The sequence below is a fragment of the Salmo salar genome, chromosome 19 (assembly GCF_965601325.2).
Source record: "Salmo salar chromosome 19, fSalSal1, whole genome shotgun sequence".
In the NCBI taxonomy this organism is placed as follows: Eukaryota; Metazoa; Chordata; class Actinopteri; order Salmoniformes; family Salmonidae; genus Salmo; species Salmo salar.
In genome coordinates this window covers 3,062,814-3,206,992 of record NC_138309.1, presented here as the reverse complement: position 1 = coordinate 3,206,992, position 144,179 = coordinate 3,062,814, and the positions used below count along the sequence as shown (strand labels likewise).

At 43.4% G+C, this 144,179-nt stretch overlaps 1 protein-coding gene across 1 annotated transcript; it reads right to left on the bottom strand.

Moving 5' to 3' along the window:
* Nucleotides 1-25,046: 25,046 nt before the first annotated feature.
* LOC106578315 (MAGUK p55 subfamily member 2-like) lies at nucleotides 25,047-135,329 on the bottom strand. The gene is made up of 12 exons (XM_082965564.1): nucleotides 135,101-135,329; nucleotides 80,438-80,538; nucleotides 76,271-76,447; nucleotides 75,761-75,916; nucleotides 75,305-75,532; nucleotides 45,582-45,713; nucleotides 45,359-45,451; nucleotides 40,394-40,490; nucleotides 40,012-40,173; nucleotides 38,117-38,319; nucleotides 37,573-37,701; nucleotides 25,047-33,345 (listed from the first exon to the last, which is right to left on the bottom strand). Exons 1-12 carry the CDS (start codon nucleotides 135,129-135,131, stop codon nucleotides 33,169-33,171), a joined length of 1,686 nt encoding a protein of 561 aa, XP_082821690.1. The 5' UTR covers nucleotides 135,132-135,329; the 3' UTR covers nucleotides 25,047-33,168.
* Between the last annotated feature and the right edge of the window lie 8,850 nt (nucleotides 135,330-144,179).

Here is a 144,179-nt window from a genome sequence, read left to right as displayed (position 1 = left end):
CACCATTGAGTGAATCCTTACCACCGCTACACCTGGCTATCAACAGAGCCTTGTCTGGCAGCTAAATAGTTCATTCAGCCTCATTTACTGCCTTTAAAAAAAACATAGATGATATGGCTGACTGGCTTAAAACCTCTTGCATCTAGACGTTCCGCTAGCGGAACGCCTCGCCAAATATCCAATGGAAGAACATGGTGCGAAATACAAATACCTCAAAAATGCAATAATTTCAATTTTTCAAACATACGACTATTTTACACCATTTTAAAGACAAGATTCGTTAATCTAACCACATTGTCCGATTTCAAAAAGGCTTTACAGCGAAAGCAAAACATTAGATTATGTTAGGAGAGTACATAGCAAAAACAATCACACAGCCATTTTCCAAGCAAGCATATATGTCACATAAACCCAAAACACAGCTAAAAGAAGCACTAACCTTTGATGATCTTCATCAGATGACACTATGTTATACAATACATGCATGTTTTGTTCAATCAAGTTCATATTTATATCCAAAAACAGCTTTTTACATTGGCATGTCATGTTCAGAACATGCATTCCCACCCAAAACCTCCGGTGAATTTACTAAATTACTCATCATAAACGTTGACAAAATACATAACAATTATTTTAAGAAATATAGATACAGAACTCCTTTATGCAATCGCTATGTCAGATTTTAAAATAGCTTTTCGGCAAAAGCACATTTTGCAATATTCTGAGTACATAGCTTAGCCATCACGGCTAGCTATTCACACACCCGCCAACTTCGGGGCTCACTAAACTCAGAATTACTATTAGAAAAATGGTATTACCTTTGCTGATCTTCGTCAGAATGCACTCCCAGGACTGCTACTTCCACAAGAAATGTAGTTTTTGTTCCAAATAATCCATATTTATGTCCAAATACCTCTGTTTTGTTCGTGCGTTCAGGTCACTATCCAAAGGGTAACGCGCGAGCGCATATCGAGACAAAAAAAATCAAAATGTTCCTTTACCGTACTTAGAAGCATGTCAAACGCTGTTTAAAATACATTTTTGTGGTATTTTTCTCGTAAAATAGCGATAATATTCCAACCGGACAATAGTGTATTCATTCAAAGACGAAAAGAAAAAACAGCATGGTCGCGGGACCGCGCATCTCCAATCTCTGGATTGATGGTACTTTCAACTGGGAACTCCCCCCTCCCGCCCAAAAACAAAACATGGTCGAATCATGATGTCAGGGATCTTCAGGTCAGAGCTCCAGAAAGAGGCCAGAGTTCGACTTGGAATTCCGAGTTGGATGACCGTACAAAACGTATTTTCCCAGTCGGAGCTCATTTTTGCGAATGCCAAGCACGTGTAAAGCTGTCAAGGCAAAGGGTGGCTACTTTGAAGAAACTAAAATATATTTTGATTTGTTTAACACTTTTTTGGTTACTAAATTATTCCATATGAGTTATTTCATAGTTGTGTCTTCACTATTATTCTACAATGTAGAAAATAGTAAAAATAAAGAACCCTTGAATGAGTAGGTGTCTAAACATTTGACTGGTACTGGGGCCTCATACAAATGTCCTTGTTTTTGAAAGACAAGCAAACTTTTTGTCCATTTAAAATAACATAAAATTGATCAGAAAAACAGTGTAGACATTGTTAATGTTGTAAATGACTATTGTAGCTGGAGATGGCTGATTTAAAAAAAATGTTTAATGGAATATCTACACAGGCATACAGAGGACCATTATCAGCAACCATCACTCCTGTATTCCAATGGCACGTTGTGTTAGCTAATCCAAGTTTATAATTTTATAAGGCTAATTGGTCATTAGAAACCCCTTTTGAAATGATGTTAGCACAGCTGAAAACTGTTGTTCTGATTAAACAAGCAATAAAACTGGCCTTCTTTAGACTTGCTGAGTATCTGGAGCATCAGCATTTGTGGGTTCGATTATAGACTTAAAATGGCCAGAAACAAAGAATTTCTTCTGAAACTCGTCAGTCTATTCTTGTTCTGAGAAATGAAGGCTATTCCATGCGAGAATTTGTGTACTACTCCCTACATTTCTAAGTGACCCCAAACTTTTGAATGGTAGTGTGTTGATATATTTTTTGATACTGTAGCTACCCCTATACAATATCTGACAGCGAAAGTACTCTGTAGATAGCCTGACTGAAGCAACTCACAGCGAGGGAGAGCTGTGACACACTGGTCTGGACTGGAGGCCATTGCAAATGCAGTATTCGCACAGAAATGTGCTCCTGAATGTGCTGAGCTTTGATTGGTTCTCTCAAAAGTTTTGTTTTTCTGGAGGCTTGAGACCTAACCTTGTTTCGATTTGAAAATCCAACAGTTGGGGGCTGTGTGTGGTGGTCCATGTGGGTGTTTGAGTGAGAAAGACCCAGAGGAGAACCAATCAGTAAAAAAGCACATTCCCTTCATTATCGATGCATTGTGCTGACAACATCTAAATAGCCTTTCCAGACTCTGAAGTCAGGAGGACTTTGAGTTAGGTGTTAAAGGCAGTCCACTCTATAGAGATAATAGGGCTGCTTTTACACAGGCAGCCTAATTCTGATTGCAGCCAAAGGATCGGATAGAGAAATAAATAAATATTGTGGCGATTGAGATATTGACAATTTTCTATTTTACAATCAGTCTATCAATTTCAAGGTAATTCAAGTTGAAGCATTTTGCCCAACAAAAGCTTTGTTCCAATCTCATGTATGCATCGCCATATGTCAGAGGAAACAGCTATGACGTTACATTTTTGAAAGGGACAAGACACCTTATTGCACGATTATCCATAATCGTTCAAAATGGCTTTCAGTTCATTATCAGATATTCTTTATTGGCTTATTGATAAGTAATCATAGCAGTGTCAGAACATTATCATGGGCATTGATACCCAGCAGCACTTATTGACTGACCTCACTTAATGTGGCTCAAAGGCCGTATAGTCTTTACAATCTCCGCTGCTGGCTTGTTTGTTACACAGGAAATAATGGAGAGTCATTACAGCAGAGTTAATATTATTTTACTCTAAAATAGTTAAATTAACTCTGCAGAGTGAACTTAAACTTGGTTGTTTAAAAGAACCCCAGTGTTGTTGTTAATTACCAGAGTTGAGCATGATTCTGCCATTTTTCACTCTGTGTAGAGTAAAACACTCAAAACCACGCCATTCATTATCATATTCTCCAGCATGCTCTATTGCAGTTAGATTTTTTTGAATTGTTTGTTTCAATATTTGTGTTCTTGCATGTACATTGATTGATACATTAATCGTATGCAACACAAAGATAAATAACATACATTTTTCTAAACTAATCCAATCTGTTAGTTGGACTTATTGCACCCGTTACTGAAATGGTTGTTCCAGTTTAGATGATTTAGGTAGTCTCATTTCTTTATCTTTCTAACCCTGGCAGTCATTCTGAATGCAGGTTGTGGGTGAAAAGATATTCCAATTGTTGGATATCCCCACTCTGGCTGGATTCCAATAGGAATTAAACATCACTTTGCAAGCCAGAATAATGTGACTTGCAGGCCTAATGTGGCCTGCGAACCAGGACTTTCAGGTCACTGTATTACAATAGTATTTTTCTGTGTTTACCCTGATCAGAGTCAATTTAACCCTGATCAGAGTCAATTTATTTAGTGTTATGAGTCTGAGTAAATATCTAATGACACTGGTAGAACTAAAAATTACTCTAAACAATGAACTCTAGAATAGTGGGACAACACCGCAGAGAGTTAATAAAAGTAATGTTAATCAGGGTGAAACACAAAGACGCAGAGTTAAATATCAACACTAAATTGAGCAAACACAAACTCTGAAAAATAACTCTGTTGCCAGAATACATTTAGCCCTGTTTTAGACAGAGTAATGTTATCTGCACAGTCATTGTACTGTGTGAGAGCCTATCTATGGATCATGGCAAGGAAGGTACAATGCAGCAAATAGACAGGAGGAAGCACACTTTATGGATGCACAAGTTTTTTAAATGTAAAAACATAAATTTGACATCATCATTTCATGCTATTGTGGAGATAGGGTATGGATTTAGATACAGTATACACTCTTCAGTTGTCCCCATAGGAGAAACCTTTTGGGTTCCAGGTCGAACCCTTTTGGATTCCAGATCGAACCGTCTTCAAAGGGTTATCATATGGGGACAACCGAATAACCCTTTAAGCTTCTAGATAGCACCTATTTTTCTAAGAGTGTAGAGCGCGTTATCCATATAGCACAGACAGGCAGGCAGGCAGGCAGGCAGGCAGACAGACAGACAGACAGACAGACAGACAGACAGACAGACAGACAGACAGACAGACAGACAGACAGACAGACAGACAGACAGACAGACAGACAGACAGACAGACAGACAGACAGACAGACAGACAGACAGACAGACAGACAGACAGACAGACAGACAGACAGACAGACAGACACATGCACAAGCCCATGAGAATGGACCTATATGAACTGTTGATGCCTTTAGAAAATGCATTATATAAGGCTGACCTCTAGTGGAGGTTCAGTAGAGTATCGCTTTATTCATGTATTTACAGTGAGCTTCAAAAGTATTGGCACAGTGACACATTTTTTGTTGTTTTGGCTCTGTACTCCAGAACTTTGGATTTGAAATTATACAATGACTATGACGTTAAAGTGCAGACTGTCAGCACAATACCCATACCCCCCCAAAATGCTAACCTACCCTATTACTGTAATGGTGAGAGGTTAGCATGGTTTGGGGGTATGATACAGTATATGTGCGTCTAACTTTCTCAGTCATTATTCACGATTCATTCAGGACTATCCGTAATTATGGTAGCATCCCCATTAATATAGAATTGTTAATAAAAATGACTCCAAAATGACATTTACAATTCATTTCTATTGGGCACAGAATAGAGCAAATGCATCCAACAAGTTTGTAGAGTCACAAGCATTGCATGCTAGGAATGTTGGACCAAATACTAAACTTTTAACTACTTTAATAAACATACAGTGGCAAGAAAAAGTACGTGAACGCGTTGGAATTACTCGGATTTCTGCATAAATTGGTCATCAAATTTGATCTGATCTTCATCTAAGTCGCAACAACAGACAAACATAATAATAAAATAATAAAACACAAATTATTGTATTTTTCTTGCCCTGATTGAATACATAATTTAAATATTCACAGTGTAGGTTGGAAAAAGTATGTGAACCCCTAGGCTAACGACTTCTCCAAAAGCTAATTGGAGTCAGGAGTCAGCTAACCTGGAGTGCAATCAATGAGACGAGATTGGAGATGTTGGTTAGAGCTGCCTTGTCCTATAAAAAACACTCAAAAAAATCTGAGTTTGCTATTCACAAGAAGCTTTGCCTCATGTGAACCATGCCTCGAACAAAATAGATCGCAAAAGACCTAAGATAAAGTGTTGACTTGCATAAAGCTGGAAAGGGTTACAAAAGTATCTCTAAAAGCCTTGATGTTCATCAGTCCACGGTAAGACAAATTGTCTGTAAATGGATAAAGTTCAGCACTGTTGCTACTCTCCCTAGGAGTGGCCGTCCTGCAAAGATGACAGCAAGAGCACAGCGCAGAATGCTCAATGAGGTTAAGAAGAATACTGGAGTGTCAGCAAAAGACTTACAGAAATCTCTGGAACATGCTAAGATTTCCCTTCACTGGAACCAAGGGACCAAGCCTGAACCAAGAAAAACACCCCAAGACCATTATTCCTCCTCTTCCAAACTTTACAGTTGGCACTATGCATTGGGGCAGGTAGGGTTCTCCTGGCATCCGCCAAACCCAGATTTGCCCGTCAGACTGCCAGATGGTTAAGCATGATTCATCACTCCAGAGAATGTGTTTATACTGCTCCAGAGTCCAATGGCAGCGAGATTTATACCACTTTTCACCACCATTGTGCATGGTGATCTTAGGTTTGTGTGCGGCTGCTCGGTCATGGAAACCCATTTCATGAAGCTCCCGACGAGCAGTTCTTCTGCTGACGTTGCTTCCAAAGGCAGTTTGGAACTCGGTGATGAGTGTTGCAACTGAGGACAGGCAATTTTTCCGCGTTAAGCGCTTCAGCACTTGGCCGTAACACCCAGCAGACAAAGGGCTGTGAGACGGGTTTAATTCTAGATACATGAAAAGTGGGATGTATACAGAGGGTGCGGGACAATCAAAGACAAACAGCAGAGGGGCTAAGGATTTTAGAGATGGGGAAAGGGCCGATGAAACGGGGGGAAAGTTTACGAGAGTCCATCCGGAGGGGCAGGTCCCGAGTGGACAGCCATACCCTCTGCCCGAGAAGATAGCGGGGAGCAGGGATCCGGTGGGCGGTCCGCTTGTCGCAGATTCTTGAAAAGAGCGTCTCTCTTCCGGGTATGGCAACAGCGGCGGATGAACATTTGGGCTAAAGATATGCTGACCTCTTCCTCTTTTTCAGAGAAGAGCGGGGGCTGATATCCCATGGAACACTCGAAAGGCGAGTGACCAGTGGCCGAGCAGGGAATGGTGTTGCAGGCGTACTTCACCTACACAAGTTGCTGGCTCCAAGTGGTAGGCTTGGGAGAAGCCTCGGATCTCTCCACCATTCCCGTGGAGTACCAGGACCTCTGGGAGGTTTTCAACAAGGCCCGCACTACATCTCTCCCTCCGCATCAACCCTACGACTGCGCTATCGACCTTCTCCTGTGTACTACTCTGCCTCGGGGGCGGGTCCAGAGACCAAGACCATGGACAGGTACATTAAGGATTCTCTTGCTGCAGGGAGTATTCGTCCATCTGCCTCCCCCACTGGCTCAGGGTTCCTCTTTGTGGAGAAGAAGGACAAAACCCTGAGCCCCTGAGCCTGTGTATCGACTACCGGGGCCTAAATTACATCACGGTTAAAAACGGTTACCCTCCAACACTCATCTCCTCTGCTTTCGAGCCTCTCCAGGGGGTGATGAATATCTCTAAGTTGGACTTTCGGAACGCTTACCATCTGGTTCGGATATGGGAAGGAGACGAATGGAAGACAGTTTTTAACACGGCTAGCAGGCATTATGAGTACCTAGTTATGCCATTCGGACTGACCAATGCTCCCACAATATTCCAGGCCCTGGTCAACGATGTGATCCGTGATATGTTTGTGTTTGTGACCAGTTTGTGTTTGTCTACCTTGACGACATTCTCGTTTTTCACCCAGTCAGCTCAAGAACACGTCCTCCTTGTCAGACAGGTCCTTCAGCGTCTCCTAGAGAACCAGACTTTTTGTTGTAGATGAATTTAACATTTATTTAACTAGGCAGAAAAATTTAAGCAAAAAAAAATTTGAATTCCATCACTGCACCATCTCCTTCCTAGGGTATGTCATTTCTGCTGGAAATATTCAGTTGGACTCTGACAAGGTGAGAGCGGCGGTGGATTGGCCTCAACCCATATCCAGAGTGCAGCTGCAACTTTTCCTGTGCTTTGCTAATTTCTACTGCCGCTTCATCCAGGTTTACAGCACCGTGGCTTCCCCCCTCTCAGCACTCACCTCTCCCAAGTTTCCGTTCATGTGGTCTCCAGCAGCTGACTGGGCGTTCTCAAACCTCAAGAATCGATTCACCACAGCTCCCATCTTAGTCCATCCGGACCCGTCCCGTCAGTTCGTGGTGGAGGTTGACGCCTCGAACGTTGGATTGGGGGCTGTCCTGTCCCAGCATTCTGCCCAGGACCAAAAGTTGCATCCCTGCGCTTTCCTTTCCCATTGTCTTAACCCCGCTGAGAGGAACTACAACGTGGGAAATCGAAAACTACTCAAGATGACAGTGGAGTGGAGGCACTGGTTAGAGGGGGCTGAACATACATACATTCACCGGGAATATCTCCGCACCGCCAAACGCCTCACACCTTGGGGGTGGGGGGGGTACTCTCACACATTGATCTGTTTCACTTGTCTTGTGCTTGTCTCCACCCCCCACCAGGTGTCTCCCATTTGTCCCCATTATCTCCTCTTGTCCCGTCCTGTGATCCATTTTTTTTATTTGTATTAGTCTTCCCAGTTCTGACCTTTCTGCTTGTCCTGACCGTCAAACTGCCCACCGTCCTGTACCTGCCTGACTCTGATTTGGATTACAACCCTTTTCTTGCCCCAACTACTCTTTTCTCTGCCCTTTGTACTATAATAAACTCTGAGACTCGTACTATCCGCCTCCTGTGTCTGCATCTGGGTCTTAGCCTGAGTCATGATAGTATAAACTGGCAACAGATAAACAGAAAACACAGGTATAAATACACAGGAGATAATGGGGACAAATGGGAGACACCTGGTGGAGGGTGGAGACAAGCACAAGATGGGTGAAACAGATCAGGGTATGACACATATACTATCACTATGAACATACATCATACTACTCTGTACCATTCTAGAAGAGAGCAATTGTCAGACTGGTACAGTATACTGCTCTGTGCTCAGTGTGAACAGTATAACAAGAAGATATATATATATTTTTCATTTCACCTTTATTTAACCAGGTAGGCAAGTTGAGAACAAGTTCTCATTTACAATTGCGACCTTGCCAAGATAAAGCAAAGCAGTTCGACAACATACAACAACACAGAGTTACACATGGAGTAAAACAAATATACAGTCAATAATACAGTAGAAAAATAAGTCTATGTACAATGTGAGCAAATGAGGTGAGATAAGGGAGGTAAAGGCAAAAAAGGCCATGGTGGCAAAGTAAATACAATATAGCAACTAAAACACTGGAATGGTAGATTTGTAGTAGAAGAAAGTGCAAAGTAGAAATAATGGGGTGAAAAGGAGCAAAATAAAATAAATAAAATGATTAGAACAGTAGGGGAAGAGGTAGTTGTTTGGGCTAAATTATATATGGGCTATGTACAGGTGCAGTGATCTGTGAGCTGCTCTGACAGCTGGTGCTTAAAGCTAGTGAGGGAGATAAATGTTTCTAGTTTCAGAGATTTTTGTAGTTCGTTCCAGTCATTGGCAGCAGAGAACTGGAAAGAGAGATGGCCAAAGGAGGAATTGGCTTTGGGGGTGACCAGAGAGATATACCTGCTGGAGCGCGTGCTACAGGTGGGTGCTGCTATGGTGACCAGTGAGTGGAGATAAGGGGGGACTTTACCTAGCAGGGTCTTGTAGATGACCTGGAGCCAGTGGGTTTGGCGATGATTATGAAGCGAAGGCCAGCCAACGAGAGCGTACATGTCGCAGTGGTGGGTAGTATATGGGGCTTTGGTGACAAAACGGATGGCACTGTGATAGGCTGCATCCAGTTTGTTGAGTAGGGTATTGGAGGCTATTTTGTAAATTACATCGCCGAAGTCGAGGATCGGTAGGATGGTCAGTTTTACGAGGGTATGTTTGGCAGCATGAGTGAAGGATGCTTTGTTGCGAAATAGGAAGCCAATTCTTGATTTAACTTTGGATTGGAGATGTTTGATGTGAGTCTGGAAGGAGAGTTTACAGTCTAACCAGACACCTAGGTATTTGTAGTTGTCCACATATTCTAAGTCAGAACCGTCCAGAGTAGTGAGTCGCTCTGGACGTCCAATTTGTAAGTCGCTCTGGATAAGAGCGTCTGCTAAATGACTTAAATGTAAAGAAAAATGTAGTGATGCAGGACAGGCGGGCAGGTGCAGGCAGCGATCGGTTGAAGAGCATGAATTTAGTCGAAAGCTTTCAGTCGAAAGCTTTGGCCAGGTCAATGAATACGGCAGCACAGTATTGTTTCTTATCGATGGCGGTTACGATATCGTTTAGGACCTTGAGCGTGGCTGAGGTGCACCCATGACCAGCTCTGAAACCAGATTGCATAGCGGAGAAGATGCGGTGGGATTCAAAATGGTCGGTAATCTGTTTGTTGACTTGGCTTTCGAAGACCTTAGAAAGGCAGGGTAGGATGGATATAGGTCTATAGCAATTTGGGTCAAGAGTGTCCCGTCCTTTGAAGAGGGGGATGACAGCAGCTGCTTTCCAATCTATGGGAATCTCAGACGACACGAAAGAGAGGTTGAACAGGCTAGTAATAGGGGTTGCAATAATTTCGACAGATCATTTTAGAAAGAAAGGGTCCAGATTGTCTAGCCCGGCTGATTTGTAGGGGTCCAGATTTTGCAGCTCTTTCAGACCATCAGCTGAATGGATTTGGGAGAAGGAGAAATTGGGAAGGCTTGGGCGAGTAGCTGTGGGGGGTGCAGTGCTGTTGACTGCAGTAGGGGTAGCCAGGTGGAAAGCATGGCCAGCCGTAGAAAAATGCTTATTGAAATTCTCAATTATAGTGGGTTTATCGGTGGTGACAGAGTTTCCTATCCTCAGTGCAGTGGGCAGTTGGGAGGATGTGTTCTTATTCTCCATGGACTTTACAATGTCCCAGAACTTTTTAGAGTTTGTGTTGCAGGAAGCAAATTTCTGCTTGAAAAAGCTAGCCTTGGCTTTTCTAACTACCTGTGTATATTGGTTTCTAACTTCCCTGAAAAGCTGCATATCACGGGGGCTGTTCGTTGCTAATGCAGAACGCCATAGGATGTTTTTGTGTTGGTTAAGGGCAGTCAGGTCTGGGGAGAACCAAGGGCTATATCTGTTCCTGGTTCTAAATTTCTTGAATGGGGCATGCTTATTTAAGATGGTGAGGAAGGCATTTAAAAAAAATAACCAGGCATCCTCTACTGACGGGATGAGGTCAATATCCTTCCAGGATACCAGGGCCAGGTCGATTAGAAAGGCTTGCTCGCTGAAATGTTTCAGGGAGCGTTTGACAGTGATGAGTGGAGGTCATTTGACCGCTGACCCATTACGGATGCAGGCAATGAGGCAGTGATCGCTGAGATCTTGGTTGAAAACAGCAGAGGTGTATTTAGAGGGCAAATTGGTTAGGAGGATATCTATGAGGGTGCCAGTGTTTACGGCTTTGGGGTGGTACCTGGTGGGTTCATTAATAATTTGTGTGAGATTGAGGGCGTCAAGCTTGGATTGTAGGATGGCTGTTTTGTCAATTCAAAGACAGGGTCACCAAAACCATAAAACCAGCTAAAATGATGCACTAACCTTTTACAATCTCCATCAGATGACACTCCTATGACATTATGTTAGACAATGCATGCATTTTTAGTTCTATCAAGTTCATATTTATATCCAAAAACAGCGTTTTACTATGGCATTGATGTTGAGGAAATCGTTTCCCTCCAATAACCGGCAGTCAAGTCAGCGTCACAAATTAAATAATTAAAATTAGAAAACATTGGTAAAATATTATATTGTCATTTAAAGAATTATAGATTTACATCTCTTGAACGCAATCAACTTGCCAGATTTAAAAATAACCTTACTGGGAAATCACACTTTGCAATAATCTGAGCACTGCGCCCAGAAAAATACGCGTTGCGATACAGACTAGACGTCATGTTGGGGAGATCTAAAATCGAAAATACTATGTAAATAATCCATTACCTTTGATTCTCTTCATCAGATGTCACTTCCAGGTATCACAGGTCCATAACGAATGTAGTTTTGTTCAAAAAAGCTCATCATTTATGTCCAAAAATCTCCGTCTTGTTAGCACATGATCTAAGCCAGCTGGACTTCTCGTCATGAACGAGGGGAAAAAATATATTTACGTTCGTTCAAACATGTCAAACATTGTATAACATAAATCATTATGGCCTTTTTTAACCAGAACATGAATAATATTCAAGGTGGATGAATGCATACTCTTTTATAACGTATTGGAACGAGGGTACCCAACATCAACTCGCGCGCCAGGTGTCTAATGGGCCATCATCGTTCCATGGCTCTTGTTCGGTCAGATCTCCCTCCAGAAGACTCAAAACACTTTGTAAAGGCTGGTGACATCTAGTGGAAGCAATAGGAAGTGCCAAAATATTCCTCAGCCCCTGTGTTTTTCAATGGGATAGGTTTAAAGGTAATACAACACATCAGGTATCCACTTCCTGTCAGAAAATGTCTCAGGGTTTTGCCTGCCAAATGAGTTCTGTTATACTCACAGACACCATTCAAACAGTTTTAGAAACTTTAGAGTGTTTTCTATCCATATATAATAAGTATATGCATATTCTAGTTACTGGGTAGGATTAGTAACCAGATAAAATCGGGTCCATTTTTTTTATCCAGCCGTGCAAATACTGCCCCCTAGCCCTAACAGGTTAAGCATGTCCCAGTTTAGGTCACCTAGTAGCACGAGCTCTGAAGATAGATGGGGGGCAATCAGTTCACATATGGTGTCCAGAGCACAGCTGGGGGCCGAGGGTGGTCTATAGCAGGCGGCAACGGTGAGAGACTTGTTTTTAGAGAGGTGGATTTTTAAAAGAAGAAGTTCAAATTGTTTGGGTACAGACCTGGATAGTATGACAGAACTCTGCAGGCTATCTCTGCAGTAGATTGCAACACCGCCCCCTTTGGCCGTTCTATCTTGTCTGAAAACGTTGTAGTTAGGGATGAAGATTTCAGAGTTTTTGGTGGACTTCCTAAGCCAGGATTCAGACACGGCTAGGACATCCGGGTTGGCAGAGTGTGCTAAAGCAGTGAATAAAACAAACTTAGGGAGGAGGCTTCTAATGTTAACATGCATGAAACCAAGGCTATTACGGTTACAGAAGTCATCAAAAGAGAGCGCCTGGGGAGTAGGAGTGGAGCTAGGCACTGCAGGGCCTGGATTCACCTCTACATCACCAGAGGAACAGAGAAGGATGAGGGTAAGGGTACGGCTAAAAGCTATAAGAATTGGTCGTCTGTGACGTCCGGAATAGAGAGAAAGAGGAGCAGGTTTCTGGGGGCGATAAAATAGCTTCAAGGTATAATGTACAGACAAAGGTATGGTAGGATGTGAGTACAGTGGAGGTAAACCTAGGCATTTAGTGATGATGAGAGAGATATTGTCTCTAGAAACATCATTGAAACCAGAAGATGTCATAGCATGTGTGGGTGGAGGAACTGAAAGGTTGGATGCGGTATAATGAGCAGGGCTAGAGGCTCTACAGTGAAATAAGCCAATAAACACTAACCAGAACAGCAATGGACAAGGCATATTGACATTAAGGAGAGTCATACTTAGCCGAGTGATCAAAGGGTCCAGTGAGAGTTAGATAGCTAGCCGAGCCATAGGTAGCAAGCTGGTAGAAGATGGAGGAAGGTCTGTTTTTAGCCAATCGTGCGATTCCGAGAAGCCTATAGCATATCACATTTTATGATTTCTCTTAATGTTTAAGCAGGAGGGCATTGTTTGTATGAAAAAACCATACTGTACTGTTTCACAAGTTACTTCATGAGACTACAGTACAGCATGGGACTTTTGTTCAATAGAAGTACAGTACAGTATCTTTGGTTGGGAATATACTATTGTGCGTCCCAAATGGCACCCTAGTCTCACTGTAGGTAATAGGGTGCCATTTGGACCCAAACTAAGTGTTGTAATACCTGTGCTGTTTCCCAGGCTGTAGATTCATCAGGAGAAAGTAGCTCGGAGAAAGATTTCATCACAGTAACAAAGTTGGCTTGCACCATGTTAATGAGCCCTCCCAAAGCTGGCCGGGAGCCCGAGGGCCGCTACACCAGACAATACATTTTCCCTTGTGGAGTAATGTATCCCATTAGACTTAGCATTGAGATTTGTTAAAGTAATATGTTATTGATTTGACAATGCCAGCAGCACATAAACAAGACACTCTCTCTATGAATAATATATAGCAGTCTACAACATTGTTATTACAAGTCTCTGGTATTATTAGCACTAGCGTGTCACGCTTGTCGTCGTAGAGAGAACGGGACCAATGCGCAGCGGGTTTCGTGCTCAACATATTCATTTAATGCGAACACCACGGAAGAAAACAATAAACAAACTAGCGACATGAAACAGTGAAAGCAGGCTCAACAAAAAGCAGTGCTCTCAAACAACTACCCAAGAAAAACAAAGCCAAACACTCCCTACTATATAGGACTCCCAATCAAAGGCAACTCAACACACCTGCCTTCAATTGAGAGTCCAAACCCAATCAACTAGACATAGAAACACAGACATAGACCAGTGACAAACCCCATAATACATACATCAACTACCCTCTGCCACGTCCTGACCAAACTACAATAACCAAATATACTCTCTACTGGTCAGGACGTGACAGTACCCCACCCCAAAGGTGCAGACCCCGGAATGCACCTACACAAAACACAGAAAACCCCCAAAACAACCAGAAAAATCCCCTAAACAAAAAGGGAGGGAAGGGAGGGTGGCTGCCGTCAATGACGGCACAGTGCTACACTGGCGGGCGACCCTTGCCGCGCCCGGCTGGCGGGCAACCCTTGCCGCGCCCGGCTGGCGGGCGACCCTTGCCGCGCCCGTCTGGCGGGTGTCCCTGGCTGTGCCCGGCTGGCCGGCGACCCTTGCCGCGCCCGTCTGGCGGGTGTCCCTGGCTGTGCCCGGCTGGCCGGCGACCCTTGCTGCGCCCGGCTGGCGGGCGACCCTGACTGCGCCCGGCTGGCGGGCGGCGATGGCTGCGCCCGGCTGGCGGGCGACCCTGACTGCGCCCGGCTGGCGGGCGGCGATGGCTGCGCCCGGCTGGCGGGCCACTCTGGCAGATCCGGCACGGCGGGCCGCTCTGGCGGATCCGGAACGGCGGGCCGCTCTGGCGGATCCGGAACGGCGGGCCGCTCTGGCGGATCCGGAACGGCGGGCCGCTCTGGCGGCTCCGGAACGGCGGGCCGCTCTGGCGGCTCCGGAACGGCGGGCCGCTCTGGCGGCTCCGGGCAGACGGGCCGCTCTGGCGGCTCCGGGCAGGCGGGCCGCTCTGGCGGCTCCGGACAGGCGGGCCGCTCTGGCGGCTCCTGACAGGCGGGCGGCTCTGGCGGCTCCTGACTGGCGGGCGGCTCTGGCGGCTCCTGACTGGCGGGCGGCTCTGGCGGCTCCTGACTGGCGGGCGGCTCTGGCGGCTCCTGACTGGCGGGCGGCTCTGGCGGCTCCTGACTGGCGGGCGGCTCTGGCGGCTCCTGACTGGCGGGCGGCTCTGGCGGCTCCAGACTGGCGAGGCTGGGCTGACGCACTAGAAGCCTGATGCGTGGGGCTGGTACAGGATGTGCCAGTCTGGGCACACGCACCTCAGGGCTAGTGCGGGGAGCGGGAACAGGCTGAACAGGACTAGGCTGACTACCGGGAAGCTTGGTCCGGGTTGCTGGTACTGGTCATGCCAGACTGGAGGTACTCACTTCCGGGATAGCACGAGAGGCAGGAACCAGAAAGACTGGGCCATGGAGGCGCGCAGGTGGCCGTGATCGCACCGCCTGCACAACCCGTCCTGGCTGGATGGAACTAGTAGCCCTGCACGAGCGGGGTGCTGGTACAGGGCGGACTGGGCTGTGCGTGTGTATGGGCGAGATAGTGTGCACCTCAGCGAAGCATGGCACCCGCCACTCCCTACGCTCCTCCACATAATCACGGGTAGCTGGCTTATGGCTCTTCATTGGCCTAGCCAAACTACCCGTGTGCCCCCCCCAACATTTTTATTGGGGGTGCCTCTCCGGCTTCCTCGCCAGTCGTGTACCCTGGTAGCGTTCCCGGTCCTCACCAGCCTTCCTCCACGGGCCCTCTCCCGCCAGAATCTGGTCCCAAGTCCATTTCTCACGAGTGTCCCTGTCAAAATCCCTTTTCTCAGCGTAGTCCATATAATTAGTGTTCTGCTCCTTCTTCTGCTGCTTGGTCCTGGTATGGTGGGTAGTTCTGTCACGACTGTCGTGAGAGAGAGTGGACCAAAACGCAGCGGAGTTAGTGTTCATCATATTTAATTATTAAACGGAACACTATACAACTACAAAATAAGAAACTGACAGCCAAACTGTCCTATCAGGTGAAACACAATGACATGAAACAGTGAAAGCAGGCTCAACAAAAAGCAGTGCTCTCAAACAACTACCCACGAAAAACAAAGACAAACACACCCTACTATATAGGACTCCCAATCAAAGGCAACTCAACACACCTGCCTTCAATTGAGAGTCCAACCCCAATCAACTAGACATAGAAACACAGACATAGACCAGTGACAAACCCCATAATACATACATCAACTACCCTCTGCCACGTCCTGACCAAACTACAATAACCAAATATACTCTCTACTGGTCAGGACGTGACAGTACCCCACCCCAAAGGTGCAGACCTCGGAATGCACCTACACAAAACACAGAAAACCCCCAAAACAACCAGAAAAATCCCCTAAACAAAAAGGGAGGGAAGGGAGGGTGGCTGCCGTCAACGACGGCACAGTGCTAACCAAATATACTCTCTACTGGTCAGGACGTGACATAGCGCTTATTAGCACTTACTTACTTTGTCTGTAATTCAATCCCGCAATAGCAATGTTAATCGGCCATCTTCTTGTGTCAGCTATCTATCTAGATGCTGAATATAGAGCAATAATATGGTTGTGATGTTTTCCCAATTTATTGTCTTCCCCAGCTCAAGGAGCTGCAGCCTCGGAAGAGAACAGAGAGCGTGCAGAGTACATGGCGCTGTGGCCCGGTGGAGTGTCTCGTTGCACCTGCTACCCAGCCTGGGGAACCCTCCTCTGCCAGCATCAATAATGGTCTCTACAGGTAAGCACAGCACTAGTTGGAATAGTGATGGGGTATGACCAGTTATTATACTGTAGTTAACCTGTTAGGGCTAGGGGGCAGTATTTGCACGGCTGGATAAAAAAATGTACCCGATTTAATCTGGTTACTAATCCTACCCAGTAACTAGAATATGCATATACTTAATATATATGGATAGAAAACACTCTAAAGTTTCTAAAACTGTTTGAATGGTGTCTGTGAGTATAACAGAACTCATTTGGCAGGCAAAACCCTGAGACATTTTCTGACAGGAAGTGGATACCTGATGTGTTGTATTACCTTTAAACCTATGCCATTGAAAAACACAGGGGCTGAGGAATATTTTGGCACTTCCTATTGCTTCCACTAGATGTCACCAGCCTTTACAAAGTGTTTTGAGTCTTCTGGAGGGAGATCTGACCGAACAAGAGCCATGGAACGATGATGGCCCATTAGACACCTGGCGCGCGAGTTCATGTTGGGTACCCTCGTTCCAATACGTTATAAAAGAGAATGCATTCGTCCACCTTGAATATTATTCATGTTCTGGTTAAAAAAGGCCCTAATGATTTATGCTATACAACGTTTGACATGTTTGAACGAACGTAAATATATTTTTTCCCTCGTTCATGACGAGAAGTCCGGCTGGCTTAGATCATGTGCTAACAAGACGGAGATTTTTGGACATAAATGATGAGCTTTTTTGAACAAAACTACATTCGTTATGGACCTGTGATACCTGGAAGTGACATCTGATGAAGAGAATCAAAGGTAATGGATTATTTACATAGTATTTTTCTGGGCGCAGTGCTCAGATTATTGCAAAGTGTGATTTCCCAGTAAGGTTATTTTTAAATCTGGCAAGTTGATTGCGTTCAAGAGATGTAAATCTATAATTCTTTAAATGACAATATAATATTTTACCAATGTTTTCTAATTTTAATTATTTAATTTGTGGTGCTGACTTGACTGCCGGTTATTGGAGGGAAACGATTTCCTCAGCATCAATGCCATAGTAAAACGCTGTTTTTGGATATAAATATGAACTTGATAGAACTAAAAATGCATGCATTGTCTAACATAATGTCCTAGGAGTGTCATCTGATGGAGATTGTAAAAGGTTAGTGCATCATTTTAGCTGGTTTTATGGTTTTGGTGACCCTGTCTTTGAATTGACAAAACATTACACACAACTCTTGTAAATGTACTGTCCTAACATACTCTAAATTTATGCTTTCGCCGTAAAACCTTTTTTAAATCGTAAAACGTGGTTAGATTAAGGAGATGTTTATCTTTCAAAGGGTGTAAAATAGTTGTATGTTTGAAAAATTTGAATTTTGACATTTATTTGGATTCAAATTTGCCGCTCTTGAAATGCACCTGCTGTTGATGGAGTGCACCACGGGTGGGACGCTTGCGTCCCACCTAGCCCATAGAGGTTAAACCAATGATAATGCCCTTATTACCAGTAACAGATGGACATTAGTCTACATTGTCTTAGAAAACACATTTTATGTCCATTTTTAAAATAACATCAAATTGATCAGAAATGCAGTGTAGACGTTGTTAATGTTGTAAGTGACTATTGTGACTGGAAACGACAGATTTTTTTGGATGGAATATCTACATAGGCATACTGAGGCCCATTATCAGCAACCATCACTCCTGTATTCCAATGGCACGTTGTGTTAGCTAATCCAAGTTTATCATTTTAAAAGGCTAATTGATCATTAGAATACCCTTTTGCAATTATGTTAGCACAGATGAAAACTGTTGATCTGATTAAAGAAGCAATAAAACTGGCCTTCTTTAGACTAGTTGAGTATCTGGAGCATCAGCATTTGTGGGTTCGATTGCAGGCTCAAAATGGCCAGAAACAAAGAACTTTCTTCTGAAACTCGTCAGTCTATTCTTGTTCTGAGAAATGAAGTCTATTCCATGCGAGAAATTGCCAAGAAATTGAAGATCTCGTAAACGATTTGTACTACTCCCTTCACAGAACAGGACAAACTCTAACCAGAATAGAAAGAGGAGTGTGAGGCCCCGGTGCACAACTGAGCAAGAGGACAAGTACATTAATGTCTAGTTTGAGAAACAGACACCTCACAAGTTCACAACTGGCAGCTTCATTAACCTGTTAGGGCTAGGGGGCAGCATTGACACGGCTGGATAAAAAACATACCCGATTTAATCTGGTTACCACTCCTACTCAGTAACTAGAATATGCATATACTTATTACATATGGATAGAAAACACCCTAAATTTTCTAAAACTGTTTGAATGGTGTCTGTGAGTATAACAGAACTCAAATGGCAGGTCAAAACCTGAGAGATTCCTTTACAGGAAGTGGCCTGTCTGACCATTTCTGGAACTTCTTTGCCATCTCTATCATTTACTAAGGATCTCTGCTCTAACGTGACACTTCCCACGTCGTCCATAGGCTCTCAGAGCCCGGGAAAAAAGAGAATGTCGTCATTCCAGCCCCAGGCTGAAACACATTATCGCCTTTCTCAAGTGGCCCATCAAGAGACACTAGCTTATGCGCGTGACCCCGACCGCCCCCGCCTTTGGGATTTTTTCCTCTGTTTGCCGAAAAGGAGATTCCCTGTCGGAATTTTATCGCTTTTCTACGAGAAAAATGACGTAAAAATTGATTTTAAACAGCGGTTGACATGCTTCGACGTACGGCAATGGAATACTTTGAATTTTATTGTCAGGAATTGCGCCAAGCGCGCGACACTTCTTTACTATTTCGGATAGTGTCTGGAACGCACGAACAAAACGCCGCTATTCGGATATAACGATGGATTATTTTGGACCAAACCAACATTTGTTATTGAAGTAGACGTCCTGGGTGTGCATTCTGACGAAGACAACAAAAGGTAATGACATTTTTATAATAGTAAATATGATTATGGTGAGTGCTAAACTTGCCGGGTGTCTAAATAGCGAGCCCGTGATGCCTGGGCTATGTACTTAGAATATTGCAAAATGTGCTTTCACCAAAAAGCTATTTTAAAATCGGACATATCGAGTGCATAGAGGAGGTCTGTATCTATAATTCTTAAAATAATTGTTATGCTTTTTGTGAACGTTTATCGTGAGTAATTTAGTAAAATGTTAGCGAATTCCCCGTAAGTTTGCGGGGGGTATGCTAGTTCTGAACGTCACATGCTAATGTAAAAAGCTGGTTTTTGATATAAATATGAACTTGATTGAACAAAACATGCATGTATTGTATATCATAATGTCCTAGGGTTGTCATCTGATGAAGATCATCAAAGGTGAGTGCTGCATTTAGCTGTCTTCTGGGTTTTGGTGACATTATATGCTGGCTTGAAAAATGGGTGTCTGATTATTTCTGGCTTGGTACTCTGCTGACATAATCTAATGTTTTGCTTTCGTTGTAAAGCCTTTTTGAAATCGGACAGTGTGGTTAGATTAACGAGAGTCTTATCTTTAAATGGCTGTAAAATAGTCATATGTTTGAGAAATTGAAGTAATATGATTTTGAAGATTTTGAAAATCGCGCCACAGGATGGCAGTGGCTGTTACGTAGGTGGGACGAATTCGTCCCGCCGGTCCCATAGAGGTTAAATAGTACCCGCAAAACACCAGTCTCACATCAGGCGTTCTAGGCAGAGATTAGCTAACACAACATGCCATTGGAACACAGGAGTGATGGTTGCTGATAATGGGCCTTTGTATGCCTATGTAGATATTCCATAAAAATCTGCCGTTTCCAGCTACAATAGTCATTTACAACATTAACAATGTCTACACTAAATTTCGGATCAATTTTATGCTATTTTAATGGACAAAAAAAATGCGTTTCTTTCAAAATCAAGGACATTTTGTCACGGCTGTCGAAAGGAGCGGACCAAAGTGCAGCGTGGTTGTAGTTCCACATTTTTTTAAATCCGTGAAACCTTTGCAATACACAAATAACTGAAAATGACAAAACAACAAACCGTGACACAGAGAGAAACAAACACTACTGAAAATATACAACCCTCAAACACAAATGGAAAAACCCCTACATAAATATGATCTCCAATTAGAGACAACGAGAACCGGCTGCCTCTAATTGGAGATCATCCCAACAACCCCAACATAGAAATAGAAACCTAGAAAAACAACATAGAAACAGATAACAAGATAACCACCCAAAAACACCCCCTGTCACGCCCTGACCTACTCTACTATAGAAAATGACATCTTACAAGGGTCAGGACGTGACAGTACCCCCCCCCCCCCAAAGGTGCAGACTCTGAATGCAAACAAAAAAAACAACAAAACAACCACAAAACACAAAGGGAGGGTGGGGAGGGTGACAAATGTCTATGGCGGCTCTAGTGCTAAACACAGAACCTTACTGTCCCTCCGATCCTCCAGCAGCGGAGGTGGCTCCGGTTCAGGGCGTAACCCCCATTCCGCCCGCAGATCCCTCCGCTTCTGTAACACCGGACCATGGATCGTTGTCGGAGGAATCAGACTGTAGATCATTACCGGAAGCTCTGTGCTGCAGACCACCGCTGGAGGTTCTGGGCTACAGGCCGCTGCTGGAGGATCTGGGCTGCAGGCCGCCGCTGAAGGCTCCTGGCTGCGGACCGTCGCTGGAGGCTCCGGACTGTTGGCCGTCTCAGTAGGTTCCGGACTGTAGGCCGTCTCAATAGTTTCCGGACTGTAGGCCGTCTCAGTAGGTTCCGGACTGTAGGCTGTCTCAGTAGGTTCCGGACTGTAGGCCGTCTCAGCAGGTTCCGGACTGTAGGCCGTCTTAGTAGGTTCCAGACTGAAAACCGTCGCCGGAAGCTCTGGACGGGGGACTGTCGCCGGAAGCTCTGGACGGGGAACTGTCGCCGGAAGCTCTGGATGGGAATGTGCACTGGAATCCTGATGCGTGGGACTGGAATGGGTGGCACCAGACTAGTAACACGCACCTCAGGACGAGTGCAGGGAGCAGGAACAGGACACTCCGGACTGGGCATGCGCACTGGAGGTCTGATGCGTGGGACTGGCCTAGGTGGCGCCAGACTGGAAACACGCACCTCAGGACGAGTGCAGGGAGCAGGAACAAGACACTCCGGACTGGGCATGCGCACTGGAGGTCTGATGCGTGGGACTGGCCTAGGTGGCGCCAGACTGGTAACACACACCTCAGGACGAGTGCAGGGAGCAGGAACAGGACACTCCGGACTGGGCATGCGCACTGGAGGTCTGATGCATGGAACTGGCCTTGGTGGCGCCAGACTGGTAACACGCACCTCAGGGCGAGTGCGGGAAGGAGGCACAGGAAGTACTGGGCTATGGAGGCGAACTGGAGACCAGGCATGCTGAGCAGGTCTACTCCTTCCTGGCTGAATGCCCATCTTAGCCCGACACAGGTGAGGAGCTTGCACCGAGCGCACCGGGCTGTGAGTGCGTATGGGCGATATAGTGCGCATCACACCATAACCCAGTGCTCGTCCATCAACTCGCTCCTCAGCACGCCCACTCCGCAGCACTCTTAACCTGTTATGGCTAGGGGGCAGTATTTTCACGGCTGGATAAAAAATGTACCCGATTTAATCTGGTTACCACTCCTACCCAGTAACTAGAATATGCATATACTTATTACATATGGATAGAAAACACCCTAAAGTTTCTAAAACTGTTTGAATGGTGTCTGTGAGTATAACAGAACTCATTTGGCAGGCAAAAACCTGACAAGGTTTCAGGCAGGAAGTGGCCTGTCTGACATGCTTCGAAGTACGGTAATGGAATATTTAGATTTTTTTTGTCACGAATTGCGCCATGCGCACGACCCTGATTTACCATTTCAGATAGTGTCTGGGACGCACGAACAAAACGCCGCTATTCGGATATAACGATGGATTATTTTGGACCAAACCAACATTTGTTATTGAAGTAGCAGTCCTGGGAGTGCATTCTGACGAAGACAACAAAAGGTAATCAAACTTTTATAATAGTAAACCTGATATTGGTGAGTGCTAAACTTGCCGGGTGTCTAAATAGCTAGCCCGTGATGCCTGGGCTATGTACTTAGAATATTGCAAAATGTGCTTTCACCAAAAAGCTATTTTAAAATCGGACATATCGAGTGCATAGAGGAGTTCTGTATCTATAATTCTTAAAATAATTGTTATGCTTTTTGTGAACGTTTATCGTGAGTAATTTAGTAAATTCTTAGTGAATTCGCCGGAAGTTTGCGGGGGGTATGCTAGTTCTGAACGTCACATGCTAATGTAAAAAGCTGTTTTTTGATATAAATATGAACTTGATTGAACAAAACATGCATGTATTGTATAACATAATGTCCTAGGGTTGTCATCTGATGAAGATCATCAAAGGTTAGTGCTGCATTTAGCTGTCTTCTGGGTTTTTGTGACATTATATGCTAGCTTGAAAAATGGGTGTCTGATTATTTCTGGCTTGGTACTCTGCTGACATAATCTAATGTTTTGCTTTCGTTGTAAAGCCTTTTTGAAATCGGACAGTGTGGTTAGATAAAGGAGAGTCTTATCTTTAAAATTCTGTGAAATAGTCATATGTTTGAAAAATTTAAGTTTTTGTATTTTTGAGGAATTTGTAATTCGCGCCACGCCTATCATTGGATATTGGAGCAGGTGTTCCGCTAGCGGAACGTCTAGATGTAAGAGGTTAACGCCAGCACCTCTCTCCGGGAATCTTGCGTCGAACTCCGCACTTGACTCTCTGACTGGCTCCGGTTCACTCCACAGCTCTCCACGGTAAGCACGGGAAGTTGGCTCAGGTCTCCCCTCTGACATTGCCAAAGTTCCCGTATGCCCCCCCCCAAAATGTTTTTTGGGGCTGCCTCTCAACCTTGCCTCTTGGTGGATATAGCGCCTCGTAGTATCGTCGCTCCCTTTTTACTGCTTCAATTTCCTCCCTCGGGCGACGATACTCCCCAACCTGCCTCCAGGGTCCTTTCCCATCCAAAATCTCCTCCCAAGTCCATTCCTCCAGCTGATCCCTACCACGCTGCTTGGTCCTTTTGTGGTGGGTTGTTCTGTCACGGCTATCGAAAGGAGCGGACCAAAGTGCAGCGTGGTTGTAGTTCGACATTTTATTAAATCCGTGAAACCTTTGCAATACACAAATAACTGAAAATGACAAAACAACAAACCGTGACACAGAGAGAAACAAACACTACTCAAAATATACAACCCACAAACACAAATGGAAAAAACCCCTATATAAATATGATCTCTAATTAGAGACAACGAGAACCGGCTGCCTCTAATTGGAGATCATCCCAACAACCCCAACATAGAAATAGAAACATAGAAAAACAACATAGAAACAGATAACAAGAAAACCACCCAAAAACACCCCCTGTCACGCCCTGACCTACTCTACTATAGAAAATGACATCTTACAAGGGTCAGGACGTGATACATTTCTAAGTGACCCCAAACTTTTGAACGGTAGTGTATGTATGTATGTATGTATGTATGTATGTATGTATGTATGTATGTATGTATGTATGGCGCAAATTCACATACAAAGTCAAACGCACACCTTTCTGTCAGTCACTCAGTCAGAACAGAAAAGCAGGAAGGTAGTGCCGAAAAAAATTTGAGACCAAAAAAGCTCTTGAGGCCGACGCTGCTAAATTTGTGAAATTAACCGACTTATTTGCTAATAGTTCTGGTACTGCTTGTCCTAGTGCTGTGTCTGTGTCTGTGAGAGAAAACGGACAAAGACACAGTCACGCACACTGACGCACTGCTGCCAGTTAGGCCTAATATTTTGCCTGTATATTGTATGAAATACATTTCATACCTACTATAGTGGACTCATTAGGGAAGGGAGGATTCGCGGGAACATTTAGACGCTAGGCTACTTACATTATAGCCTAACAAGTCGTTAGATTATAACACATAGGTGTCATGACGTTGCCCTCTCTTTGAGTACAGGGAGCACAGTTGACCCCCTCCCCCTTGCACCATCCCCCTACCTACCTCTCCCTACCCAGGCCCGGTGAAGGCGGTCGTAAATTCCAAAGGAAATGTCCTGCCGCCTGGCCCAGTTGAGACACAGAGGGGTTTCATAGAGAGACCAAGGAAATTCTTCCAACTCACAGAATTGGGGAACCGAACGACATTTATGTTCTGGAGAAGGTATAAAAGATTGGTGAAGAATCCAGCTACGAACTGGTCCGCTTGGTACAATTTTGTGATACTCAAAAGAGACAATATAGCCATATTACCATAATACTGTTTATATAATAGCCTCAGCTATGGGACTTGCATCTAAATGGTTGTATAAAATGTATTAATAAGGATAAAGCTATTTGTAATACGTTGAGATGCTATGTACTGATGTTAATGTGATAGAATGTATTTCTGTTCAAAGCTGTAATGGCTGTCTTCTTCGTCAGACGAAACAGAGAAGTCATTGTCCAAGAAAGTGGACCAATACGCAGTGGAGTTAGTGTTCATCTTTCAATTTAATTACAGCCAGAACACTATTCAAACAACACAAGGAAACCGACAGCCAAACAGTCCTGTCAGGTGCAAAACACTAAACAGAAATAATTACCCACAAAACCCCAACAGAAAAACATGCACTTATGTGTGACTCCCAATCAACAACAACGAACTTCAGCTGTGCCTGATTGGGGGCCACACACGGCCCAAAACAAAGAAATACAAAAACATAGAAAAAGAACATAGAACGCCCACCCAATGTAACACCCTGGCCTAACCAAAATAAAGAACAAAAACCCCTCTCTATGGCCAGGGCGTTACAAAAGCTTAAATCAGTCATCGGCACGCCCCCCAGGGACACAGACAGGACCAGGCGTCATGTGACAAGCCTGTTCTATGTTCACGTATAAAACCCCTACCCTGATTTACTTTCTTGAGACCAGGCCTCCACTCCATGACGAGTTGGCCAATAGGTTTGACCATCCAATTCCTCTACTGAAAGTTAACTTTTAGACTACCGATACCGACAGAATAATAGCAAGTCTTTGATATTAATTAATAGTCTGCAGCTAAGTTAATTATATCATTGAACGCGAAGACCGACGAAACATCCATTCTATAACGACATTAATGAATGTCGCTTTGAAAGATCCATTCTAACCGAGAGAGAGAGAACAGGACAAAAACTCTCCAACAAGGATCCCGACGACACACTGAGCGTAAATATATATTGATTGCAATTGTTCCCGAATGAGTGAGCGTTCCTGTGCAAAGGCTTAGCATATCAATTGTTAATATTTATCAACTCTGTCGTGTCTTCTCAGCTGCCCTTTATGACCCTTTGTTTAACAAGACACCAGCCATGCCTGTTTAGCCCACTAGGGCACATTACTCTACCAACTCTTTGTGACGATAATTACTGTTTGTATGCTTTCTGTGAATTACTTAGTTTAGTAAATAAATGATTTTAAGACAATTGATGTACGGATGACTTTAGTAAAGGCTGGATTCGTGCAGATACAACAATTTACGACGTTTGGAATGAGACTGGACGCGAGGTAAAATACACCATTTAAACCAGAAGATAATCGGCCTATACTATAATATAATATAATATATAATGTTATAATATAGGAAAGTTATATTAGGAAAATTATAACTTTGTAATCTGAATATTTTCCTTGGTGCCCCGATCTCCTAGTTAATTACAATTAAACAATTAATCAGTTTAATCGCGTGATAATAATTACAGGGAGTTATTTGATAAACATGTCTTCAAGTTAATGGTGCCCAAAGACACGACATAGGTAAGGCAATAGCCATCTACTAAACATTTATACAGTGCTTTTTATTAAACACAAGTCATCATGTATTACAATAAAGGTCAATTCGGGGACTGTCTGTGTATTTGAATAGTTTTATCAATGTTTATTCGCTTCTGAATCAGTCTCTTCAGCCCAGCAAGTGGGTTTATGACCTGTAGTAACGAGAAACTCTGGTGTTGGATTACATTACATCGCCACCACCACTGAAGGCTGGAAAGTCCCCCCTATCTCCAGCTTATTTCATTCGCTAAAAGGCCCATCACTTCTAATCAGAAAGATACGCGTACGCGCATGTCACTGTCAAACGAACCACAGCACTAGAAATCTATGCGCATCCACATAAACTAGTCCCTGCATCGTTCTATGACAAACACAGAAGGTTGTATATTGAATTCAATAGGAGAAAACAGAGATGGCAGAGAGAGAGACTGTTCGTTCCTTAATGTAGCCATTGGCTGTATTATATAGCCAAAACATTAAAGAACTGGCAGTTTCTTGCTCTCTTTCTCTCTCTCTCTCTGTTTTCTTCTATATAATTATATGTAGTCTAATATTTAAACACATAGCTACATGGGCAGGGGGGAACACATGACATGCACTTATTTGAATATGTAGTTAAGCTGTTATACGGTATACAGAGGAGAACAAGGAGAATGTGGACTAGTGACTAAAATGGCAAGGCTGAATTTTTGTCCCAGTCCGCCCCTGCCTCAGAATGCTATTTTCTGTATTCTCCACATAGAGAGAGACCTGTCACAACAACAGACTACGATGGACACTGACAGTTGGTTACTTGGTTCAATAAAGTAAGTCTTTATTTTTCTGTTTCATTCTGTTTGTGATCTGCACCACTATCAAAGGGAAAACACTTAAATTAATTAACTTAATACACAGATGTGGATGTACTGGATACTACACATCACATCAGTATGTGAGCAATAACATGAGGTTATACATATTTTAAAGACAATATCCTAATGTAAAAGTATAAAATATGATGAATTTGGTGTACTATTTATAGAGCTAGATTAAAACTATTATTTTTATCTCATGGATGGTCAGTCCTTGCATCCATAGCTATGTCTATGAATTTGAGAGTGGTTACATTTCTTCAGCCCCCTCCTTCAGCTGTTGACCAAAACAGTGCCGGGGTGTTCGCTTTGGTGTTGTTAGATCTGCAAATTCCCCCTTTAAGTTAGTCTGCCCCATTTCTTTTTTTGTTGTTATATCTGCAGAGTTTCTACCAAAGCATTTCAACAGACCTCACACAAGACTAAAATAGTTTCTGTAATTAGAAAAGACTCTCTTTTTTACAAAAAAAAAGAACAAATGTAGCATCACTAAAGCACTGAGTTACACAATCTCATTCAAAAGAGCACATTCACTGTTTTGACCTGCCCAACTTCACCTGGCAACAGAGAGATCTCTTAAAATAATTATAGAATAATAATATAGTAGATCGGCCAACCGGGAAAAAGTGTTTGAAAAAATGTTTCTTGTCAAAAGCCGTCATCTGGGGGCCTCCCGAGTGGCGCAGTGGTCTAACTGCATTGCAGTTCTAGTTGTGCCACTAGAGATTCTGGGTTTGAGCCCAGGCTCTGTCGCAGCCGGCCACAACCGGGAGACCGGGAGACCTATTTCCAACATCTCACACAATAAACCAATTAAAAAAAATACATATTTGTTAAAAACATGGCAACAAAGAACAAAGAAATGGAAGCTGACAGTAAAACATTCCATTCTCGGAGTAAGAAAATAGAGCATGTGCTGCAACAGGGTAAATTCAACAGAAGGATGCATTGTTGATTGCTGTGTTAATGTCTTTGCATGTGTGCCTATGCATTCATGCATGCATTTGTGTATATTTATCTCAGATCATGTATTGCTATGCCATCTTATTTTTTTCAACAAAGAACATTAATAAGAATAAGTACAGTAAGATCAACAGTTGTCAATTATTTACAATTGTATGATCATATGACCAAATATACAGAATTTCATATAAAGAATAGTGACAGTTGGTACCTTTGTGTATTCTTTAAATCTGCCATAAAATGAAACACTGAATGTAAACATTGCAGTACATAGTTTTTGTAAGATTTGGTAAGGCCCCAATTTTCTTTAATAAATAAAACATATTTCGTAAGGATAAAAATGTTCAATGAACTCCTGGTAGTATAACAATGTTCATTATACTCCAAGACCTCCAGCACAGTATTTGCTAAATATATAAGCCTACTTCAACCTATATAATATACTGTCACTCGTATCACTCACACGCTACCCAAAACACCTCTAACGCCTCCACAACAAATACCAATATATATTTTGTTAATATATTTTTTATATTAATTAGGCTACTTCTTTTTACAGAAATTACAGTTCGACATCATGTCTGTGGAGGAACTATAATTTGTGCAACAGTCTACCATGAGGCAAACCCCTTGCACTGGAGCATCTGAATTGGCCCTTTACAACAGGCCTCCAACCAATACCCCATGAAAGTGATGCTTCCTATGTCATACGTCTGTATCCATGTCCCTGGGCCCGGTTTCCCAAAAGCATCTTAAAGGAGAATTTCATTATTTAGGAACCTAATCTGTAAATTTGTGATGTACTGTAAATGGCATGCTATAGAAGGGTCCAGACACTTTTTTTGCATTTTCACTTGGTTTTGAGAAACTTACACTAGCAGCGATTGACTTTCTGAGTTCCAGGACGTCCAAAGAACACAAAAAAAAACACCTAAATACGTATTTTTACAAACGGCAAAGCTCTTAGTATCGTGATGCAGGTCTTTAGCATCTTTACAGATGACATTGCGGATAAAGTTCAGAATGACACAATGTTATAAACCATTTTGTGGTGTGGGGCAATGACCATAGGGGATGTGGGGACCAAGTTAAAGAAAATAAATAAAACAACTTTTATAAATCAATAATATACATATTAACAACTGCAACAGTGATGAATGTGGGGGCAGAGTAAAAGTCAGTTGGGGGTATGGGGGAAAATGTCCATACAGGGAGAAGCATGTAAGGTAAATAACCGTTGAGGGGATGTGGGGAGGAAATGTCCATAGGGGATGTAGCGGGGGGGAAATGTCCATGGGGGAGTGGCAGGGGGAGATGGAAGGCTCATCAGGATGTCCAGGACCCAGTTACATACGGAGGAGTTCAGACCCATGGCCGTGAGCTTTGTAATGAGCTTATAGGGCACTATGGTATTGAACGAGCTGTAGTCGATGAACAGCATCCTCACATGTGCATTGCTTTTGTCAAGGTGGATAAGGGAAGTGTGCAGTACAATGGCGATTGCGTTGTCTGTGAATCTGTCAGGGCGGTAGGCGAACTGGAGAGGGTCGAGTGTGTTGGGGAGGGAGGTGATATGGTCTATGACAAGCCTCTCGAAGCACTTCATGATGACGGAAGTGAGTGCTGGTGGTCGGTAGTCATTCAGTTCAGTTACTTTCCCTTTCTTGGGCACAGGGATGATAGTGGACATCTTGAAGCAGGTTGGTATAGCGGCCCGAGCTAGGGAGAGATTGACAATGTCAGAGAACACAACAGCCAGCTGGTCTGCACATGCTCTGAGGGCTCGGCTAGGGATGCCATCTGCCATACGTCCTCAGTGGAGACTGTGAGTGTGTAGCCCACGTTGTCATCGTGGGCTCTCCTGGGCAGCTCAGGGTCATTGTACTCAAAACGTGAGAAAAAGGTGTTTAGCACCTCCGGTAGGGTGGCATTGATGACCTGCCACACATGCCTTGTGTCTGACCTGCTGAATTGCTCCTCCACTTTGTCCCTATACTTGTGTTTTGCCATCTTGATCGATCTGAGTAGGTCTTATTTGTACTGTTCAACCAAACTATTGTCCCTGGTAACCTTGCCCTGTTTATAAGCAGCATCGCTCTCTTTCAGTTTTCCTACAAGGCTGCTATCAATCCACGGTTTTTGATTCAGGAACGTTTTGAAAGACACTATTGGTATCACGTCATCTATGCATTTTCTTATGAATCCGGTGACTGAGTCAACGTATTCATTGATTTTGAAAACATATTCCAGTCCATGTGATCAAAACAGTCTTGGAGCGTGAATTCTGATTGGTCCAACTCTGCACAGACCTGTCCACCGGAACTTCCTTCTTGAGTTTTTGTTTGTAAGCGGAGAGAAGCAAGATGGAGTCATGGTCGGATTTGCCGAAAGGAGGACGGGAGAGGGCCTTATACCCGTGTCGAAAGGTGTGTAGCAGTGGTCAAGAGTAGAATTTCCACAAAATAGACAGTCGATGTGTTGGTAATAATTTCGGTGCACATCTCTCAAATTACTTTTGTTAAAGTCCACTGCAACAATGAACATTGCCTCCGGGAATGTGCTCTCCAGTTTGTTCAGGGTCCAATGAAGATCTTTGAGATCCTTTTTGGTGTTGGCTTGGGATGGGATGTACACAGACATGGCGATAATCCCTGATAACCCTCTCCGTAGCTAAAAAGTGTGACATTTGATGACCAAGTATTCCAAGTAGGGGGAACAGAAGCTCGCAAGTTCATGTACGTTTCCTCCATCGCACCATGTGTTGTTGGTCATAAAGCAGAGCCCAACACCTTTGATCTTGCCAGAGAGAGCCGTTCGAAATATACTAAAACCCACTGGTTGTATATAATCCGTTTGGATGTTGGAGGAAAGCCAAATCTCAGAAAACCAGAGTATGTTGCAGGATCGGATGTCCCTCTGGAAGGAGATCCTCGCTCTGAGTTCGTCAAGTTTGTTCATTTAATGACTGAACATTGGCGAATAATATGCTCGGAAATGGAGGACGGGACGCACAGCGTCTTAATCTCACTAAGATCCCGCCACGTCTGCCTCTCCATTGGCGTCTTCGCTTCCTACTCTAGGGAGGTCGGGTGGATGGTGAGTACCGAGTGATTCATATTCTAATAGTTCTACCCGGGTGTATGTAGTAATGCATGAAGTAAAATTATTATGAAAATTTGAGAAAAACAGCAGAAAACACCCACAAAAAAAGTAGAAACCTGCAATGTTTTATCAGAGCTCGAGGCGAGGCGCCCTCGGTCGGTGCTATCTTAACCACACACGCATACAGAGATCTCCGCTAAACATAGAATTAAGATGTTTTTCTGTCTCTCTGTGACCACCGATAACTTCAGAACGAAGTTGACTACAAATACAAAGTTGGCAATGTCTTTGCAATTGTTACAAACAAGCAAATGACAAACAATGCTTCAAATGAAAACTAAGATGACTGCATTAAAATATAAATAATATAGGCTACATAGGCCTATATACAGTATTTCAATCATATTGAAATACATTTTATGTTCAATCAGTTATATTTTGCTCATTTTAGGCTAAGCTACTCTTTGTAATTTTGGCCTCACTATTTGTCATTATGTTTAGCAACATGTGCAATGATGTGACACATTTTGTGCATTATTATTGGATAAGCATTTAGAATAAGCAGCCTCAATATTTGTTGCCATATGTGGAAATATCTAAAGCTGATCTGAGAGCAGCACTGCCTGTCTTTCGACCCTATCAGTATCGACACATGCTCCAACGACGCATTTAGCAAACATTCTCTCTGCGTGGTGTTTTGGGAAACGCATGTTACATATTCGGCCGTTGTAGGAATGATAAAAATGTTTAAACACTCGTAAGCCTAAGTTACATCACTATTGGGAAACTGGGCCCAGGTCTTTTGAATGGGAATGAAGACTATATCATTAAATTCAGGAAAACAAGGTCATTTAAGATATATATGATATAACATCATATTCATATTCGTGTTTTAGTCATATCAATGCCTTTTCTAAAAATATTTGACGCTCAAGAAGTAAGACATTGCAGAAAGTTAGAAAAGTCTCATTTGAACTACATCTCCTGCTGCTTTGACAGCATGCCGTAACATGCATGCTCTAGCCGAGAACTTACCAGTTTCGTCCTGCAAATAGGCATTTATATTAAGATTTAAATACAAATAAAAAACTTTACTGTTACTTTACTGTTAATTGATGCCAAGTTGTGGAAAGAACTGTATCCTGGATCCCTTCATCAAACAAACCTAAACTATTTGGTTTCACCAAAAAAAAAACATTTCCCATCAACAAATGCAGATCCATAATGTCGAGGAACAAAACTTATGATATGTTGGGTTGAATGTGTCCCTCGCTATCAAATAAGCGTTTAAAACACATTTCTATCCAGGGTCTTCCATGTTCGTCTGTGGGCTGCCATTGTAGATCACGCAGTAGCTAACTCTCACAATAAGAACCCGTTACTTACAGGCTGATTGATGTGTTGTATATTAAATTACACTGTTTGTTTTTTTATGAACATTGCCAGCCGGTACTTTTTTTAAATGCAAAAAAAAAATTAAATGCAAAAAAAAAAATGTGTAGACCTGGCGAGCTGTCGAAAGATTTGTAGTTCTAATGAAACGGATTTCACTTTTCGGCTTCATGCTTCTTCTTGGCCATCAAATACATTGAAAACCAGCATATGGTAGAGTATACAATTTAATATATATCTTAAATGACCATGTTTTCGTGACTTTGACGATGCAAATTTGAAGCTCATTCTTAGCCTACAAAACAAGGGAAACGGAACTAAAATTGATGTAACTTGCACATCGTATAGCGTCACACGCTGCTGAGGGAAACTCCACTCCTTTACAATTTACTCTCTCCTAATTGGTCCCACTCTACCTGCCAACTCCTCAGACCTTTGACCCCTATCCTGACCTCCTGACATCTAGCTCTGACCTCTGACTGATTGGCCTTTAGAAGACCCAGCTGACAGGAACCCACTGCTGCTCTGAGCTCAGTCTCTCCAGTGCCGTCTTCAGGCCGCAGAAGGCCCCCTCCAGGCTGTCGTTGATGATGTTCAGGTCAAAGTAATGTCCGTAGGCACGCTGGATCTTCCCGCTCTCATCCAATGTCGTCTTCAGCTCAGAGTCCTGCATGAGAGGAACAACATGGTGATGATAGTGGTGATAGACGTCTATGATAGAAGTCTATGCCCAAACAGTTCTAGCTTCTAATTTAAAAAATGAATCTCTCCAGAAATAAGTCTCTTACTGTTTCCGCCTGTTATAGACACCCCTCAGCACCCAGCTGTGCCCTGGACACCATATGTGAATTGATTGCCCCCCATCTATCTTCAGAGTTCGTTCTGTTAGGTGACCTAAACTGGGATATGCTTAACACCCCGGCAGTCCTACAATCTAAGCTAGATGCCCTCAATCTCACACAAATTATCAAGGAACCCACCAGGTACAACCCTAAATCCGTAAACATGGGCACCCTCATAGATATTATCCTGACCAACTTGCCCTCCAAATACACCTCTGCTGTTTTCAATCATAATCTCAGCGATCACTGCCTCATTGCCTGCATCCGCTATGGGTCCGCGGTCAAACGACCACCCCTCATCACTGCCAAACGCTCCCTAAAACACTTCTGCGAGCAGGCCTTTCTAATTGTCCTGGCCCGGGTATCCTGGAAGGATATTGACCTCATCCCGTCAGTAGAGGATTGCTGGTCGTTCTTGAAAAGTAATTTCCTCACCATCTTAAATAAGCATGCGCCTTTCAAAAAATGTAGAACTAAGAAGAGATATAGCCCTTGGTTCATTCCAGACCTGACCGCCCCCGACCAGCACAAAAACATCCTGTGGCGGACTGCACTAGCATCAAATAGTACCCGCGATATGCAACTCTTCAGGGAAGTCAGGAACCAATACACGCAGTCAGTTAGGAAAGCAAAGGCTAGCTTTTTCAAACAGAAATTTGCATCCTGTAGCTCTAACTCCAAAAGGTTTTGGGACACTGTAAAGTCCATGGAGAATAAGAGCACCTCCTCCCAGCTGCCCACTGAACTGAGGCTAGGAAATACTGTCACCACTGATAAATCCACAATAATCGAGAATTTCAATAAGCATTTCTTTACGGCTGGCCATGCTTTCCACCTGGCTACCCCAACCCCGGCCAACAGCGACGCACACCCCGCAGCTACTTTCCCAAGCCTCCCCAGCTTCTCCTTCACCCAAATCCAGATAGCAGATGTTCTGAAAGAGCTGCAAAACCTGGACCCGTACAAATCAGCTGGGCTAGACAACCTGGACCCTCTCATTCTAAAATTACCCGCCGCAATTGTTGCAACACCTATTACCAGTCTGTTCAACCTCTCTTTCGTATCGTCCAAGATCCCTAAAGATTGAAAAGCTGCCGCAGTCATCCCCCTCTTCAAAGGGGGTGACACTCTAGACCCAAACTGTTATAGACCTATATCCATCCTGCCCTGCTTTCTAAAGTCTTTGAAAGCCAAGTTAACAAACAGATCACTGACCATTTCGAATCACACCATACCTTCTCCGCTGTGCAATCCGGTTTCAGAGCTGGTCACGGGTGCACCTCAGCCACGCTCAAGGTACTAAACAATATCATAACCGTCATCGATAAAAGACAGTACTGTGCAGCCATCTTCATCGACCTGGCCAAGGCTTTCGACTCTGTCAATCACCACATTCTTATCGGCAGACTCAACAGCCCGGATTTCTCAAATGACTGCCTCGCCTGGTTCACCAACTATTTCTCAGATAGAGTTCAATGTGTCAAATCGGAGGACCTGTTGTCCGGACCTCTGGCAGTCTCTATGGGGGTACCACAGGGTTCAATTCTCGGGCTGACTCTTTTCTCTGTATATATCAACGATGTCACTCTTGCTGCTGGTGATTCTCTGATCCACCTCTACGCAGATGACACCATTCTGTATACATCTGGCCCTTCTTTGGACACTGTGTTAGCAAACCTCCAAACGAGCTTCAATGCCAAACAACACTCCTTCCGTGGCCTCCAACTGCTCTTAAACACGAATAAAACTAAATGCATGCTTTTCAACTGATCGCTGCCCGCACCCGCCCGACTAGCATCACTACTCTGGACGGTTCTGACTTAGAATATGTGGACAACTACAAATACCTAGGTGTCTGGCTAGACTGTAAACTCTCCTTCCAGAGTCATATTAACCTCACTAGGGCAGGGGGCACTATTTTCACCTCTGGATGAAAAGCGTGCCCAAAGTAAACTGCCTGCTACTCAGGCCCAGAAGCTAGGATATGCATATAGGATAGAAAACACTCTAAAGTTTCCAAAACTGTTAAAATAATGTCTGTGAGTATAACAGAACTGATATGGCAGGCAAAAACCTGAGAAAAATCCATCCAGGAAGTGGGATTTTGTTTTATATTGAATGCCTATACAGTATCCCATGATTTAGGACTCAAAATACACTTTCTATGGCTTCCACTAGATGTCAACAGTCTTTAGAAATTGTTTCAGGCTTGTATTCTGAAAAATGAGGGAGTAAGACCACTTTGAGTGAGTGGACCCTGGGAAGTCGCCAGACCTGTTTCCTGCGCACGACGCTATTGTCCGGTTGAAATATTATCGATTATTTAGGCTAAAAACAACCTGAAGATTGATTATAAACATCGTTTGACATGTTTCTACGAACTTTACGGATACTATTTGGTTTTTTGTCTGCCTGTTGTGATTGCCTTTGAGCCATTGGATTACTGAACAAAACGCGCCAACAAAACTGAGGTTTTTGGATATAAAGAGGGACTTTATCGAACAAAATTAACATTTATTGTGAAACTGGGAGTCTTGTGAGTGCAACCATATGAAGATCATCAAAGGTAAGTGATTCGTTTTATCGCTATTTCTGACTTTTGTAACTACAATACTTGGCTGGTAACTGTTTGTAATGTTTTGTGTGCTGGGCGCTGTCCTCAGATAATCGCATGGTATGCTTTCACCGTAAAGCCTTTTTGAAATCTGACACCGCGGTTGGATTAACAAGAAGTTCATCTTTAAGCCGATGTATAACACTTGTATGTGTTATGACATTTTATTATGAATATTTCTGTTTTTGAATTTGGCGCTCTGCAATTTCACCGGATGTTGGCCAGGTGGGACAGTAGCGTCCCACATACCCATAAGAAGTTAAACATCTCCAATCCAAAATTAAATCTAGAATCGGCTTCCTATTTCGCAACAAAGTCTTCTTCACTCACGCCGCCAAACATACCCTCGTAAAACTGACTGTCCTACCAATCCTCGACTTCGGCGATGTCATTTACAAAATAGCCTCCAACACTCTACTCAGAAAACTGGGTGCAGTCTATCACAGTGCCATCCGTTTTGTCACCAAAGCCCCATATACCACCCACCACTGTGGCCTGTATGCTCTCGTTGGCTGGGTTAGGGTTAGGGTTAGTGGTGGGTCACTATAACAACACCCACCAGTAGCACGCGCTCCAGCAGGTATATCTCACTGGTCAACGCATCCTTTGGCCACCTTTCCTTCCAGTTCTCTTGCTGCCAATTACTGTAACGAATTGCAAAAATCGCTGAAGTTGGAGACTTATATCTCCCTCACTAACTTTAAACATCAGCTATCTGAGCAGCTTGCCGATCGCTGCAGCTGTACACAGCCCATCTGTAAATAGCCCATCCAATCTACCTACCTAATCCCCATATTGTTTTTATTTACTTTTTTGCTCTTTTGTACACCAGTATCATCTGCACATCTATCACTCCTGTGTTCATTTTCTAAATTGTAATTACTTTGCTACTATGGCCTATTTATTGCTTTACCTCCTCACGCCATTTGCACACACTGTATATAGACTTTTTTCTATTGTGTTATTGACTGTACGTTTGTTTATTCCATGTGTAACTTTGTGTTGTTGTTTATGTCGCACTGCTTTGCTTTATCTTGGCCAGGTCGCAGTTGTAAATGAGAACTTGTTCTCAACTGGCCTACCTGGTTAAATAAAGGTGACTTACTATGACTTATTTGCGTACAAATAATTGCGCCCATTCAAAAAGCGTCTCAGGGTAGGAGTGCTGATGTAGAATCTTATTGATTGTGGTCTAAAAGGTCAAACTGATACTATGACATGACCGAGACAGTAACAAGGGGTTATGTAACACTGAGATTAGTGGTACACAGTCAGAAATGAATTGGTGTTAATGGGCTTATTAAATATGATGAATTGCTAGGGTTAATGCATTCTCAACATACCAGTCATACATTTTAACGCGTTTCAAACAACATATTCTGCTAACTGGAACAATGATGTAGCTATGATACAACTGTCCAGTCTGTCTGGGACTCACCGTTAACTGCTTAGTCATCACTCCGGCTTCTTTGGCAGACTTATTCATGGCTTTGAGGACCTCATAATCTGGAGCCTCAATAAACACCACGTAGGGAAGGAACTCTGATGTCCGCAGAACCTTAAGTGCCTGCAGAAATAAATGAAATAGTTGGAAAGCAGTTTTAATAATAGATTATTAATAGATGCTAATGCAGTAACAAGCTAATCAAATTAGCCATGAACCACTTGAGAATATTGAGTCTCATTAAAGTATTCCATTCCTTCCATTTCATCTCCGTAATGCAAACCTTGGCTTTGGTTAAAAAATATAATTCTATAATAATCCTATTACTTCACTGATCTATGTGCCAAAGTTTGGCATAGTAATGTAGCCAACAATCTCAATAAAACAATAAAATACGAAGGGGGGACCGAATTCTGTTGTCCTTTCAAAAAGAAAGAAAAAGGTAAAGATCAACCTCTTCTCTGGACATTGATGCAGAGAAAATGTCTGGAGTATTATACCGATGAACGAATAAAGATGCCCAGATGCTATAGTCTACCTGTGGGTTGACATCCAGGATGCAGATCTTTCCAGCATCCACCACCTCATGGATGGAGTTGATCTTCGTGCCGTAGAGGTTCCCGTCGTACTCGCCGTGCTCCAGGAAGCGTCCGTTCTTAATGTCCATATCCATCTCACTGCGAGTCATGAACGAATACATCTGTCCATCCTTCTCATCCACCTTGGGTTTCCTCGAAGTAACTGGAAACAGGTAATAAAGAGAGATTGATGGTTGTTGTTGGGTTATGTACATGAAGGTATAGCAACTGACAAACACAGTGCTGAGCAACGCACACAGAATAAAATAAAATGTAGTCTTTGTATCTCATACAAATGTGAATACAGTATTTATATTTCTAAATTGTTTGTATGTTTTTTTAAATATTTTTTTAATATGGCATAAATTACAGAATACCAGAGTAAATCAAAGGGTCAATGTCAATGGCTTTGTCAGTGTTAACCTGTTAGGGCTAGGGGGCAGTATTTGCACGGCTGGATAAAAAAATGTACCCGATTTAATCTGGTTACTAATCCTACCCAGTAACTAGAATATGCATATACTTATTATATATGGATAGAAAACACCCTAAAGTTTCTAAAACTGTTTGAATGGTGTCTGTGAGTATAACAGAACTCATTTGGCAGGCAAAACCCTGAGACAGATTCTGACAGGAAGTGGATACCTGATGTGTTGTATTACCTTTAAACCTATGCCATTGAAAAACACAGGGCTGAGGAATATTTTGGCACTTCCTATTGCTTCCACTAGATGTCACCAGCCTTTACAAAGTATTTTGAGTCTTCTGGAGGGAGATCTGACCGAACAAGAGCCATGGAACGATGATGGCCCATTAGACACCTGGCGCGCGAGTTCATGTTGGGTACCCTCGTTCCAATACGTTATAAAAGAGAATGCATTCGTCCACCTTGAATATTATTCATGTTCTGGTTAAAAAAGGCCCTAATGATTTATGCTATACAACGTTTGACATGTTTGAACGAACGTAAATATATTTTTTCCCCTCGTTCATGAAGTGAAGTCCGGCGGGCTTAGATCATGTGCTAACAAGACGGAGATTTTGGACATAAATGATGAGCTTTTTTGAACAAAACTACATTCGTTATGGACCTGTGATACCTGGAAGTGACATCTGATGAAGAGAATCAAAGGTAATGGATTATTTACATAGTATTTTCGACTTTAGATCTCCCCAACATGGCGGCTAGTCTGTATCGCAACGCGTATTTTTCTGGGCGCAGTGCTCAGATTATTGCAAAGTGTGATTTCCCAGTAAGGTTATTTTTAAATCTGGCAAGTTGATTGCGTTCAAGAGATGTAAATCTATAATTCTTTAAATGACAATATAATATTTTACCAATGTTTTCTAATTTTAATTATTTAATTTGTGGTGCTGACTTGAATGCCGGTTATTGGAGGGAAACGATTTCCTGAACATCAACGCCACAGTAAAATGCTGTTTTTGGATATAAATATGAACTTGATAGAACTAAAAATGCATGCATTGTCTAACACAATGTCCTAGGAGTGTCATCTGTTGGAGATTGTAAAAGGTTAGTGCATAATTTTAGCTGATTTTATGGTTTTGGTGACGCCTGTCTTTGAATTGGCACAACATTACACACAACTCTTGTAAATGTACTGTCCTAACATACTCTAAATGTATGCTTTCGCCGTAAAACCTTTTTGAAATCGTAAAACGTGGTTAGATTAAGGAGATGTTTATCTTTCAAAGGGTGTAAAATAGTTGTATGTTTGAAAAATTTGAATTTTGACATTTATTTGGATTCAAATTTGCCGCTCTTGAAATGCACCTGCTGTTGATGGAGTGCACCTAGCCCATAGAGGTTAAATGCTACTGTAGTGCTACTCACAGGGGATGGTGGTCCCGTAGCGCAGGGGGTCAGACACCAACAGTTTGTTTTTTAGACTACGGCGGCCCACTCCCTGTGCTCCAATCAGAACCAATGTCTTCCGGCGAAACGGGGAAACTTTGGCCACCTCCTCGTAGATCCTCAGCTCGTGCCGATCAAACTCTGAACAAGAATATATTCATATCAGATATCCACATAATCAGTATTACTATCAGTATTACTTTACCTAATCTAATTCATGCTGTGCATACACAATATAGCATACCACATTGACAACCGTTTACACTTTTTTCGAATAAAGTTTACAAGTAAAGAATACAATGGCAGCAGTTTCAAACATTGTTACGTTTACAAATTGTCATTTTGGCACAAAAAAACTTACCTGCATTTTTGGTTGTCAGATACATCATCTTTTTTTTCTTCTTCCCACCCATTCCAGAACAAAAAGGACCTGAGAAAGGCAACACACAAAATGTTGTCTTCATTCAGTACTTCTCAACCCACTTAAATTGAGTCTTACAATGTTGCTGTTCTGTATCATAAATCAACTCTGCAATATGTAGCCTGTACCACCAGAGGGGAGTATGCCAATGCATTACAGCAGGGGCCTTCAATCTTACCCAGAAACCCCCTCCCAGGCAAACAGCTACCCAGGGACCCCCTTCATATATTATCAAAAAATATAATTTTTCCCACGTCTTGTCTTATCATTAGGTGACAGATAATGACAAGGAGAACTAATCAACATTTTATAATCAATGGATTTAGTAGATTGTTTTTCATTATTTTGACCTCCCCACATTTGATTTGTTAGAGGAAGTGTAACTCTAACATAGCCTATTAGCTAGAAGGGTAACCCCAAACACATTTTCACTAAGAGCAGCTGTTTAGCTGTATAAACAAAGTTCAGCTATGTGTTGGCAAAAATGTATGTTCAAGTCAAAAAAGCTTGCTAGTAGTTTTATTCTCCTCTTTTCTACTGTAGATAAGTAATTTGAAATGTGTTTATTCTGCTGTTTCTAGCGATATTCATAGAAACGTGAATAAAAAAATAAAACATACATTTTTTGGATATATATCTATAATTTAAAAAAATTCAGAATCCCGGTTGAATACCCCTGCATTACAGAAAGGATGGCCGTTCAATTTGATTACAACAGTACATCTGGGAATCTCTGTCACTGCCCAGTCGTCTCTTCAGTATGGCTGACAGGTGGGCTTTAAGGACATTTGTTTGAAGCAAAGACAACAATGGGCATGACATAACCTTTTGATATGTCTCTTTGTTCATGGATACAATTATGACTGTAATATTGACGCAGTTTATATATTTGTTGATGGAATGCATTAAAGGGCCAGACCTTTGAAAATGGACCACTTCTGCTTTTTAAATATGGCTCGATCACATTATAATCATATACTGAATTCTGGTTCCAACGGCTCATTCGGTAGGACCATGGTGCTTGCAACTCGACAATTGTGTGTTTGAGTCTTACATTGACTTGATACAATCAATACATGTGTTGACTATAAGTAGCTTGAGATAGGCATTTTATATAGTCGTGGCCCAAAAAAATTGCACCCTTGTACTTTTTTCAAGTAACTCACAATTTTCCCTAAAAATAAGTTGAAATTGAACAAAGTATTTCGTCTCCACAATTCTTTATTTCACTGTTAATATTACAGAACCTTTGTTTTTTTATTCAGAACTTAATATACTGCTCAAAAAAATAAAGGGAAAACTTAAACAACACAATGTAACTCCAAGTCAATCACACTTCTGAGAAATCAAACTGTCCACTTAGGAAGCAACACTGATTGACAATACATTTCACATGCTGTTGTGCAAATGGAATAGACAACAGGTGGAAATTATAGGCAATTAGCAAGACACCCCCAATAAAGGAGTGGATCTGCAGGTGGTAACCACAGACCACTTCTCAGTTCCTATGCTTCCTGGCTGATGTTTTGGTCACTTTTGAATGCTGGCGGTGCTTTCACTCTAGTGGTAGCATGAGACGGAGTCTACAACCCACACAAGTGGCTCAGGTAGTGCAGCTCATCCAGGATGGCACATCAATGCGAGCTGTGGCAAGAAGGTTTGCTGTGTCTGTCAGCGTAGTGTCCAGAGCATGGAGGCGCTACCAGGAGACAGGCCAGTACATCAGGAGACGTGGAGGAGGCCGTAGGAGGGCAACAACCAAGCAGCAGGACCACTACCTCTGCCTTTGTGCAAGGAGGAGCAGGAGGAGCACTGCCAGAGCCCTGCAAAATGACCTCCAGCAGGCCACAAATGTGCATGTGTCTGCTCAAACGGTCAGAAATAGACTCCATGAGGGTGGTATGAGGGCCCGACGTCCACAGGTGGGGGTTGTGCTTACAGCCCAACACCGTGCAGGACGTTTGGCATTTGCCAGAGAACACCAAGATTGGCAAATTCGCCACTGGCGCCCTGTGCTCTTCACAGATGAAGCAGGTTCACACTGAGCACATGTGACAGACGTGACAGAGTCTGGAGACGCCGTGGAGAACGTTCTGTTGCCTGCAACATCCTCCAGCATGATGGGTCAGTCATGGTGTGGGGTGGCATTTCTTTGGGGGGCCGCACAGCCCTCAATGTGCTCGCTAGAGGTAGCCTGAATGCCATTAGGTACCGAGATGAGATCCTCATCTTGTGAGACCATATGCTGGTGCGGTTGGCTCTGGGTTCCTCCTAATGCAAGACAATGCTAGACCTCATGTGGCTGGAGTGTGTCAGCAGTTCCTGCAAGAGGAAGGCATTGATGCTATGGACTGGCCCGCCCGTTCCCCAGACCTAAATCCAATTGAGCACATCTGGGACATCATGTCTCGCTCCATCCACCAACGCCACGTTGCACCACAGACTGTCCAGGAGTTGGCGGATGCTTTAGTCCAGGTCTGGGAGGAGATCCCTCGGGAGACCATCTGCCACCTCATCAGGAGCATGCCCAGGCGTTGTAGGGAGGTCATACAGGCATGTGGAGGCCACACACACTACTGAGCCTCATTTTGACTTGTTTTAAGGACATTACATCAAAGTTGGATCAGCCTGTAGTGTGGTTTTCCACTTTAATTTTGAGTGTGACTCCAAATCCAGACCTCCATGGGTTGATAAATTGGATTTCCATTGATTATTTTTGTGTGATTTTGTTGTCAGCACATTCAACTATGTAAAGAAAAAAGTATTTAATAAGATTATTTCATTCATTCAGATCTAGGATGTGTTATTTTAGTGTTCCCTTTATTTTTTTGAGCAGTGTATATCAATTTAATCAGAAAATAAACATAAATTACATTGACAAAATGATTGATACCCTACCCTGGTCAAAATAACTGCAATCAAGCGCTTCCTGTAGCCAACGATGAGCTTCCTGCACCACTGTACTGGCTGTTTGGCCCACTCCTCTTGTGCAAACTGCTCCAGTTCTCCCAGATTTTAAGGGTGCCTTCTCCCAACTGCTGTTTTCAGATCTCTCAACAGGTTTTCAATGGGATTTAGATCTGGACTCATTGCTGGCCACTGCAGAACAGGCCAGTGTTTTGTCTGGAACCATTCCAAGGGGCTTTATGAAGTGTGTTTGGGGTCATTGTCCTGCTGGAAGACCCATGACCTTCGACGGAGACCCAGCTTTCTGACACTGGGTTGTCAGAAAGGCATGCTCAAGTGTGTGTTGGCAAATTGCAGTCAGGCTTTCTTATGTCTCTCTCAGCAGTGGGGTCCTCCTGGGGCTCCTACTGTACCATATAACCCCCTTTCATTGAGTTGGCGACGGATGGTGCGACAGGAAACTGTCGTACCTTGTGTCTGAAGGTCAGCTTGAATATGTGTAGCAGTTGGCCGAGGTGTTATCCACCATTCTAACAATTCTTCGCTGCAATCTTCCATCAAGTTTTCTCTTGCTGCCACATCCAGGGAGGTTGGCTACAGTGGCATAGGCCTTAAACATCTCGATAACATTACATACGGTGGAAACAGGAACATCAAGGTCTCTGGAGATGGACTTGTAGCATTGAGATTGTCCATGCTTGACTACAATCTTGTCTGACCTCAGATAATTCTCTGTTTTTCTTTATTTTCTCCAAACTCATTGTCATACACACAGTGACACAAAACAGGAGAATTAATCCTTTTCTCTATTCAAACTGGTTGAATTTATGATTTTTATATTACATGCACCTGCAACTCACCACTGGTGAGTACAATTCCAAAGTAAAGGAGAATCACCTGCTTGAAATCTAATTATTTCGAACTACTTCTGGAAGGTGCCAATAATATTGTCCGGGCCATTTTAGGATTTCTTTGGGGAATAAGCTACGATATAAATTAATTATTCAGAATTAATTTTATTTAAAAATAAATTGCACACCGAAGACCAAAATGTTTTATTTTTTAAACAGTTTTCTGGAAGAAATTGTGCATATTTGAAAAAGTGCAAAGGTGCCAATAGTTTTGGCCACGACTGTATGACCATATCATATACTGCGTGAATAGCCCCCACAAGTGTCCCATATTTGTCTCCTACAGGTCCAAGGGCAGTCTTAGTGCCTTAGTGGTCTGCCTGACTGCCACTTCCCTCTACTGAAGTGAAGAGCATGTGGCTGCAGGCGGAGTGGGGGACTCACCACATACCACCTGTGCTAGTGTGCTACAGACAGAAAGAGAACACTACAGTATGAATGTGACCTGGCACCTCCTGTCTAGATTGAGCTTAATGAGGAACAACCTGCCTTTCTGAGTTATGTCTTTCTAAGTCTGCTGCATTTTGCTAGTCCCTCTTCACTGATTAAACAACCATCTTAAAGGGTGACAAGGGGACAAGCAGGCAGTTAAAGCGTATACATGCACACAAAACACCCAGAACAACAAATGTCTTTATTTTGTCACAATTTATTCTACTCATTTTTGGTGGACCATTTGCGCATTCAGACAATAAAAAAGTATAATCTTATCCCATTTTATTTTTTCTTGTTTTATCTCCCTGACAAATGTGGGCTCCTGAGTGGAGCAGCGGTCTAAGGCACTGCATCTCAGTGCTAGAGGCATCACTACAGACCCTGGTTTGATTCCAGATTGTATCACAACTGGCTGTGATTGGGAGTCCCATAGGGCGGCGCACAATTGGCCCAGCGTCATCCAGGTTAGGGGTTGGCTGGGGTAGGCCGTCATTGTAAATAATTTGTTCTTAACTGACTTGCCTAGTAAATGTGTTCAACTTGAGTAAATTGAGTGCTGTCTTTAGTTTGTAGAAGATGCCAAGCTCCTTTGTGTCCTCCAGTACTTCTGTGGGTTATAATGCAATATATAATATACAGTACCTGCAGTAACCAGCTCCAGATCTCTCTTGACAAAAGCCTTCCTCTTCTCTTCCAGTAGCTGGCTAGGAATGAGGCCTGCACTGCCCCCCACTAGGTGACATGCCTGTGATGGAAAGAAATTCATAAATTGGTTCTATCACTGCATTGCAACAACAACATTTTTTAAAAACTATTTAGGATAAACATGATAAAGTGAAAGACTAAATAGTGGTTGTCCATTAGAAGGGACTGACCTGCCACCAGTTGAGGTCCTCCTGGTTGAAGAGCTGCAGGATGTCTCCACTGCTGAAGCCCAGGCCTGCCTCCTTACAGGGGATTAAGTTGTCATGGGACGGGTCATAGTCAAAGTGACACTTCACATACGCCTGAGGGAGATGGAGAGGGAGTTTGGTGAACAGGTCAGAGCTTGAGTAGAGGTAAACACCATCTAAACATAATACATAATATCTAGTGCTCAATACACTGCCTACTTAAAAATGCTATGTTAAACACTTTATTACAGTATTGTTTACATGCCATACTACTATTAACACAATACCGGCAACCAGTGTGTGGTCTCAATGGTTCCTGGTGAATAGCTACAGTATCTGGTCAAGACCATCTCAATCAGACAGCCTTGCTCACTTGAAACTCATTAATCTGCCTCTTACTTTCCCAGACAATACAAAGCTAGAGCACCACCCTTCGAGCCCAACCCCTGTATCCCATCTCCTAAAAATGGAAGAGTCGAAAGGAGTTAGAGCCAAAACAGGTAGCCATGGCAACCATTCCCTATGCTCAACGGCGATTACTCATGGCAGCAAGTTGAAGTGTGAATGAAATGTTCCCCTCAGCCCCTGAGCTACTCTAGACCTCCCATCACCCCTTCTACCCCCCAGTGACTTTAGCAATGTGGAGGGAAATGTTGTCACTTGGAGTCACAGACAGGACACTGGGTAAAATAAGTTTTCTACTTAGCTCGGTCACCTCAGCATACACCAGCACAGTACAGAGAGATGGTAGTTAATGTTGATACTTTGTAATATACCGGGCTGAACATCTCTTTAATGGACTGGATTAATTGGGCACTTAAGAGGAATGTATCATCCACTATCAATGTACTGTAGCACCCACCTGCACAAAGCTCCTTATATGTAATGTAATGTTACAGTGTTTTGACAAACTGTTTATCTCATTGTTGAAAATGTGTTGTGATGGTGGAGCAGTTTTGAGATGCAAGGGAAATGTCTGCACAAACAGACAATAGCATCTTATCTGTCATCTCTCTCCCTTTCAGAGAAACCATTTTGCAGCAACTCTTGGTTTGGATAGCTTGAAGTCACCTCCGGAGATCAAAATACTTCAAAATGGACCCTCGCCGGTCGCAAGGAAGCATTTCAATGCTGTAACCTCTAAATCTTTTGTCCGAACCTTTTGAAATGCGCCAAATATAATTTCAAAAAGAATAGCCCAGGGACTGATTCAAAGGCACTCTTTCAAAATGTCAGTGGAATGGATGGACAGTACAGAGCTGTGGGCTATTAGCATGCCATGAATTACTGCTATTTGAGAGAGGTGTCCAGTCCTGTGATCTTTTCCTTGATCTCTGGGCCAGTTACCGAAGGGTCGCTGGTTCAAATACTCGAGCCGACAAGGTGAAAAATCTGTCTGTGCCCTTGAGCAAGGTACTTAACCCTAATTTGCACCAGGGGTACTGTATTACTATGGCTGACCCTGGAAAAGAAAACCTTTCACTATACCTATCCGGTGTATGTGACAAAACATTTTATTGTTATTTATTTCATTTGGGTCATGATGTCGCTGAGTACAATCAATCTCGCACACTCTTTCCCACTGGGCACACACTGGTTGAAACAACCGTGTTTCAACATCATTTCATGAAATGACATTGAACCAACGTGGAATAGACATTGAATTGACATCTGTGCCCAGTGGGTTGACTCCTCAGAGACTCTGTGTCCATTAGCTAGACTCCAGGGGCAAATACTCACAGAGCTAAGGACACTATACTAACAAGGAATTCAAAGGCTGGGCGGAAGAAGTTCAGGGGGACTAATAGTAACCAGTAATGTGTTTTAGGTGTATTCATTTAGGGTGCATACACTATTTTAAATAACTATTTTTGTCAACTGAATGCTGAGTCTGTGGGTTGAAATGACAGATTGAAAAATGTTCTTTCTAGTTGGAACAGATGTACTGTACAGATCTTTTTCTGTGTTTTTCTGGTCCTTTTTGCTCTCTCATCCTCACAGTGACTCCAGTAGCTAATTCATTATCCATGAGAGAAAAGCCATTAGTAGGATTACACTTTCCCCCCCAAAATTCTCACAAAACTGTAAAAGTAAAATTGCAGGTGCAATTGGCAGGTTGACGTTTATTGGCCTGTAGGGAGAACTGAGTGATTTCCACTAGATGGGCCAGCTACAAACTCAAAATTGGATATATCATGCAAATTCAGGAAAATGTAAATGTGCTTTTTGGTCTTAATCTAAGGTTAGGGTTTGACATTAGCATTAGAGGTGTGGTTAAGGTTAGGGTTAAGGTTAGATTTTAAATCTGATTTTATGACTTTGAGGCTAGTGACCACTCTTGCCTCCAAGGCAAGATTCATGACAATAAATGCCACCATAGCACTCACTTGAGGAGGTTGCATTGGATGCGTATTCTTGGCAGGAGACACAAGGTTAAAGACTGCAGGAGGGAGACATTGCCTCTACAGTATTTTCTGAAAAACCAAATAGAATTTCATGTAAATTTGAAAAGATTTGCTAGGCTAAGTGGACTTTTTTGGCATATTGGATACACATATAAAATGCTTTCAGATATACAGAAGTCCCAAAACAGATATGGGCTAGGGTTACATTTATACTGAACCAAAAAATAAACGCAACATGTAAAGTGTTGGTCACATGTTCCATGAGCTGAAAAAAAAGATCCCAGAAATTTTCCAAAAGCATAAAAAGCTTCCTTCTTGCAAATTTTGTGCACAAATTTGTTTACATCCCTGTTAGTGAGCTTTTCTCCTTTGCCAAGATAATCCATCCACCTGTCTGGGGTGGCATATCAAGAAGCTGGGGACAATAAAAGGTCACTCTAAAATGTGCAGTTTTGTCACACAACACAATGCCACAGATGTCTCAAGTTTTGATGGATAGTGCAATTAGTATGCTGACTGCAGGAATGTCCACCAGAGCTGGTGCCAGGGAATTGAATGTTCATTTCTCTATCATAAGCCGCCTCCAATGTAATTTTAGATAATTTCGCAGCATGTCCAACCTGCCTCACAACAGCAGACCACGTGATACCACGCCAACCCATGACCTCCACATCTGGCTTCTTCACCTGTGGGATTGTCTGAGACCAGCCACAAGGATAGCTGATGAAACTATCGGTTTGCACAACTGAAGAATTTCTGCACAAACTGTCTGGAACCGTCTCCGGGATCTCATCTGCGTGCTCAACGTCCTCAACAGGGTCTTGACCTGACTGCAGTTTGTCATCGTAACTGACTTAAGTGTGCAAATGCTCACCTTCGAATAGGTACTGGTACGCTGGATAAGTGTGCTCTTCACAGATTAATCCCAGTTTCATCTCTACCGGGCAGATGGGGCCGTGTGGGAGAGCGGTTTGCTGATGTCAATGTTGGGAACAGAGTGCCCCATGGTGGCAGTGGAGTTATGGTATGGGCAGGCATAAGCTATGAACAATGAACACAATTGCATTTTATCTATGTAAAATTTGAATGCACAGAGATACCGTGACGAGATCCTGAGGCTCATTGTCATGCCATTCATCCGCCGCCATCACCTCATGTTTCAGCATGATAATGCAAGACCCCATGTCGCATGGATCTGTACACAATTCCTGGAAGCTGAAAATGTCCCAGCTCTTCCATGGCCTGCATACCCACCAAACATGTCACCAATTGAGCATGTTTGGGATGCTCTGGATCAACAGCGTGTTCCAGTACCCGCCAATATAGAGCAACTTCGCACACCCATTGAAGAAGAGTGGACAACATTCTACAGGCCACAATCAACAGCCTGATCAACTCTATGCAAAGGAGATGTGTCGTGCTGCATGAGACAAGTGGTGATCACACCAGATACTGACTGCCCTACCTTTTTTTTAACCTCTATGGGACCGGCGGGACGAATTCGTCCCACCTACGTAACATCCACTGCCAGCCTGTGGCGCGATTTTCAAAATCTTCAAAATCCTATTACTTCAATTTCTCAAACATATGACTATTTTACAGCCATTTAAAGATAAGACTCTCGTTAATCTAACCACACTGTCCGATTTCAAAAAGGCTTTACAACGAAAGCAAAACATTAGATTATGTCAGCAGAGTACCAAGCCAGAAATAATCAGACACCCATTTTTCAAGCCAGCATATAATGTCACCAAAACCCAGAAGACAGCTAAATGCAGCACTCACCTTTGATGATCTTCATCAGATGACAACCCTAGGACATTATGTTATACAATACATGCATGTTTTGTTCAATCAAGTTCATATTTATATCAAAAACCAGCTTTTTACATTAGCATGTGACGTTCAGAACTAGCATACCCCCCGCAAACTTACGGGGAATTCGCTAACATTTTACTAAATTACTCACGATAAACGTTCACAAAAAGCATAACAATTATTTTAAGAATTATAGATACAGACCTCCTCTATGCACTCGATATGTCCGATTTTAAAATAGCTTTTTGGTGAAAGCACATTTTGCAATATTCTAAGTACATAGCCCAGGCATAACGGGCTCGCTATTTAGACACCCGGCAAGTTTAGCACTCACCATAATCATATTTACTATTATAAAAATGTCATTACCTTTTGTTGTCTTCGTCAGAATGCACACCCAGGACGTCTACTTCAATAACAAATGTTGGTTTGGTCCAAAATAATCCATCGTTATATCCGAATAGCGGCGTTTTGTTCGTGCGTTCCAGACACTATCCGAAATAGTAAAGAAGTGTCGCGCGCTTGCGCAATTCCTGACAATAAAATTCAAAGTATTCCATTGCCGTACGTCGAAGCATGTCAACCACTGTTTAAAATCAATTTTTACGTCATTTTTCTCGTAGAAAAGCGATAAAATTCCGACAGGGAATCTCCTTTTCGGCAAACAGAGGAAAAAATCCCAAAGGCGGGGGCGGTCGGGGTCACGCGCATAAGCTAGTGTCTCTTGATGGGCCACTTGAGAAAGGCGATAATGTGTTTCAGCCTGGGGCTGGAATGACGACATTCTCTTTTTTCCCGGGCTATGAGAGCCTATGGACGACGTGGGAAGTGTCACGTTAGAGCAGAGATCCTTAGTAAATGATAGAGATGGCAAAGAAGTTCCAGAAATGGTCAGACAGGCCACTTCCTGTAAAGGAATCTCTCAGGTTTTGACCTGCCATTTGAGTTCTGTTATACTCACAGACACCATTCAAACAGTTTTAGAAAATTTAGGGTGTTTTCTATCCATATGTAATAAGTATATGCATATTCTAGTTACTGAGTAGGAGTGGTAATCAGATTAAATCGGGTATGTTTTTTATCCAGCCGTGTCAATGCTGCCCCCTAGCCCTAACAGGTTAAGGTACACTATATGGCCAACAGTATGTGGACACGTGCTCGTCAAACATTTCATTCCAAAATCATGGGCATTAATAAGGTTGTTGGTCCGCCCTTTGCTGCTATAACAGCTTCGACTCTTCAGGGAAGGCTTTTGACCAAATGTTGAAACATTGCCACGGGGACTTGCTTCCATTCAGCCACAAGATCATTAGTGAGGTCGGGCACTGATGTTGGGCGATTAGGCCTGGCTCGCAGTCGGCGTTCCAATTCATCCCAAAGGTGTTCGATGGGGTTGAGGTCCAGGGCTCTGTGTAGGCCAGTCAAGTTATTCAACACCGATCTTGACAAACCATATCTGTGTGGACCTCGCTTTGTGCACGGGGGCATTGTCATGCTGAAAAAGGAAAGGGCCTTCCCCAAACTGTTGGTATAAAGTTGGAAGCACAGAATCGTCTAGAATATCATTGTATGCTGTAGCATTAACATTTCCTGTCACTGGAACTAAGGGGCCTAGCCTGAACCATAAAAAACAGCCCCAGGCCATTGTTCCTCCTCCACCAAACTTTACAGTTGGCACTATGCATTCGAGCAGGTAGCATTCTCCTGGCATCTGCCAAACCCAGATTTGTCTGTTGGACTGCCAGATGGTGAAGCGTGATTCATCCTGCGGAGGCTCCTCAGAGGAGGAAGGGGAGGACCATCCTCCTCAGTGAAATTTCATTAAAATAAAAATAGTGAAACACTAAAAAAGTTTAGATAAAAACCTTTATTGATAAAACTATACTAAATATATTCATATGTCACCAAATACGAACTGGCAACAGACAAACAGAGAACACAGGTATAAATACACAGGGGACAATGAGAAGATGGGTGACACCTGGAGGGGGGTGAAGACGAGCACAAAGACAGGTGAAATAGATCAGGGTGTGACAGTACTCCCCCCTCTAGGGACGCCACCTGGCGTCCTACCTGGGCGCATACCTGGTTGACCGGGATGCCGGCGATGGAACTCAGCGATGAGGGCTGGGTCGAGGATGTTCCTAGCGGGAACCCAGCACCTCTCCTCCGGGCCATAACCCTCCCAGTCAACCAGGTACTGGAATCCCCTGCCCCGCGGCCGAACCTTCAGGAGGTGCCTGAGACAGGGTAGAGGGGTGGGCCTGGAAACAGGAGACAAAGGGCTGTGAGACATAGGTTTAATCCTAGATACATGAAAAGTGGGATGTATACGGAGGGTATGGGGCAACAAAAGATGAACAGCAGAAGGGCTAAGGATCTTGGAGATGGGGAAAGGGCCATTACAACGGGGGGACAGTTTGCTGGACTCTACACGGAGGGGCAGATCCTGAGTGGACAACCATACCCTCTGCCCGAGACGATAACGTGGAGCCGGGGTCCGGTGGTGGTCCGCCTGTCGTCGATACCTGGAGGTGGTCTTGAGAAGAGCAAACCGGGCTCTCTTCCTCTTGCTCTGGGAAGAGTGAGGGCTGATATCCCATGGAACACTCAAAAGGTGAGAGACCAGTGGCTGAGCAAGGGAGGGTGTTGTGGGCGTACGCTACCCACATGGGCTGCTGGCTCCAGGTGGTGGGATTTGGCAGAGACCAGGCAGCGAAGAGTCGTCTCCAGGTCCTGACTGGCTCGCTCCTGACTGGCCGTTAGACTGGGGTTGGAACCTGGAGGACAGGCTGGCCGACGACCCATTGAGTGTGCAGAACACCTTCCAGAACTGGGACAAGAACAGAGGACCCCAGTCAGAGACCATGACCACCGGAAGTCCAAGGGTAGCTTGGAGAGAGGGATGAAGTGGGCGGCTTTTGAAAACCGGTCCCCCATGGTAAGGATAACCATGTTGCCATCAGATGGGGGGAGACCAGTGATGAAGTCCAGGGATATATGTGACCAGGGACGGTGAGGGACAGGAGTCTTATTCTGGGCACACACGGTGCAGGCGAGCTGACGTCTCTGCGACGAAAGCAGAGACGTCAGGAACCAAGGTGGGTCATCAAAAACGTTGTCGTACAACGGCCAGGGTCCGATGGAAGCCTGGATGGAAGGCCAGTCGAGAGGAATGAGGCCATTCCAGAACCGAGGAATCTGGGACAAACATCCGGTTAGCCGGGCCACCCCCACGCTGTGCCTCACGGACCCGGTTCTCTATACAGTGGGGGAAAAAAGTATTTGATCCCCTGCTGATTTTGTACGTTTGCCCACTTACAAAGAAATGATCAGTCTATAATGTTAATGGTAGGTTTATTTGAACAGTGAGAGACAGAATAACAACTAAAATATCCAGAAAAACGCATGTCAAAAATGTAATAAAATGATTTGCATTTTAATGAGGGAAATAAGTATTTGACCCCTCTGCAAAACATGACTTAGTACTTGGTGGCAAAACCCTTGTTGGCAATCACAGAGGTCAGACGTTTCTTGTAGTTGGCCATCAGGTTTGCACACATCTCAGGAGGGATTTTGTCCAACTCCTCTTTGCAGATCTTCTCCAAGTCATTAAGGTTTCGAGGCTGACATTTGGCAACTCGAACCTTCAGCTCCCTCCACAGATTTTCTATGGGATTAAGGTCTGGAGACTGGCTAGGCCACTCCAGGACCTTAATGTGCTTCTTCTTGAGCCACTCCTTTGTTGCCTTGGCCGTGTGTTTTGGGTCATTGTCATGCTGGAATACCCGTCCACGACCCATTTTCAATGCCCTGGAGGGAAGGAGGTTCTCACCCAAGATTTGACGATACATGGCCCCGTCCTTTGATGCGGTGAAGTTGTCCTGTCCCCTTAGCAGAAAAACACCCCCAAAGCATAATGTTTCCACCTCTATGTTTGATGGTGGAGATGGTGTTCTTGGGGTCATAGGCAGCATTCCTCCTCCTCCAAACACGGCGAGTTGAGTTGATGTAAAAGAGCTCCATTTTGGTCTCATCTGACCACAACACTTTCACTAGTTGTCCTCTGAGTCATTCAGATGTTCATTGGCAAACTTCAGACGGGCATGTATATGTATTCTTGAGCAGGGGGACCATGCGGGCGCTGCAGGATTTCAGTCCTTCACGGCGTAGTGTGTTACCAATTGGGCTGATTCCTCACCGTTCTCAACATCATTGCAACTCCATGAGGTGAGATCTTGCATGGAGCCCCAGGCCGAGGGATATTGACAGTTCTTTTGTGTTTCTTCCATTTGCGAATAATCGCACCAAATGTTGTCACCTTCTCAACAAGCTGCTTGGCGATGGTCTTGTAGCCCATTCCAGCCTCGTGTAGGTCTACAATCTTGTCCCTGACATCCTTGGAGAGCTCTTTGGTCTTGGCCATGGTGGAGAGTTTGGAATCTGATTGATTGATTGCTTCTGTGGACAGGAGTCTTTTTTACAGGTAACAAGCTGCGGTTAGGAGCACTCCCTTTAAAAGTGTGCTCCTAATCTCAGCTCGTTACCTGTATAAAGGACACCTGGGAGCCAGAAATCTTTCTGATTGAGAGGGGGTCAAATACTTATTTCCCTCATTAAAATGCAAATCAATTTATAACATTTCTGACATGCGTTTTTCTGGATATTTTAGTTGTTATTCTGTCTCTCACTGTTCAAATAAACCTACCATTAACATTATAGACTGATCCTTTCTTTGTCAGTGGGCAAACGTACAAAATCAGCAGGGGATCAAATACTTTTTTCCCCCACTGTACCCCAGATGAGTGCAACCGCGAGACAAGAGGTAGGGAGGATGGTCTCGGGGTCCGATGGTGTAGCAGTGGGGCAATATAGGCGTGACAGCGCATCCGGCTTCACATTCTTGGACCCTGGGCGGTAGGAGATGGTGGAGTGATGGAATTTATCTGCTTTGATGTACAGCTGGTTCTCCAGAAGATGCTGGAGGACTTGTCTGACATGGAGGACATGTTCTTGAGCTGAGTGGGAAAATATGAGGATGTCATCAAGGTAGACGAATATGAACCGGTTCAACATGTTCCAGAGAGCGTTGTTTCCCAGGGCCTGGAACACAGCAGGAGCGTTGGTCAGTCCGAACGCCATCACCAGGTATTCATAGTGCCCGCTAGCCGTGTTAATGGCGGTCTTCTACTCATCCCCTTATCGGATCCGTACCAGATGGTAGGCATTCCGGAGGTCCAACTTGGAGAAGATGGTTGCCCCCTGGAGAGGCTTGAAAGCCGAGGCAATGAGTGGAAGCGGGTAACAGTTCTTAACCGTGATGTCATTCAGGCCCCGGTAGTCGATACACGGATGCAGGGTTTTGTCCTTCTTCTCCACAAAGAAGAACCCTGGAGGTAGAAGGACGGATCCACCCTGCAGCCAGGGAGTCCTCAATGTACGTCTCCATCACTTTGGTCTCTGGACCTGACAGGGAATAAAGCTGTGCAGCATCCGGGAGAAGGTCTATGGCGCAGTCATAGGGCCGATAGGGAGGAAGCGCGGTGGCACGGGCCTTGCTGAAAACCTCCCGGAGGTCCTGGTACTCCGCGGGAATGGTGGAGAGGACCGGGGCTTTTCCCAAGCCCACAAGAAGACATCCCAGGGCAGACAGCGCCGACTTCAGGCAATGCCCATGGCAAAACGGGCTCCAACCCAGGATAGAACCAGTAGCCCAGTCGATCAAGGGATTGTGCCTCTGGAGCCAGGAAAACCCTAAAACCACGGGTGCATGAGGGGATTCGATGGGCAGGAACTGTATAAACTGACTGTGATTACCCGACACCCTCATGTTAATGGGACACATGGTGTGGGTGACTCTGCCAATAGAGCGCCCCTCCAATGCTCAGGCGTCCATGGGAATGGAGAGGGGTTGTGTGGGGATTCCCAGCTCCGACACCAGGGTAGCGTCCATTAAGCTTTTATCGGCCCCAGAGTGTATGAGCATCCGGAGAGATTTGGACCGGTCACCCCACAACAGGGTAGCATGAAGAGGGGTACGAGCAATGGAAGATGGGAAACTCCCTGTATGGCTCACCAGCGTACTCGTACCTCCTTGATGAGCCTGGTTCTTTAATGGGCAGGTAGATAAAAAATGTCCCGTAGCTCCACAATACAGACAGCTCTGGGTGTTAAGTCTGCGTAAGTGCTCAGCAGGAGACAATCTAACCCTGCCCAGTTTATTAACCCCTCCACCACCCCCCTCTTTGGAGGACAAATATCTTAATTTTTTTACAGCTTTTCAGCCACATATACATACATTTTACATATACATTTTACATACACATTTTGCATACACATTTTACATACATGGTACTTTTATATAAAGCAGTCACATAACAGTAATACATTACCAAACATAAGCTCTTTAATCCCAACCTTCAGCCATTCTCAACCAACCCCATCTATCACCATAGACCACCCTCGTTTGGTTTCCATGTGCCATATATTTTTCAATTGTGCTGTGATGTTTTACATCATTGTTTAGCCTTTCTAATCATATTCTATCCACAGATTGTGAGCTAAAGATGAAAACCTTTCCTACGAGTATTATTATATTATTTATTAACTGACTATGGCTTTCCAAATCACCCAACACTGTTATTAGAAAGGTTAATTTTAAGTGCATGTTGTAATTTTTTAACCGTTCCTGAACCTGTGACCAGAAACGAGTTACAAACTAGGAAAATCTAAAGCGCTGAGATTGTTGTATGCCCCATATATATAGCATTCTGTTGGTGGCAATCATTTTAAATAACAATTTAAATTGAAAACCTCTAAGTGTGGAATCAAGTTTTTTGTAACAGTGCATAAACCAATTGGTACATCGAAAATCACTTCCCATTTATTTTGCAACCTGTATGGCGCAGCTGTCAACATTTTTGTCCTCAAATGAAACTGATATATTTTTATATTTATGCCAGTTCCTTTCAGCCAATTTGTATCTTTAATATATGAGAGGCAAACAATTTCCCTACCTTCTCCCTTTTTCACTTGCCTCCTCCATTTTTGTGGTGGTGCTGCAATCAGTTGATTGTAAATTTGGATTGAGCAGATATTCCCATATATTTTCGATAACTGTATATGTGACATAACTCCTCCGTTTCTATTCATAATATCATAATACCATAATATAATTTTTATGAATCAGTATATTTCAGTTTAACTATAACATTTGGTGTAATATTTGTTCTATATTTTCTGGAGGATAAAACTGAAATTCTAACCATTTTTGTATGGCTTGTTTAAGAAAGGGTGATACTTTAAACAAAATGTCATTTTCAATTAGTTGGAAACGAGAAGTTGTAATCTGTATTACAAGTGTTACAAGTGTTACAATCAACAGTAACCGTGAGCTCAAGGTTATTGGCAGACTTGTTTACGTGCTGCTGTGCGTTTTGTTGCCGATCTTACTTTGCTACCTGACTACCTCACGGTTTTTACTTTTTCATTACCGTATATTTTTTGTTTTTCCCTCACTGAACTTTTTTCATTCAACTTTTTCACCCCGGAGGTTTTATCTGGACATGGTTCGTCAGGACTTCAAACAGCCGAAGCTAAGTAACATTAACATGATGCCTTCTAATTGCAGTCGTTGTACTTATAATATACAGGAGAACGATCGCCTTACGGCAAGGATAGCTGTGCTGCAAGCCCAGCTTCAGACGCAATCGTTAGGCAAGGGTAATTTCAGTGTAGGAAAGGATGAAACAGCGTCTGTGCCACCAGTAAGTACAGATAGTAACGTTAGTATAAACCCCCTCGCACGGTCCCCGCAGCCGGACAACTTTCTCATGGCTTCTGGAGGGAAATGCTGTAGGAATGCTCAACCAGTGTCGCTTATTCAGCCGACAGAAACTTTCAACCGGTTCTCCCCATTAAGCGAGTCGGAGTCGGAGGCCGAAACTTCTCTGGTCTCTACTCCTCCCGTTGTGGGGTCTGAGACGCCGAAGGCTCCCACCATTAGCTCTGACAAATTGAAAACCCTAGTCATTGGCGACTCCATTACCCACAGTATTAGACTTAAAACGAATCATCCAGCAATCATACACTGTTTACCAGGGGGCAGGGCTACCGATGTTAAGGCTAATCTAAAGACGGTGCTGGCTAAAGCTAAAACTGGCGAGTGTAGAGAGTATAGAGATATTGTTATCCACGTCGGCACCAACGATGTTAGGATGAAACAGTCAGAGGTCACCAAGCGCAACATAGCTTCAGCGTGTAAATCAGCTAGAAAGATGTGTCGGCATCGAGTAATTGTCTCTGGCCCCCTCCCAGTTAGGGGGAGTGATGAGCTCTACAGCAGAGTCTCACAACTCAATCGCTGGTTGAAAACTGTGTTCTGCCCCTCCCAAAAGATAGAATTTGTAGATAATTGGCCCTCTTTCTGGGACTCACCCACAAACAGGACCAAGCCTGGCCTGTTGAGGAGTGACGGACTCCATCCTAGCTGGAGGGGTGCTCTCATCTTATCTACGAACATAGACAGGGCTCTAACTCCTCTAGCTCCACAATGAAATAGGGTGCAGGCCAGGCAGCAGGCTGTTAGCCAGCCTGCTAGTTTAGTGGAGTCTGCCACTAGCACAGTCAGTGTAGTCAGCTCAGCTTTCCCCATTGAGACCGTGTCTGTGCCTCGATCTAGGTTGGGCAAAATTAAAGATGGCGGTGGTCGCTTTAGCAATCTCACTAGTATAAAGACCTCCTCCATTCCTGCCATTATTAAAAGAGATTGTGATACCTCACATCACAAAATTGGGTTACTTAATGTTAGATCCCTCACTTCCAAGGCAGTTATAGTCAATGAACTAATCACTGATCATAACCTTGATGTGATTGGCCTGACTGAAACATGGCTTAAGCCTGAAGAATTTACTGTGTTAAATGAGGCCTCACCCCCTGGTTACACTAGTGACCATACCCCCCGTGCATCCGGCAAAGGCGGAGGTGTTGCTAACATTTATGATAGCAAATTTCAATTTACAAAAAAAACCAATGACGTTTTCGTCTTTTGAGCTTCTAGTCATGAAATCTATGCAGCCTACTCAATCACTTTTTATAGCTACTGTTTACAGGCCTCCTGGGCCATATGCAGTGTTCCTCACTGAGTTCCCTGAATTCCTATCGGATCTTGTAGTCATAGCAGATAATATTCAAATTTTTGGTGACTTTAACCTCTTATGGCTAGGGGGCAGTATTTTCACGGCTGGATAAAAAACGTACCCGATTTAATCTGGTTACTAATCCTACCCAGTAACTAGAATATGCATATACTTATTATATATGGATAGAAAACACCCTAACGTTTCTAAAACTGTTTGAATGGTGTCTGTGAGTATAACAGAACTCAAATGGCAGGTCAAAACCTGAGAGATTCCTTTACAGGAAGTGGCCTGTCTGACCATTTCTGGAACTTCTTTGCCATCTCTATCTTTTACAAAGGATCTCTGCTCTAACGTGACACTTCCTACGTTGTCCATTGGCGCTCAGAGCCCGGGAAAAAACAGAATGTCGTCATCCCAGCCCCAGGCTGAAACACATTATCGCCTTTCTCAAGTGGCCGATCAAGGGACTGTGGGCTTAGGCGCGTGACCTGACTGCCCCCGTCTTTCTGATTTTTTCCTCTGTTTGCCGAAAAGGAGATTCCCGGTCGGAATATTATCGCTTTTCTACGAGAAAAATGGCATAAAAATTGATTTTAAACATGCTTCGAAGTACGGTAATGGAATATTTAGAATTTTTTTGTCACGAATTGCGCCATGCGCGCGACCCTTACTTACACTTCGGATAGTGTCTTGAACGCACGAACAAAACGCCGCTATTTGGATATAACGATGGATTATTTTGGACCAAACCAACATTTGTTATTGAAGTGGCAGTCCTGGGAATGCATTCTGACGAAGACAACAAAAGGTAATCAAACTTTTATAATAGTAAATCTGATATTGGTGAGTGCTAAACTTGCCGGGTGTCTAAATAGCTAGCCCGTGATGGCTGGGCTATGTACTTAGAATATTGCAAAATGTGCTTTCACCAAAAAGCTATTTTAAAATCGGACATATCGAGTGCATAGAGGAGTTCTGTATCTATAATTCTTAAAATAATTGTTATGCTTTTTGTGAACGTTTATCGTGAGTAATTTAATAAATTGTTAGCAAATTCCTCCAGAAGTTTGCGGGGGGTATGCTAGTTCTGAACGTCACATGCTAATGTAAAAAGCTGTTTTTTGATATAAATATGAACTTGATTGAACAAAACATGCATGTATTGTATAACATAATGTCCTAGGTGTGTCATCTGATGAAGATCATCAAAGGTTAGTGCTGCATTTAGCTGTCTTCTGGGTTTTTGTGACATTATATGCTAGATTGAAAAATGGGTGTCTGATTATTTCTGGCTTGGTACTCTGCTGACATAATCTAATGTTTTGCTTTCGCTGTAAAGCCTTTTTGAAATCGGACAGTGTGGTTAGTTAAAGGAGAGTCTTGTCTTTAAAATGCTGTGAAATAGTCATATGTTTGAAAAATTGAAGTTTTTGTATTTTTGAGGATTTTGTAATTCGCGCCACGCCTATCATTGGATATTGGAGCAGGTGTTCCGCTAGCGGAACGTCTAGATGTAAGAGGTTAACCTGTTGGGGCTAGGGGGCAGTATTTTCACGTCTGGATAAAAAAACGTACCCGATTTAATCTGGTTACTAATCCTACCCAGTAACTAGAATATGCATATACTTATTATATATGGATAGAAAACACCCTAAAGTTTCTAAAACTGTTTGAATGGTGTCTGTGAGTATAACAGAACTCATTTGGCAGGCAAAACCCTGAGACATTTTCTGACAGGAAGTGGATACCTGATGTGTTGAATTACCTTTAAGCCTATGCCATTGAAACACAGGGGCTGATTAATGTTTTGGCACTTCCTATTGCTTCCACTAGATGTCACCAGCCTTACAAAGTGTTTTGAGTCTTCTACTTTGAGATCTGACCGAACAAGAGCCTTGGAACGGTGATGGCCGATTAGACTCTGGCGCGCGAGGTCATGTTGGGTACCCTCGTTCCAAAACGTTTTAAAAGAGAATGCATTCGTCCACCTTGAATATTATTCATGTTCTGGTTAAAAAAGGCACTAATGATTTATGCTATATAACGTTTGACATGTTTGAACGAACGTAAATATATTTTTTCCCCTCGTTCATGAAGTGAAGTCCGGCGGGCTTAGATCATGTGCTAACAACACGGAGCTTTTTGGACATAAATGATGAGCTTTTTTGAACAAAACTACATTCGTTATGGACCTGGGATTCCTGGAGGTGACATCTGATGAAGAGAATCAAAGGTAATGGATTATTTACATAGTATTTTCGATTTTAGATCTCTCCAACATGGCCGTTTGTCTGTATCGCAAAGCGTATTTTTCTGGGCGCAGTGCTCAGATTATTGCAAAGTGTGATTTCCCAGTAAGGTTATTTTTAAATCTGGCAAGTCGATTGCGTTCAAGAGATGTAAATCTATAATTCTTTAACCTGTTAGGGCTAGGGGGCAGTATTGACACGGCTGGATAAAAAACATACCCGATTTAATCTGGTTACCACTCCTACCCAGTAACTAGAATATGTATATACTTATTACATATGGATAGAAAACACCCTACATTTTCTAAAACTGTTTGAATGGTGTCTGTGAGTATAACAGAACTCAAATGGCAGGTCAAAACCTGAGAGATTCCTTTACAGGAAGTGGCCTGTCTGACCATTTCTTGAACTTCTTTTCCATCTCTATCTTTTACTAAGGATCTCTGCTCTAACGTGACACTTCCTACGTCGTCCATAGGCGCTCAGAGCCCGGGAAAAAACAGAATGTCGTCATCCCAACCCCAGGCTGAAACACATTATCGCCTTTCTCAAGTGGCCGATCAAGGGACACTGGGCTTAGGCGCGTGACCCGACCGCCCCCGCCTTTGTGATTTTTTTCCTCTGTTTGCCGAAAAGGAGATTCCCTGTCGGAATATTATCGCTTTTCTACGAGAAAAATGGCGTAAAAATGGATTTTAAACAGCGGTTGACATGCTTCGAAGTACGGTAATGGAATATTCAGAATTTTTTTGTCACGAATTGCGCCATGCGCGCGACCCTTCTTTACCATTTCGGATAGTGTCTGGAACGCACAAACAAAACGCCGCTATTCGGATATAACGATGGATTATTTTGGACCAAACCAACATTTGTTATTGAAGTAGCAGTCCTGGGAGTGCATTCTGACGAAGACAACAAAAGGTAATCAAACTTTTATAATAGTAAATATGATTATGGTGAGTGCTAAACTTGCCGGGTGTCTAAATAGCTAGCCCGTGATGCCTGGGCTATGTACTTAGAATATTGCAAAATGTGCTTTCACCAAAAAGCTATTTTAAAATCGGACATATCGAGGACATAGAGGAGGTCTGTATCTATAATTCTTAAAATAATTGTTATGCTTTTTGTGAACGTTTATCGTGAGTAATTTAGTAAAATGTTAGCGAATTCCCCGGAAGTTTGCGGGGGGTATGCTAGTTCTGAACGTCACATGCTAATGTAAAAAGCTGGTTTTTGATATAAATATGAACTTGATTGAACAAAACATGCATGTATTGTATAACATAATGTCCTAGGGTTGTCATCTGATGAAGATCATCAAAGGTGAGTGCTGCATTTAGCTGTCTTCTGGGTTTTTGTGTTATTATTAGCTGGCTTGAAAAATGGGTGTCTGATTATTTCTGGCTTGGTACTCTGCTGACATAATCTAATGTTTTGCTTTCGTTGTAAAGCCTTTTTGAAATCGGACAGTGTGGTTAGATTAACGAGAGTCTTGTCTTTAAATAGCTGTAAAATAGTCATATGTTTGAGAAATTGAAGTAATAGGATTTTTAAGGTTTTGAAAATCGCGCCACAGGCTTCAAGTGGCTGTTACGTAGGTGGGACGAATTCATCCCGCCTAGCCCATAGAGGTTAAATGACAATATAATATTTTACCAATGTTTTCTAATTTTAATTATTTCATTTGTGGTGCTGACTTGACTGCCGGTTATTGAAGGGAAACGATTTCCTGAACATCAACGCCATAGTAAAACGCTGTTTTTGGATATAAATATGAACTTGATAGAACTAAAAATGCATGCATTGTCTAACATAATGTCCTAGGAGTGTCATCTGATGGAGATTGTCAAAGGTTAGTGCATCATTTTAGCTGGTTTTATGGTTTTGGTGACGCCTGTCTTTGAATTGACAAAACATTACACACAGCTATTGTCAATGTACTCTCCTAACATAATCTAACTTTATGCTTTCGCCGTAAAACCTTTTTGAAATCGGACAACGTGGTTAGATTAAGGAGATGTTTATCTTTCAAAGGGTGTAAGATAGTTGTATGTTTGAAAAATTTGAATTTTGACATTTATTTGGTTTCAAATTTGCCGCTCTTGAAATGCACCTGCTGTTGATAGGGTGCACCACGGGTGGCACGCTAGCGTCCCACATAGCCCCAAGAGGTTAACATTCACATGGAAAAGTCCACAGACCCACTCCAAAAGGCTTTCGGAGCCATCATCGACTCAGTGGGTTTTGTCCAACATGGCTCTGGACCTACTCACTGCCACAGTCATACTCTGGACCTAGTTTTGTCCCATGGAATAAATGTTGTGGATCTTAATGTTTTTCCTCATAATCCTGGATTATCGGACCACCCTTTTATTGCGTTTGCAATTGCAACAAATAATCTGCTCAGACCCCAACCAAGGAGCATTAAAAGTCGTGCTATAAATTCTCAGACAACACAAAGATTCCTTGATGCCCTTCCAGACTCCCTCTGCCTACCCAAGGACGTCAGAGGACAAAAATCAGTTAACCACCTAACCGAGGAACTCAATTTAACCTTGCGCAATACCCTAGATGCAGTTGCACCCGTAAAATTAAAAACATCTGTCATAAGAAAGTAGCTCCCTGGTATACAGAAAATACACGAGCTCTGAAGCAAGCTTCCAGAAAATTGGAACGGAAATGGCGCCACACCAAACTGGAAGTCTTCCGACTAGCTTGGAAAGACAGTACCGTGCAGTATCGAAGAGCCCTCACTGCTGCTCGATCATCCTATTTTTCCAACTTAATTGAGGAAAATAAGAACAATCCGAAATTCGTTTTTGATACTGTCGCAAAGCTAACTAAAAAGCAGCATTCGCAAATGGAGGATGGCTTTCACTTGAGCAGTATACAATTATGAACTTCTTTGAGGAAAAGATCATGATCATTAGAAAGCAAATTACGGACTCCTCTTTAAATCTGCGTATTCCTCCAAAGCTCCATTGTCCTGAGTCTACACAACTCTGCCAGGACCTAGGATCAAGGGAGATACTAAAGTGTTTTAGTACTATATCTCTTGACACAATGATGAAAATAATCATGGCCTCTAAACCCTCAAGCTGCATACTGGACCCTATTCCAACTAAACTACTGAAAGAGCTGCTTCCTGTGCTTGGCCCTCCTATGTTGAACATAATAAACGGCTCTCTATCCACAGGATGTGTACCAAGCTCACTAAAAGTGGCAGTAATAAAGCCTTTCTTGAAAAAGCCGAATCTTGACCCAGAAATTATAAAAAACTATTGGCCTATATCGAATCTTCCATTCCTCTCAAACATTTTTGAAAAAGCTGTTGCGCAGCAACTCACTGCCTTCCTGAAGACAAACAATGTATACGAAACGCTTCAGTCTGGTTTTAGACCCCATCATAGCACTGAGACTGCACTTGTGAAGGTGGTAAATTACCTTTTAATGACGTCAGACCGAGGCTCTGCATCTGTGCTCGTGCTCCTAGATCTTAGTGCTGCTTTTGATACCATCGACCACCACATTATTTTGGAGAGATTGGAAACCCAAATTGGTCTACATGGACAAGTTCTGGCCTGGTTTAGATCTTATCTGTCGGAAAGATATCAGTTTGTCTCTGTGAATGGTTTGTCCTCTGACAAATCAATTGTACATTTTGGTGTTCCTCAAGGTACCGTTTTAGGACCACTATTGTTTTCACTATATATTTTACCTCTTGGGGATGTCATTCGAAATCATAATGTTAAATTTCACTGCTATGCGGACGACACACAGCTGTACATTTCAATGAAACATGGTGAAGCCCCAAAATTGCCCTCGCTAGAAGCCTGTGTTTCAGACATAAAGAAGTGGATGGCTGCAAACTTTCTACTTTTAAACTCGGACAAAACAGAGATGCTTGTTCTAGGTCCCAAGAAACAAAGAGATCTTCTGTTGAATCTGACAATTAATCTGGATGGTTGTACAGTCGTCTCAAATAAAACTGTGAAGGACCTCGGCGTTACTCTGGACCCTGATCTCTCTTTTGAAGAACATATCAAGACTGTTTCAAGGACAGCTTTTTTCCATCTACGTAACATTGCAAAAATCAGAAACTTTCTGTCCAAAAATGATGCAGGAAAATTTATCCATGCTTTTGTTACTTCTAGGCTGGACTACTGCAATGCACTACTTTCCGGCTACTCGGATAAAGCACTAAACAAACTTCAGTTAGTGCTAAATACGGCTGCTAGAATCCTGACTAGAAACAAAAAATTTGATCATATTACTCCAGTGCTAGCCTCCCTACACTGGCTTCCTGTTAAGGCAAGGGCTGATTTCAAGGTTTTACTGCTAACCTACAAAGCATTACATGGGCTTGCTCCTACCTATCTTTCCGATTTGGTCCTGCCGTACATACCTACACGTACGCTACGGTCACAAGACGCAGGCCTCCTAATTGTCCCTAGAATTTCTAAGCAAACGGCTGGAGGTAGGGCTTTCTCCTATAGAGCTCCATTTTTATGGAATGGTCTGCCTACCCATGTGAGAGACGCAGACTCAGTCTCAACCTTTAAGTCTTTACTGAAGACTTATCTCTTCAGTAGGTCCTATGATTAAGTATAGTCTGGCCCAGGAGTGTGAAAGTGAACGGAAAGGCTGGAGCAACGAACCACCCTTGCTGTCTCTGCCTTGCCGGTTCCCCTCTCTCCACTGGGATTCTCTGCCTCTAACCCTATTACAGGGGCTGAGTCACTGGCTTACTGGTGTTCTTCCATGCCGTCCATGGGAGGGGTGCGTCACTTGAGTGGGTTGAGTCACTGACGTGGTCTTCCTATCTGGGTTGCCCCCCCCCCCCCTTGGGTTGTGCCGTGGCGGAGATCTTTGTGGGCTATACTCGGCCTTGTCTTAGGACGGTAAGTTGGTGGTTGGCGACATCCCTCTAGTGGTGTGGGGGCTGTGCTTTGGCAAAGTGGTGGGGTTATATCCTGCCTGTTTGGCCCTGGTATCATCGGATGGGGCCACAGTGTCTTCTGATCCCTCCTGTCTCAGCCTCCAGTATTTATGCTGCAGTAGTTTACGTGTCGGGGGGCTAGGGTCAGTCTGTTACATCTGGAGTATTTCTCTTGTCTGTGTGAATTTAAATATGCTCTCTCTAATTCTCTCTTTCTCTCTTTCTTTCTTTCTCTCGGAGGACCTGAGCCCTAGGACCATGCCTCAGGACAACCTGGCATGATGACTCCTTGCTGTCCCCAGTCCACCTGGCCGTGCTGCTGCTCCAGTTTCAACTGTTCTGCCTGCGGCTATGGAACCCTGACCTGTTCACCGGACGTGCTTGTTGCACCCTCGACAACTACTATGATTATTATTATTTGACCATGCTGGTCATTTATGAACATTTTAACATCTTGACCATGTTCTGTTATAATATCCACCCGGTACAACCAGAAGAGGACTGGCCACCCCTCATAGCCTGGTTCCTCTCTAGGTTTCTTCCTAGGTTTTTGGCCTTTCTAGGGAGTTTTTCCTAGGGAGTTTTTCCTAGCCACCGTGCTTCTTTCACATGCATTGCTTGCTGTTTGGGGTTTTAGGCTGGGTTTCTGTACAGCACTTTGAGATATCAGCTGATGTACGAAGGGCTATATAAATAAATTTGATTTGAGTATAAAGGCAAAAAGGCAATTTTTGAACAAAGGATGAGCCTTTCTTAATAATTTACTGGAGAACCATTTGGGGTTTAAGTATAACTTATGTACAGTATGAGTGAAGCGTTCAGTGAGAGGTTCAAAATATAAAAAAATTAAATGTTAATAAATATCTGGGGTTGCTGTACATAACTTTAACCCATTGTATAAGAGATTCACCAAAATTAAAGTATTCCTGGCATTTATATATAAATTCTAGTCGTACTTTATCAAACGCATTTTCAAAATCTGCTATGAAGACCAGGCCTGGTATCTTCGATGTTTCATAGTGTTCAATTGTTTCAAGTAATTGTCGTATATTATCTCCATGTAAAAAACCTGTCTGATCAGGACAAAAAATATCTGGTAAAACCTTTTTTATTCTATGTGCAATGCATTTTGCCAGGATTTTTGCATCACAACACTGAAGTGTTAGAGGCCTCCAGTTTTCTAAATGGACTGGATCTTTATACTTACTTTCCTGTTTAAGTAGTAATGAAATCAGACCTTGTTGAGTACCTGAAAGTCTACCATTTGTATAAGAGTAATTAAAATATGCTAATAATGGATCTTTGAGTACATCAAAAAAGGTCTGATATACCTCTACTGGTATACCGTCAAGCCCTGGTGTTTTTCCATACTGAAAAAATGTTATTGCCTCAAAAAGTACCTCTTCTGTAAATTGGCTTTCACACAGATCTTTCTGTAAATTTGTTAATTTCATTATTATTATTATTAGGAAAGACATCCTTACAGTTAACATCATTCAGTGGAAATGGAGGTGACTGAAAACAAAACATATGCTTAAAATATTTTGCTTCCTCTTTCAAAATATATTTTGGTGAATCATTAAATAGTACCCGCAAAATACCAGTCTTAACGTCAACAGTGAAGAGGCAACTCCGGGATGCTGGCCATCTAGGCAGAGTTGCAAAGAAAAAGCCATATCTCAGACTGGCCAATAAAAAGTAAAGATTAAGATGGGCAAAAGAACACAGACACTGGACAGAGGAACTCTGCCTAGAAGGCCAGCATCCCGGAGGCCAGCATCCCTCTTCACTGTTGACCCTGAGACTGTTACTATTTAATGCAGCTGTCAGATGAGGCATCTGTTTCTCAAACTAGACACTCTAATGTCTAGTCCTCTTGCTCAGTTGTGCCCCGGGGCCTCCCACTCCTCTTTCTATTCTGGTTAGAACCAGTTTGCGCTGTTCTGTGAAGGGAGTAGTACACAGCGTTGTACGAGATCTTCAGTTTCTTGGCAATTTCTCACATGGAATAGCCTTCATTTCTCAGAATAAGAAGAAAGGTCTTTGTTTCTGGCCATTTTGAGCCTTTGAGTGATGGTTGCTGATAATGGGCCTCTGTACGCCTATGTAAATATTCCACTAAAAATCAGCCGTTTCCAGCTACAATAGTCATTTACAACATTAACAATGTCTACACTGTATTTCTGATCAATTTGATGTTATTTTAAAAATGGACAAAACATGTGCTTTTCTTTCAAAAACAAGGACATTTCTAAGTGACCCCAAACTTTTGAACAGTAAATTATGTGAACAACAGCTTGTGCACAATATCTAAGGAAGTCTCGAGGATTTGCTCGCCTGAGGTAGAGTATCTCATGATAAGCTGGAGTTGGAGCCATTTGAAAGTGGGGTACAGGGCATGTCGTCTCTCCACTATTTCATGGGGAAATTGTTCATTAATAGAGAATGTTGTGTTCTTCATTTCCCTACCCTGTTGTAACAAGGCAATTTTCATAATGTGGTGGGTTAGCATAGCTACGATCAGACGAGGCCTTCCCTCTGCTCTGCCACTGAAACGGTGAGCCATTTGAAAATCAATTGTTTCCACCTGTTCGTCCGTCATCTTGAGATTACGTTTCATGAATACCTTGCCTTTTTCCTCCGTTGACTGATAGTTTTTGTTTTCATCCTCCTTTATTCCCATTATAACAATATTATTTTTGATGAAGTAATTCAGCTTTCGTTGTTTAATTATCATACCGTAGCCCCTCTGTAGTGTCTTTTAGGGAGTTCACGGTAGTTTTCAATATCAAATTTTCCGCTCGTATTTCTTCCGTCATTTTATTACTGTAATCCATTCCTGTTTCTAAGGCCTCAACCTCCCCCAGTAGCCCAGGCAATCGATCCAGTTCTTGTAACTGCCCGTAAGCAATGCTCTATCTTCTGGAGACATAGTTATAAAAACATCCCCCTCCAATGTTAAATTTTGAATTTTAGACGGCGGCTTCCCTTCAGTTTCGCTCGCAGAACTCGAGGAAAGGTCTTCTCTTGTTTGCTTCGATGTATCAGTTTCTTTTTCGAGCATATCAAAATGCTGATCAAGAAATAGTTCCAGATTCTCTATATTATCCAGAATGTTTGTTTCGTAGTTATCAGCTAATCCTCAATTTTTGTGATTAATTCATGGGACAAGCTGTGCCTACCACACTGCCACCTGCCACATCATCACCTTGAAGACTAACCCTGCCCAGTTGCATGGGCTCCGGAGGAGATGACTCGACAGCCTTCGGTGACCTCCGAGAGACTTCCGTCCGACATCTGATCCACTCGAAAATGTGGGCTTCGGGGATTTCCTGGATTCCTCTGAGGCAAGGTGGAAATCAAGGATCAGCGTCGGCGACAGGGAACAGACTCCCTCCCCCTCCTATGTTCCCGTAGCCGCCCATCGATCCGGATGGTCAAGGCTATGAGGGAGTCGAGGTCCAGGGGCAGCTCCCGGGCTGCAAGCTCGTCTTTAATCCCCTCCGACAACCCGTAAAGGAACACATCTAACAGGGCTCCCGGGTTCCAGGCACTGTCAGCCGCCAACGTGCGAAAATCCCCCATGTAGTCTGCCACAGGGTTCTTGGGAAGCCGTGGTAGATTGGGGAGAAACGCCACTGGTAGCGAGGTAATTGACAGTCTTGGGGGTTTACTGTAGTGGCGGGCTGCCTCAGACAATCTGCGGAATTGCTCCAGTAATGTGTTGAAAGCAAGGTATGGAATCCTTTCATCAGACCTTGAAGAAACTCCTTGTGTCTTCCAATGGTGGCTGCCTGGGTGGAGATGGCAATGCAGAGCTGGTTCAACTCTGCTGGGTCAGTTATGGCCAGTTCGTACTATCACAACTCAGGATATGACCCAGATGCAGACACGGGAGGCGGATAGTACAGTTCTGAGATGATTTATTAGAAACACCGGGCAGGCAAAGGGCAGGTCGAGGACAGGGAGAGGTTCGTGATCAGGTCAGAGTCAGGCAGGTACAGGACGGCAGGCAGGCTCGGGTTCAGGGCAGGCAGAATGGTCAGAACTGGGAAAAACTATGGAACAGAACTAGAGAAACAGGAAGGCAGGAAAGAATGCTGGTAAGACCTGACAGTAGCAAGTAACATTAGCTAGCTAGCTACCAGCTCCAGTGTGCAGTTTTCACCGCCAACACTACTGCAAATTTAGTTGACTTTTTGTTAAAGAACCCCTTTCATTCTCTGGGGTAGACAGAAAAGGTGCGAATTAAAACCGACGGTCGACCTCTGCCTGAGATCAGTTTCATGAAGAAGGATGGAAAGCTGAGGGCGTTCAATACCAATTCGTATCAAAAGTATAGCTGGTAAACAGGGAGCCTTTCATCAAGCCACCTGTATTGCTGGCTTTGCCTGCATTTTGGAAAGCCTTGGGCGAAAGAGGGGTACAAAGACCTGAAGAACATTGATCGGTCAGCTAAACGGCAAAACAAAAGCAGGGAGCATATAAATGCCCACATCAGATTCAAGCTTCTGGGGAAAAAGCCGTAGCAATCAGGACGAAGGTCTGCGTGTTCAAACTGCGCAACAACGAGAAAGTAAGAAGAAACAGAGATGTTCTCAAGCGGCCTATCTACACCACTGCGTTTTTGGGCATGTAAAATTAGAGGACACGACGAGACGGGAAAGTTCCGCTAACAAGTACAACTACCGTCCATCGCATCATCCATTAAAAGTTAGATGAATCTTCAGGATTATACCCTTTTTTAAAAAATGTGTTTATAACATTTTCAATTTCAATTTTGTTGTTATTCTGTCTCTCACTGTTCAAATAAACCTACCATTAAAATTATAGACTGATAATTTCTTTGTCAGTGGGCATACATACAAAATCAGCAGGGGATCAAATACTTTTTCCCCTCACTGTATAGAGAACATACAAAAACACTATGGTAATAAAAAAGAAAGACAGCAGGGGTTCAAACTGTAGAACCCAGTTCCTACATTTGAATATAAAAATGGATTTTGGCAAACAAAACTATGCTACCTTTTATCTCTGGTTTTATAAGGCCTACAGTTGCATAGAACTGCATGATGCAAACATGCATAAAGCAAGCTCAGCCCTGTGAGTTCTACTGTCTATCAGTTCTTGACTCTGTGTCTCTCCTCCCAGGGCCAGGAGTTTTCTTCAGTTTTTTAAAACCATGTGACCTGATTAGGAAAAACTGGTCCCATCATAGCCCATATAAAACCTTTTTACAACTGATTAATCACTGTCATACCTTATAGGGTCCAGAGTTTTCCTGGTTAGGTTAACAGATACGGAAAAACTCCGGGCCCCAGGGGGTAAAAATTGCCCCCCCACTCTGGGACCTATGGTGCCACCAGTCTGCTTGCAGTTGTCAGTTATCGTCAGGTATGTGGATGATCAGGGCTTTATTCAGGAATGTTTCTTGGGCTACTTTGATGTGTTAAGTGGACAAGATGCGCAGAGAAACTTGTTGTTCAAACCTATGATGGCGCAGCTGTAATGGAATGTATCTGCTATTTGTATTTCCAGCTAAGTCCTCTCCTGTTCCCTGATTAAGAGATGATGACCACTCCACTCTACTACCATTGTCAACTCTCTCCTGACATGAACTGAAACCAAGTCTCATGTGCCCGCTCATCCACTGGCACGTTGAATGTTTCCTCTCCAAGCACTGTGAGTACCCCTATCAATTTTCTCTCATTACTGTATGTAGAGTCAATCACATACACAATCACATTATTACACATCAATGATTTTACTCCTTGCTTGGACTAACTCATTCTTAGCTCTTTTGTCTAACTGTGTAGTGTGTTGTGTTATTGTTTGTCTTCCCAGTCAAATCCTGTCCTGCACTGAAAGCCTCTGAACACCTCAACTCATGCCTCATACAGGGGCGGAAATCCCGGGGGGGACGGGGGGGACACAACCTCCCCATCCTGGGAAAAATATGTTTTGTTCCCCCCAATATATCACTGTAAACATAACTATGTAATTAAAATAATAGTAATAATACGCAATGAAAGCAATTGTGCTGATTATAGACACTTGATAGCGCGTTTTTAAGTTTCAAAAGATTGCGAACCCCCACCCTTTGCTTCACAATGGTTTGATCCACTGCCAATTCCTTAGTTGGCAAGGTAACAGAGGGTTCCTATCTAGTGTCTGAAAGGCACTCAATGCACGTAACTGACGTGAGGTTAATCCAGTCAATGCGCCATAGCAATATTTTGTTTTATGTTGGCAGGGTTCACACACACACTAGCTGAATTTGCAGAGCTAGCGCGCAAATATTAACTATTAAGCTAGCTATTACCTATTCCATTTATGTGGCGTCGTTTATGTGGCAACCCGAGGACAGACAATTTTTACGCGCTATGCGCTTCAGCACTCAGCGGTTCCATTCTGTGAGCTTGTATGGCCTACCACTTCGTCGCAGCTGAGCCGTTGTTGCTCCTAGACGTTCCCACGTCACAATAACAGCAATTACAGTTGATCGGGGCAGCTCTAGCAGAGCAGAAATTTGATGAACTGACTTGTTGGAAAGGTGGCATCCTATGATGGTGCCATGTTGAAAGTCACTGAGCTTTCAGTACGGGCCCTTCTATTGCCAATGTTTGTCTATGGAGATTACATGGCTGTGTGCTCGATTTATACACCTGTCAGCAACTGGTATGGCTGAAATAGCCAAATCCACTTTTTTGGTCATGTAGTGTATCTATGACCAACAGATGCATATCTCTATTCTCAGTCATGTGAAATCCATAGATTAGGGTCTAATGAATTTATTACGATTGACTGATTTCCTTATATGAACTGTAACTCAGTAAAATCTTTGAAATTGTTGCATGTTGAGTTTATATTTTTGTTTAGTGAAGAATTCGTCATAAACCCCTAGGAATTTAGGCATCCATTGCTCAAAATCTAATCAACTATTTAATCGTCACATGCTTTGTAAACAGCAGCAGTAGACTAACAGTGATATTCTTACTTACGGGCCCTTCGCAACAATGCAGAGAGAAAGAAAATTGAGAAATAATCGAAAAGTAAAACACGTAATAATAAATACACAATGAGTAAAGCTAAGTTTTATTTTTTATTTTTTTATTTAACCTTTATTTAACTAGACAAGTGAGTTAAGAACAAATTCTTATTTACAATGACGGCCTACACGCGGCTAAATACACGGGATACCAGAACTGAGTGGATGTGCAGAGGTACGAGGTAAATGAGGTAGATATGGACATATAAATAGGAATAAAGTGACAGATAATAAACAGTAGCAGCAAAGTATGTGATGAGTCAAAAAAGTTAGTGCAAAAAGGGTCAGTGTATATACAGTGCATTCGGAAAGTATTCAGACCCCTTAACTTTTTCCACATTTTGTTACGTTACAGCCTTATACTAAAATTGATTAAATCATTTTTTTCCCTCATAAATCTACACACAATACCCCTTAATGACAAAGCAAAAATAGCTTTATAGAAATGTTTGCAAAATATTTATATTTTTTTAATGAAATATTAAATTTACATAAGTATTCAGACCCTTTACTCAGTACTTTGTTGAAGCACCTTTGGCAGCCATTTCACCCTCAAGTCTTCTTGGGTATGATGCTACAAGCTTGGCACACATATATTTGGGGAGTTTCTACCATTCTTCTCTGCAGATCCTCTCAAGCTCTGTCAGGTGTGATGGGGAGTGTTGCTGCACAGCTGCTTTCAGGTCTCTCCAGAGATGTTAGATTGGGTTCAAGTCCGGGCTCTGGCTAGGCCATTCAAGGACATTCAGAGACTTGTCCCGAAGCCACTCCTGAGTTGTCTTGGCTGTGTGCTTAGGGTCGTTGTCCTGTTGGAAGGTGATCCTTCGCCACAATCTGTGGTCCTGAGCGCTCTGGAGCAGGTTTTCATCAAGGATCTCTCTGTACTTTGCTCCGTTCATCTTTCCCTCGATACTGACTAGTCTCCCAGTCCCTGCCGCTGAAAAACATCCCCACAGCATGATGCTGCCATCACCATGCTTCACTGTAGGGATGGTGCCAGGTTTCCTCCAGACGTGACAGTTGGCATTCAGGTCAAAGAGTTTAATATTGGTGTCATCAGACCAGAGAATCTTGTTTTTCATGGTCTGAGAGTCCTTTAGGTGCCTTTTGGCAAACTCCAGGTGGGCTGTCATGTGCCTTTTACTGAGGAGTGGCTTCCGTCTGGCCACTCTACCATAAAGACCTGATTGGTAGAGTGCTGCTGAGACGGTTGTCCTACTGGAAGGTTCTCCCATCTCCACAGAGGAATTCTGGAGTTCTGTCAGAGTGACCATCGGGTTCTTGGTCACCTCCCTGACCAAGGCCCTTCTCCCCCGATTGCTCAGTTTGGCTGGGCGGCCAGCTCTAGGAAGAGACTTGGTAGTTACAAACTTCTTACATTTAAGAATGATGGAGGCCACTGTGTTCTTGGGGGACCTTCAATGCTGCAGAAATGTTTTGCTACCCTTCCCCAGACAAAATCCTGTCTCGAAATTCTACAGACAATTCCTTCGACCTCATGGCTTGGTTTTTGCTCTGACATGCACTGTCAACTGTAAGACCTTATGTAGACAGGTGTGTGCCTTTCCAAATCATGTCCAATCAATTGAATTTACCACAGGTGGACTCCAGTCAAGTTGTAGAGTCTCATAGCAAAGGGTCTGAAAACAAATGTAAATAAGGTATTTCTGTTTTTTATTTTTGATACATTTGCAAACATTTCTAAAAACCTGTTTTTGCTTTGTCATGGGGTATTGTGTGTAGATTGATGAGGATTTTTATTTATTTAATCCATTTTAGAAAAAGGCTGTAATGTAACAAAATGTGGAAAAGGGGAAGGAGTCTGAATTCTTCATTTTGGGTAGCTATTTGGTTAACTATTTAACTAACTATTTAGCAGTCGTATGGTTTGGGGTTGGAAGTTGTTCAGGGTCCTGTTGGTTCCAGACTTGAAGCAGCGGTACAGCTTGCTGTGCAGTAGCAGAGAGAACAGTCTATGACTTGGGTGGTTGTAGTCTTTTGAAAATGTTTAGGGCCTTCATCTGACACTGACTGGTATAGAGGTCCTGGATGGCAGGTCATATGATTCACTGTATGGGGTCACAGAGGAATCAAGGGTCAACTCACCTGGCGTGGGGTGTGAGGCTCCTGGTAGCTGGGGAGGATCTTGAGCACCACACTGCCGCTGGCCTCTTTCAGCATCTGCTGGAGCACCTTGGGGTCGTTGCCCACCTCTTTTGCGTTCACCTCCTTGATAATGTCACCCACGTGGAGAAGGCCCTGCTGGTCGATCATCCCGCCGTGGAGGATGCGGGCGATCACCAGCTCTCCGCTCTCTACCCGAAACGTCACACCCTACAAAGGCAAAGATATAGCACTGAGTCAAAGAAGAGTAAAACATCCATGACACTGAGTAGAAGGACTAACAAAGGTATAACAAGGACCGCCATTTTGTTTTTTCATTTCATTAAGAACCATACTCACAAACTGAACAAACAGTTGCACTGTAAGCCACTGTAAAGTAAGCCATTTCAAATTGGCTGCCAGGATGTTCAGCATTTCTTGCCCCTTACTGAGTCTTACCAGGTGCTCTCCAGACACCTTGCGGATGCCCACCATCCTGACTGCGTCTGGGGCTACAGGCTGGGTGTTGAAGGCAGCGTCCATGAAGGAACAGGGGCTGAGAGGAGGAGTCTCAAAGGTCTTGGATGCCACCGAATCATGGGTTTGCAGGAGAGACTGTGCGTGGACAAATAGGGGCAGAGGATAATGATGTTGATGATTGCATGACACATACTGTAGGATGGAATTGATCTAGTAAGATTTACAACTGATCTTAAGAAGACTGCATTCGATACATTAAACACAGTAGCATGCCATCCATGGTAGCTACATCAGTTAGGTCAGTTTCCCCTCAATAAGGTAAAGTTCTTTGAGAATGGGTTAAAAAAACTCAGTATAGAAGTCTCACAGTAGGAGTGCTGATCTAAGATCAGTTTGGCCATTCAGATCATAATGAATAAGAGTACGTGGACAAGAGGGAACTTGTCCTAGATCAGCCCTGATAAAAGCTAAAACATTGAGTGTTTAGACCTGGAAGTGTGGCTCCTTCAGTATGCATGCCAGTTCGTCTGCAGCCTTGTTCCTGTGTGTGAGGGGAGTGAGCTCCTTCAGGATGTCCTGCACCAGCTCCATGTTGTTGTCACTCACCGCCTCCAGCCTGGACTCCTCCAGGTTCTCATGGGCCTGAGGGTAGCTGGGAGATGGGAACTGAAGGTAAAAAACGCTCTTGTTAATAACTAGCAATCTTTGTTGGTAATTTTAGCCTACACTATTTAGCAGACACTTTTATCAAACGCATCTTACAGTGCAGTGTGTGCATACATTTTTGTACTCAAACCCATGACCCAGGCGTTGCTAGCGCCATGCTTTTACCAACTGTGCCACACAGGACCATTAGTACCAAATGAGAGCCAATACGTGCACATAGTCACAGAGTATTCACCATTCACTCAGTTCTTTTCTAGCATTAAAGTCAATGAATTGTAAAAAGACGGGAAACCCCAAAATAAACACATAGTACAATTCCCATTCAGAAACAAACAACAAACGTCTCAGAAGATAAGCATCTGCCCTAAAACAGTCAAATACGCTGTGTGTTTTCTCCCTGTGCTGTGGAGCATCAATATTTTATTTTTATTATGAATATTTCACTTTGTCTCTCATACCGAGGGCACTGAGCCCTCACCTTTTACCGCGACTGGCCTCTGGCCCACCGCCCATGTGGGACTAGTGAACTGAATGATAATGTGTTAATACCCATCAATCTCCAAATGTTTATTTTTGGCTCCCATTAACAGCAAACCCTTTAATTTAAAAGTTTGAAACGCTGCATAGTTCTTAAATGGTTTAACGTTATGTCAACTTATGCTGTCTTAAACCCATTAGATAAACCAGTACATACATAGGTAGGTACAGTATAACTATAGTGTTGATTCAAAGCACTAGATAAATTAATGAGAACACTCAGAAGACTACTCAAATAAGGATCTCTATGCATAGCCGTTACAGTCTGCTGATGCATAGAATATAAAGATAGAATAGTAAATTATAAATGATCTATCATCCTGCTACGTTACTCCCAAACAGATACAAATAGCCATGTTGTTTTGTGGGTAGATTCACAGAGACAGTCATACTCCCATGGGCCTGTTGTCTAATCTCTGATCTGGCAACCATGGGCTGTTTGTTTACGTGAGGGAAAGGAGAGCACCCCTGCTGTTAAACAAGACAGACAGAAAGACAACACACACACAGACAGACACTCACACACACACACAAAGAGAGAGAGCGAGAGTGACACACACACCCACACACATATACAATGTGTATTGGTAAGGGTGGCAAGGCTGGTGGAGCGAGCTTCAGAGAGTGGCCCTTGAACAGGAGAACAACACAGCCAAAGGCAGGTTATGCCCCCATATAATAGCTATCTTTGCCCTCTGCTGTTGTTGTCTGGCTTTGTAAGCTACTTCACAGGCAAATTGAAAATATGGGAGGCTGAAGAATCCAAATAGAGCAAAAGACCTGCAAGTCTGTTGTCATTTATTTAGATACAGTATCCACTCTTAGAAAAAAGGGTTCAAAAAGGCAGACCTGGCTCTCAAGAGAAGACTGCCCACAAAATGAGGTGGAAACTGAGCTGCACTTCCTAACCTCCTTCTCAGTTTCCACCTCATTTTGTGGGCAGTCTTCTCTTGAGAGCCAGGTCTGCCTTTGGCGGCCTTTCTCAATAGCAAGGCTATGCTCAAGGAGTCTGTACATAGTCAAAGATTTCCTTCATTTTGGGTCAGAGGGTTCTACCTGGAATCCAAAAGGTTTCTCCAATGGTTTCTCCAATGGGGACAGTTGAAGAACCCTTTTTGAACCCTAGCGCCACATATTTCCCTCAGTTACTCAGACCCACAAAGAATTAGAAAAAAAATCAAATTTGGACAAACTCCCATATCTATTAGGTGACATACCACAGTGTGCAATCACAGCAGCAAGATGTGTGACCTGCTGCCACAAGAAAAGGACAACCAGTGAAGAACAAACACCATTGTAAATACAACCTATATTTATGTTGATTTATTTATTTTGTACTTTAACACTGTATATAGAAATAATATGACATTTGAAATGTCTTTATTCTTTTGGAACCTTTGTGAGTGTAATGTTAACTGTTCATTTTTTATTGATTATTTCACTATTGTTTCTTATCTATTTCACTTGCTTTGTAAATGGAAACATTTGTTTCCCATGCCAATAAACTCTTAAATTGGAATTGAGAGTGAAAGCGAGAGAGCGAGGGGCTCTGTTCTTTTCTTCAACTGGAGGCATTTGATGCAGTGCTCCCCAAAGAGCTCTCATCTTCTTGTCTCTTCCAGAAAACTCTGTCTGAATGCTCTCTATAGGAGAGAGAGAAAGACCACACAGCACTAATGGGCCTGCGAGTCTGTTCTTTCTCTAAGCGCAAGGAAAATAACACATTATCCCCCAGGACATGGTATTGTAAAAGCTCAGAGCTTCTGTCAGTTCCTAGGCCTCAACTGCATTTGATTGGATGACGCAACAATTACGACTATGTTGTAATGTTAATAATTACAATGTTAATGTCAAGGTTGATTTGTTCATTTCAAAATGAAAGCAAAACAAGTTGCATTGAATAATTTTGATAGTTGACTTTTCATTCTAGTAGCTCTTGTAAAAGTAAAATATTTTCAAACCTTACACGTTAACCCACTGTTCCCCGGGCGCCGAAGACGTGGATGTCGATTATGGCAGCCCCCCGCACCTCGCTGATTCAGAGGGGTTCGGTTAAATGCATTTCAGTTGAATGCATTCAGTTGTACAGATTAGGTATCCCCCTTTCCCTTTCCCTTCACTCGTGGGAATTTGCCTAAATAGGAATAAGGCCATTTTTGGAATAGGGCTAAATTGAAATGTTTTTTACAGAAGAAAAACATTTGCATAACCATGGTAACAATTCAAAGAGAACAGTTTGGAGATTATGGGAAAATTGTTGGACTAAAGTTGAGGACACAACAGTTCACCTGACACAAGACTGAATGCAAACATTACACTGTTGATTTTATGTGCATTTTACATTAACTGTACATTTGTGGATAACAAAATCTGAAAATACTCTGGATACATTTAGTAACATGATAAGAATATTCTTGGAAAATTTGTGGTAGGTGCAACCAATTTACATTTTTGTCATTTAGCAGACGCTCTTATCCAGAGCGACTTACAGTAATGAATGCATACATTTCATACATTTTGTTTCTCCGTACTGGTCCCCCGTGGGAATCAAACCCACAACCCTGGCATTGCAAACACCATGCTCTACCAACTGAGCCACACGGGACCAATGTTCCTCTAAACTGTGCGCATGCACGGGCTTGCAGCTCCCCCTGGATTGACGCAGAGAAGTGCGAGATTGAACTACACTCAACTTTCAAGAGTTTTCCCCGTTTCTTGAGTTTTCCCCGTGTTAACACTATCAACTTTTCCCTTTACTGGGGGAATTGTGATCGAATCAATGCAATATTAGCAATACTATGCAAGACTTAGCATGCAAAACTAACTATGCAAGAGATTTTGTAGTAGGCAGAACACATCTGAGTAGGATTGTATTGCATTGACAGGCAAGACTCAACCTCTACACAGACTGGTGCGCCATAACCAATCAGAGCTGCAGTAAGCCTATATGCAAATAGACCATTGCCATATATGGCTCTGTGCCATTGACTTTGAACTGGACTGTTTTAACAGAACTTGCGTTGTGAGTAGATGTGCTTGTTTTGAGATCAAAGCGAGAGCTATATGTAGCCACGTGTGCACATTTGTACATTTGTTCATATCCTTTGCTAGCTAATTAGTTATTAGCTCAGTTATAGATAATTTGTAGTCAGCAATGGGGAGAGTGGTTGCTTCTTACAAGAGCACAAAATGTGTGCATTTTTCTAGACATCTTTGAAATGCGAGTCAGGTAAAGAGCTTTTTTTTGTCTTAAAGGGGCAGTGTTGTATTTTGAGACAGGCTTGAATAAGCTAAGTAGCCAATAGGCAGAGGGTAGCATAATTGTTCTGATTCTCTGTAATAATGGTCTGGGAATAATGATGCATTTTATTTTGTAAAGTGGTTTCTTGCATCAAAAAACACCATAGACAAGTAGGTATAATGTAGGTATTCTGTAGGTACATATATTCTCACCACGGGGCTCTCCATGATGCCCTTGAGGAAGATGAGGTCCAGGTCATTGGCCATGGTAGAGCTGGTGCTGTCACTCAGTGTGTCCAGAACCTGCTGCATGGCTGAAGACAAACACAGAGATGAGGACAGTTAGGACTACAGGTTACTCACCGTTCCACTTTTCCAATGTGTGCAAAGCTGTCATCAAGGCAAAGGGTGGCTATTTGAAGAATCTCAAATATAAAATATACTTGGATTTGTTTGACACTTTTTTGGTTACTACATGATTCCATATGTGTAATTTCATAGTGTTGATGTCTTCACTATTATTCTACAATGTAGAAAATAGTAAAAATAAAGAAAAACCCTTGAATAAGTAGGTGTTCTAAAACTGTTGACTGGTAGTGTGTGTACTTACTGGTTTTATGCACCTCCCATGGTTTTCTTTTGTTTAGTCTCACACACACACACACACACACACACACACACACACACACACACACACACACACACACACACACACACACACACACACACACACACACACACACACACACACACACACACACACACACACACACACACACACACACACACACACAGAGAGAGAGAGACAGAGACAGACAGAGCAATTTCACCACTGTCATTCACTTCCCTTTGAAGTCTCTTTCTGTCAGTGGTGACAGCATTTTACTTCCCTTCCTCCTCAGTCTCTCTCTCTTTTATCTCTCCGATGTAGTCACAGTAGGGAGAGACTGGGGGCAGCGGGAACTGTACGATCTGACAAAGTCACGTCAACAACTCTACTTGTATTACTAGGAAGGTTGGCAGTGCAGTTGGTCCACTGGTCTTACATAACAAAAGGGATGCATTGAAGTAAAGTTGACTGACTAGTGGCATGTATTCATGGATGCCAAAGGAAGCCAGGCTTCCCAAAAAAATGTAACTTGAATTTTTTACTTTTTTTATCTCTCATCTCTCTGTGTTTCATAAATGTCCTTCAATTAGCAAGAGGCTGAATGTCTCACTGGAGAAAGCATCAGAGCGAACGAAACAGCGCCCCTCTCTCTCAGTATGTGCAGCATATCTATCTGATGCTGTCTGGTCAGAAAGAGCATGACATTGTTGCCGCCCCGTAGCGTTGAATGCAAGGGAAGCCAGCAAGCATTTGGTCTCCCTTGATAAAAAAATTAATAAAATAATAGCCAATCAGCGTTGAGCTAAACTGCATGAGCTCAGCTGTAAATGGTCCTGGGGCACCAAAAGAAAGTATCAAGGGAAGCCAGTTTGGATTTGGCTTCAAACCAATCACATTACAAGCCAAACGTCATTACTGACAGAAAGAAACTTGAATTGTTGCATCTCGTTGTTGTTTTGTTGTCCTCCGGTGGCTAGCTAGCTATCTCAAATCAAATCAAATCAAAGTTTATTTGTCACGTGCACTGAATACAACAGTTGTAGACCTTAAAGTGAAATGCTTACTTACAGGCTCTAACCAATAGTGCAAAAAAGGTATTAGGTGAGCAATAGGTAGGTAAAGAAATAAAACAACAGTAAAAAGAAAGTCTATATACAGTAGCGAGGCTATAAAAGCAGCGAGGCTACATAGACACCGGTTAGTCAGGCTGATTGAGGTAGTATGTACATGTAGATATGGTGAAAGTGACTACGCATATACAGTGAGGGAAAAAAGCATTTGATCTACCCTATACTACCCTGCTGATTTTGTACGTTTGCCCACTGACAAAGAAATGATCAGTCTATAATTGTAATGGTACGTTTATTTGAACAGTGAGAGACAGAATAACAACAAACAAATCCAGAAAAACGCATGTCAAAAATGTTATAAATTGATTTGTATTTTAATGAGGGAAATAAGTATTTGACCCCCTCTCAATCAGAAAGATTTCTGGCTCCCAGGTGTCTTTTATACAGGTAATGAGCTGAGATTAGGAGCACACTCTTAGAGGGAGTGCTCCTAATCTCAGTTTGTTACCTGTATAAAATACACCTGTCCACAGAAGCAATCAATCAATCAGATTCCAAACTCTCCACCATGGCCAAGACCAAAGAGCTCTCCTAGGATGTCAGGGACAAGATTGTAGACCTACACAAGGCTGGAATGGGCTACAAGACCATCGCCAAGCAGCTTGTTGAGAAGGTGACAACAGTTGGTGTGATTATTCACAAATGGAAGAAACACAAAAGAACTGTCAATCTCCCTCGGACTGGGGCTCCATGCAAGATCTCACCTCATGGAGTTGCAATGATCATGAGAATGGTGAGGAATCAGCCCAGAACTACACGGGAGGATCTTTTCAATGATTTCAAGGCAGCTGGGACCATAGTCACCAAGAAAACAATTGGTAACACACTACGCCGTGAAGGACTGAAATCCTGCAGCGCCCGCAAGGTCCCCCTGCTCAAGAAAGCACATATACATGCCCGTCTGAAGTTTGCAAATGAACATCTGAATGATTCAGAGGACAACTGGGTGAAAGTGTTGTGGTCAGATGAGACCAAAATGGAGCTCTTTGGCATCAACTCAACTCACCGTGTTTGGAGGAGGAGGAATGCTGCCTATGACCCCAAGAACACCATCCCCACCGTCAAACATGGAGGTGGAAACATTATGCTTTGGGGGTGTTTTTCTGCTAAGGGCACAGGACAACTTCACCGCATCAAAGGGACGATGGACGGGGCCATGTACTGTCAAATCTTGGGTGAGAACCTCCTTCCCTCAGCCAGGGCATTGAAAATGGGTCGTGGATGGGTATTCCAGCATGACAATGACCGAAAACACACGGCCAAGGCATCAAAGGAGTGGCTCAAGAAGAAGCACATTATGGTCCTGGAGTGGCCTAGCCAGTCTCCAGACCTTAATCCCATAGAAAATCTGTGGAGGGAGCTGAAGGTTCGAGTTGCCAAATGTCAGCCTCGAAACCTTAACCTCTTGACGGTCGCCTAGGATAGGGGGCGCTACAGCGATTTTTGAAAAAAATTCGTGCCCATTTTAAACGGCCTCCTACTCAAACTCAGAAGCTAGGATATGCATATAATTTATACTTGTGGATAGAAAACACCCTAAAGTTTCTAAAACTGTTTGAATGGTGTCTGTGAGTATAACAGAACTCATATGGCAGTCAAAACCCCGAGACCGATCGTAACAGGATGTGGAATTCTGAATTGCGGACTCAACTTCATCACTTTGCCTATAACTCACACCGTGAGCAATGGTTCATTGAGCACTTCCTGTTGCTTCCACTAGATGTCCCCAGTCTTTACAAAGTGGTTTGAGCCTTCTACTGTGAAAACTGACACAATGAGAGTCTGTGGAACGTGGTCACATGAGGAGGGCCATCACCATTATGATGCCGGCGCCCCTGGCTACCCTCCCCTTTCGAAACGTTTTGAAAGACAATGCAATCGTCCCCCTTGAATCTTATTGGAGCTCTGGTTAAAAAGGCCCTAAAGATTTATGTTATACAACGTTTGACATGTTTGAACGAACCTAAATAAAAATAAAAAATGCATTTTATTGAAAGAGGAGTCCCGCGGCCGACGGAGCTTTTGGAGCAGCCTTCAGAACGCGCTAACAAGAACAAGCTATTGGGACGTAAAGGATTAACTTTTTCGAACGAAAATACATTTGTTGTGGACCTGGGATTCCTGGAAGTGCTTTCTGATGAAGATAATCAAAGGTAAGGGATTATTGACAATAGTATACAAGAGTAGATTTGATATGTGATTGTTCCAAGATGGCGCTGACCTGTAACGGTATCGCATCCCCTTTTATCGCAAAGTGTGATTACCCAGTAAAGTTATTTTTAAATCTGGCATTGCAGGTGCTTTCAAGAGATGCTAATCTATTAATCTTAGAATGACAATATTACATTTTTAAAATGTTTTCGAATAGTAATTTAGTAAATTGTAGCGCTGTTTCACCGGATGCATTTGAGGGAAAATAGTTAGTCAACGTCACACGCCGATGTAAAATGCTGTTTTTATATATAAATATGAACTTTATCGAACAAAAGAATGCATGTATTGTGTAACATGATGTCCTAGGAGTGTCATCTGATGAAGCTTGTCAAAGGTTAGTGCTGCATTTAGCTGTTTTTTGGTTATTTGTGATGCATGTGGTTGGTCGGAAAATGGCAATGTGGCTACTTTTACGATATACTCCTCTAACATAATCTAATGTTTTGCTTTTGCTGTAAAGCCTTTTTGAAATCAGACAACGTGGTTCGATTCAGGAGAGGTTCATCTATAAAACGATATAACATAGTCCTATATTTGAAAAAAAAAAATATTACATTTTGTTATGCTAATGGCGATAGGATTTTTCACTGGATGTCAGCCCGACCAGGGGTTAATGACTTGGAGAAGATCTGCAAAGAGGAGTGGGACAAAATCCCTCCTGAGACGTGTGCAAACCTGGTGGCCAACTACAAGAAACGTCTGACCTCTGTGATTGCCAACAAGGGTTTTGCCTCCAAGTACTAAGTCATGTTTTGCAGAGGGGTCAAATACTTATTTCCCCCATTAAAATGCAAATCAATTTATAAAATTTTTGACATGCGTTTTTCTGGATTTTTTGGTTGTTATTCTGTCTCTCACTGTTCAAATAAACCTACTATTAAAATTATAGACTGATCATTTCTTTGTAAGTGGGCATACGTACAAAATCAGCAGGGGATCAAATACTTTTTTCCCTCACTGTATGATGAACAGAGAGTAGCAGTAGCGTAAAAGAGGGGTTGGCGGGTGGTGGGTGGGACACTGCAGATAGCCCGGTTAGCCAATATGCGGGAGCACTGGTTGGTCGGCCCAATTGAGGTAGTATGTTCATGAATGTATAGTTAAAGTGACTATGCATATATGATAAACAGAGAGTAGCAGCAGCGTAAAAAGAGGGGTTGGGGGTGACACACAATACAAATAGTCCTGGTAGCCATTTGATTATCTGGTCAGGAGTAGGCCTTCCTCTGACACCGCCTGGTGTAGAGGTCCTAGATGGCAGGCAGATTAGCCCCAGCGATGTAGTGCCTTGCGGTCAGAGGCCAAGCAATTGCCGTACCAGGCAGGGATGCAACCAGTCAGGATGCTCTCGATGTTGCAGCTGTAGAACCTTTTGAGGATCTCAGGACCCATGCCAAATCTTTTTAGTTTCCTGAGGGGGAATAGGTTTTGTCGTGCCATTTTCACAACTGTCTTGGTGTGCTTGGACCATGTTAGTTTGTTGGTGATGTGGACACCAAGGAACTTGAAGCTCTCAAACTGCTCCACTGCAGCCCCGTCGATGAAAATGGGGGCGTGCTTGGTCCTCTTTTTCCTGTTGTCCACAATCATCTCCTTTGTCTTAATCACATTGAGGGAGAGGTTGTTGTCCTGGCACCACATGGCCAGATCTCTGATCTCCTCCCTATAGGGTGTCTCATCATTGTCGGTGATCAGGCCTACCACTGTTGTGTCGTCTGCTAACTTAGTGATGGTGTTGGAGTCGTACCTGGCCGTGCAGTCATGAGTGAACAGGGAGTACAGGAGGGGACTGAGCATTTACCACTGAGGGGCCCCTGTGTTGAGGATCAGTGTGACGGATGTGTTGTTAAGGTTAGGATCTTGTTAAGGTTAGCATCTTGTTAGGATTGAGGAGAGGGTAATCTGATCCTAGATCTGTGGTTATGAGCAAACAATATTATAGTGGGAGGCATGACCCAGGGTCTGTGTGTCTCCAAACTGCAGCACAGGCACTCCTAAGGGAGCTAATTAAACTGCTTAGCTGTGCTACAATTGGACACGTCCTCTCTGAGTGACATATCACACCCTCGTTAGAGAGGGATGCCTTGTTAGGAAGTGATGACATGGGCAAAATAACTTTTGTGGATTCCAACTGTGACTTATCTAACAATTTACATGTCTGTTGAATTGCAATTTGTTGGTGATGGGACAAGACAGTGAAGATGAACAAAAAGCTATCCAACAAAATGAGGGATGAATAAAGTTCTGAGAACAAAAGCCACTGACTCCATCATTCAGTCAGCCAGATTGTTATTGTAAAAGAGAATGTGTTCTCAACGACATACCTGGTTAAATAAAAATCAGTCAGTCAGTGATAGTTAGTCACAGGAGTGGTGCGTGGGTAAAATCAAAAAGCCATATTGCAACCTATGTGTTGTGATAATTGCGTTGTTTGCTCTATAATTAATTAATATGCCTTGATGCAGTTATGCTCTATATACAGTGGTTCTTCCTTTAAAAGTTTTGAGCTTATGCCACGGCCATTTGTGGTAGATGGTGGCAGATTGTGGTAAATTGCGTCATTCTGGCAACAATGGCTGATGATTAAATGACGTGCCATAGAATTCTGTGTCACCCCACAAGCTGTGCTGCAGTAAGCCACAACTTTTAAAAGGAAGAACCACTCTATGCCTAACGCCGAGACAATAAAAAGACACAGTGGCAGAAAAAAATTCAACCACACATTTGTTTCATTACAAAACCGGAGAGCAACATCCGGTGAAGTCCACAAAACATATTGCATGTAACAAGCAGTTACATGATCTACAGCAAGGTCAAGCAAGGTCATGTTTCTGACATTTTCGGATGACTAAACAACTATTGATTTAGAACCACAGAGAGTTACCGCAAGTTGCAAAGAAAACAGGAGCTGCCTCCTCCATTCCAGCACCATTTCAACTTCAACATGATCTAATCATGTATGCTTAGTCTAATACTACAACTAAAAGATACCAAAAACAGTTTAGTCCAATCAACGTTAGCTAAATATGATGTGGCTGTCCATGGTACTGATTTATGTGTGTGGTGTGAATGGGTACGTGCGTGCAAGTAGAAAAAACATGTCGGCTCACCCAACTTGTAGATAAACACCAATGGCATCCTCCTCTCTTTCATATTGATGAAACGGTCTATCACTCTGTCATACAGTACATGCTTTTAGTTTTTGTTGTCCTATGCTACCTGGCTAAAATACTTTCTCTCTAGCCTAACTTCCTTTCATGGGCAACGATACGCCAGGCTAGCTAGTTAACATTAGCATATTACATCTAGCTACATGTTGAACTTCCATCCTCTCAGGCCAGGGACACAATGTATGAATTTATGTTTGGATCAGAATCGCCGTTATGGTCATTGGCCAGTATGGAGAATAAAATAAAACCACAAGTCCAAATCCCAATGTCCATCCATGACTAATTTAGGAAAGGGAGAATTTTAGATCCTGGGACTAAACACCTCCCTCTGCAACTGGATCCTGGACTTCCTGACGGGCCACCCCCAGGTGGTGAGGGTAGGTAGCAACACATCTGCCACGCTGATCCTCAACACTGGAGCTCCCCAGGGGTGCGTGCTCAGTCCCCTCCTGTACTCCCTGTTCACCAACGACTGCATGGCCAGGCATGACTCCAACACCATCATTAAGTTTGCAGACGACACAACAGTGTAGGCCTGATCACCGACAACGACGAGACAGCCTATAGGGAGGAAGTCAGAGACCTGGCCGGGTGGTGCCAGAATAACAACCTATCCCTCAACGTAACCAAGACTAAGGAGATTATTGTGGACTACAGGAAAAGGTGGATCGAGCACGCCCCCATTCTCATCGACCGGGCCTATTCCCCCTCAGGAGACTGAAAAGATTTGGCATGGGTCCTCAGATCCTCAAAAGGTTCTACAGCTGCACCATTGAGTTGCATCGCTGCCTGGTATGGCAACTGCTCGGCCTCCGACTGCAAGGCACTACAGAGGGTAGTGAGAACGGCCCAGTACATCACTGTGGCCAAGCTTCCTGCCATCCAGGACCTCTATACCAGGTGGTGTCAGAGGAAGGCCCTAAAAATTGTCAAAGACTCCAGCCACCCTAGTCATAGACTGTTCTCTCTACTACCGCAAGGCAAGCGGTACCAGAGCGGCAAGTCTAGGTCCAAGAGGCTTCTAAACAGCTTCTATCCCCAAGCCATAAGACTCCTGAACATCTAATCAAATGGCTACCCAGACTATTTGCAATTGCCCCCCCCCCCCCCCCCTCTTAAACCGCTGCTACTCTCTGTTGTTATCATCTATGCATAGTCACTTTAATAACTCTACCTACATGTTACCTCAACTAACCGGTGACTCTGTACCCCCTGTATATAGTCTCACTATTCTTATTGTGCTGCTGTTCTTTAAATACATGTTACTTTTATTTCTTGTTCTTATCCGTAATTTTCGGCGCATGTGACTAATAACATTTGATTTGATTTGATAATCATTGGGGTTATGAAAAACATCTGACCCCGTATCAGTGGTTACGAGTAACTTCTACTAATTCCACCTCACTCCATAATACTAGCTCTGAAGGCAAAGAGGGGCTAGAAGACATAAAATATAGAGAGGAGAGATGTTGTGTATCTTTTCCATTACATGAGGATCAGTGTGACACATGGTCAAAAGTGACAAGTAGTTCTGTACTCACATCACTATAGAGACACTTCAAAGTAAGGCTGTCAAGTTACATTCACATTTTACTAATTTAGCAGACACTCTTATCCAGAGCGACTGACAGTAGTGAATGCATACATTTTTTTTTTTTTTTTTTTTTTTTAATGTACTGGCCCCCCGTGGGAATCAAACCCACAATCCTGGCGTTGCACACACCATGCTCTACCAACTGAGCCACAGGGAAGTTCAGTCATTCATTGTACATCAGACACAGCCTTGACAAGATAAATGGAAGTCACATATGTACACTATAGACTTCTCTAAATCCTCAAGCATGCCACTTTTTAAGAGAAACACACTATTATTAACCTTTATTTAACTAGGCAAGTCAGTTAAGAACAAATTCTTATTTTCAAAGACAGCCTAGGAACAGTGGGTTATCTGCCTTGTTCAGGGGCAGAACAACAGATTTTTACCTCGATCCAGCAACCTTCCAGTTACTAATCCAATGCTCTAACCACTAGGCTACCTGCCGCCCCAATTGACAGATGACGGATCTGTTACCACATAATCAGAACGATACTGTTCATCTTCAAGCAAATACTGATTCATGGTCTATTGCGTAACCTACCATTTTTAACACCTGTCCTATCATTACAGACCTATCCTCAATAATAGAGACATTAGTGTAGTAATACACTAATGTGTCAGAGGAAACACTGTACACCTGGCTACCGTGTCAGCATGCACTGTGCCCGGCACGCCACAGGAGTCACTAGTGCACGATGGGACAAGGACATCCCTGCCGGCCAAACCCTCCCCTGACCGGGACGATGCTGGGCCAATTGTGCATCACGCCATGGGTCTCCCGGTTGCAGCAGAGCCTGGACTCAAACCCAGAATCTCTAGTGGCACAGCTAGCACTGCAATGCAGTGCCTTAGACCACTGCGCCACTCAAGAGTTCCTACTGTAGTAATACTGACCCTTGACAGGTTCTGCAGCTTCAACAATTCCACCCCCAGCTGTCAGCAGCAAAACATGAGGATTAAAGATGCAGCCCTTGTCTTGATTTGGCTTCCACAAGACTGGAAGGAAGACAGAAAGAGAGGAAGTAAGGCCATAATTAAAAAACCCAGTCTCCATCTGCTTCCCTAAACAAAGAATTATGTGTGCAGAGGTGAAGGCTCGTTATCCCTCCCCTCTTCCCCTAAACCCCTACTGTCATCTGGAGATCTGGAGCGGAGGTTGCCAGATTGGAGAACAGATCAAACTGCCCACCCAGCTTTTACAGGCCTTGTATAATTCTCTTTAATAACCAACACTCACCACAGTGTGCCCACTCTACACTTTTACAATAAATGTTGGTTCTACTACTTTGCTTCGGCTTCACACAGGGTTTGTTTACACTTCAGTTTAGAACTTCCTTCCTTCCTTACTTCTCTCATATTATCGCGCTCTGTCCCTCTCTCCTTTTCAGTCTCGCTATCTCTCCCTCTCTCTCCTCACATTCCCTCCTGTTCCTATTCCCGTCAGTTCCTACAATTCTGACAACATCATGTAACGTTACATAGTCGGCTCCTTAAATGGATTGAATGAGATAATAAGGAGAGCTAGCTAACAGACAGGGGAAATAAGTAGCCTAGCAATGCTTTTCGATGAGGTTTTCTGCTGTTTTGGAATAGGTTTGATGTCTAGGCAAATTACGAGCGAAATGTGAAGCGATAAGAGAATAAGGGCCCTATTGTATTATTCAGAAGGATTATTAAAAATCCAACTTGGCCTACTTCTTGTGTATCGCTGTGTGTCAGTTGCCAGATTGGGTTGCCTCGCTCACTTTTCCTGACACACTACAACAAAAAGTGTAAGAATAAGTCGTTTCACGTTTTATTAGTCGCTTACTTGCAGGTTCTTTCTCTATAATGCGACAACAATAACAAATCATAAAAGATAAGAATATGAACATAAAGTAAATGGCTCAGTAGAATAGAATAAACATTTGAGCATAAGTATAATACAGGAAGGCACAATTTATAGTCCAATATTTATTGATTGAGAGGCAAGTGTTTCAATTGTGCAATATTTAGCAATCACACTGTTATAAGAGTCTGATAGCAGCAGTTGTGATGCGTTTGTAGCATGAATGTGTGTGTGTGCGTGGTGTGTGTGTATGCGCGTGTGTGTGGGCGGTCAGTCCAGTTCTGATGGCTTGTAGATAGAAACTGTCCCTGAGCCTGTTGGTATCAGATCTCATGCTCCGATACAGTCTGCCCATATAAAAAAAGAGAAATATTAGAAAAATAATAACACAAGGAATAAATTAACAATGAGTAACTATAGCTTGGCGACATACACGGGGTACCAGTATCGAGGTTAAAAAAAAAGTGACAAGGCAACAGGATAGATAATAAACAGTAGCAGCAGCGTATGTGATGAGTCAAACGATTTAGTGCAAAAGGGGTCAATGCACATAGTTAAATAGCTAACCAATAGCAACTGGACTAACTATTTGGCAGTCTTAGCATGGTGGATGTTTCATTGCCTATCCTCACCACCTGGAGGTGGCTTGGGGGTAGAAGCTGTTCAGAATCCTGTTGGTTCCAGGCTTGTACCGCTTGCTATGGTTCCAGACATCGGTACCGCTTGTCATGCGGTAGCAGAGAGAACAGTCAATGACTTGGGTGGCTGGAGTCTTTGACAATTTTTAGGGCCTTCCTCTGACACCACATGGTATAGAGGTCTTGCGGTCGGAGGCCGAGCGGTCGGAGGCCGAGCAGTTGCCATACCAAGCAGTAATGCAGCCAGTCAAGATGCTCTTAATGGTGCAGCTGTATAACTTTTTGAGGATCTGAGGGCCCATGCTGAATCTTTTCAGCCTCCTGAGGAGGAAGAGGCGTTGTCCTGCCTTTCTTTGCGACTGTGTTGGTGTGTGTGGACCATTATATTTCCTTAGTGATGTGGACACTGAGGAACTTGGTCCACTCCAATACAGCCCCCTCGATGTGGATGGGGGTGTGCTTGGCCACTCCATTTCTTGCAGTCTACAATCAGCTCCTTTGTCTTGCAGACGTTGAGGGAGAGGTTGTTGTCCTGGCACCACACTGCCAGGTCACTGACCTCCTCCCTATAGGATGTCTCATCGTTGTTGGTGATCAGGCCAACCACCGTCGTGTTGTCAGCAACCTTAATGATGGTGTTGGAAAAGTGTGTGGCCAGGCAATCGTAGGTGAGCAGGGAGTACAGGAGGGGACTAAGCATGCACCCCTGATGAGCCCCCTTGTTGAGAGGCAGCGTGGTGGATGTTTCGTTGCCTACCCTCACCCCCTGGAGGGCTGAACGCTGAGCTATAGTCAAAGAACGAGTCAGCCTATAGGGAGGAAGTAAGTGGTGTCATGACAACAACCTCCTTCTCAACGTCAGCAAAACAAAGGAGTTGATTGTTGACCTAAGGAAGCAGATGAGGAACATGCCCCGATCCACATCAACGGGACTGCAGTAGAGAGAGTATGCCGTTTTAAGTTCTTCAGCATCCACATCACCGAGGACTTGTCATGGACCAACAACAAAAACAACTCTTGTCAAGAGGGAGCAACAGCGCCTCTACTTTCTAAGGCGGCTGAAGAAATACGTCATGCCACCCCCGGTCCTCTCCAAATACTACTGCTGCACCATCGAGAGCATCCTGACCGGTTGCATCACGGCCTGGTACGGGAATTGCTGCTTCCATGACGGCAAGGCCCTCCAGTGCGTGGTGAAGATGGCCCAGTACATCACTGGGACAGTGCTCCCACCCATCCAGGACATCTACAAGAAACAGTGCCTGAGGAAGGCATGCAGCATCATCAAGGACCCCACACACCGCAGCCACAAGCTGTTCACTCCCTTACCGTTGGGCAGACGGTATTGGACCCTGAGGTCTGATACCAACAGACTCAGAGACAGTTTCTATCTACAAGACATCAGACTGCTGAACACTTGAACTGAACTTACCACCTGTTCTGATTCTCCACACCTTAGCACACATGCACTCACTCATGCACACACCCACACAGACATACACAGACACATATACAGTGGGTGTACAAAACATTAGGAACACCTTCCTAATATTGAGTTGCACCACCTTTTGCCCTCAGAACAGCCTCAATTCGTTGGGGCATGGACTCTACAAGGTGTCGAAAGCGTTCCAAAGAGATGCTAGCCCATGTTGACTCCAATGCTTCCCTCAGTTGTGTCAAGTTGGCTGGATGTCCTTTGGGTGGTGGACCATTCTTGATGCACATGGTAAACTGTTTAGTGTAAATAATCCAGCAGCGTTGCAGTTCTTGACACACTCAAACCACTTACCGTATTTTCCGGACTATTGAGCGCACCTGAATATAAGCCGCACCCAATGAATTAAAAAAAAATGATTATTTTGAACATAAATAAGCCGCACATGTCTATAAGCCGCAGGTGCCTACCGGTACATTGAAACAAATGAACTTTACACAGGTTTTAACGAAACACGGCTTGTAACAAAAATAAATAGGCTTTAACGAAACACGGCTTGTAACAAAAATAAATAGGCTTTAACGAAACACGGCTTGTAACAAAAAATAAAAAATTAGCAGTAAACAGTAGCCTACCAAGAAAGTCATTGGTCACTATCTTCCTCCTCCTGTGCACTGAAACCACTGATGTCATCTCCTTCGGCGTCGGAGTTGAATAGCTTCAGAATTGCTTCATCCGATATTGGATCGTTTTCATTGTCGCTCTCGTCACTTTCATCCGGAGGCAAATCCCCCGCTGCCAGATCAATTGCCTTCAACTTGAAAGCTGCATCATATGCATTTCTCCGTGTCTTTGCCATGATGAGGGTGACAAAATGACTACCGTAATCAGAATGATGGGAAGTTTGAGCGAGCTCGATTTAATCTAAACAGTAAACAAAAAAGTTGTTTGACCTTAACCCGTTCGGTAATTTCATTGGTCTAATGAAAGCTTCATGCCGCCAAAAAACTGAGCACGTTACAGAATGTGTTTTTTTGAGAAAAAAATTTAAGCGGGAAAAATCCATATATTAACCGCGTCATTGTTTAAGCCGCGAGGTTCAAAGCGTGAGAAAAAAGTTGCGGTTTATAGTCCGGAAATTACGGTATATCTTTTGAAAGTGTGGAACTGTGGGAAGCATTGGAGTCAACATAGGCCAGAATGCTTTCGACACCTTGTAGAGTCCATGCCTCAATTAATTGAGGCTGTTCTGAGGGCAAAAGGGGTGCAACTCAATATTATGAAGGTGTTCCTAATGTTTTATACACTCAGTGTATTACTCTACCAAGAACAGGCTCTAGTAGTAGCTAAAAGGAATAGGTCAAGTAAATCAAGTCACTCTACCAATAAAAGCAGGAAGTTGTCAAGAAAAACTATTCTCACGCTTGACTTAATCCCGGTTTAACAGGGAAACAGAGTGAACATTGGGTCTACTACAGCAGTCAGCGGGATTACCACATTCCACCCGCTTCATTAACAGCCTAAAATGGCCGACAGACGGAAACTTGGCCGCTAGCCAAACACAAAAGGTAAAACTATGTCAAATAATGCTCCCTCCTTGTCCATTTCTGCCCAAAACAACAGCATGAGGCCACAGGTGACCAGCCTGTGACTGTTAAGCTTCAGTTGATCTCACAGGGAAGCTGCTAAGGTCCCAATATGTACATCAATGGCATAACGAAAACCATACAGTGGGTTTACTGGGTTGTAATAACCTCTGTTTGCTTAAGAGAAACAGGTAGACATATTTAAACTAGAAAATACCGAAAAATATAATAGGGAGAGGGGACTACCTTGAGTCACCCAGCATTCATGCATTATCATACTACGTGGTCACCTCAACACCAAAAAAAGCTGCAATTAAAGCTCCAATGTTCTGTGTCACCGAAACATTCAGAGTTGTTATTGTTTGTGGTTCTGGTATGGGAACACAGTGGGGAACATTAACCTCATAGTATTAGCAGAGGCAACCGGTTGCTATGGAACTCTGTGGCTCAAGTGAGTGAGACAGGGGCAGTGGGTGTTTTTGTTGTGTAGTGACTCCGCATAGGGAATGTACTGTTCTGAGATCTGTCTGTTGTTGTCATGCCATACATATGTCAGAAGAGTTGCCTAAAGTACATGCAGATCTCCAATATGGAGCACCTCACAATAACAACAGGATGTACTGTGGATATAGTTTTTTTAGAGGATTGAAGGATGTAGGAAATACAGACTAATAATGTCTATAGATGAAGCTATGGCTTAAACATTTGAGTTTGCTGAAGAACTACACAGTAATTCACACTGGCATGTCTTGAGGGTCTTAATAGGTAGTGTTTCTGTAGGCTATTTGGGTAGTTTCCCTGAAATCCTCTTCGACTTTGCTCCTTCTGAGTAAATCCATGAGCTGTTTGATATGACTGTAAGGAATTGCTGTTAAATGGCTTTTTAGAAGTAAGTGCACTGCCGTGGAGCAATTTATAAATCAAATACATTTCATATTAACAATTACTGACACCCTAATTTGCCTAAATGATCTATCGGCAGTAAGCCTTTTACAACATTAGATTTGACCGAGAAATGATGAAACAGTTAGAGGCAGTAGACATAATATAATAATATTCCTTGCTTTCCTTCGGTGTTGTGTAATTAAACTAAGGCCTCCAGTAAAGATGATGACTATCAGTAGACAATATTCAGTAAATGTTTTGGAGTGGAGCTTATTCCTGAGTGGTATGTCACTGATTAGCAATTTCTGATGGAACATGCACTTTTAATCACTAGCTTTCATTATTGTATGTGCTGTGTTTCTGAACTTGGAACCCTTGAAGAAAAGCCTTAAATTCCCACTTTCAACCAACATCTAGGCTACATCAAATATCATTCAAAATGCCATCCAGCACAAGAGGTATTGTATTATCAATTGAGCCAGTCTAGTGTGCAAATGGAGTTCTAGTTTGTGAACAGAGTCTCAAGAGTCTCAAGAGTTGAAGTCAACATTCACCCAGTGACACAGTAACTTCACTGTTAAGACAACTGATTTGGGCTGATGTTTGTGCGCAGTACATGTGCATGCAGTGTGTGTGTATCTGTGTGCATTTGTGTGCATGCATGTGTGCAATGCATGCATACCATATCAAGTATGTGTGTTACATATTCTGACAGTTAAGATATTTCCAACCCCCCTTCCCTCGAGAACACAACAAGCCCTCTGAAGGGCCTACAGTATAGCAGCCATTGAAACCACAACATCTCCATGGTGATGTCCCAGTCTACGTAGCTCAGGACTCAGAGCTCATTATCAAGCTGAAGGTCACCAGTCCAGACAACAACCAGTGATATTTAGCTCCCATTATATCTAATCCTAGTATGTCCAGGATAAAACTACAGGGTTGAACAACAGGCTTATTATATGATGGCTGTCAGGGAAGAAACAATGAAAAATGTGTGGTGTAGACACACTTTGTTCATTTTTATAATGACAATTATAATATATAATAACATGTCAATAGCAATATGACATGGCATTACATGACATGACAGAGATGAAGACGTCACCATCGTCACCAAACCATCATTGGGTCATTGAAAATGGCTATATAAAACCCAGGTATTATTATCATCGTTAACAAACCACATAATCAAATCAGGATGTAAGACTGTCACAGTCAGTCCAATTCACTCAGGAAGAATACACTCAGCAGTCACCCTTCTATGGCACCACACTTGTATTACTGACAGCCTAATCATACATGAAAACTCCCCTTACTCATCGTCAATGGTGCTGAAGGCTGCGTCCCAAATAGCACCCTAATCCCTTTATAGTACACAACGTATGACCAGAGCCATATGGTTATTAGGGCACTATATAGGGAATAGGGTGCCATTTGGGATGTTAACAATGATGTCTTTCCTGGGCCATTACCTATTGTGCATATCATTGAGTATTCAATGTGACAGGTCCTGGTCCAGAGAGGGCAGAGAGAGAGGGATGTTATTTGAAGGTTGTGTCTCTGTCTCTGAAACTCCCAAACGTGACCGCTCTGAGAAGCGCACTGTTGCATATGAATTACCGCATAGCAGCTTCCATAGAATACACAATGCACTGGGTAGGAGGGAGGTCCTCAATGAAGGACTAATGTGAATGTACTGACAGACTGTGTAGTTCATAGGACTGTGTTGTCTGTCACGTTAACTTGTATTGGAAGATAGTGTACATCTCGAACTCACTGTGCTATACAGCAGTATGCACCACGTGCATTATCTTATTCATTCCTCATTCACCTCTCTCTTGCTGTTTATATAATGTATATAATAACATACACTGAACAAAAATATAAACGCAACATGCAACAATTTCAAAGAGTCTACGGATTTAGAGTTCATATAAGGAAATCAGTCAATTGAAATTAATTAATTAGGCCCTAATTTATGGATTTCACATGACTGGGAATACAGATATGCATCTGATGGTCACAGATACCTTAAAAAAGTAGGGAAGGCCTCCCGAGTGGCGCAGCGGTCTAAGGCACTGCATCGCAGTGCTAAGGCGCCACTACAGACTACGGATCGATCCCAGGCTGTCACAGCCGGCCTGTGACCGAGAGCCCCATAGCCCCAGCGTCGTCCGGGTTAGGGGAGGGTTTGGCCGGGGGGGGGGGCGTCTCCTTGATCCTATGATCGTTAGTTGATCGTTAGTTGATCGTTAGTTGATCGTTAGTTGATCGTTAGTTGATCGTTAGTTGATCGTTAGTTGATCGTTAGTTGAACAGTGTTCCCTCCGACACATTGGTGCGGCTGGAATCCGGGTTAATCGAGCAGTGTGATAAAAAGCACCTCGGCTAGGCGGACTCAACCTTCGCCTCTCCCAAGCCCGTTGGGGAGTTGCTGTGATGAGAAAAGATTGTAACTACTAATTGTGGAGAAAAGGTAGGGCCGTTGACCAGAAAGCTAGTCAGTATCTGGTGTGACCACCATTTGCCTCATCCAGTGCGACACATCTTTGCCTCATCCAGTGCGACACATGTGGCCTGTGGAATGTTGTCCCACTCCTCTTCTATGGCTATGCAAAATTTCTGGATATTGGCGGGAACTGGAACACGTTGTCGTACACGAAGATCCAGAGCATCCCAAACATGCTCAGTGGGTGACATGTCTGGTGAGTATGCAGGCCATGGCAGGATTGGGCTTTCAGGAATTGTGTAAAGATCCTTGCGACATGGGGCTTTGCATTATCATGCTGAAACATGAAGTGATGGCGGCGGATGAATGGCACGACAATGGGCCTCTGGATCTCATCACGGAACCTCAGTGCATTCAAATTGCCATCAATAAAATACAATTGTGTTCATTGTCTGTAGCTTATGCCTGCCCATACCATAACCCCACCGCCACCAGGGGACACTCTGTTCCCAATGTTGACATCAGCAAAGCGCTCACCCACACTGCCCCATCTGTCCGGTACAGTTGAAACTGGGATTCATCTGTGAAGAGCACACTTATCCAGCATGCCAGTAGCCATTGAAGGTGAGCATTTGCCCACTGAATTCGGCTATGACGCCGAACTGCAGGGTGGTCAAGACCCTGGTAAGGATGACAAGCACACAGATGTGCTTCCCTGACAGTTTGTGCAGAAATTATTTAGTTCTGCAAACCCACAGCTTCATCAGCTGTCCGGGTGGCTGGTCTCAGACAATCCTGCAGGTGAAGGAGCCGGATGTGGAGGTCCTGGGCTGGCGTGGTTATAGGTGTTCTGCGGTTGTGAGGCCAGTTGGACATAAAGCCAAATTCTTTAAAAAATAAGTTGTTGGATGCTGATAGTCGAGGATGCTTACTAAATGCTTACTAAAAGGGATGTAAAAAATGTGTGCATAACATTTTAGAGAAATAAGCTTTTTGTGTGTATGGAACATTTCTGGGATCTTTTATTTCGGTTCATGAAACATGGGACCAACACTTTACATGTTGAGTTTATATTTTTGTTCAGTGTATTATGATAGTCAATGCAACATAATGTCTAACAAAGGCACATGATTCTAGTTTGTCCTGTGAAAGCTTTATGTTCCATTTTGACCCCTATCCATTTGTACAGTGATACATTTTCTTAGTGGCTGTGATTTCAGTGACTGAACATATTTCTTAATTTCTTTACTTTGTTATTTTTCTGGATTATGTGTGTATTGTTTTATTGCTATATATATAATCCTGTTTTAGGTCAGTTAGGATCACCACTTTATTTTAAGAATGTGAAATGTCAGAATAATAGTAGAGAGAATTATTTATTTCAGCTTTTATTTCTTTCATCACATTCCCAGTGGGTCAGAAGTTTACATACACTCAATTAGTATTTGGTAGCATTGCCTTTAAATTGTTTAACTTGGGTCAACCGTTTCGGCTAGCCTTCCACAAGCTTCCCACAATAAGTTGGGTGAATTTTGGCCCATTCCTCCTGACAGAGCTGGTGTAACTGAGTCAGGTTTGTAGGCCTTCTTGCTCGCACACACTTTTTCAGTTCTGCCCACTCATTTTATATAGGATTGAGGTCAGGGCTTTGTGATGGCCACTCCAATATCTTGACATTGCTGTCCTTAAGCCATTTTGCAACAACTTTGGAAGTATGCTTTGGGGTCATTGTCCATTTGGAAGACCCATTTGCGACCAAGCTTTAGCTTCCTGACTGATGTCTTGAGATGTTGCTTCAATATATCCACATAAGTTTCCTACCTCATGATGCCATCTATTTTGTGAGGTGCACCAGTCCCTCCTGCAGCAAAGCACCCCCACAACATGATGCTGCCACCCCCGTGCTTCATGGTTGGGATGGTGTTCTTCAGTTTGCAAGCCTCCCCCTTTTTCCTCCAAACATAATGATGGTTATTATGGCCAAACAGTTCTATTTTTGTTTCATCAGTCCAGAGGACATTTCTCCAAAAAGTACGATCTTTGTCCCCATGTGCAGTTGCAAACCGTAGTCTGGCTTTTTTATGGCGGTTTTGGAGCAGTGGCTTCTTCCTTACTGAATGGCCTTTCAGGTTATGTCGATATAGGACTCGTTTTACTGTGGATATAAATACTTTTGTACCTGTTTCCTCCAGCATCTTCACAAAGGCCTTTGCTGTTGTTCTGGGATGGATTTGCACTTTTCGCACCAAAGTACGTTCATCTCTAGGAGACAGAACACGTCTCCTTCCTGAGCGGTTTGACGTCTGCGTGGTCCCATGGTGTTTATACTTGCGTACTATTGTTTGTACAGATGAACGTGGTACCTTCAGGCGTTTGGAAATTTCTCCCAAGGATGAACCAGACTTGTGGAGATCTATATTGTTTTGCTGAGGTCTTGGCTGATTTCTTTTGATTTTCCCATGATGTCAAGCAAAGAGGCACTGAGTTTGAAGGTAGGCCTTGAAATACATCCACAGGTACACCTCCAATTGACTCAAATGATGTCATTTGAGTCAAAACTGTTCGCTGCTCTGGCACCCCAATGGTGGAACAAGCTCCCTCACGACGCCAGGACAGCGGAGTCAATCACCACCTTCCGGAGACACCTGAAACCCCACCTCTTTAAGGAATACCTGGGATAGGATAAAGTAATCCTTCTAACCCCCCCCCCCCCCGCGCCCCCCCCTTAAAAGATTTAGATGCACTATTGTAAAGTGGTTGTTCCACTGGATATCATAAGGTGAATGCACCAATTTGTAAGTCGCTCTGGATAAGAGCGTCTGCTAAATGACTTAAATGTAAATGTAAATAATACTGCACTGTTGGAGCTAGAAACACAAGCATTTCGCTGCACCTGCGATTACATCTGAAAATCTGTGTATGCTGCCAATAAACTTTTATTCGATTTTTATGATCAACAACAATCAATGCAAACAGTATGAACACGCATGCAGTAGAGTATGCAATATAGGGCTGGGAATTGCCAGGGACCTCACGGTACGATTTTATCACAATACTTAGGTGCCAATACGATATGTTTTGCCATTCTCACAATTCTAGATGTGTTGCGATTCGATACTGTCATTTTATTACCATATGTCTGCTGCAGAGAAACAAGAAAGCCATGAGAAAACAAGTTTTTAACAGTCATGGAAATAAAAGTTCTTAAAAGCAATTAACTCCCTATTTAAAAGGAATATGGCGAACAAGCTACGCAGGTACAGCCAACTAGTGCAAATATAACATTGCGATATTGTCAAAACGATACAATATATAGTCAAAAGGAATATCCCGATATGTAACTATCATTTTTTTCCCCCATCACTAATGCAATACATAAATATTTAACACCATCAATGATGGATATAATGTAGAAGAGCACTTCCCCCACACACTCATTCAGCTTTGTCAGGCACAGCGATTTACTGTTAAGGGCAGCCATATTTGTCATAAAGAGTATAATGGTTTTTATCATAGAAATACAATCTAAAAAAGTGACTGTATTTCTATGGCCATTTGAGGCCTGTGTTTAAAGTACTACATGTTTTCTCTCTATGGACTCTCATTTTCCCCTAGTCATAATGGACATTGGATCAATACATAGTTTAGCTAGTAGGTAATAATTACACTTTATCAATGGTCAAATCAAGGACAGTAATACCATATAAAAATATAAGTATTGCCATATGCTTGAGATTCTGCTGTTTGTTATTTCTGACATCAGGTGAATACAGTTTCCCACCAATGAGTCTGACACATCCACACCCTATTGGCCTCTCGTCTGTCTGTACCTACTGTATCTATAGGTAGGTAATCAAATAGATAGGTAATCATTCTCACTCACACTTCACTTCTAGACCAATACATAAAACAACATCTAAGAAGTAAGTGGAACACATCCATAGATGAGCCATAGAATCCAAACCCTCATCCCTTCACCATAGATGAACCACAGTCACAACCCTTATCCCATCTCCATATAGTCCAAACCCTCATCCATATACTATGACCCCCCATCACCATTAGCATCACCTCAGCCCTCTGTCCTTACCTTCCCCACTGAGTTCCAGGCCCTCCAGGGACATGACAAAGTCCTCCTCCTCCTCTAGGGAGAGTCTTCCAAACAGGCTGCCAGCCATGTAGACCACCCACCGACGACTCACACACTCACAACTGAGAAGCTCCTCTCCTCCTCTTTATCCTTCCCTTCCACAGAGCGCCTCTATCTCTCTTCTCTCTCTCTCTCTTCTCATCTCAATACCTACAGCTCCTGAGAGCTGCCAAGGCTGATTGAGCCTCTCCCTCTGAATGGAAGCCTCTCAGAGGAGAGAAGGAGGGGGGAGATAGAGAAAGTGAGGGGGGTAGAGCGATGCTTCTCTAGAGAGACAACACGAGAGAGGTGTGATGCTTGGAAATGGGGAAACGAGGCACAATAATCTTCTACTACCGGCCACTACTCAGTATGTGTGTGTGTGTTGGGAGGGAGAGCAGGGGGGCTGAGAGGGGCATCTTCTGATTGGAATTTAAACCTAGAACTTCCTTCCTGTTTAGTGACATCACCACAGTTCACCACCCATTGGATGTGTCCTAATTAGAGGTATTCACCGGTCCACCATCCAAAAATATTTTCCTTTATGTCAGGGTCAGGTCCTGTTTGTTTGTCATCTGTTCTCGGGTCTATGCAACTACAGCTAATAAACCCAGAATGGACCCAACCACGGCTCTGCCTAGCCTATAACATACACTGAACCAAAATATAAACTCAACATTTAAAGTGTTTCATGAGCTGAAAAAGAAAGATCCCATAAATGTTACATACGCACAAAAAGCTTATTTTCAAAAACAAATTGCACAAATTTGTTTACATCCCTGCCAGTGAGCATTTCTCCTTTGCCAAGATAATCCATTCATCTGACAGGTGTGGCATATCAAGAAGCTGATTAAACTGCATGATCATTACACAGGTTCACCTTGTGCTGGGGACAATAAAAGGCAACTCTCTCCCAAGTGGACATTCTCTCTTTCTCCCTGACCCATCTGTCTATCTCCTCATTTGAATTCCATGCTGTCACAATCACTAGCCCATTCAAGCTTAACATCCTTACCATTTATCGCCCTCCAGGTTCCCTTGGAGAGTTCATCAATGAGCTTGACGCCTTGATAAGTTCCTTTCCTGAGGATGGCTCACCCCTCACAGTTCTGGGTGACTTTTGACTCATTTCTCTCTGCCTCCTTCTTTCCACTCCTCTCCTCTTTTGACCTCACCCTCTCACCGTCCCCCCCTACTCACAAGGCAGGCAATATGCTTGACCTCATCTTCACTAGATGCTGTTCTTCTACTAATCTCACTGCAACTCCCCTCCAAGTCTCCGATCACTACCTTGTATCCTTTTCCCTCTCGCTCTCGTTCAACACTACTCACTCTGCCCCTACTCAGATGGTATTGCGCCGTCGCAACCTTCGCTCTCTCTCCTGCTACTCTCTCCTCTTCCATCCTATCATCTCTTCCCTCTGCTCAATCCTTCTCCAACCAATCTCCTGATTCTGCCTCCTCAACCCTCCTCTCGTCCCTTTCTGCATCCTTTGACTCTCTATGTCCCCTATCCTCCCGACCGGCTCGGTCCTCCCCTCCTGCTCCGTGGCTTGACGACTCATTGCGAGCGCACAGAACAGGGCTCCTGGCAGCCGAGCGGAAATGGAGGAAAACTAGCCTCCCTGCGGACCTGGCATCTTTTCACTCCCTGCTCTGTTTCTGCTGCTAAAGCCACTTTCTACCACTCTAACTTCCAAGCATCTGCCTCTAGCCCTAGGAAGCTCTTCGCCACCTTCTCCTCCCTCCTGAATCCTCCTCCCCCTCCCCCCCCCTCCTCCCTCTCTGCAGATGACTTTGTCAACCATTTTGAAAAGAAGGTCGACAACATCCGATCCTAGTTTGTTAAGTCAAACGACACCGCTGGTCCTGCTCACATTGCCCTACCCTATGCTTTGACCTCTTTCTCCCCTCTCTCTCCAGATGAAATCTTGCGTCTTGTGACGGCCGGCCGCCCAACAACCTGCCCGCTTGACCCTATCCCCTCATCTCTTCTCCAGACCATTTCCGGGGAGACCTTCTCCCTTACCTCACCTCGCTCATCAACTCATCCTTGACCGCTGGCTACGTCCCTTCCATCTTCAAGAGAGCGAAAGTTGCACCCCTTCTCAAAAAACCTACACTCGATCCCTCCGATGTCAACAACTACAAACCAGTATCCCTTCTTTCTTTTCTCTCCAAAACTCTTGAACATGCCGTCCTTGGCCAGCTCTCCTGCTATCTCTCTTAGAATGACCTTCTCAATCCAAATCAGTCAGGTTTCAAGGCTGGTCATTCAACTGAGACTGCTCTTCTCTGTGTCACGGAGGCTCTCCACACTGCTAAAGCTAACTCTCTCTCCTCTGCTCTCATCCTTCTAGACCTATCTGCTGCCTTTCATACTGTGAACCATCAGATCCTCCTCTCCACCCTCTCCGAGTTGGGTATCTCCGGCGCGGCTCAGTCTTGGATTGCGTCCTACCTGACAGGTCGCTCCTACCAGGTGGCGTGGCGAGAATCCATCTCCGCACCACGTGCTCTCACCACTGGTGTCCCCCAGGGCTCAGTTCTAGGCCCTCTCCTATTCTCGCTATACACCAAGTCACTTGGCTCTGTCATATCCTCACATGGTCTCTCCTATCATTGCTACGCAGACGACACACAATTAATCTTCTCCTTTCCCCCTTCTGATAACCAGGTGGCGAATCGCATCTCTGCATGTCTGGCAGACATATCAGTGTGGATGATGGATCACCACCTCAAGCTGAACCTCGGCAAGACGGAGCTGCTCTTCCTCCCGAGGAAGAACTGCCCTTTCCATGATCTCGCCATCACGGTGGACAACTCCATTGTGTCCTCCTCCCAGAGTGCTAAGAGCCTCGGCGTGACCCTGGACAACACCCTGTCGTTCTCCGCTAACATCAAGGCGGTGACCCGATCCTGTAGGTTCAGGCTATACAACATTCGCAGAGTACGACCCTGCCTTACACAGGAAGCGGCGCAGGTCCTAATCCAGGCACTTGTCATCTCCCGTCTGGATTACTGCAACTCCCTGTTGGCAGGGCTCCCTGCCTGTGCCATTAAACCCCTACAACTCATCCAGAACGCCGCAGCCCGTCTGGTGTTCAACCTTCCCAAGTTCTCTCACGTCACCCCGCTCCTCCGCACACTCCACTGGCTTCCAGTTGAAGCTCGCATCTGCTACAAGACCATGGTGCCTGCCTACGGAGCTGTGAGGGGAACAGCACCTCCGTACCTTCAGGCTCTGATCAGGCCCTACACCCAAACAAGGGCACTGCGTTCATCCACCTCTGGCCTGCTGGCCCCCCTACCTCTGCGGAAGCACAGTTCCCGCTCAGCCCAGTCAAAACTGTTCGCTGCTCTGGCACCCCAATGGTGGAACAAGCTCCCTCACGACGCCAGGACAGTGGAGTCAATCACCACCTTCCGTAGACACCTGAAACCCCACCTCTTTAAGGAATACATGGGATAGAATATAGTAATCCTTCTACCCCCCCCCAAAAAAAGATAGAGATGTACTATTGTAAAGTGGTTGTTCCACTGGATATCATAAGGTGAATGCACCAATTTGTAAGTCGCTCTGGATAAGAGTGTCTGCTAAATGACGTAAATGTAAAATGTGCAGTTTCGTGTATATATATATATATATATATATATATATATATATATATATATATATATATATATATATATATATATATATATATATATATATATATTATATTAGCCACATGCCTTCTTGAGTAAGGCAGCTCCAAAATGCAGGTGTTTCAGCCTAGCTCAGTGCTTTCTGTGGTGGTGGGGCAGCCAGCGGAACATACAGATCGTAGGGGTTGGTAATGTTCTCTAGTTGTGCCGTGATTGGCTCAGTGTTCTGTCACTCATGGGGACACAACATCACCGCAGAATCTACAGGGAGAACTAGAAAGTTCAAGCCCCTTTGGGTGCTGCCATAGATTTAAAATAGAAGTGCCCGTCCAAGAAGGCTCAAGGTCATTGGCCACGGATAAATTGACGTCAAATCACGTTTTATCTACCATATCTTTGATTGGACTGATCATGTCAACATCATACTTTCAAAATCTTAGCTAGCAAGCTAGACAAGCAGTCATCATCATGAATCACATTGACAATCTACTGGCAAATCATTTTCAATCCTTGTCATATGAAGATAAATTAGAGATAAATTCTATTCTCTTTTTGCTAGTCCTCCCGGTTTTGACCCTTGCCTGTTTTCTGGACCGTACCTGCCTGCCTGACCATTCTGCCTGCCCTGACCTCTGGTCAGCAACCTCTCGGTGCTCATCGGCCATTGGACATAAACATTACACAAGAAGTTGGAAATCGCAAATTCAACAATGAGTAGTTTGGAATGAAGCAGTGGCTAACTGCAAGCATCTCAAAGCAATCACTATTTTGCTTCCCCTGCCTGCTATTCAGTGGAGAGGGTGTGTTGTCCAAGTCTGGGTTTAAGGACTTAAAACATATAGACAACACATATAGACAACGCTGCTAAACTCGGATGACTGGGGAAATCAAAGTTGTGGCTCAGCTAAACACCACATATAGACGAGCCATCGACCTTCACAACCAATAAACGGAGGAGAATAGGTACGCGCTTGCCAGAATTACAGCATGCATTAAATTGTGTGGCAATTGTGAGACAGCACTGTTTGTACAACAGTTCTGACTTTGTGGTTCCCCACTAGTTTTAGAGAAAATGTCATCATCGAATATTGTAACAGCTTTCATTGCCTGCTTACGTGCCCCCATTGTAAGAGCTTTCATTGTCTGCTTATGTGCCCCTGTTAATTTAGACCACTGTTCGGACTTGGTGTACAGGGAGAATACTGTAAGAATGGCCCATGTTCTGAATTATGTCGCTGTCCATTTCAAAAGAGCTGAACAAATAGGCATATAGGATACTGTTCTGACTTGGTAGTGCACATGTAGCCTACAGCGTGTTTTAAAGAAATGTCATCATCGAATATCGTAAGAGCTTTCATTGTCTGCTTTTGTGCCCCTGTTATTCATCCTACAGTTCTGACTTGGTGTACTGGGAGAATACTGTAAGAACGGCACATGTTCTGAATTATGTCGCTGTCCATTTCAAAAGTGCTGCACGAATAGGTGGCATATAGGCTACATCCGTCTCAACTCGCTCATGTCTTAATCGAATTTACAGCTTGCCTCTTAAAACTTCACTAGGGTAGGGGGCAGCATTCGGAATTTTGAATGAAAAGCGTGCCCATAGTAAACTGCTTGCTACTCAGGACCAGAAGCTAGGATATGCATATAGATTAGAGTTGGATAGAAAACACTCTAAAGTTTCCAAAACTGTTAAAATAATGTCTGTGAGTATAACAGAACTGATATGGCAGGCGAAAACCTGAGGAAAATCCATCCAGGAAGTACTATTATTTTGAAAGGCAGTTTTTCCATTGAAAGCCTATCCACCATACAAAGACTTAGGACCCAGTTCACGATCTCTATAGCTTCTTCTACATGTGGCCAGTCTGTAGGCATTGTTTCAGGCTCTTACTCTGAAAAATGAGGGAGATACAGCACTTTCAATGAGTGGACAAGGGACATTTCCATACATGAGTCCAGCGCGCGATCGGGACCTTTTCTCCTTTTCTATTGACGAAGCTTTTGTCCGGTTGAAATATTTTTGATTATTTATGACAAAAACAACCTGAGGATTGATTTTAAACATCGTTTGACATGTTTCTACAAACTTTTATTGTACTTTTTAGATTTTCGTCTGTCTGTTGTGACAGCACTTTGTTCCAATGGATTGCTGAACAAAACGCACCAACAAAACTGAGGTTTTTGGACATAAAGAGGGACATTATCGAACAAAACAAACATTTATTGTGTAACATGGAGTCTTCGGAGTGCAACCATATGAAGATCATCAAAGGTAAGTGATATATTTTATCGCTATTTCTGACTTTTGTTACTCCTCTTCTTGGCTGCTAACTGTTTGTAATGATTTGTCTGCTGGGCGCTGTTCTCAGATAATTGCTAGCGTCCCACACCCCCTAGTGAGGTTAACCTGCTTACCATCATATATGTCATAGTTCGTACATCTGCATTGTTATATTGCTTATATAGGTCTATCTCATTAGTATCATATTCATAATTTTAGGCAATGTTAGAATGATGCATATCATTGTTTTGTTTACTTTGTGTGTTCTGATTAGCTCAGGTGCTTTTCTCCAAAAACATTATAGTATCCCCTCCTCGTAACCATGTTGGCCAGTGACACTCTCTTCCCATTCAAATATTATTTTTCAACAAAAAGTTCAGTAATATAGATAGACCCATGTAATTCCAGTTGATATTGCGAGGGTTGTTTTGTTTCCGCAGTGCGCTGTCAGTGCGTCTGTATATTGTCTATACAGGTGGTTCCTCGTGAATGTATTGTCCTTCCTTTTTAGACCACATAGACCTAATAAAATACTTCAAATGGTAGGCTAACCGCTGAGTCTGGGTCTCTCTCTCTCTTTCTCTCTCTGTGATGACTTAAAGAAGAGTAAAGTTAAGGCCTCAACATCTTGCTGAATTTATCTGAACTAACATCTATCTGAATTTCTGTCGCTTTTCTTTTTCGAAATTGCTGATCAAATAGGCCTACCTCATCGCAGCTCATTTGCTTGCACTTGCTTATACTTGTGCTTATACTTACATTGTGAATTTACTGAACATAAATGTAATAGGTTTGTGTATGGTTCAAAGGTCAAAACTCATGTTGACATTCATTATTGTTGAAAGAGAATGCTGTTCTTACCCAGTTACACAAATCCACAAGGAGTCAGTAGAAACCAGATTTATTTAAGCAAGTCAGCCGTAAGCTCCATTGTCGGGACTGCTTTATGTAGACCCTAACAGTTTGTGGGCACCGTTTGTCACCGTTATAGTGCATTTAATCTATTGTTTAGAGTTGTGTAGTGGCTTCGCTGGCATGCATCTAAAAAAAAATGGGTTGTATGCCCCACCAACATTGACATGCTAAAATCACCACTGCCCCGTGGTGGCGGTGGGGTTATGGTATGGGGAGTCATAAGCTATGGACAACGTACACAAATGCATATCTGTATTCCCAGTCATGTGAAATCCATAGATTAGGGCCAAATTAATTTCTTTCAATTGACTGATTTCCTTACTTGAACTGTAACTCGGTTAAATCTGAAACTGTTGCATTTATAGAAACGCGTACAAAGCTCTCTCTCGCCCTTCATTTGACAAATCTGACCATAACTCTATCCTCCTGATTCCTGCTAACAAGCAAAAATTAAAGCAGGAAGCACCAGTGACTCGGTCTATAAAAAAAGTGGTCAGATGAAGCAGATGCTAAACTACAGGACCGTTTTGCTATCACAGACTGGAATATGTTCCGGGATTATTCCAATGGCATTGAGGAGTACACCACGTCAGTCACTGGCTTTATCAATAAGTGCATCGAGGACATCGTCCCCACAGTGGCTGTACGTACATATCCCAACCAGAAGCCATGAATTACAGGCAACATTCGCACTGAGCTAAAGAGTAGAGCTGCCACTTTCAAGGAGCGGGATTCTAACTCGGAAGCTTATAAGAAATCCCTCTATGCCCTCCGACGAACCATCAAACATGCAAAGCGTCAATACAGGACTAAGATCGAATCGTACCACACCGGCTCCGACGCTCGTCGAATGTGGCAGGACTTGCACCATCGAGAGCATCCTGACGGGTTGCTTCACTGCCTGGTATGGCAACTGCTCGACCTCCGACTGCAAGGCACTACAGAGGGTAGTGCGTACTTTCCAGTACATCACCGGGTCCAAGCTTCCTGCCATCCAGGACCTCTATACCAGGCGGTGTCAGAGGAAGGCCCTAGAAATTGTCAGACTCCAGCCCCCTAGTCATAGACTGTTCTCTCTGCTACCGCACGGCAAGCGGTACCGGAGCGCCAAGTCTAGGTCCAAGAGGCTTCTAAACAGCTTCTACCCAAGCCATAAGACTCCTGAATTTCTAATAAAATGGCTACCCAGACTACTCTCTGTTATTGTCTATGCATAGCCACTACCTAACTCTGCCTACATGTACATAATTACCTCAATTACCTTGACACTGGTGCCCCCCGCACATTGACACACTGACTCTGTACCGGTACCCCCTGTATATTGCCCCGCTATTGTTATTTACTGCTGGTCTTTAATTATTTGTTATTCTTATCTCTTACTTTTTGGGGGATTTTCTTAAAACTACATTGTTGGTTAAGGGCTTGTAAGTAAGCATTTCACTGTAAGGTCTACACCTGTTGTATTCGGCTCATGTGACAAATAAAATTTGATTTGATATATATTTTTGTTCAGTATATTTATTTTACACTAAATAGGTGAATTGACTTATAGATGCCTAGCCAACATACAAAGATATATTCGTTAAAGGTCCAATGTAGCCATTTATATCTCAATATAATATCACATTTCTGGGTAACAATTAAGTACTTTACTATGATTGTTTTTAATTATCAAAAAATATATTTAAAAAATTATTCTTAGGAATGAGCCATTTCTCAAGCAAGAATTTTGCCAGGACTGTCTGGGAGTGGTCTTAATGGGGAGGGGGACTCTCTCTTATTGGTCTATTAACGAATGTACCACTGGTGATGTCACGCCATCCCATTTCAGGTGGGCTTTTTAAACAAGTCTTACACTAAAAGAGCATTATCATCAATTAATATACTTTGAAATACTGTGTGGTGGTGACTAAGAGCTAATAAAACTCTGGTTATGGCCTGGTTCTTGATGGACCGCCTCTAGTGGGCCAGACCAAGGACAAGTCAGCTTAAGTCACTAGCGGGTGATGGTCCTAGCTCTCGCCGGAATTAGCGACAAACAGTTTTTGTGATCCCACTTTAACCTAATACAATTACAAAGGCTTTATATAGCATACATACAGGTTTTATAATCACTACATCAATGCTTCACAAATCATCTATAAGTGTATATCGTACTACATAAATGGGGTATGAAAATAGTGCGATTTGGCAAATAACCCTTCAGTGGGAATTGTTATGTCACCCTTTATAGACCATTTAGAATATGACATACGCTTGATTTGTAAAGCATTTATGTAGTGATTATGAAACATTTATGTATGCTATATAAAGCTTTTAATTGTACTTTGTTTAGAGTGGGACCCAGTTTTTACATGGTCCTTCGAGACAGATAATTGACTGAAAGGAAGGTGTTGTGGCATGCATTGCATGCATGTGTAGTGACTGTATGCATCCCTTGATGGACTTGCTGTCAGAAGCCTGCCTCTTGGAGTGATTGGACCTGCATCTCCGTCCCTGCACTGCTTTGGCGGTGTGTGTGTCAGGGGGGTTGGCTCAAACGCCCCCGTGCCCGACCGCATGTTGAGTGATGGCATAGGTAGCATTAGAGCTCCCCCTCCCCCAATTCTCAGTATTATTCCAACCTCATAATTTGAAAATATATATAAAACACAGGAAATCACATTTGTGACTGCACTGGGCCTTTAACCAGAAGAGCAACTTGAGTCCATTCGGTTCCGGTTCCAACTGTAGACCTCTATTTTCTTTTATGGTTTGAGCTACAAACCATTAAAAGCTATCTATGAAAAACAGAGATTGTATGACGCTCACAAGCTACACAAGAGTCGTAGAAGGTAAGGGGTTCTTCTACATAGAAGATCATAGGAAATCTCAGGACAGTGTCTATAATACTGAAATAAGCTCACATAGTTCCTGTCAAAAACTCCAAACTCCACACAGTTGTCAGGATATTAATCTTCCACTGAGCAAACAATTTCTGTACTAACAGCATTCATATAAATTCCTTTTTATCAGGTTTTTGCATTATCGAACCTTATTTTTTTTATTGAAATCTGTCAATAAAACTCATGAATGCAACTGCTTATGTCAAATAGTTTTGTGTTCTACATGTAGCCCTGGTTGTCCTGAAAATAAAAAGGTAAAACACTTAATTGTGAGGCTAAATATAAGGGCTGGACATGCAGATAAATTAAAGTTAGATAAATGAAAATTACATTTTTGCTGGGGTCTCGGGACTGATAGGGTTAAATTCCCTGAAGGTTTTGCCATGCTTTGTACCCATTTTGTGGCCTGATTTCTGTCTATCTGTACTTGCTATTGGACAGGGACAGGGCTCAGGGACAGCGGCAGAGACAAGGACAGTGACAGGGAGAATGACATAAACAAGGACAGGGACACAGACAGACACAAGGACAAGGACAGAGACAATAAATATCATGTTAATTTATCACTCCACTGGGAGGGGAAGTGAAGGAGAGAAGAGAGAGATAGAGGAGAGGGAAAATGTAGCTGTTTTCTTCTTATTTGGCTGGCTGAATCAATCTATTAAGTTGTATGGCCTCTGATGGAAAACATAAGTATATCGTGAGTTCGAGCAGGACGGAGAGAGGAGATGAATTTACTCTGATGGAAATTCAACTCCCCTGAGCTATTGAATGTGCATTTATCAGGGATCAAGGTAAGACCCAGGCTGTCGAAGTAACAATGTTTATTGTAACAACAAGGGCAGGCAAAGACAGGTCAAGGCAGGCAGTGGTCGAAAATCCAGGGTAAGGCAAAGGTACAGGACGGCTGGCGGACTCAAGTTCAGGGACAGGCAGAGTTCAGTAATCCAGAGGTGGAGCAAAGGTACAGGGTGGCAGACAGGCTAAGGGTCAGGCAGAGAGGTCAGGCGGGCGGGTACAGGGTCAGGACAGGCAAAGGTCAAAAACCAGGAAGACGAGGAAAGAGAGGCTGGGAAACGATACAAGCTGACAGGAAAAACGCTGGTAAGCTTGAACGAACAAGACGAACTGGCCAACACAGGTATAAATACACGGGGGATAATTGGGAAGATGGGCGACATCTGGAGGGGGGTGGAGACAAGTACAAGGACAGGTGAAACAGATCAGGGCGTGACAGCATTACATTTGTTTAAAAAAATGTCCCACACATCAATCTCTTTTTGGAAACTAGCCGAAGGGGAAGTCTCCCCGACTGGAATTTTCAGTAACCTAGAATAAATTGTGCCTCCAAACCATTTCATGTCTCCCGTTTATGAAAAAGGATAGCATTTATCATTGTTGATATTTTTGGCAATGGTATGCCGGATATAATTACATTTTGATTTGGAGCAAGTAGGTGGTTCATGCACTCAGTCAATGAACCTGTAACATTTTTATGTGCAATGAATGGTGAGCAAAATGCTAAAAGTTACAGTGCCTTCAGAACCCTTCCCATTTTCCAAATTTGGTCACGTTACAGCCTTATCCTAAAATTGATTTCGATAAAAAAACATCCTCAGCAATCTACACACAATACCCCATAATGCCAAAGTGAAAACAGGTTTTTAGAAATATCTGCACATGTATTAAAGATAAAAAACAGAAATAACTTATTTACATAATTATTCAGACCCTTTGCTATGAGACTCGAAATTGAGCTCAGGTGCATCTTGTTTCCATTGATCATTTCTAAAACTTGATTGGAGCCCACCTGTGGTAAATTCAATTGATTGGACGTGATTGGGAAAGGCACACACCTGTCTATATAAGGTCTCACAGTTGACAGTGCATGTCAGAGCAAAAGCCAAGTCATGAGGTCAAAGGAATTGTCCGTAGAGCTCCGAGACAAGATTGTGTTGAGGCACAGATCTGAGAAAGCGTAGCAAACATTTTCTGCAGCATAGAAGGTCCCCAAGAACACAATGGCCTCCATCATTCTTAACTGGAAGAAGTCTGAAACCACCAAGACTCTTTCTAGAGCGGACTACACGGCCAAACTGAGCAATCGGGACAGAAGGGCCTTGGTCGGGGAGGTGACCAAGAACCCGATGGTCAATCTGACAGAGCTCTAGATTTCCTCTGTGGAGATGGGAGAACCTTCCAGAAGGACAACCATCTCTGCAGCACTCCACCTATCAGGTCTTTATGGTAGAGTGGCCAGACGTAAGCCACGCCTCAGTCAAAGGCACATGACAGCCCTCTTGAAGTTTGCCAAAAGGCACCTGAAGACTCTCAAACCATGAGAAACAAGATTCTTGGCCTGAATGCCAAGTGTCACTTCTGGAGGAAACATGGCACCATCCATACAGTGAAGCCTGGTGGTGGCAGAATCATGCTGTGGGGATGTTTTTTAGCGGCAGGGACTGGAAGACTAGTCAGGATCGAGGCAAAGATTAACAGAGCAAAGTACAGAGAGATTCTTGATGAAAACCTGTTGTTTCTCTGAAGAAGTAAGCGTGTAGGGTAAGTTACAGAATGCTACGAGCCAGAACATATGGGCTGGTCGATTTTAAGTATTCTGAGGAATAGTCATTGGGCCAAAATGTAGTACTATTTCTGTCTCTCGCGTTTCAGGAGCGAGTACACTCTGTCATTATTAATTTCTTGAGCCAGGACATATGGGCCGGCCAATTAGAAACATTTTTAGTAGATATTTTAGCTTGACTGAAGTGAGTAATTATCTCTCCATCTCTCACATTTCAGTAGCGTGAGAAGAACAAGGTGTATTTCTTCATGTTACCGCACGTTCCGGTAAATATTGCGAAAATAATGCCTAAAAGGGTGAACGTGAGACGTCATTAGTAAACCAATTAATTGCTGCACAAGTAAGGCTAGCTTTGCACTAGATGCTAAGCTAACACAGGGAGAGCAGACATTTTTTTCCTTCTTTGTTCCCAAGGCAACACGCTGTGTTTTGGGAAACGGAAGTCCCGCCCTTTGGAATCCTGTTTGATTTCAGCTTTCTGCGACCACTGGTGGTGAAGAATCGGCAGTAATTAAAAAATATATATTTCCATGTGACAGCAACCATATGCTCACGTCTGTTACAACGGGTTACACTTATGATATCCAGCCATTCTCAACTTATTGGATATCGTTGTCCCATTCAATTTAACAAGGAGGTTAAATTGCCTAAACATACCTTTTCAGGTCGATCCAAATTGAGGTCCAAATTGATTTGTTTCAACCAATGAGACATTTTAAACTCCACATTAACCTAGATACAGTGACCACTTCAGGTTAATTAAACTTTAAGTCCCGGATAGCCGATACAGGTATGACTAATCATTAACATTGATTAATCAATTTCATTTAATTTAGCAAATTCATTCACATCCAAATCCAACATTACTGATCCAGTATTGATGGTTCATTAACGTCTTTAACCTCTATGGGCTAGGTGGGACGCTTGCGTCCCACCTACTCAACAGCCAGTGTAATCCCGTGGCGCGTTATTCAAATACCTCAAAAATGCAAAAACTTCAATTTTTCAAACATATGACTATTTTACACCATTTTAAAGACAAGACTCTCGTTAATCTAACCACACTGTCCGATTTCAAAAAGGCTTTACAACGAAAGCAAAACATTAGATTATGTCAGCAGAGTACCCAGCCAGAAATAATCAGACACCCATTTTTCAAGCTAGCATATAATGTCACATAAACCCAAACCACAGCTAAATGCAGCACTAACCTTTGATGATCTTCATCAGATGACAACCCTAGGACATTATGTTATACAATACATGCATGTTTTGTTCAATCAAGTTCATATTTATATCAAAACCCAGCTTTTTACATTAGCATGTGACTAGCATGTGACTAGCATTCCCACCGATCACTGCCGGTGAATTTACTAAATTACTCACGATAAACGTTCACAAAAAACATAACAATTATTTTAAGAATTATAGATACAGAACTCCTCTATGCACTCGATATGTCTGATTTTAAAATAGCTTTTCGGTGAAAGCACATTTTGCAATATTCTCAGTAGATAGCCCGGCATCACAGGGCTAGCTATTTAGACACCCTGCAAGTTTAGCACTCACCAAAGTCAGATTTACTATAAGAAAAATGTTATTTCCTTTGCTGTTCTTCGTCAGAATGCACTCCCAGGACTTCTACTTCAATAACAAATGTTGGTTTGGTCCCAAATAATCCATTGTTATATCCAAATAGCGCCGTTTTGTTCGTGCGTTCAAGACACTATCCGAAAGGGTAAATAAGGGTGACGAGCATGGCGCATTTCGTGACAAAAAAAATCTAAATATTCCATTACCGTACTTCGAAGCATGTCAACCGCTGTTTAAAATCAATTTTTATGCTATTTTTCTCATAAAAATGCGATAATATTCCGACCGGGAATCTGCGTTTAGGTAAACAGACGAAAGAAAATAAAGCATGGGGTCGACTCGGGCACGCGCCTAAGCCCATAGTACTCTGATCGGCCACTTGCCAAACGCGATAATGTGTTTCAGCCAGAGGCTGCCTCGATATCATTTAGCTTTTTCCCGGGCTCTGAGAGCCTATGGGAGCCGTAGGAAGTGTCACGTTATAGCAAAGATCCTCAGTCTTCAATAAAAAGAGCCAAGATGAACAACAACTTGTCAGACAGGCCACTTCCTGCATGGAATCTTCTCAGGTTTTGGCCTGCCATATGAGTGCTGTTATACTCACAGACACCATTCAAACAGTTTTAGAAACTTTAGGGTGTTTTCTATCCAAAGCCAATAATTATATGCATATTCTAGTTACTGGGCAGGAGTAGTAACCAGATTAAATCGGGTACGTTTTTTATCCGGCCGTGTCAATACTGCCCCCTAGCCCTAACAGGTTAAATAGATTAAACTCGTTTTACAGCTTCCAACGACTCAAAACCCAAACCTTTGAAAAAAAGTAACTTAAAAAAAAAAATTATGTGCAAGCTATCAGAGGGGGTGGTCCTCAGTCCCCCGCTAATTAACCTGTTAGGGCTAGGGGGCAGTATTGACACGGCTGGATAAAAAACGTACCCGATTTAATCTGGTTACTACTCCTGCCCAGTAACTAGAATATGCATATAATTATTGGCTTTGGATAGAAAACACCCTAACGTTTCTAAAACTGTTTGAATGGTGTCTGTGAGTATAACAGAACTCATATGGCAGGCCAAAACCTGAGAAGATTCCATGCAGGAAGTGGCCTGTCTGACAATTTCTTCCCCTTCTTGATTATCTCTATCCATTACAGAGGATCTCTGCTGTTACGTGACACTTCCTACGGCTCCCATGGGCTCTCAGAAGGCGGCAAATAGCTGAATCGTGGCTTTGCAGGCTCTGGCTGAAAAAAAGTAGCGCGTTTGGGTAGTGGCTGGTTACAGTACTGTGAGACTCAGGCGCGTGCCCGCGTCGACCGAATGCTTTGTTTTCTTTCCTCTGTTTACCTAAACGCAGATTCCCGGTCGGAATATTATCGCTTTTTTACGAGAAAAATGGCATAAAAATGGATTTTAAACAACGGTTGACATGCTTCGAAGTACGGTAATGGAATATTTAGAATTTTTTTGTCACGAATTGCGCCATGCTCGTGACCCTTACTTACACTTCGGATAGTGTCTTGAACGCACGAACAAAACGCCGCTATTTGGATATAACGATGGATTATTTTGGACCAAACCAACATTTGTTATTGAAGTAGCAGTCCTGGGAGTGCATTCTGACGAAGAACATCAAAGGTAATCAAACTTTTGTAATAGTAAATCGGAGTTTGGTCAGGGCTAAACTTGGTGGGTGTCTAAATGGCTAGCCGTGATGGCTGGGCTATCTACTCAGAATATTGCAAAATGTGCTTTCACCAAAAAGCTATTTTATAATTGGACACCTCGATTGCACAAAGGAGTTCTGTATCTATAATTCTTAAAATAATTGTTATGTTTTTTGTGAACGTTTATCGTGAGTAATTTAGTAAATTCACCGGAGGTTTGCGGGGGGTATGCTAGTTCTGAACGTCACATGCTAATGTAAAAAGCTGGTTTTTGATATAAATATGAACTTGATTGAACAAAACATGCATGTATTGTATAACATAATGTCCTAGGTGTGTCATCTGATGAAGATCATCAAAGGTTAGTGCTGCATTTAGCTGTCTTCTGTGTTTTTGTGACATTATATGCTAGCTTGAAAAATGGGTGTCTGATTATTTCTGGCTGGGTACTCTGCTGACATAATCTAATGTTTTGCTTTCGTTGTAAAGCCTTTTTGAAATCGGACAGTGTGGTTAGATTAACGAGAGTCTTGTCTTTAAAATGGTGTAAAATAGTCATATGTTTGAGAAATTGAAGTAATAGCATTTCTAAGGTATTTGAAAATCGCGCCACGGGATTACACTGGCTGTTGCGTAGGTGGGACGATTTCGTCCCGCCTAGCCCAGAGAGGTTAATGAACCTTCACCCATAAAAGGATTAATCGCTGACCTCGGCACACTAATTATGCCATTAGTGGAAAAACAGCAGAAATTCAGTCTCAGTCTTCTCCTCTTGGCCATTTGGCACAGAGTAATATTGGGCCTCCTCGCCAACAAAGCCAAAGCTTGGCTTCTCCTCTTGGCTTTTCGGCCACAATTTCCCCACGGATGAAGCCAAAAATATCCACCCACTTGGCACGGAACGCCTTGACAAACTCGGCAAAAACTCCTGCACCTTTGACCCCTTTCCAGGTAAGCTAAACGACACTAGCAGACATATAGGATGCTTTGGATGGCTACCCAAATGCTATGGGTTCTGACAGGCTTTACTTGCTGAAGCGAACGTCGAATAGGCACGTGACAAGGTTAATTCGTCTACAACAGCAACACGTGCAAAACAACTACACTAAACTTGCCACGGCTTTGAAAATAGAATTCAGTGGTTCAGTGACTCGCAAACACGACAGCTCGCTGGCCAACACTGTGTCGTGACGTTGCTATCATTAATGCGATGATAGCTATTCATTGAATAATTACATACCACATTCAATTATTACGCAATTAAATTAATCATATAACAATTAATTAAGTAGTAATCTGGGGCACCACGGGAAAAGTTTATTTAATGAGTTACCATTTCCGGAATTAACTCCAAAATATCAGAATATCTCGATTTACTATCCATCATCCACCAATCATTTGCTCCTATTTCAGTCTCATTCTGAATGTAGTAATATCCTATAAATCTGCATGAACCCTGGTCTCAATGATGAATCAGCTTACACAAATTGGCTTAATTATTTATTTACTAACTAATGAAATAATCCCACAGAAATACATAAACACACACACAGTATAGTACTGAATATTAACATAATGCAATGAAAAGTCCCTAGTGGGGAAAAAAAACGATATGACGGCTGGTTACACAATGTAAGGGGGTGGGACACGAAAGAGCGGGAGGAGGAGAGACAAAGGAATTCAACTATCGTACATACAGTTGAATAATACGCTCATCGTAAATATGGATATTTAGCACCCTAACAACCGCTCATTCGTGTTTAGAAATGCAACACATATTTACGCTTCTATGTATTTGTCGTCTCTCATTGTTGAAAGGCCGATCAGTCTGTGGAGTCAGTCGTCAGAAAGTCTCTGGTTGTGTAAGTCTCTGGTTGTCCGCCAGAGGTCACCATGTCCTTTGTAGTTGTAGTAGGTTGGTCTCGAGGTGTCTGTTAGAACGGCTCTTCCAGAGGTGTACCACGCTGTGTGTCTGCGGGCCTTGTCCTTCACTCTGTTTGTTTAGAATAGATACCCTGGATATACTTATAGCGGTGAGAGGAAATTGTACTTTGTCTCTCGTCTTCGGTCACGCTTCCTAGGCTAACAGTGCATAAACAGCTGCAGACTGAATGTTCCTGTGTAGTCTTCTTCTTCTTCGAGAGAGAGTCTTACCATTTTCTGGTATTGTAGTTTCAAACCTTTTTGCCATATCCTGCTCGCGCTGTACTTCGGCTGGTCTTTAGTTTTAAACCATTTCTCAGCAGTGTAGCCACTGCTTCATGCTGTCTGGTCTGGTAGAGATTTTCTTCTTCTCTGTTGAAAGTTTCAGAGTTTCAAACCATTTCGTACCTTTCAGCTCATGCTGTCGGTCACGCTGGTCTAATGTAGAGTCTAACCATTTACACGTCTGGCTTACCGTTCGTATACTGGTCTATAGAGATTCCAACCATTTCAACGTGTGGGTGGTCCTTTCTCTGGTCTAAACTACATTTCGTTAGTGGTCCTTTTATGCCCTCGCCTTGGAGGGCGGTTACATCATATTGCCAAGGTCTGTGCTCACGTGGGCGTGGTTACGGACTGTGTAAAACTTTACATGAAAAACAATTCTCTCATTTAGAAGGATAAAATCACATTTCATCTTCTAACAAATAGTTTAATATTTAATCATATAAGTCCCACAACATTTAGATGTAAATCTGATAACTGGGATATATACATTTGTAGAGTTATCATTATTTGGTTATACCATCCTTAATGATATCACAAAACAACAACTGATCTGACATAATTGTTCTTTAACCTGTTTGGGCTAGGGGGCAGTATTGAGAATTTTGGAAAAAATATGTGCCCATTTTTAACTGCCTCCTACACCAACTCAGAAGCTAGAATATGCATATTATTGTTCAGGTTTGGATAGAAAACACCCTAAAGTTTCTAAAACTGTTTGAATGGTGTCTGTGAGTATAACAGAACTCCTATGGCAGGCAAAAACCTGACAAGGTTTCATGCAGGAAGTGGCCTGTTTGACAAGGAGTCGTGCGTCTTGCATCTGTTTATTGAAGAGTAAGGATCTTAGCTGTAACGTGACAATTCCCAGGGCTCCAATAGGCTCTCAGGACCCGGGAAAATCATGAAGGTTGACGAGGCAGCCTCAGGCTGAAACAGATTATCACTTTATCCAAGTGTCCCATTAGGTGACAATGGAATGAGGCGCGTGCGCGATTAGCCCCCGTGGAGTATTTTAATTCGGCTGTTTAGTTTATTGCAGATTCCCGATCGGAATATTATCGCTTTTCTACGAGATAAATGGCATAAAAATTGGTTTTAAACAGCGGTTGACATGCTTCGAAGTACGGTAATGGAATATTTAGACATTTTTTGTCACGCCATGCGCCATGCGCACTACCGTGGATTACCATTCGTATAGTGTCTAGAACGCACGAACAAAACGACGCTATTTGGATATAACTATGGATTATTTGGGACCAAACCTACATTTGTTATTGAAGTAGAAGTCCTGGGAGTGCATTCTGACGAAGAACAGGAAAGGTAAGAACATTTTTCTTATAGGAAATGTTATTATGGTGAAGGCTAATCTTGCCGGGTGTCTAAATAGCTAGCCGTGATGGCTGGGCTATGTACTTAGAATATTGCAAAATGTGCTTCATCCGAAAAGCTATTTTAAAATCGGACATATCGAGTGCATAGAGGAGTAATGTATCTATAATTCTTAAAATAATTGTTATGCTTTTTGTGAACGTTTATCGTGAGTAATTTAGCAAACTGTTAGTAAATTCCCCGGAAGTTTGCTTTTTCTGAACGTCACATGCTAATGTAAAAAGCTGTTTTTTTATATAAATATGAACTTGATTGAACAGACATGCATGTATTGTATAACATAATGTCCTAGGTGTGTCATCTGATGAAGATCATAAAAGGTTAGTGCTGCATTTAGCTGTGGTTTGGGTTTTTGGTGACATTATATGCTAGCTTGAAAAATGGGTGTCTGATTATTTCTGGCTGGGCACTCTCCTGACATAATCTAATGTTTTGCTTTCGTTGTAAAGCCTTTTTGAAATCGGACAGTGTGGTTAGATAAACGAGAGTCTTGTCTTTAAATAGCTGTAAAATAGTCATATGTTTGAGAAATTGAAGTAATAGTATTTCAAACGATTCAAAAATCGCGCCACTGGATTAGACTGGCTGTTACGTAGGTGGGACGAATTCGTCCCGCCTAGCCCATAGAGGTTAAGTCCCACCCGACCAATTTCCACATTGTTTGTGTTGGGAATAACCTTTTGATGTTACAGTACTACCAAGTCTCTCTCTGGGGTAACAAAGGGATTTTTAACTTCCATTTCTGCAGAGTGGAAGAGAGAGTTCCTGCAAGGTATTTACGACCCGGTTGTTAAGTCATAAAACTCTGGTGGAATAGAGAGAAGGGGGGGTCTGGCTATCTGTCAGCCCTGTGCCGAGCTGATCTGGCACCTATGATCCTCACCCAAGAGGAAAAGTCAAGAAAACTGTCAAACAAGCTCGGAATGAACACCCACAAGCTTACTATCATAGGCTTCGTTCAGCTTACTTTGGCCTACTCACTGAAACAGGAATGGAAAAGCTGATACCATTCAAACAAATGTTTCTGTCAAACATGTATCCCCGCTTCATTACCTACTTGTGCCCTCAGTCCGATTTTCCGAAAAGTCAGATTTTCCGAAAAGTCCGAAAAGTCCAAAAAGTCCGATTTTCCGAAAAGTCCGAAAGTACGAAAATGCCGAAAAGTCCAATTTTCCGAAAAGTCAGATTTTCCGAAAAGAGATTGCGAGCACAGCTTTTGAGGCATCAAAAGTCTGCAGCGCTGCGAGCCCTGGCATCTCAGATTTGAAGTTTGAAAAGGATCACTCACTCCAGTTAGAGGGTGCATTATCAGGTGTTGGAGCGTCGACGCACAACAACGGTTTCTACCATGAAGCTACGATACCAATGCCCACCGCGGTCAAAATAACTGTAAAGTACGTCGCCAGAGAAACGACTACTGCTACGATTGACCTGATTGCTATGTTCCTATACCCTACCCACACAAAGTGTCAGAGCACAAGGGTAACAAGGGCAACACAGGGTTCAATGACAATCAAAACATAGACCAATGCTCTCTAGAAGTTCTACCACGTGAAGTACTAAAGCGAGAAACATTTGAGAAAGGGAAAAAGTGAAGTCAATATGACTAAACGTGGAATTGCTGGGCAACAGGGTTAGGGTTAGGGTTAAGGTTACATTAACAATCAAAATAATCCCTCTCTCACTCGAGACCCTATCCATGACCCGCGCGATCAAAGAACAAGCCCACCGGCTTTGTCTATAGACTCTGATACAAAGTTTGCGAAGAAAAAGGTCAAAAGCTTTGCAAGAGCCAAGTCCACTCAAAACCCGATTAGTCAATCTGTCTTCACCATGAACAGAAATGACATATCACATCGTAGCGAACAACCACTCCACTTTTTGGGGAATATGTTCACTAAACACAACTCAAAGAGGCCATACCTGGAAACAGTCCTGGAGGACTGCTTAACCTTTGATGCACTAATTGATTGGGCTTGACAATGTTGCTCATCTCTCAAACGTTGTTCAATGATCTAAAAAGGGCTTTGAAGCTAGCTAAATGTTGTTTAAGGGGCAGTATTTGCACGGCCGGATAAAAAACGTACCCGATTTAAACTGGTTACTACTCTTTTCCAGAAACGAGAATATGCATATAAGTAGTAGATTTGGATAGAAAACACTCTCAAATTTCTAAAAGTGTTTGAATGGTGTCTGTGAGTATAACAGAACTCATATGGCAAGCAAAAACCTGAGAGAAATCCTACCAGGAAGTGGAAATCTGGATGTGTGGGCTCTGTTCAAGTCATTGCCTATTGAACACACAGTGAAATAGTAATCATTGTGCACTTCCTAAGGCTTCCACTAGATGTCGACATTCTTTCTAAAGTTGTTTGAGGCGTCTACGATGAACAGAGACCTGATGCGAGGGCTGGGAAGTTGGTGACCCAGGGAAGGCCATCGCCTCATTGGCGCTCGTTCACGCGAGAGGTAGCTCCGTTCCAAAGTGTTTTTCAAGACACAGGAACCGTCCGGTTGAAATATTACTGAATCTTCACGTTCTCAAGGCCCTAAAGATTGATGCTTTACAACGTTTGACATGTTTGAACGAACGTAAATATATATTTTTTGACTGTTCGTCGTGAGATTTTCGGCGCGCTTCCTACATTTGGAGTACCTAAAGGTAACGCGCAAACAACATGGAGTTATTTGGACATAAATTATGGATTATATCGAACAAAACATTTGTTGTGGACCTGGGATTCCTGGAAGTGCCTTCTGATGAAGACTACTAAAGGTAAGTGAATATTTATAATGCTATATAATATATTAGATGCTCCAAGATGGCGGCTATCTGTATTGTGTAGTGTATTTTTCTGAGCTCACTACTCAGATTATTGCAGTGTGCCTTCCCAGTAAAGTTATTTTGAAATCTGTCAATGCGGTTGCATAAAGGAGATGTTCATCTATACTTCTTTGAATGACAGTTTAATATTTTATAAACGTTTTTGACGAGTAATTTTGTAATTTGTAGTGCTGATTTACCGAGGGAAAATATATTCTGAACGTCACGCCCCAATGTAAAATGCTGTTTTATATATAAATATGAACTTTATCGAACAAAAAATGCATGTATTGTATAACATGATGTCCTAGGAGTGTCATCTGATGAAGATTGTCAAAGGTTAGTGCTGCATTTAGCTGTGGTTTGGTTTTTTGTGATGCATGTAGTTGCTTGGAAAATGGATGTGTGATTATTTCTGGCTGGGTACTCTCCTAACATAATCTAATGTTTTGCTTTAGCTGTAAAGCCTTTTTGAAATCAGACAACGTGGTTGGATTAACGAGAGTCTTATCTTTCAAATGGTGTAAAATATGTTTGAAATATTGAAATGATAGCATTTCTGAGGTTTTGAATATCGCGCCACGCTCTACCACTGGCTGTTGAATAGAGTGGGACGCTGACGTCCCACGTGTTCCAGACAGGTTAAAAAGGGAATGATGCGACACTACACTTCAAGGTTTCACTCAGACTACCTCGCCTCTCACATTGAGACTCATGCTGAAACTACACTTCCAGGACGTATCGCTTGTTCACCCTGTGTATGTTAACAGACTCGATTCTGAACCCCTGCTACTCGGAGCAGACTTGATGGATCGGAAAACCAACCAAGTATGGTCACAGGTCACAGTGCCGTCTCCACTGACCACACTGTCTGCTCCTAACGCTAGCTGCAATGCAGTCATCCACGAAGGGTATCTGTCGACAGCACCCCTTGGGAAAAAGACGTTTCAAAACCTCTTGAAGCGGAATCTGACCCAAGGAGATATTACGATACTACGTACAACACTGTACGAGGCCGCCAGAGCAGGAAACAAATCTAGTTGTAAACTTCCCCATGAGAACAGAGAGAAGGGGACAGGGCCCTCGACGGGGATAACCTTAGAACACATCTGAGATATCACTGAGGTGTAACACACTGATCGTAAAAGAAGTCCAGTGGACTTCCCACCTCCAAAACAAATGCCAACAATAATCAACTACAATGCAACTAGTAAAATGCTCTAATCATGTGTCCGGGTAGGATAACATTTCAGAATAAATCGGTAGGATAACTGGTCCCCTTGAGTACCAATGCCAGCAGTCAGTCCAGCCACGTGGGACTCTGCTGTGCGTTTTTGTTGCCGATCTTACTTTGCTACCTGACGGTTTTTACTTTTTCATTACCGTATATTTTTACTTTTTCCCTCACTCAACTTTTTTCATTCAACTTTTTTTACCCCGGAGGTTTTATCTGGACATGGTTCGTCAGGACTTCAGACAGCCGAAGCTAAGTAACATTAACATGATGCCTTCTAATTGCAGTCGTTGTACTTATAATATACAGGAGAACGATCGCCTTACGGCAAGGATAGCTGTGCTGCAAGCCCAGCTTCAGACGCAATCGTTAGGCAAGGGTAATTTCAGTGTAGGAAAGGATGAAACAGCGTCTGTGCCACCAGTAAGTACAGATAGTAACGTTAGTATAAACCCCCTCGCACGGTCCCCGCAGCCGGACATCTTTCTCATGGCTTCTGGAGGGAAACGCTGCAGGAATGCTCAACCGGTGTCGCTTATTCAGCCGACAGAAACTTTCAACCGGTTCTCCCCATTAAGCGAGTCGGAGGCGGAGGCCGAGACTACTCTGGTGTCTACTCCTCCTGTTGTGGGGTCTGAGACGCCGAAGGCTCCCACCATTAGCTCTGACAAATTGAAAACCCTAGTCATTGGCGACTCCATTACCCGCAGTATTAGACTTAAAACTAATCATCCAGCGATCATACACTGTTTACCAGGGGGCAGGGCTACCGACGTTAAGGCTAATCTAAAGACGGTGCTGGCTAAAGCTAAAACTGGCGAGTGTAGAGAGTATAGAGATATTGTTATCCACGTCGGCATCAACGATGTTAGGATGAAACAGTCAGAGGTCACCAAGCGCAACATAGCTTCAGCGTGTAAATCAGCTAGAAAGATGTGTCGGCATCGATTAATTGTCTCTGGCCCCCTCCCAGTTAGGGGGAGTGATGAGCTCTACAGGAGAGTCTCACAACTCAATCGCTGGTTGAAAACTGTGTTCTGCCCCTCCCAAAAGATAGAATTTGTAGATAACTGGCCCTCTTTCTGGGACTCACCCACAAACAGGACCAAGCCTGGCCTGTTGAGGAGTGACGGACTCCATCCTAGCTGGAGGGGTGCTCTCATCTTATCTACAAACATAGACAGGGCTCTAACTCCTCTAGCTCCACAATGAAATAGGGTGCAGGCCAGGCAGCAGGCTGTTAGCCATTCTGCCAGCTTCATGGAGTCTGCCACTAGCACAGTCAGCGTAGTCAGCTCAGCTTTCCCCATTGAGACCGTGTCTGTGCCTCGATCTAGGTTGGGCAAAATTAAAAATGGCGGTGTTCGCTTTAGATATCTCACTAGTATAAAGACCTCCTCCATTCCTGCCATTATTGAAAGAGATTGTTATACCTCACATCTCAAAATTGGGTTACTTAATGTTAGATCCCTCACTTCCAAGGCAGTTATAGTCAATGAACTAATCACTGATCATAATCTTGATGTGATTGGCCTGACTGAAACATGGCTTAAGCCTGATGAATTTACTGTGTTAAATGAGGCCTCACCCCCTGGTTACACTAGTGACCATACCCCCCGTGCATCCGGCAAAGGCGGAGGTGTTGCTAACATTTACGATAGCAAATTTCAATTTACAAAAAAAAAACAATGCTGTTTTCGTCTTTTGAGCTTCTAGTCATGAAATCTATGCAGCCTACTCACTCATAGCTACTGTTTACAGGCCTCCTGGGCAATATGCAGTGTTCCTCACTGAGTTCCATGAATTCCTATCAGATCTTGTAGTCATAGCAGATAATATTCTAATTTTTGGTGACTTTAACATTCACATGGAAAAGTCCACAGACCCACTCCAAAAGGCTTTCGGAGCCATCATCGACTCAGTGGGTTTTGTCCAACATGTCTCTGGACCTACTCACTGCCACAGTCATACTCTGGACCTAGTTTTGTCCCATGGAATAAATGTTGTGGATCTTAATGTTTTTCCTCATAATCCTGGATTATCGGACCACCATTTTATTGTGTTTGCAATTGCAACAAATAATCTGCTCAGACCCCAACCAAGGAGCATTAAAAGTCGTGCTATAAATTCTCAGACAACCCAAAGATTCCTTGATGCCCTTCCAGACTCCCTCTGCCTACCCAAGGACGTCATAGGACAAAAATCAGTTAACCACCTAACCAAGGAACTCAATTTAACCTTGCGCAATACCCTAGATGCAGTTGCACCCCTAAAAATTAAAAACATCTGTCATAAGAAAGTAGCTCCCTGGTATACAGAAAATACACGAGCTCTGAAGCAAGCTTCCAGAAAATTGGAACGGAAATGGCGCCACACCAAACTGGAAGTCTTCCGACTAGCTTGGAAAGACAGTACCGTGCAGTATCGAAGAGCCCTCACTGCTGCTCGATCATCCTATTTTTCCAACTTAATTGAGGAAAATAAGAACAATCCGAAATTTGGGAGGGGTGCGTCACTTGAGTGGGCTGAGTCACTGACGTGGTCTTCCTGTCTGGGTTGGCGCCCCCCCCCCCCCTTGGGTTGTGCCGTGGCGGAGATCTTTGTGGGCTATACTCGGCCTTGTCTTAGGACGGTAAGTTGGTGGTTGGAGACATCCCTCTAGTGGTGGGGGCTGTGCTTTGGCAAAGTGGGTGGGTTTATATCCTGCCTGTTTGGCCCTGTCCAGGGGTTTCATCGGATGGGGCCACAGTGTCTCCTGATCCCTCCTGTCTCAGCCTCCAGTATTTATGCTGCAGTAGTTTATGTGTCGGGGGGCTAGGGTCAGTCTGTTACATCTGGAGTATTTCTCTTGTCTTATCCGGTGTCCTGTGTGAATTTAAATATGCTCTCTCTAATTCTCTCTTTCTTTCTTTCTTTCTATCTCTCGGAGGACCTGAGCCCTAGGACCATGCCTCAGGACTACCTGGCATGATGACTCCTTGCTGTCCCCAGTCCACCTGGCCGTGCTGCTGCTCCAGTTTCAACTGTTCTGCCTGTGGCTATGGAACCCTGACCTGTTCACCGGACGTGATTGTTGCACCCTCGACAACTACTATGATTATTTGACCATGCTGGTCATTTATGAACATTTTAACATCTTGACCATGTTCTGTTATAATATCCACCCGGCACAGCCAGAAGAGGACTGGCCACCCCTCATAGCCTGGTTCCTCTCTAGGTTTCTTCCTAGGTTTTTGGCCTTTCTAGGGAGTTTTTCCTTAGGGAGTTTTTCCTAGCCACCGTGCTTCTTTCACATGCATTGCTTGCTGTTTGGGGTTTTAGGCTGGGTTTCTGTACAGCACTTTGAGATATCAGCTGATGTACGAAGGGCTATATAAATACATTTGATTTGATTTGATTTAAGAAGGTTATAGACCTCACAATTCAAATTAATATTGATAACAGTGACAGAGGAGTTAGTAGTCACTCAGATTGCATCACGTGGACGGGAATCTCTAAAACGCTCTTCTGATGGTTAACACACATGCCACTAATAAATAGAACCCTGCATTCAGGAGAAAAGCTATTAAAAGTCATGAACCATGATCACACTGTACGACCAGTTCCGTGCTTATAGAGTACTTCCGTCGTGAGGTTATCTCCTCCGTGGATAACATAGCTATGAAATAAACTCCATCATACCTATCGCCACTACAATGGTGTAAGACACTGACTCATAGTAAATCTACTACAGGTCCCCTTAACATATGTCTCGAGGTCGGCATCAATTCTTACTGACCTCCAGGCATTGACATGAAAATTATCCGATGACGTCAGACTCATTCTGAACAGGTTGCAACCTACTTCTTTCCCTTGACGTGCGCTTGTGTAAGCCTAAACGCACATGTATAAAGGAACATTTAATGAGGATTTATGCTAGGATCACTTAAGGGTCCGAGCAAAATACCTGCCTTAGTAAAGTTGAACATTTACCCTGAGGCCTTTGACTCTACAGCTACCGTACTCACAAGTTTCTCCCCAGAGGTCCATAGGTCATCCCTGTAGACTGTCCAAAGCTGGTGCCTTACAGCTGTAGACTTATCATGTAGTTATCAACTGAGGATAGTGCCCTAAAGCAACACACCGCTAAGTAGGAATGCCCTAGATATGACATTAGACACAACGCCATGATAGGGTCATTTTGCCAAGACCGTGGACGTACATAGAATACAGTCCCATTAGATGATTAAGGTGGGGTAACTATTTTTTGTATATCTTTTGTTTATGCTTTTATTCATTTTTGTTTCATTTTCTTTGACACTTAGGAAGTAAACTCAGCAAAAAAAGAAACGTCCCTTTTTCAGGACCCTGTCTTTCAAAGGTAATTCGTAAAAATCCAAATAACTTCACAGATCTTCATTGTGAAGGGTTTAAGAGCTTTGCACAGCTGGATTGCAGAATATTTTCCCATTATTCTTTAAAAAATGTGTCCATGTTAAGCACATTTTTGCTCCTGAACTTATTTAGGCTTGCTATTGTCACGTCCTGGCCAGTATAAGGATTAATTGTTATTGTAGTTTGGTCAGGACGTGGCAGAGGGTATTTGGTTTATGTGATTCGGGGTGGTGGTTTTTCTAAAAAGGGCATTTGATTTATGTATTCCGGGGTTTTTGGGCACTGTTCCTTGTTATGTATGTCTATGATTGATCTAGCTGTTGTATGTCTATGTGTGGTCAATTGGGGTTGGGACTCTCAATTGAAGGCAGGTGTTGTCCATTTGCCTTTGATTGAGAGTCCCATATATTAGGGTGTGTTTGTATGTGTCTTTTGTGGGAGATTGTTTGTGTGCACTGCGTTTGTTAGAGCCTGCCACACTGTTGCCGTTGTGAGTATTGTTTTGTTTCGTTTCAAGTGGATACCTTACATGTTTTATCAGTAATAAACATGAGTGTCCACAATCCCGCTGCATTTTGGTCCTCCTTTCCTCAACACGACGAAATGCGTGACAGAATCTCCCACCAAACCAGGACCAAGCAGCGGAAGAATTCTGGTGAGGACTGGGGAACACGACGGGTAAGGGAGACCGAGAGGCACCCCCAATAATTTTTTAGGGGGGGGCACAAGGGCTGTTTGACGGGGCAAGACTGGAGACCCATGCCAGCGCCCCGTACCCTTGTTAGAGGTAAACAGACTGGACAGGTCCCGTGCTTTGGGGTAGGTGCCATGGTAAGGCCTGGTATTTTCAGGCCAGTAGGCTCAATACCAGCACCCCGCATGTGCCAGGAAAAAGTAGGCATCGAGCCAGCACCGGAGATGCCAACCCTGCGCTTAGGACTGCCAGTGCGCCTCTAAGGTCCGGTGTTTCCCATTACACGCACTAGCCTTGAGGTGCGTGTCTCCGGGCTGGCACGTCCAGTACCAGCCCCATGCACAAGGCATCTAGTGCGTAAACCCAGCCTCGCCAGTCTAGAGTCGCCAGAGCTGCCCGCCAGTCAACAGTCACCAGAGCTGCCCGCCAGTCGTAAGTCGCCAGAGCTGCCCGCCAGTCGTAAGTCGCCAGAGCTGCCCGCCAGTCGTAAGTCGCCAGAGCTGCCCGCCAGTCGTAGTCGCCAGAGCTGCCCGCCAGTCGTAAGTCGCCAGAGCTGCCCGTCAGTCGTAAGTCGCCAGAGCCGCCCGCCAGTCGTAAGTCGCCAGAGCCGCCCGCCAGTCGTAAGTCGCCAGAGCCGCCCGCCAGTCGTAAGTCGCCAGAGCCGCCCGCCAGTCGTAAGTCGCCAGAGCCGCCCGCCAGTCGTAAGTCGCCAGAGCCGCCCGCCAGTCGTAAGTCGCCAGAGCCGCCCGCCAGTCAGGAGCCGCCAGAGCTGCCCGCCAGTCAGGAGCCGCCAGAGCCGCCCGCCAGTCAGGAGCCGCCAGAGCCGCCCGCCAGTCAGGAGCCGCCAGAGCCGCCCGCCAGTCAGGAGCCGCCAGAGCCGCCCGACTGCCCTCCGGGTCTGCCAGAGTGGCCCGACTGCCCTCCGGGTCTGCCAGAGTGGCCCGACTGCCCTCCGTGTCTGCCAGAGTGGCCTGACTGCCCTCCGGGTCTGCCAGAGTGGCCCGACTGCCTGGAACGGCCAGAACCGGAGCCACCTCCAGATATAGGTGGGTTGGGGAGGGGGGGTGTAGCACAGTGCCGTCGTTGACGGCAGCCACCCTCCCTTCCCTCCCTTTAGTTAGGGGGATTTTTTTGTTGTTGTTTGGGGTTTTTGTTAATTTGAGGTGCTTCCGGGGTTAGCACTTTTAGGGGGGGGACTGTCACGTCCTGGCCAGTATAAGGATTCATTGTTATTGTAGTTTGGTCAGGATGTGGCAGAGGGTATTTGGTTTATGTGGTTCGGGGTGGTGGTTTTTCTAAAAAGGGCATTTGATTTATGTATTCCGGGGTTTTTGGGCACTGTTCCTTGTTATGTATGTCTATGATTGATCTAGCTGTTGTATGTCTATGTGTGGTCAATTGGGGTTGGGACTCTCAATTGAAGGCAGGTGTTGTCCATTTGCCTTTGATTGAGAGTCCCATATATTAGGGTGTGTTTGTATGTGTCTTTTGTGGGAGATTGTTTGTGTGCACTGCGTTTGTTTGAGCCTGCCACACTGTTGCCGTTGTGAGTATTGTTTTGTTTCGTTTCAAGTGGATACCTTACATGTTTTATCAGTAATAAACATGAGTGTCCACAATCCCGCTGCATTTTGGTCCTCCTTTCCTCAACACGACGAAATGCGTGACAGATATAACAAAAGAGTTGAATACTTATTGACTCAAGACATTTTAGCTTTTCATTGTTTTAAAAATGTGTAAATATTTCTAAAAACATAATTCCACTTTAACATTATGGGTATTGTGTGTAGATCAGTGGCACACAATCTCAATTTATTCAATTTTAAATCCAGGCTGTAACACAACAAAATGTGGAAAAAGTCAAGGGATGTGAATACTTTCTGAATACACTGTATGGGTAACTGGGTTGACGAGTTATTCTCGACCCACTCAGTTTTCCACCACAAAACACCAGAAAATGGCCAGAAAGAGCAGAACCAGCTCACCTGCTTTTACAATCTGATTTGACTATTCAGTTCACATAACAGGTTTGACCTTAAAATGAGGGGCAGATGTATGTGAAACACTAATCACATTAAACAAATTATAATCTTCAGAAAGGACTTTCTCAAAGCAACAAAATAACTATGGCTTTACAATGATGGTGACAACTTGAAGAAATCTTGGATTTTGCTGAATGCTGAAATGTGGCACTTTATCAAGTCTTTAATCATATTAAGATATTTATTGAATTGTCCATGTGGTCTATATTAAAGGGCACTTCATTTAGTATAAAAGGCTTTTAAAATACAATATTGGTACACAATCTCTAGTTAAAATTCAAAAGGGGAATTCATTTTGTGGAATGACCCACCCACTAGAGAAGCCTTGCCTGAAGGGCACGCACCAAGGGCAGTGTGCCTCCATTGGAGGGCAATGAGGGCTGATAACAGACAGATCCTTCCAGCCAGCCAGATTGATAAGTCTGAGTTTGACTTTACTGCTCCATTAGACACATCATTAAGTCACATTAGAGGAGTGGAGACTTGCAGGGCCCCGTGTGATAAACTGTCCCTCCCTGATCATCTCTCTCTCGCTCTCTCCATCCCTCACTCTCTCATTGTAATGTTTTATCTCTCTTTATCCCTCTCTCCCTTTCTCTCCCTTTAGCCCTCCATCACTGTCTTCCAAGCTTCCCTCCATCCCGCTCCCTTTCTCTTTAGCTGTGTTTCTCTCTGTTATGTGGAAATATGCTGGAGTACAGGTCACTCTTCCAGCCTCATTCATCAGTGAAGAAGGTTAACCTGTTAGGGCTAGGGGGCAGTATTGACACGGCCGGATAAAAAACGTACCCGATTTAATCTGGTTACTACTCCTGCCCAGTAACTAGAATATGCATAGAATTATTGGCTTCGGATAGAAAACACCCTAAAGTTTCTAAAACTGTTTGAATGGTGTCTGTGAGTATAACAGAACTCATATGGCAGGCAAAAACCTGAGAAGATTCCAAACAGGAAGCGCCCTCTCTGACAAGTTGTTGTTCATCTTGGCTCTTTTTATTGAAGACTGAGGATCTTTGCTGTAACGTGACACTTCCTACGGCTCCAATAGGCTCTCAGAACCCGGGAAAAAGCTGAATGATATCGAGGCAGCCTCTGGCTGAAACACATTATCGCGTTTGGATAGTGGCTGGTCAGAGTACTCTGAGACTCACGCTCGTGCATGAGGGCACGAGATGTATTTATTTTCTCTCTCTTTGTACGTATACAGGCTTTCCCGGTTGGAATATTATCGCTTTTTTACGAGAAAAATAGCATAAAAATTGATTTTAAACAGCGGTTGACATGCTTCGAAGTACGGTAATGGAATATTTAGAATTTTTTTGTCACGAAATGCGCCATGCTCGTTACCCTTATTTACCCTTTCGGATAGTGTCTTGAACGCACGAACAAAACGCCGCTATTTGGATATAACAATGGATTATTTGGGACCAAACCAACATTTGTTATTGAAGTAGAAGTCCTGGGAGTGCATTCTGACGAAGAACAGCAAAGGTAATAACATTTTTCTTATAGTAAATCTGACTTTGGTGAGTGCTAAACTTGCTGGGTGTCTAAATAGCTAGCCCTGTGATGCCGGGCTATCTACTGAGAATATTGCAAAATGTGCTTTCACCGAAAAGCTATTTTAAAATCGGACATATCGAGTGCATAGAGGAGTTCTGTATCTATAATTCTTAAAATAATTGTTATGTTTTTTGTGAACGTTTATCGTGAGTAATTTAGTAAATTCACCGGCAGTGTTCGGTGGGAATGCTAGTCACATGCTAGTCACATGCTAATGTAAAAAGCTGGGTTTTGATATAAATATGAACTTGATTGAACAAAACATGCATGTATTGTATAACATAATGTCCTAGGGTTGTCATCTGATGAAGATCATCAAAGGTTAGTGCTGCATTTAGCTGTGGTTTGGGTTTATGTGACATTATATGCTAGCTTGAAAAATGGGTGTCTGATTATTTCTGGCTGGGTACTCTGCTGACATAATCTAATGTTTTGCTTTCGTTGTAAAGCCTTTTTGAAATCGGACAGTGTGGTTAGATTACCGAGAGTCTTGTCTTTAAAATGGTGTAAAATAGGCATATGTTTGAGAAATTGAAGTAATAGCATTTCTAAGGTATTTGAATAACGCGCCACGGGATTACACTAGCTGTTGAGTAGGTGGGACGCAAGCGTCCCACCTAGCCCATAGAAGTTAAAACATCCCCCTTTCTCTCTCTCTCACCTTGTCTCTTTCTCTCACCTCCCCCAAGGTTAAAACCTGTCTATGGTTAACACCTTGGACCTCAACCTCTCACGCTTTCTCTCTCTCTCTCAAACACACACCCACGCACACACACACACCCACGCACACACAGGGCCGGCCCTAGCCTTTTGGGGGCCCTAAGCGAGATTTGGTTGGATGCCCCCCCCACCTTGCAGCGAAAATATTTTAGTGGCCCCCCTCTTGACGGCAGAGAGAAAATGTTTCATTTTTAAGTTGTTTTCCTGCAATTCTACACATTTTGCCAAGACTTATGCCATGTTAATGATATCTGAGTGAAAGTGACTAACAAAATCAATGGACTAACTAATCAATCAACATTTTTTTTGCTGTAATGTAATGGCAAATTGACTGTCAGAACAAGAGACAAACTGATGATGCACAACCAAATTTCACATTGCAACTTGTGTATTCTACTATTCTAACTCTCAACAGTAAGCTGAGACCCCGACTAAGTTCATAAAAAAAGAGTCCCTAAGTGACCACTTATGTCGCTTAAGCATGGAGCCACACACGTACACATACCTTTCTCACCCCTCTCACTCTCTCTGTCTCTCTCTAGCTCTCTGTCACGATGAGGCCAAGCCACTTACCAGACTCTGAGTTGGCTGATGCCACAGGCATTTTGGAAATCTGGTACTCCCAAATCCTCTTCTTCGAATCTTGTTAGGTCAGCTGGAGAGAGAATGTGAGGGGAGGAAAGAAGGAGAAGTACATGTGAACGTAACACACGTGAATTATTGACCAGTTATCAATACAATCACCCTAAAACACCAAACAAGAGGTGAAAAGAGGGAAAAGAAGGGAGGGAGGGAGAGGGAGAGGGAGAAAGAGAGAAGGAGAGGAATGAAGGAAGGAAGGAAGGAAGGAAGTGAGGGTGGGAGCTCACAAGGGGGAGGGAGACTGAGGGAGTTTCTCTCACTCATGTTATTTGTGCCCAGTGCCCACCCAGTCCAAATATAGTTTCCATGCCCACACATGCCCAGTCTCCTACACCCCCCGCCTTCCTGTAAATGGATAAAAAGTGTCTGCTAAAGTACTAAAAAGCAGACATTGAATATCCCTTAGAGCATGGTGAAGTTATTAATTACACTTTGAATGGTGTATCATTACACGCAGTCACTACAAAGATACAGGCCTCCTTCCTAACTCAGTTGCCAGAGAGGAAGGAAACCGCTCAGGGATTTCACCATGAGGCCAATGGTGCTTTTAAAACAGTTTTAGAGTTTAATGGCTGTGATAGGAGAAAACTGAGGATGGACCTACAAAATTGTAGTTACTCCACAATACTAACCTAGTTGACAGAGTGAAAAGAAGGAAGCCTGTACAGAAATAAAATATTCCAAAACATGCATCTTGTTTGCTACAAGGCACTAAAGTAAAACTGCAAAAAATGTGTCAAAGCAATTCACTTTTTGTACTGAATACAGTGTTATGTTTGGGGCAAATCCAATATATTTTACATTTTACATTTACGTCATTTAGCAGACGCTCTTATCCAGAGCGACTTACAAATTGGTGCATTCACCTTATGATATCCAGTGGAGCAACCACTTTACAATAGTACACTATATCTTTTTTTTGGGGGGGGGGGGTTAGAAGGATTACTTTATCCTATCCCAGGTATTCCTTAAAGAGGTGGGGTTTCAGGTGTCTACGGAAGGTGGTGATTGACTCCGCTGTCCTGGCGTCGTGAGGGAGCTTGTTCCACCATTGGGGTGCCAGAGCAGCGAACAGTTTTGACTGGGCTGAGCGGGAACTGTGCTTCCGCAGAGGTAGGGGGGCCAGCAGGCAAGAGGTGGATGAACGCAGTGCCCTTGTTTGGGTGTAGGGCCTGATCAGAGCCTGTACGGAGGTGCCGTTCCCCTCACAGCTCCGTAGGCAAGCACCATGGTCTTGTAGCAGATGCGAGCTTCAACTGGAAGCCAGTGGAGTGTGCGGAGGAGCGGGGTGATGTGAGAGAACTTGGGAAGGTTGAACACCAGACGGGCTGCGGCGTTCTGGATGAGTTGTAAGGGTTTAATGGCACAGGCAGGGAGCCCCGCCAACAGGGAGTTGCAGTAATCCAGACGGGAGATGACAAGTGCCTGGATTAGGACCTGCGCCGCTTCCTGTGTAAGGCAGGGTCGTACTCTGCGAATGTTGTAGAGCATGAACCTACAGGATCGGGTCACCGCCTTGATGTTAGCGGAGAATGACAGGGTGTTGTCCAGGGTCACGCCGAGGCTCTTAGCACTCTGGGAGGAGGACACAATGGAGTTGTCCACCGTGATGGCGAGATCATGGAAAGGGCAGTCCTTCCCCGGGAGGAAGAGCAGCTCCATTTTGCCGAGGTTCAGCTTGAGGTGGTGATCCATCATCCACACTGATATGTCTGCCAGACATGCAGAGATGCGATTCGCCACCTGGTTATCAGAAGGGGAAAAGGAGAAGATTAATTGTGTGTCGTCTGCGTAGCAATGACAGGAGAGACCATGTGAGGATATGACAGAGCCAAGTGACTTGGTGTATAGCGAGAATAGGAGAGGGCCTAGAACTGAGCCCTGGGGGACACCAGTGGTGAGAGCGCATGGTGCGGAGACGGATTCTCGCCACGCCACCTGGTAGGAGCGACCTGTCAGGTAGGACGCAATCCAAGAGTGAGCCGCGCCGGAGATACCCAACTCGGAGAGGGTGGAGAGGAGGATCTGATGGTTCACAGTATCAAAGCCAGCAGATAGGTCTAGAAGGATGAGAGCAGAGGAGAGAGAGTTAGCTTTAGCAGTGCGGAGAGCTTCCGTGACACAGAGAAGAGCAGTCTCAGTTGAATGACCAGCCTTGAAACCTGACTGATTAGGATCAAGAAGGTCATTCTGAGAGAGATAGCAGGAGAGCTGGCCAAGGAAGGCACGTTCAAGAGTTTTGGAGAGAAAAGAAAGAAGGGTACTGGTCTGTAGTTGTTGACATCGGAGGGATCGAGTGTAGGTTTTTTGAGAGGGGGTGCAACTCTTAATACAACACATGACTGTGTACAACTCTCCATATTTTCAAGCATATAGTGCTGGCTGCATCATGTTATGGGTATACTTGTAGTCGTTATGGACTGGGGAGTTTTTCAGGATAAAAAAGAAACGTAACGGAGCTAAGCACTTGTACAATTCTAAAGGAAAACCTGGTTCAGTCTGCTTTCTACCAGACACTGGAAGATGAATTCACCTTTCAGCAGGACAATGATGTAAAACACAAGGCCAAATCTACACTGGAGTTACTTTGAGAGACTAGTCAAGGACCATATCACCTCCATCCTACCTGACACCCTAGACCCACTCCAATTTGCTTACCGCCCCAATAGGTCCACAGACGACGCAATCGCAATCACACTGCACACTGCCCTAACCCATCTGGACAAGAGGAATACCTATGTGAGAATGCTGTTCATCGACTACAGCTTAGCATTTAACACCATAGTACGCTCCAAACTCGTCATCAAGCTCGAGACCCTGGGTCTGACGGGCCGCCCCTAGGTGGTGAGGGTAGGTAACAACATCTCCACCCCGCTGATCCTCAACACTGGGGCCCCACAAGGGTGCGTTCTCAGCCCTCTCCTGTACACCATGCACGCCTCCAACTCAATCATCAAGTTTGCAGACGACACTACAGTGGTAGGCTTGATTACCAACAATGACGAGACGGCCTACAGGGAGGAGGTGATGGCCCTCGGAGTGCGGTGTCAGGAAAATAACCTCACACTCAACGTCAACAAAACAAAGGAGATGATCGTGGACTTCAGGAAACAGCAGAGGGAGCACCCCCCTATCCACATCGATGGGACAGTAGTGGAGAGGGTGGAAAGTTTTAAGTTCCTCGGTGTACACATCACGGACAAACTGAAATGGTTCTTAGGTTAGATTACTCGTTGGATAATACTGCATTGTCGGAACTAGAAGCACAAGCATTTTGCTACACTCGCATTAACATCTTCTAACCTGTATGTGACAAATAAAATTTGATTTGTTTTGAGACTGACATTGAACGTTTCTGAGTGGCAGTTACAGTTTTGACTTAAATCTGCTTGTATTGTGCAATCCAGGGGTGCAAAGCTCTTAGAGACTTACCTAAAAAGACTCACAGCTGTAATTTCTGCAAAATGTGATTATAACATGTATTAACTCAGGGATATGAATAATTACCGTAATTTCCGGACTATAAGCCGCAACTTTTTCCCCACGCTTTGAACCTCGCGGCTTAAACAATGACGCGGCTAATATATGGATTTTTCCCGCTTTCACATTTTTTGTTACAAGCCGTGTTTCGTTAAAGCCTGTGTAAAGTTCATTTGTTTCAATGTACCGGTAGGCACCTGCGGCTTATAGACATGTGCGGCTTATTTATGTTCAAAATTTTAAAAAAAATGTAATTCAGTGGGTGCGGCTTATATTCAGGTGCGCTCAATAGTCCGGAAATTACGGTATAAATTTGATATTTAATTTTCTATACATTTGCAGACATTTATAAAAACATGTTTTGACTTTTTCATTATGTAGTACTGTGTGTAGATGGGTGAGAGAAAAAACATAAAAAATCCATTTTTAATTCAAGCTGTAACACATCAAAATATGGAAGTCAAGGGGTATGAATACTTTCTGAAGGCACTGTACACACAAACACACAGACAAATGACAGAGCTTGTTGAAAGTATGCTGGGAGCAGGCGCGTGGTAGAGCCCTGCAAGGCATTAATTTTAAGCCTACGTCCTACTCAGGCCCGGCCCAGGTCTGCCCGAAACCAGAAATTACTTTCTCCGTTAGTAAATCCATTAGCAGCTCCTCTCTGTCTGTCACTCGCTCCCTGCGCACAGCTTGCTTTGCATGAGCTCCGCTCATGGTGGCTCTGAGTCTGTGAGTATCCATAGCAACGGCTCCACTTGGGCTGCTCTGCTTAATGAAGAGACATGAGAGAGCAGTTAGCTGCTACTCATTGTCACTCTAAACTACGACAAAATTCAAGGAACATGATTATTTTCTGTCATATTTGATGAGGTTGAAGCACTTCTGACACCATGTTTATGACCTTCTATGACTGTACTGAGCGGCAGATCACGAGCCAATGTCTCAGCTTCAAAATGCTAGTTGCCAATTTAGTGATACCCGAGCCCTGCCCATATCCTAGTTATTGATGAAAAAAAGGCACTGCCCGGCACTAACCCAATGTATAATGTCTGGGCCCGTCGGGCTCAGGTCGGGTAGCAGAGCTCCAGGGTGTGGCAGCTAAGGAGTCAAGCAGATTGCAGGGTGCCTTGGCCATGCATAAGCTAGGTTGATGGAGGGAGGGGAGCGAGAGTGTTTACAGACATTTTAAATCTCTCCCTATCCCAGTCAGTCTGCTGTCCCCACTTGCTTCAAGATGTCCACCATTGTTCCTGAACCCAAGAAAGCAAAGGTAACTGAACTAAATGACAATCACCCCATAGTGCTCCGTTCTGTCATCATGAAGTTCTTTGAGAGGCTAGTTAAGGATCATATCATCTCTACCATACCTGACACCCTAGACCCACTTCAATTTGCTTACCACTCCCAATAGATCCACAGACGATGCAATCACCATCGCACTGCCCTATCCCATCTGGACAAGAGGAATACCTATGTAAGAATGCTGTTCATTGACTATAGCTCAGCATTCAACACCATAGTACCCTCCAAGTTCATCATTAAGCTCGGGTTCCTGGGTCTGAACCCCGCCCTGTGCAACTGGGTCCTGGACTTCATGATGGGCCGCCTCCAGGTGGTGAAGGTTGGAAACAACACCTCCACTTCGCTGATCCTCAACACAGGGGAACCATAAGGGTGCGTGCTCAGCCCCCTCCTGTACTCCCTGTTTACCCACGACTGCATGGCCATGCACGCCTCCAACACAATCATCAAGTTTGCAGGAAACACAACAGTAGTGGGCCTGATTACCAACAATGACGAGACGGCCTACAGAGAGGAGGTGAGGGCTCTGGGAGTGTGGTGCCAGGAAAATAACCTCTCACTCAATGTCGAGAAAACAAAGGAGCTGATCGTGGACTTCAGGAAACAGCAGAGGGAGCACGCCCCTATCCACATCGACGGGACTGCTGTAGAGTAAGTGGAAAGCTCAAGTTCCTCGGCGTACACATCACTGACGATCTGAAATGGTCCACCCACACATACAGTGTGGTGAAGAAGGCGCAACAGTCCCTCTTCAATCTCAGGAGGCTGAAGAAATGTGAGTTAGCACCTAAAATCCTCACAAACTTTTACAGATGCACAATTGAGAGCATCCTGTCGGGCTGTATCACCGACTGGTACGGCAACTACACCGCCTACAACCGCCCGCCCAACGCATCATCAGGGGCAAACTACCTGCCCTCCAGGACACCTACAGCACCCGATGTCACAGGAAGACCATCAAGGACAACAACCTCCTGAGCCACTGCCTGCTCACCCCGCTATCATCCAGAAGGCGAGGTCAGTACAGGTGCATCAAAGCTGGGACCGAGAGACTGAAAAACAGATTCTATCTCAAGGCCATCAGAATGTTAAATAGCCATCACTAGGCGGCTTCCACCCGGTTACTCAACCCTGCACCTTAGAGGATGCTGCCCAATATACAGTGAGCACCATAATTCATTGGACAGTGACCATTTTTTGTTATTTTGGTTCGGTACTCTAGCACTTTGAGTTTGAAAGGATACAATGACATTGAGAGTGAAGTGCAGACTGTCAGCTTTAACTTGAGGGTATTTTCATACATATTGGATGAACCGTTTAGAAATTATAGAAGCTTTTGTACATAATCCCCCCGGTTTTCGGGCATCAAAAAACATTGGACAGTTTAACATAATGTAGAATAAAGTAATCATTGTTAATATTTGGTTGCATATCCTTTGCATGCAATGACTGCTTGAAGTCTGCGATGCATCGACCTCACCAGACACTGGGTATCTTCCCTGGTGATGCTCTGCCAGGCCTCTTCAGTTCCTGCTTGTTTCGGGGACGTATTGCCTTCAGTCTCCTCTTCAGCATGTAAAATGCATGTTCAATTGGATTCAGATCTGGTGATTGACTCGGCCAGTCAAGGATTTTCCACTTTTTGGCCATCAAAAACCCCTTATTTGCTCTAGCAGTATGTTTAGGGTCATTGTCTTGTTGCATGATGAAGTGCCATCCAATGAGTTTGGAGGCATTTGGTTTTATCTGAGCAGATAAAATATTTCTGTAGACTTCAGAATTCATTGTTCTACTTCTGTCAGCAGTCACATCATCGATGAAGACAAGTGAGCCTGTTCCACTGGCAGCCATACAGGCCCAAGCCATAACACCCCTTCCACCATGTTTCACAGATGAGGTGGTATGCTTTGGATCATGGGAATGTCTTTTTTTTCTCCACACTTTCCATCACCCTGGTACATGTTAATCTTTATCTCATCTGTCCACAATACTTTTTTTCCAGAACTCTTGGGGCTCTTTTAGGTGCTTTTTAGCAAACTGTAATCTCGCATTTCTGTTCTTCAGGCTTATCAGTGGTTTGCATCTTGTAGTGTACCATCTGTAGTCCTGCTGGTGTAGTCTTCTACGTATGGTAGACTTTGACACATCAACACCTGCATCCAGGAGAGTGTTTTTGATCTGTTGGGCTGTTGTCAGGGGGTTTTTCTTCACCATAGAGAGTATTCTCTGGTCATCCACTACCGTGGTCTTCCTCAGTCTACCGGGTCTTTTGACATAATTGAGTTCACAGGTTGTTTTTTTCTTGTTAACCTCTTGGGGCTAGGTGGGACGCTAGCGTGCCACCTGTGGTGCACTCCATCAACAGCAGGTGCATTTCAAGAGCGGCAAATTTGAATCCAAATAAATGTCAAAATTCAAATTTTTCAAAAATACAACTATGTTACACCATTTGAAAGATAAACATCTCCTTAATCTAACCACGTTTTACGATTTCAAAAAGGTTTTACGGCGAAAGCATAAATTTAGAGTATGTTAGGACAGTACATTTACAAGAGTTGTGTGTAATGTTTTGTCAAGTCAAAGACAGGGTCACCAAAACCATAAAACCAGCTAAAATGATACACTAACCTTTTACAATCTCCATCAGATGACACTCCTAGGACATTATGTTAGACAATGCATGCATTTTTAGTTCTATCAAGTTCATATTTATATACAAAAACAGCGTTTTACTATGGCATTGATGTTGAGGAAATCGTTTCCCTCCAATAACCGGCAGTCAAGTCAGCGTCACAAATTAAATAATTAAAATTAGAAAACATTGGTAAAATATTATATTGTCATTTAAAGAATTATAGATTTACATCTTTTGAACGCAATCAACTTGCCAGATTTAAAAATAACCTTACTGGGAAATCACACTTTGCAATAATCTGAGCACTGTGCCCAGAAAAATACGCGTTGCGATACAGACTAGACGTCATGTTGGGGAGATCTAAAATCGAAAATACTATGTAAATAATCCATTACCTTTGATTCTCTTCATCAGATGTCACTTCCAGGTATCACAGGTCCATAACGAATGTAGTTTTGTTCAAAAAAGCTCATCATTTATGTCCAAAAATCTCCGTCTCGTTAGCACATGATGTAAGCCAGCCGGACTTCTCGTCATGAACGAGGGGAAAAAATATATTTCCGTTCGTTCAAACATGTCAAACGTTGTATAGCATAAATCATTAGGGCCTTTTTTAACCAGAACATGAATAATATTCAAGGTGGACGAATGCATAGCCTTTTATAACGTATTGGAACGAGGGTACCCAACATGAAGTAGCGCGCCAGGTGTCTAATGGGACATCACCGTTCCATGGCTCTTGTTCGGTCAGATCTCCCTCCAGAAGACTCAAAACACTTTGTAAAGGCTGGTGACATCTAGTGGAAGCAATAGGAAGTGCCAAAATATTCCTAAACCCCTGTGTTTTTCAATGGGAGAGGTTTAAAGTCAATACAACACATCAGGTATCCACTTCCTGTCAGAAAATGTCTCAGGGTTTTGCCTGCCAAATGAGTTCTGTTATACTCACAGACACCATTCAAACAGTTTTGGAAACTTTAGAGTGTTTTCTATCCATATATAATAAGTATATGCATATTCTAGTTACTGGGTAGGATTAGTAACCAGATTAAATCGGGTACATTTTTTTTATCCAGACGTGCAAATGCTGCCCCCTAGACCCAACAGGTTAATGATGAACCAAACTGTTGACTTGGGCATGCCCAGGGTTTTTGCAATGTTCCTGATTGATTGATTTTCATTTCTGAGCCTTATAACGGCCAGCTTCATTTGCATCGACACTGCTGTCTTCCTCATGTTGTCACACCCCAACAACAACCTCCAAAGGCAATAGCAAAGTCTAGAATCAATACTATTCATCAACAGCTCTCCTGCATTCACTAACGACACAAATGAATACACCTGCCTAACGACACACATCTGTGAAGCCAATTCAACAAATACTTGTAGTACCTTAAAATGGGGGGGACCAATTGCAAAAGGTGCTGTCATTTCTAAACGGTTCATCCGATATGTATGAAAATACCCTCAAATTAAGGCTGACAGTCTGCACTTCACCCTCATTGTCATTGTATCCTTTCAAACTCAAAGTGCTAGAGTACAGAACCAAAATAACAAAAAAATGGTCACTGTCCAATGAATTATGGG

Bases quoted from the DNA above. Each gene is read 5' to 3' on its own strand.
- LOC106578315 (XM_082965564.1), bottom strand. From the start codon at position 135,131: ATGCCTGTGGCATCAGCCAACTCAGAGTCTG. The intron at 40,174-40,393 runs GTAAGTTTTTTT...ATTCTTGTTCAG, and splicing joins TCTGACAACCAAAAATGCAG to AGTTTGATCGGCACGAGCTG. The intron at 33,346-37,572 runs GTGAGTCCCAGA...CCTCTCATGCAG, and splicing joins TGATGACTAAGCAGTTAACG to GACTCTGAGCTGAAGACGAC.